Here is a 121,197-nt window from a genome sequence, read left to right as displayed (position 1 = left end):
GTCGGGTGCGGGCGGCTGCCCTTCTCCCTCTGCCTTTGTCCGTGGGCTGTGGAAGCCGGGAGGAGATGGTCTCCTTCCCGCCGGCGGGTTGCGGTGCGCGAGCGCTCGGCTCCTCAGCCGTGCTGGGGGCGGGTGGGGATGTCTGTGTCCCTGCACCGTCTCGGTTTCGTGCGTGGCAAGGTAGAAACCGTCGCCTTGAATTTAGTCGCCTGCTTGTGGGTACAGGGGAGGTGAATGCGGGTTTAGTGTTTTCTAATTGCGTCGTCTTTCGGTGCGTAATACTGTGTCATCCGCACCTATAGCGCCTGCCTTTGGAGTCCCTTTGGCCATATTGCTTATCCTGCAGTGTCTTTCAGAAATAGTTTGGCATCAAAAGGCACCTATTAGAAACAGATCAGTTTAGAGGTATGCTGACATTAAGTAAACACGAAAGCCGTGTACACCTACCAGGGGCTTAGCACCTACCATCTAAAATACCCAGGAAAACGTATTTTGCGTTGGAAAGGAAAAGAAGGGCGCATGTCTGTTTCTCAGCATTTCGAAGCTTCTGATTATGTATGTGGAAAGGAATATTTTTTCGTTGCAAGTAAAGCTTGATTTCTGAAAAGAAACTAAAGCTAGGCAGCAGAGTGTTATGATCGGTTATCACACAGATGACGGTATTCCCCAGTATCAACCTAGTCCACGTTCAATGTCACTGAATTTTCCAGGAAGACAGAGGTTTCAGCATCTTAAAGTTGTGTGAAGCAGGAGGCAATGGTAAATTCACAAAATGGGATTAATTGAGCCTGCAGCCTTTAGAACGTGGATATTATGCCTGGTGTTACAATTTAATGAAGCCTTTTAATAGAGTGCCTGAGAAGTCTTTTGGCAGAGATTTGCAGTAATGCAGTTTGGAGCTAGTGGTACGTGCAAATATCAAAATATACTCAGTGGAAGAAGGGACATAATTTTGTTCCACAGTTGGAAAGAGTCTAATAAGGACTTCCATTTAAATGTGATCTGATGTGCTTTTTTAATTATTTAAAAAAATAGGTTATTGTAATGTAATGAAATGCCAGACCAACACCCAGAAGTTCCAGGAAAATACTTTCCTGACCAAGGCATTTGCATGTCACAGGAGCAGTGAAGAGTTCTGTGTTGCATATTGTGTGCTGCTTTTACTTACAGTGTTTTGAGATGATATCAGACTTCTTCCTTTCTCTTTCCTACTGTAGGAAATATATTGATTTATTATGTATTTCTTTCTTTTGTTGTTTTTTCTTTGCTATTTGTGGGTTTATTCTATTTCCTCTTACAGTACATCTTTAATGGCCTGTAGGAAGGTGTTGGATATATCTGGATATAAAGTTCAGGCCCTTCACATCCAGCATGTTTAGTTTATGCTAAAGCTGAATGCCACATCTGCATTAGTCTTTTTTAAAATGTTTTAGTTAACATGTGCTAACCTGTATATGTTGATAATACTTTTCAATCTTTGGATAGATGAGACTTTTTTTTTTTATCTTCCAGCCCTGACTTTTTTTGTCTTGATCTCTTTTTTTTTTTTACCTTATTATTGTATGTATTGTGTTGTATATCAGTTAACACCACATATGTGTGCTTATTTCTTGAAAATCTTAGTGTGTATATGTATGTGTATGTATATATATGTGTGTGTGTGTATATGTGTGTGTGTGTATGTACATATGTGTGTGTGTGTACGTATGTGTATATAAAAAAAAGATAACCAGTTTGCTAAGACCTCCCAGGAAAGCATGAGGGGGGAGATAACCAAGGGAGAGTACCCCCTCCAGTGCCTATAACAGAAAAGGGGAGGAGGGGAGATTTCTGCCAGATGTCCATTCCTAAACCATACTCGGTGATCCCACTTTTGCATCAGCCACAGGCTGGTAGGTGCCTGGATTTGAAAGAAGGCAGTATTCCTCCTGGGGTCCTCTACCTGCTCTTGGTCTTCCTCATTTCCCTAACTTTGAATAGACTTCTGCAATATAGGCCATTGCACAGCCTTCCTTTCACAAAGGATTTTGTGTGTTCGTGGGAGTAACTGTCAACATGCAACAAAGGTGGTCCTAGTTAGTTGGCTTTTATTCTTTTTTGGTTTGTGGAACCAAACCTGTGGTAGCAGGTTTTCACTGGAAAACATCGTGTGTGTGATACAGTGAATGTTGGTAATTCACTATACTGAATATTGAAGAGTTGACAGGAGGCTTGCTTCTCTTTGGTATCTTTTGAACTGTCCCAGTTCTTTTCCTTGTTGCTCACTGCAGTGTCCTTAGGTGATGATTAATGAGCTTTCTGAGCCAATTTCAGCTCGAGCCTCTTGGTATTTATTCTTAGGCTCATGTATTCTGCTTAGTAGCAATGAGAGCTTAAGAAGAACCATTGCCCTGGCGCTATGACTTGGGGAGCAATACATCCTAGCATAGGCCCTGAAGCTGTCTGGCCACATTAATTTTACTCTTGAGATACAAATTACAGTTTTCTTAAAAAGAAGTACTGATTATGTAGAAACTGATGGTACTTTTCCAAAGCCATTTCTTGTGAAGCAGTTTTCTGGTTAAAGCGCAATATTTGAAATTCCAAGTAAAAATACCTAGAAATTGAATAAAATGTCCTTGAGATAGGAAACAAAGATGAGTTTCACTGATACCGGGGCAGAAAAACAACCTTGGAGTTCAATCCCTGTCCTTAACCAAAACCAGAGACATTCTCAGATCTTTCCAGTTTTATCTGTGTGGTCTATTAATATTCGGTTATCTTATTTAAAGAAAAAAATCAATAAGGTTTTGGTTAAATAGAAGTAAAAAGATTAAGAATGAAAATGTCGCTTAGTTGTTCATTTTCACATAAGCATTGATATTACCTGAATCCCTGGCAAGAAGAGGGTCAGGAAGGATTCCTGCTAATTGTTTTCCTGCCTTTGTATTTCAGACAACTTGGATTTAAATGCCTGTGTCAGGAGGTTTGTTAGAGGAATAGGGGTTCTGCGGGTTAACGCTCTGAGCTGTAAAGCTATTTTGTTATAGCGATACATAAAAAAATGTATGGCTGTAGGTTGGTGCATAGGTTTGGATAATTCACAGGAACAAATATTGGCTGTTAGTTTCTATTTTTGTAAACAACAGAATCCTATGTTGGCAAATAAAGGAGTCCCCGAAGAATGGTGTCTTTGGGCAGCGAACATTCAGGCTTTGTTCAGGATTGCGAAGAACGATGTGATCAGTCATGCCTGTCAGCGGAGCTCGGGCAAAGTCAGGAGCAAATGCAGCTGTGTCACAGAGTTTGCTTTGGAGACTCTCACGAAACGATGTTTTCACGGTGTGATGCAAACCTTATCGTTTTGCCAGAACTGAAGTGAGTAAGAAATAAACATGAATATGCAAAAAATGAAGAGCTCACTGTGGTCATCTTAATATGAATCACTGTAACTGTCTGACATCTAAATACCACAGAAATGTGGGTTGCTTAGAAATACCCACGATGAAATTGGAGATACAGAGTAGAATGTATTTTACCTAATGGGTATTTTAGCCGTCTCTTTGTTACTTGCAATTTATGTGAAATGAGCTAACAGTGGCATCTAGTAAAGTGCCAGATGCAATAAAAAATAACTTCTGAACAAGCTAAAACATTTGGTGTAAACATGTGGTTTGACTCCTCCAAGCGGAGGAATAGTACTCATAAGCATTTTTATAAACTTGAAGCAATAATGAAGTGAGAGATACAGGAGTAGAAAACCCGCACAAGAGCTGGCAATCGACCTCATGCCCAGTATTTAGCAGCAGCAGAATGCCATCAGGCTCGCATTGTTGCTGTGAAGCCGGATAGGGGCTCTCGCTTCTCGGCGCGCTGGCTGTGCCGCCTCCTTTCCCACAAGGACGGTTTTGGGGATGAGCAGGCTTGGAAAAACTGAGAGTTTTCCCTGTGTGTTTTGTTGGTGCCAGATCCCTGACTTAGCAAAGGCAGCCACTGATTTTGGGCATTGCATGAGCTCCTGAAGAGGAACGGCCATGAGGATCTCGGAAAGGGGCAGAAGTGGGTATTTGGAAAACCAAACCGTGCTGACTTCCAGCTGTTGCACTCCTCGGCCTCCCCTCTCCCTCCTGAGAGCGTGCCTCTGCGGGTAGTGTCGGTAGCCCTTCTTTTACCTTGTCCTCCAGCCCTAGAGGAGAAAGCACAGAGGGAAATTACTGCTGGTTTTATCACAAGCAAGTACTATGCAGATTTTTCTCTTGGAAATCTGCCAGGTGTTCAGCATGAGGGCATAATGCATGGAGTATTCTGGCTTCGAATCAAAAAGGTCACAGAAAAGTTGACTGTGTGGTGGCTTTCCCAGGACTCAGAGGGTTCAGAGTGAGACACACTGGAGAGGAATAGCTTACGTTGTCTTGGCAGTTTTAATGACTTTCATGTCCTTCTTATTCCCTTGTGTGCTCAGGTATTGGAAGGCAGCATGGAGAAATATAGGATGAATAAATGCAAATTTAGCTTGTGTGCATCAAGACATTCTCATCTGTCAGTCTCTTGTGGAACACCAAGGAAAAATATGCAGGATTTTTAGAGGAAAATGAATGTGCTGACATTTTACTTCTAATTTTATTGACCCTTTTGAAAGATAATGGATGGGAGTAGCCTTGCTTGCTGTTTAAAATTCAAAACAAGTGTTGCTATGAATACTGCTAAAATAAATAGTACCTCTAGAATTAAGACTTAATTACGCTCTGAATTCAGATTTTGTTCAAGAGTGTTCAGAAACATCTGTATTTAAAAATAGTAAGGTTTGATGTATTGAGCCTCAACTTTTCCTGCAAGAGTTTTAAGATAGATATATATAGATGTCTATATAGATACGTTAATGTTGGAAGTCAAGGTAGGAAGAAAATGGCACTAGACAGCAGAGAGGAGCCTCAGTCAGTTGATACTTTATCTCTGCTCGCCTGCTTTGCTGATCTGTGGAAGAGAGAAAGCTTAGGCCTTATTTATGCCAGGTTTTCTGCCATCACTGTGGTTCCCAGTACGTAAGGGTGAACTGGAAGCCTTCCAGTCATGGCTTATGCTGATGCATCCTGTGCACTGGAGGTTACATGGGCTCTCTGTGAATGTAGGCAGATGGCTAGGGACCCTATTGTAGACAGCTCTGGTGGGGGGAGGACAAAATAAGCAAAGAAAAGATCCCAACATAACAAAATAATGTCTTTGGCTAAAAAAAAAAAAGCATATTCCAAATGCCCACACAAAAGAAATGGAAGGAAGTTGCCAACTCGGTTACCTATATTTGTATGCAGAAATGTTGAAGATGGTAAATAGGCAATGAAGGAATAAAAGGAATAATTTGCTGTTGTCTGAAATCTGCATTTGTTCTTAAGGAAAACTTAGGAGCAAAGAACTTTGAGGAATTGTGGGCTCCTGATGTTCCTAACGACTTAAAGTAAAAGATAACACATTTGTACTTTAATGGAAGTTTTCTTGACCAGTGCAGTAACAATGTTGCTGTAAAAAGGAAAGTGGAACTGCAGTCGTCATTGTTAACAGTGATTGAAGAGTAGAATGAAAAATGAGACATCTGCCATCATGTTGCGGAGAGTTAATGTGATGTCCCTGTGGGGCATCACTGGAGAAAGAACAAAGATGCTTTTTTTTTTTTTTTTTAAAAAAAAAAAAAAAAAGTGGGTAATGGAGTCCAACTTCAGGGGCTGGCTGGAGGTGACAGTTTACCCCACAGTACCCAATGAGAGATGATGGGTAGGACTGGGGTAGCATGAGAAGGGCTTTGAAAATGAAGACGGTAGCAGTGTATGATGTGACAGAGAGAGTGAGCGAGTGCGTGCCTTTACCAGGACTATTCAGAGGGCAAGATGTGATCAGAGCGACAGGCAGTGAAAATGACCCGCACAGCAACAGTGTTGTGAATGAGTCTGACCCGAGCGTGACTGCATTTGCCAAGTGTGCGCTAGGTATGTTGCAGGTGACAAGAGGATTAAAGGTACAGAAAATCCTGGATCCATGTGGCAATGAACGTGTCTTTATAAAAGTGGGGAAGCTTTTCCATAATGTCTGTTAAAAGGAAACTGGAGAGTGTTCACTCTTTGTTTCTGAATTAATTTATCACATTACAGCATTGGATCCGGTAAGGAGACAAAACGAATATTGTTCTATTCCTGATAAAACCTTAAGCTAGCTTGCATGAAACACACAACTGTGTGTTATTGAATTTTATTACTGTGCATTTTAAGAGGAACAAAAGGAGATGAGTCAGTTTGTACAGTGTAAATACAAGACTGCAAAGACATAGCTGAGGTGGAGAAGAATTAGGAGAACTACTTTTTAATCTACTTGAGAGAGTTTATTAACAGCTGGTGAAAATTCTTAACAGATCCGACAGTACTGTGTTATCAATTTAGAAAAGCTGTGACCTGCTTGAAACTCTGGATCCATCAAACATGATGTCAGAAACTACTGGTGACTTCAAAGGAGTCAGAATTCTGCCACAAGCACACATACTTGTTGAATGAGCAAGCAAGTGGATAGCTCCAGGAAAAATTAGAATGCGATTAGAGTAACAGAACTTTTTTAAAAAAAAAAAAAAATTGAGACACATGAACTCTGCAGATTCACATTTTTTGGGAAGGGTTGATATGTGGACAGGCCAGAGGAAAGTGAGCGCAGTATCTGTACTTAAGCGTCTGCAGAAGAGACTGGCAGCTACGAATAGAGCTCAGCAGCACTTGGAGATGCATATCTACCACAGTATTTATCTTAGAATAACGAAAACTGATGTGATACCTCTAGGTAAACTTAGAGGTTTGCTAAAGAGAGTGAGCAGTGGAACGTAGAAAGAGTTGTTTGGTGACCACAGCCGGCTTCCTTCTGTGGGCTAGAAATGGGACAAGACAAAGAGCGACCATTTAATTACATCTTATAAGGTAGTACTAAGGTAGTATGGATTTGTTAATTTGGAATTAAAAAATATTATTTTAAAATAATTTTTATTACAAAATTTAACTGGGTGTTAACACTGAAGACCTCTTAGTCATTACCTTTGCTTTGTGCAATGTACAAGAGGATTGCTTATGACTGTACAAAATGAGGAGTAACTTCAGTGAAGTGTTGAATGGAGAAAGATGAAGGCATGAAAAAAGATTGACGCAGGGAAGGGAAGTCCTGGCCGCCTTAGGTCTAGTACCTTCTCTAAGAATTCTCCTTGTATTTTGTTACAATTTTTTTTCTCTTTCCTCTTTCTTCTCCCAAGTAGAAAAATGAGGCATACCATTTCTAAATCATCAGCTGTAGGCTGATACAGAAATCATGAGTTAGATCCAAAAAGCCACAAGCTGTAAAAACTCACCCCATTTCTTGTTGCCTTGTAATTACACAGTTTAAAGGAAGGATATGTTGATCCTCAAAGGCTAAGTCTTTTACTTAAAACCATGGGTCTCCATGCTCGCTGCTCCGAGGGGTCCAATTACCTCTCCTAATCCAGTCTGCTTCCTTCAACTTCCTCATGTTCTTGCTTTTCTTGACCTTCTTCCCTGCAGCCTGATGTCTCTTACTCCCAAGCTATACTTTACCTATACTTGTCTCTGTCGTTTTCACTTTTTTCTGTTTCTTTCTATCATGCAAGATTGCTCTGTCCTCCTGTTAATCTTGTAATATCTGTCCTCTGCCAGAAGTCTGGCTCACTCCTGCTACATCAATATTTTCCTCTCCCTTCGTTTAATTATGAATCCTGTTCTTTGCATATTCATCTCTTTTCCTTATGTTGCTTGGTTGCCTTTGCTTTCTTAATTCTTTCCCTTTCCTCTTGTTGGTACTAATCCTGACACTTGTATTGACAATCTTGTCAGATTTGGTAACTAATGCTCCAGTTCCTGCAATCAGATGATTAAATGTGAGTCTGCACTTTTTTTTCCTTTTTTTTTTTTTTCTTAAAGGAGTTCCTCATTCTCTGAAGGGCAGGGAAAAGCCTACTATTGTAGCTACAGTGCCTCTTGAAGACGTAAAAGCTAGAAAGCAAATACAAATTCAACTTACCGTTAATTTTGGGGGCCTGACTAAAGACTGTTCAATTTAAGGATCTTGTGTTAGTGACTCCCGCGTTCTCCCTTGCTCTCTTTCCTTCGATCAGCCCATCTTCCTTCTTCGGCCACCTCTTCCACTGTCGTCCAGTATGTCTGGGCAGTGGCTGTCTTTCCTGAAGGCAGCTTGAGTTCTGCTGTCGTGGAAATAGCAGCTTGGTTTCACCCAAAACCTGCAGAAATGGGCTGTGGCATTTAATTAGAATATTAATCTTTAACACAAAATGAGTTTCAGGTTTGTTGCAAATGCGTACATCAGCTACACTGTTGCCTGAAAATCAGTGCTAATAATTTCAATTCTGCAAGAAGCTGTCTGGAAGCAAATGCTTTTGGATCTATGCAGAGGAATCTGAGACACTAGAGGAAAGCTAGGAAGATGCTCTCAGGCTCTAAGCTGCAGGGCTCTTAGAGCAGCTGGTTATAGCTGAAACAGCGGCCACGTGATTGTGGTGTCAAATCACTAACGTCAACTCATAGCTTAATTTTTCTTCGGATAGAGGAGTGCAAATGGTTTTGCACATCCTGCATGCTTTCTTACAAATATCCTGTGTCAGTCCATTTTAACATGCTGAATTACCTATTTTGCTTTTAAAATTCAGTCTTAAATGTGTGCTTCTTACTATTGGCAGCAGTACATGATATGCGTGCTATTTGTTTTTAAATCTATGAAGACCCTTTCTAACCGTGACCTGTTAATCCTTGGAAGGTAGGGAAATTGTGCTTCAGTGAAGCATGGGCTATAGATAAATTGAGTATAATCTTTTTTTAACAGCATTCTGAGAGATTTTGTGAAAAGAATTATTTTTTCCGGTCTAAATAGCAGCCTGAAGCTCCTGCCTTGAGGGATAAGACAGCGTGCCCTAATGGTTGATGAGAGTTTGGCATGACTCCTCTTGTTGAGGGTTTGAAATAAGAATAGTTTTCAAACAGAAATTTTGAGGAATGAAAAATGGATGTCAAGGTTTGGGGTTTCTTCTTTTTTTTGGTGGCACATAGGACTCTTTGAAGACTGTTTTCAGAGATATAGCAAACCTCCAATTTAAGTTTCTTTTCTTCTTACAAAAACTGTTCATTTTTTTGCATTTCAGTGATCATATAATCTTCCAAACTGTAGCTTGTTTATAAACTGAAGTTAACTTGACAGTTAAAGTTACGCTATTTACTAGTAATGAATGCATTAGTCACTATTGGAAAGCTGTCATGGAAAAATACTGTTGAATTTTTTTTGGTAGTAAGAGTGGTGAAGATGCTACACAGATTAGTATCTAGTTGAATGGTTGTGAAGTCTGGATCGATGTTAAGAAGCAGCATCTTAAATAACTTTGTAAGTCTTCATCTATTTACCAGATAAGCACTTAATACTTCTTGCAGACAGAGACTATTCTATGACTTCTTACAGGGAATACAGTCTAAGTGTGACCCTTAGGCTACATTAAAGAGTTTCTGCTTTTTCAGTCATATCAGCTGAAGAGAGAAGAAATTTCTACTCCCAGCCAGTATAAGTAAAGCCAGTATAAGTAAATTGGCTTGCATGGGCCATAGAAAAGCAAATTAATTTCAGTCTTGATAGATGCAAGTAAGTGCATGTTTCTTGGGTCAATACTGTTAATGCTGATCTCTTCAGAAATGTGGGCAATTCCTGAAGGAGTGGGCCCATAAGTCGTTGCAGACAGCTCAGGGAAATTTGTTAAGTGTATAGCTGGACTCAGGGTACAGAGGGATATGGAATGGTATAGTTAATAATTACCATGATGCGGAATATAATATTAAAATGGTGTAAGTCAGTTAGTAGCTTGCAGCTGTCTAGACTACTGTCTGCGATGCGTTTGAGCTGGTGTGAGACTTAAACTACTTGGTATTCCCCCTTTCTTCCCCAGCACGTGGAATCATGACAACGCTATTGCTTTTTAAAGTGCTGGTGTAAATGTTGCCCTTCTCTTGTGTTGTTGCCCACTTCACAAATAATAGGAATAAATAATCCAGTTTAAGATGTTCCCTACATCTTTTAATAACAAAACAAAAAATGAATTATGATTTGCTCTGAAAGCAGTAGTAAATTTTGATAGTACCGTATATGAAATAAGGAAGATTTCCAAAGTTTGAGTGCTTTTCCTTGAAGAACAGCTTTCATGGAAGTTTATCAAAGAAGATCTGCCAAAGAGGGTGTGAGATAAGCTTCTTGTTTCTTTCAGAAGTACAATTTTTTGCCTTACTTGTTTTGGTCTGGGCCGATTTATTTGTTTTGTGCTTCAGGACTTGCTTAGGACTTCTATTAAAAGGATCTTCATAGGATCTCAGCATTGCTATGAGGAGTAGCAATGAGTGCTTTGTGTCTGTGCTACTGAGAGGATCTAGTAGGTAGTTTGACTCCTGTCCCAGTAGACCATAGGAGGGGTAAGTCAAGATATTTTAAATTATCAGTAATTGCAAACACTGGTGGCCTTCTGTATGCCATTGCATTCTTATAGGTTTAAAATTACTACTTTTTTCTGAAGTAGTAACTTAAAAAAAAAAAAAAAGTACTTTTTTCCAAAAAAGGCAGCACACTTCCCCCCCCCCATCTTAACTACATTTCTGTGAATTAGTCTTGTATCATCTTGTATCATGGAGGTACATTGTTTTGGTCATCTGTCATTTCAGTTTCACAGAAGTAGCCCCTAATATTCATAAATCTGCTAATAATCGTAGGATTTTCAAAAAAGTTCTCAGTAAATTTCTCCCATTTATAATTTATAACAATCACACGAACGTTACCATTTTAAACAAAAAATGTCTCTTATGTGGACCTTGAAGTGAATCAACCAGAATCACCAGTCCTTTTGAAAAGATGATACGTGATGCAAAAGCTGCCTTTTTAAGTCACACTTCTGTTCTTCATTTTGAAGTCAGACACCAGTGCGAAGCATTCTGCTTGCATTGGCAACAATTCAAAATGAAGGTAAATAACTTTCACTGTGTTAGGTAGATGTTCCTTATTCATCCAAGATGTGTTTAACCTTTAGTTTCAAAGAGAAGGTGACCAGTTCAGTATGAAAAATTAATCTTCTAAGCAGGTGACTCTTCCCTACTGCGACAGTTTTGCATGCCGTTCAGATTTAACGTACGAAGTCGGCGCGATCACTCCTTTGTGCAGACATTACGTTAACCAGTTGGTTGAGGCCCCTTGGGCTTGCCAGGCAATCTGATAAAACAGTCCTTCCAGTTATGGCTACAAATTGCAGGCTCTTCCTAACTACTGCAATAAATCCTTCAGCTACACTGGGTGGTGTTCAGCAGCCATCACCTGTAACGTACGCTCTCAGTGTACGCACAGTCAAGCGAACGCGCGCCGTTCTAGTTTTTGAGTACGTGGGGACTCAAAATCGTGTCATGCATTTTCAAGGGTGAGTGCCATCAGGCCCAAACTCGCAAATTTTAGATTAGCAGTGTAGGTGCAATCCAGCCAAAAAGCAAAGACAAACAGAGTAAAATTCAGTATCTGTTGTTTTGAAATTAAAGTTTTCGGTATCTCCCCTTTGAAATGGATGTATTTCTGTGGAATACTTGACTTTCTTGATTATCATTTTTCCAACAGAAAATCATCCTGTCAGAATTACTTCACCCTACTTTGATATGAATTATTAATTTGAAATTATAATCTTGCTGCTTTTAGTGAAATGGTATCTTCCTAATGTGCTGCGAAATTTCAGTCTTATTTTTTGTAATCTGTCAAGCCACTTACACTTTTTATACCAAAGTGTTTTGTCTTTGAGAAAATTGATATTTCAATTTGATGAAACAATTCAGAAACTTAATTTTTCTGTATTATATAAATTCCATAGTGATGTTTCTGAACTCAGAGGAAATGCAAAAATTGACAAGAGGGACTTACAAAAATATTACAGTAATGTTTCAACTTTAATTTGCTTGAACTTCATGTTGTTGTTGAACTCTTTGATATCCCAGAAGTATCAGATGAAACAGTGGCTTTTCCCTGGTTTATGAATTAATGTTGTTTTTTCTCTTGAAATAATTATTTGCTGCTGCTTAATTTTAAGCCAACATGTTTTCATGTTCCCTCCATGGCCAAGCATCAGTCATACAATTTAAATAATGAATCCAGGCATTAAAGACACATCTTTTTAAAAGAGAGTATTGTGAAGGATCCAAATAAAAAGGGCAGGGCCTTCTTGTTGTTAATTCTGTCATGCATATAATGGAAACATTACTGAAATGTGTGATTAAAGTAAGGCAAAGAATATTTGGCAATTACTCAAAACAAAAAAAAAGTGACTCAAGTTTTTAGGTTTTTTTGTCCATCGTCTTTTACTTAATCTGAAAACTTTTTTTTTTTTTTTTCAATTATAGATAAATCGGGCCGTTTACACTGCACAGAAATGGAGGTAAGAGAAGTATTTTTTGTTCTCTGCTAGTGCTGATTTAGCTCAGCTCTTTTTCATTAACTTATAGTGTAAATGTGGTACATTTCTAGTGTGGAGTTATCATTGCAAAGTTGTACTGTGAAATGTGTGTTGTGTTTATGACTCATTAATAGCTGCATAAATGTGTCTTAACATGGGATATTTAGTCTTAAGTTCAGAAACAGAGGAAAGAAAGGCCATGTGGTTTTCCAGAAACAAGGTTAAAGAGATGTTATGCAGCCAATGTAATCTTGTTTGATATTAATTTCTTTAAAATACATATTTTTAGCAGAATATTTTATTTTAGATAATTTCTGTTGGGATAAATTATCTTGTTATGCTTAGTTTAGAAAGTACTAGTAGGTCATGGAATAAATACTTAATGTTTATGGAATGGCTTGGTGATTTTTGACAACCCAAGAATTTGGATGGAGGCAGAGAAGACAAGTGTTCTCAGGGTTGTTTGTCCATCTAAAGACATACCGATTTCAGATACTTTTACTATTTTCTTTGATTTACCGCTTGGCAATATTTTGGGGCCCAAGAAATATTGTTTTATATCTTGCCGGGGTAGCAACAGAAACACAAATCCAGTTAAATCTGCTTGATTTATATCTTGACCATTGTTTGACTCTGTATTTTTGATACGAAGCTGTGACTAGTGTTGTAAGAATGTTCAAATTATCATTTTGTCAGATTAATAGATTTAATCCAAGACTGAAAAGAAAACTAAGTAGAACATCTTGTTGAACAAGATGTGGACTCATAGTATAATTTTTATTATCATAAGAGGAAAATAATATAGTCTACACCTTATATAAATTTTTCCAGCAATAAATACAATTTCTGTGTCCTTTGCAGGGCAGTCTCTTCTCACTGCCTTTGAACTTTCTTTGAAATGTAAAACTGAGTTTTTACTTCAACTGTTTCATCAGTACCTCAGGCTGAGCCTGGAGATGGGGCAAGTGCATGCACTTTAATTGGCGGGTCGTCTGTTTTCTCATCAATAATATATATGAAGGTGACAAACTGCTGTTACTGAATGGTTTATACATAGATAAACTGTGCATGAAAATGGCTGGTTTAAAGATAAAATGAAAGGCCAGCTAATTCAACTAGAAATGATAAAACGCTAAGGCCATCCAGATTTTTGCAAGGATTAATAATAATTATGGTAAAGAAAATGTCCTTTCTGCAGGGTACAATATAAGGAGTAATTCCTAACTGATTTAAGTACAGAAATTGGAAGTAGGCACATTTTGTTTCTTTGCGTGGTTCAGTTTAAGCAAATGCATCCTGGTTTTGTTTCAGCATTTGTAAAATCTCAGTTCATAAATCTAGCATCTTATTTACAAATGATAATCTAGTGTGTCATTTGCTTTGCATACTAAATATTGTTTACAATTTTGCTTTGCGTTTTTTAACGGAAGGTAATGAAAGACCCTAACACTAAAAATACAGATAATAATAAGCTCCTGTTAAAATATTTTTAACAAAACATAAAATATTTCATTTTGGGAAAGTAAAAGTACTTTTGTTTCAAATGAAAATGTCTAGTGAGAGTCAGCTGGATATGTTATTCTTCATCTTGCATGGGAAAAGAGTTTTTAAATTTTGATCTTTTAAAAATATTTTTTGTTGATAGTTGGAAAGGAAAGCAGATTAGAATTTCCCATGTGACAGAAGCTTCATTTTAAATTGACTCTAATAAGCAGCACTGTGACCATTAGCATATTGAATCTTCTGTTTATCTTTGTCATTTTGAAGGAGGCTGTGAAGGAGTCAGTGGCTTTTTACTCCTCCAAAATTCCTTCGGGGCTACAGCTTTAGACTTGGAGTTGATGATGTTTGTGTTTTTCAGAACTAGGAATTCAGCAGAGACAGCCCGTCTCACTTTTTTGATTCCTGTGGAAAAGAGTGTGGCCTGATTGAATGTATGTGGGAAACTTCTTAAAATCGTAACTAATAACAATCATAACATTTTTGCAAAACGTGTAAACTATGCTGAATTGGTACACCATTTGTTTCAAGCTAGCAATATGAGTGGTGTGTCAAGTTCAGAGTCCAGATGCCATAGCCGTAAGAGGAAGATGGGAGTATGGAATAAGGTGGCCTTATTTAATCTGCATCTGCCTATGACTCTGTTACGTACATAATGATAGCACTCCTTAGTTGTCCCAACCAAGGTGGTGAAGGTTATATAAAATATGCCAGCCTCATTTGTAAACATTTAGTACTCATACAGAAAGTATTCTGTGAATGCTAAGTGATTCCTATGTAGGAGGGTTTAATTGCTGTGTATTTGAAAAGACCCACCTAACTGAGCACAAGCCTGTTGTGTATGATTAATGTAGGTAACCAGTATCTATGCTAATATGAAGATATATGCAACCTCTCAGACTTGTTTAAAAGTCAGAAATGAATTAAATAGCCTGTCCCAAACAATGGTGAATAAATTGTTCAACACCATTCACCTCATGTCAAATCACAAAAGGAATCAATTGTAGAAATGTTTTAGGGAGACTTTGTGTACTCTGTATGCAAACTATATTCATGAGCTATCAGTTATATGTATCTCTAATTATTAAAAATCTTAACATATGGTGAAAATTATAGTACTTGTCTATGGAGCTAAAATTGCTTTTTTTTTTACCTTTTCATTGGGAACTTGGAATATTGACTATATTTCAGATAATAATTTAGAGAAATAAATATATAGGTTAGAAGGATACTGTGTTTGCTTTGGTACAAATAAGAGTATGCTTGTTAGTTCATTGTATTGATGCAAACAAAATCAACCACCTTTCTCATGCTGATGAAAATGAGAGCATGTATTTAATAGCACAGAATGTTAGGATTTCAGAAGAGGTGTCATAATTTTGCATTAAAAATAATGCCACACCTACATTAAAGTGCGTGCCTGCTCAAAATTCAAGCAGTATAAAATGGGTGTATTTAGCATATACTAATATCTAGGATTCATTTTTCTTATCCCTGTTGAGTGTAAACAAAAGTAACATTCTGATTGAGGGGTAATTGCTTAGCAAACAGTCCTTGTCATGCACAGTGATAATCACTTCATTCTACTTCCTGAGCATTAACCTTCCAGTGACAAGGGAGAAGAAATGTCATTGCACAGAGGACAGGCAAAAATGTTTTTATGAGAATCATTTTTCTTAACAAAATATGATGGAGTGTGACTTCCATCAAAATAAGTTTTGATTGTGCATTGAAAAAATAAAATTCTGTGTCAATGCTTGGTTACAAATCTGGTAATTCTATGAAAGCTTTTGATTCCTTGTGCTGTTAAGAGGAGAATTAACAGGAACTCAGGACTGCCTTTTAGAAATCAAAGTAGAATCATGCATCTTTTCTTGTGAGCATTAGGTAGTGCTTGAGCGTTATGTGCCAGTTCTGATAAGTGGAGCGCTCATCCCTTGCTGATGGAATTATCTCACAGAGAAGCTGCACGTCTAGCCTTTGAGGGACCTGTTATTTTAGATACCTGAAAGCCCATTATGCTTGTTCATTGATGTGGTGGTTCTGTGACAGTCAGTCTGACCTCCTGATTTTCCTGACTTACTTGATAGCCACAAAGAAACAGCTTAACAGACACTTGATTAAATAGTAAACACATAAAAAAGTAATATTTAGGTTTTGATCTTTTGTGTTTTGTAATGAGCTGCTTTTTCAAGAGGAGCTTTGTTTTTTTTAATTTGTATAAGCGTTTACAGCACATTGGGAGGAGGTTGATCTTGGAGGAAAATGGATTTCTGTTGTTTACTTGCTATAAGCTTGGCACATCGCCCTTTTCATTCAGCAATTTCATTAGGAATACACAGTGAATATTGGGCTGGAGAACTAATAATGAATTTGACTAAGCTGATTTATTGATAGTCAAATCCTGCCATCTGTCCAGAGTCTCTAAGAGAATTCAACTGTTCCTTGTAAAGGCCTTGTAATTTTGCAGTGTAGTATGATGTCTCTTTAATAATCTACACGCCCTAAAGTCACAAGGATTTATGACGAAATCTTCATTCCAGTGATGCCACTGGTAAACCTTTCAATCAGCTGGGGAAGAGTCCAGAGGCAGATTTCAGCCTTGGTCTTCTGACAATTTCAGATAATGGCTGGTGGAAAACTAGGTCTTGCAGTAGCTTTGATCCCTCCAGGGAACATTTTGCCTGTGAAAAGCAAAAATAGCAGAGCATGGAGCATTAAGTTAGGTGGTGGTGGTGTTTTGATGTTTTTCTGTTTGTTTGTTTGTTTGTTTTAAATCTCAAAGCGCAAAAATATTCCTTATATTGTTACCCTGTGGTAACTACAGAATTAGCTGTTTTTTTCACGAGATTAAATGTGAAAGTTTGCAAATATAGTTTATATGACTCTGAAAGGGATCTGAGAGTGTTGGGAGAATAAGGTAGTTTGTACAGGTCTTTAGTTTTTGCAGAACCCTTTCTATATAAATTCTATTGTATTGCACTTGAGAAGATACCTATCGTATCAATGGCATGCTATCATATCTATGGTAGCTATCATATGTACTGATTTATATGATAGCTATCGTATCAATTAGCTTTAAGGTGCTATTTTTTAGTAGACCAGTGCCAGTGGACATGTTTGTCTGTCTGTTCAGACCAAGAGAATAATCTGATTGCTCATTCAAACTGCAGGGAAAAATTAAGCTTTAGATGTTGTTTGCATGCCTGCAATTTAATGGCTCTTTGTATTATCCTTCTTTGTTGTTGTATATAATAAAAGACAAGTTTAGAGTATCAGTATGAAATGAGAATGTTTCATACTTTTTTTTTTTGCTTGTTATCACAAATAAATTTTAAGCTACTAAAGTTGTAACTACATTTCTGGTTTGCTAAAGCCCTCAAAAGCTTCTGAGATCGTATGAAATTGTTCTTCTATGAAGTCTGCTAGTTTTGAGTTTTCTGTTAGAGATGCTGTGTTTTCCTGCCTCTGTGCTAAGTACCAAATAGTTAATAGTAAAAACATAATCCAAACAAGGGGTATGCTTTCTGGGGATGAACAGAAACCAGGTAATAGTTCTTAAGAGTGATTGCATGGAGGGAGCTCTTTGTTATTTTTTTGGTGGATTTTTGCCTAGGGCAATTCTGAAACTGAGGTAAAATACACCCCCGGAGTTTAGTAAGTTCAATTTCAGTGGTAAGTTTGACCTGATAGTGTTGGCTTTTTGATCAATGGGGGACAAAAACCAACCCAAACCTTGCATTCTTGAATATGTCTATTCACTCAGAAGTCCAAGATCCGCAATGTAAAAAGTATGCAGAAGACTTACAGGTGATGAGAATAAAGTACATAAAATGTAGATTAAATGACAGACGAAAAGCACACTAAGAAGCTAAACTTCTGAAGATTTCCTGTTGTTTACAGCCATTCTTTCCCTGCACCACTTCAATCTGCATAGCACTTACACTTGTAGTGATGAAGTTGGGAGTACTGAATAGGTTCAATGGGTGGTTTGATTTTTGGGAAGCCAAGGGAAATCAGACTTTAGCACGTATTTTTGGGGGGAGAGCAAGGAGCACTTTGGTGAACTGGTATCCAGATATAATATTGCATTCATTTTAGTACTACATTTTTCCTTCCAGATGTTCTACTTTTGATACTGTAGTTATCTCGCTGCAGGACATGAGTAACTTCCTCTGACTGAAGTGGGTATTAGTGGTGTTTTATGAAGAACAAACATCGACTTTTTTGGTAAAACATTATAGTCCTACTAGATTATTAAATCACCTTAAGAGAGAAAATTGCTCAAATAGACTTTTTTTGTGTGTGTATTTCTAACTGATCTCTAATTTTTCTTATTTCTGGGGGGCTGGGTTTAGTAGCTCTCTCTGACTCTAACATAAAGGCCCTTGAATATCTAAGCAGCATAATTTCAACTATAACATGCATTACTGGATTAGGCTAATTTTAACATAGCTAAGATAACTTAATTGCTTGTTCATAAGTCTTGAATTTGGTCAATGGAAGAAAGGAAACAGTCAAAGAAAACAGGAACTCAAGGGAGCTAAACACTTAATTTCACTTCAGCAGTCCAGTTACCAGGTACCGGTTTCCCAACTTATAATTTAAAAGCAAATGTTGTTTTAAACTTAACCATTAAGAAAATGAGGCAAGGATTGAAAGATGAAACTAATGATATCTGTAAGTTTATTTTCAAAATGTGAAGAGATTTAAAGTGAGAGAAATAGTTACTTATGAATGAGGTGAATCCAGAGTGCTCCCACCTGCTTTGTTTAATTACACCTCAGCTCTTCTTTTCAGTGATAACTTATATTAACATTGAGTCATTCTAACATTCCTGATTTGAATGTGCCTAGAAACACTCATCTAGTTCATCTAAACCATTCTTGTATGAAGTGGATCACATTTTAACATACAGATTCTTGTTAGTCACTTTACATGCGTAGAACGCCCAGCAATTTATACTTGGGAAAATAACATTATGAAAGGCTTTTTTTTAGCGCAGCTTTAGCTGACCTAATGCAGATGAACATGTGGAATTTTTATGAACAAGTAGACAGTGTGGTTAATCTTTGTTTAGCCTTTAATTTCTCTTGCTGCCTTCTGCTATCTTGTCTCTCTGCTGGGAGCAAGAAGAGCTGCTGTCCTCTGGCTGTGAACATGCAGAAGCTTCAGTTACTGCGAGAGAAGGGAGGAGAAATGTCGTGTCCCCTCACAGGATTTCCAAAGGTTACTCAGGAAAATACTAAGAGTAAAGCTTAATTGGAATTTTAGCCAGATATGCATTTTCAGTAGGTTAATAACAGGGCAGGTCATGGTAGCCAGTTCAGAAATTCCCAGTAACGCTGTCTTTGAGCATTCAAAAATCATAAGGCTTATTCTAGCATACAGTGAGATCAGCAGAAAACAAACTGTTGAAAAGAATATGGTTTTTTAGGTTAGTTTCTAGGTTTTGGTTAATACATACTCAAATACATTTTTTTTTCTCCTTTGCAGTTCTATGACTGAATGTTTTTCTGCACATGAACACTAACATGTAGCTTTTTATCTAAATCACTTGACCTGAGAAGTTGAGACATTAAACAAAGCAAGATTTGCAGTCGACTCGTGAGAGTGTGCAGCACTGCATGCTTTCTTTGGCAGAGAGGATACTGAATCGGTCTTGGGACTCACTGAGGCAAAAAGGAGTTTTTGTTAGTTTTGTACTTTCTTTTGTTTGACTTGACACAGTGCAACTCATTTGAGCTTTTGTTCCAAAGTGAACTTTTTAGCAACTGGTAAGTTTCTGTGCTCCCCATGACTTACCAGTGTGAACATTTTCATCTTAAACTTTTTAATTTTGTCTGCCACTTACATGTTTGTAATGTCAATCATGGGAAAACAAAGCAAGCTCGAAGATCTCTCCTTAATGGCGTGAAGGAAAGACTCTAAAAGATATTCAGTGCTGAACTCTTCGATTATCATTTAGTGTTGTTGTGTGCTGTAGCACATGAAGTAAAATACTTTTATTTACCAAAAGGAAATACAGAGTGTAAATTAAACATACAGCTGAAACAAAGGGGTGACCGAATTCTAAATGTGTATTTCATCATGTCCCTTTCTTCTATTAACCAGTAGTAATTATGAAGCACCTGTAATGCTTTTAGTACTTCACCCTCAGCAAGAAGTGAAGGTTAAATAATTAACTAGGACAAGGCAAGCTGTTCACACTTAGTAGATTAACTCCTGCTTCATTTAAGAAGATAGGGGTATTCTGTTAAACTGACAGTTTTTCTCTTCCCGTGTGTTCGTCCCTAAGCCTGAAACACCCTTGTCTGAGTCTCCTGTCACCGTTTCTCATCTGTATTGTACCTTTACTTCCAAGCCTCCCTCTCCTTTTTTTTTTTCAAAATCTTTTATAGTTCATTCATTAACTTCCTTTATTTCTGTTTCTCCCTAACCAAAAAGTTAATCATCTGCTTTTGTGGGTGTGTGTTACTGCCTCTGCCCAATATTTGATGACTCTCAACGTTGCAAAGATGACTCTCTGCTCCAAATGTGTTCTTTCACAGCTCCCTGCACTTGCACTTGTTTCTTCTGTTGGTCCTAGTGGATGCTGAACTGTGACCTGAATTCATTATTTCTCTGCTATGTGTTTCTCATTGTGTCTTTATCTTTCTCTGTTATCTGGACTTGTGATATTAGCGTTATCTTTGACTCACACTCTTTGCTTTCCTCCAGATGCTTGCCAAATCCTTAATTGCTGTCTGCTAAAAGCACCCCTCTCTTCTCTGTTGCCAGGATGATAATTCAGGCTTTGTGGTTTTTTTGTTGGGTTGTCTTGGCTAATGCAAACTGCCTGTCACCTACTCGTTTCTTGGCAACGATGTAAAATATTTCTTCAAAGTTTTTTGAAAGACTCTTCTCTGGCATCGTGGTTTTGGGTTTGCTATATGTTGCTTTTCTCTTCACCTCTGGCTTGCACATTCAGACTACCTTCTTCCTACTGTTGTTGGTCTGGAGCAGACACTCACTGCAACATAAACAAGTTGCTCCATCTGGTCTGTTCGTTTAGGAAGACATGCCATTCCTTGTGCTGTGTGTTCTGTTTGCTTTGGAACAAAGCTCTTACAAATGTTTCAGAGAAGATAGATGAGAAAAATGTGCGTGGATTCTTCTAAACTATGTATTTCTAACTCCTTCACCATTTGGTGGTTGTGAATCAATACTTCCCTTTGAATATACTTTGTAGCGTGTCAGATTACATTTGTTTTTCTGAGCATGTTGCTTGTGCTTGAATATTTGAGTATTTCATTTTCGTTCTCGGAGCAAAAGCTGCATGCAATTCCTAGGTCTTCCACAAATGTTTCATTTAGTTGGGCATGGAGAAAATAAATACAGTTGAAACTGCATGAAAACAGTGAAGTAATTGTGGTCTCTGGTCCCTGAGCACCTTTTTGCCTTGTAATTTTCCAGAGGGCTGCTCTTGTTTATAACTCTCTGTATTGTTTGCTGTTGGAGTTTGCTTTAAATCTACAACCAGAAAGGCAAGCAGCAGATAGTTCTTTTCGCTTTTCTTCTTTCTTTTTTTATCTGGCTATACACTAACAGAAATAATGTTCTTAATGAACTTTGTTGGCCAGAATGTGTTCATAACGTCCAGCATTACTTTTTCATAATACTTTTAGTTTTCATTGTCCAACTTAATGTGCTTGAGGACTTCTGCTATGATTTTATTTAATGAACAAACTTTTTGCTGTAATACATTTTTCTTCAAAATTTTGCCTTTACTTTTGTTAGCTCTTAGTTAGCATTTTATGCAGATCTGGTAGACAGAGCTAGTGCTGAACCTGGCTTTCTTTATGCAGAGTCTGGTGCTTTTATCGCACAGTCTAAAGGACATTTGAACAGTAACACTGCATGCTTGTGGAGAGTCAGCTGCATGTTTATGCCTTTAACATTTAAAGCATTGGCACTAGGAAAATGTATTGGAATACAATTTGTTTTTCATGTTTCAGACTCATTACTGGATGTTAAATAAAAAGTTAATCTGAAAAACTTAGGTAAGAATTGTTAAATGAGAGAAAGGGAGAAAAACATGCCATTGTGATGGAGAGAGTTTTATCACTTATTTGGAGGGATTATAGCAAAATTATTATTCAATTTAAAGTACTTCATTCTCTTACGCAAGGAAAATGTTTGTTTAAAAGTTAAGGTCTCTTTAATCCCTGGACTCCCAACTTTCTGGAGTGTTGTCTGCTTGCAACTCTCAGATCCTCCAGTTGATTTCTGTGTCTTGTTATGCTAGCTGTATATGCAAATATAGTAGCAGAGTTTACAGTTTAAAACCCAGACCAGCAGTAAATGAGGTGTGTGATGAACTTTAGGTTCTATGAGTTGCCCCAGTGACCTAATTATATGGACACTAAAGTAGGCAAGATGAATGTTTGGTGGGAGAAAATAAATGCTGTTCTCATGTTAGAGAAAGAAAAATTAAGTTTGAAGACATCAGGCAAATTGCCCAGTGTAACATTTGGGCTGTATGGCGGAGCCAGCATAGAATCTAGATTATTTAACCCTTAATCACAAAACCGAAAATCTTTCTTCAGATTTTAAATATTACCTGAAATAACAAACCCGTTACTTTACTACCAAGAAAATACTAATTCCCTTGAGAGACATCTCATCAAGATACTAGGAATTTACTTTCAGGCTAGGCTATCCCTTTTTTTCTGTGTAGATTTCTTAAATACTTTAAAATTCTATAGAAGTAGTAATCCATTCTCTTTCAAAATAAATCTCTTATCTTTCAGGGTTATACATGTAGATGTTGCCATGCTAGTACAAAAGTAGATTTTACTTTCTATTGTTCACTTGTTGGCAGTAGATAGACTGAGCTTTGTTCCTACACAGAAAACAAACTTACCCCTAAATTTCTTGTATACATTTCAGACAGAGAAAGCATTTCAAAACTGATGTAGAAAGTTTGGGAAAAATTAAAATGAATAGTTTCATAGAAGAAAAAAGCAAACTTGAGGGGATTTGAAGTAGGAGTAATATTTAGGTATGAGAAAAGGGAAACTATTCCAGTAATAAGGGAAAGAAGCATCAAAACCGAATACAGAATAAGGAAACCTTTCTTTACTGCAGCATTTGGAAAGGCAGTGAAACAAATGAGGTATATTGTCATTAAAATGTGGATGAAATAACGTTTAGCTCCACAGTGTGGTAATACTCTAGAAGTAAGTAGTAGGAAAGAAAACTTGAAGGAAAAAAAAATCTGTTAGAAGTGAGCAAGCTAGTAGTCCTAAAAGCAGAATTTCATTTCACAAAATCTGCTTCAGAGGACTGGTATCGTTTTTCAGCAGATGTATCATGAACAAAGATATAATCATTAAAACCAGCCTGAACTTCACTGTGGGTTTATGGTGCAACACAGCGTTTCGGTATTCTTCTAGCATTTCAAATGGCATATTGAAACACAAAGTGTCAAATTAATGAGATTCCAAGCACTTTCCTGTCAGTGGCTCATCCTTTTGTTTTTGAAAAAGACAGCTTGTATATGTATGAAGATCTTGGTTCTTCAATCTTATGTCTGTGTGAGTATCTAGATAGATGGATTTTACCAGACAACGGGCACTGCAGCAGATACTGTCTTGCATTTCCTATCTTGGCATGGAAACTTGAACGTTGCAGATTAACGGACGATTGTATTTGTATTTTTGTTGTGTATAACTAAAAGATCCTGTTCACCAAAGGCGGCTAAATTTATGTGACACTGGGGTTTTTGTTTGATGTGGCCTATTACAGATTTTATAAAGTGACTGTGAAAGCAAGTTTTCAAAAAACTTTCGGAATAGAAGACAGAAAATGTTGATTGCTGTGCTTTTTCCCTGTTTAATGGCTATAGGGACAAAGAACATCAGCTGCTTCAGGCTGTATGATGGTTACAACCTCTGTGGCTTTGGTGCAATGAAACTGGGAATTGTTAGGCTTCAAATTAAAAAGCCCTTCTAACATCAGTTGTACAGAAACTACAAAACAGAGTATTGTTTTCCTCAAAAATTGTGGTTTTTTTTTAATAGTCCCAATCCCATATCCAAAGCAACTACATGTGTAATTACATTTACACTGATACATAAATTTGAATGAGAAATAATACTTTGTCTCTCAGTGATAGTTCCCATGTTATTCAGGACCTGGGTTATTGTGCACCACCGACACACATGACCAGAGATTCTTACAGTGCTCATCCAAGCTGTTCTGTCGTGATTCCAACCTGATTCCTATATCATGAACGATACAATATCCTATTGAATTTGTACCTTTGGCAACATATTTACTGGTATGTCTTTCTATGAAGTTGGTCTTCCTGTTAACCACAGCGTTATTTATGAGGCTCCCTGTGATGTGCAGAAGATCTAGTTAAGAGCATGTTCATCCCTCTGAATCACCCAGCACAACAGGAACTGTGTATTATGGACATGTTCTTTTCTGAATTTACTTTTTTATGATTCATTCTGTTAGAATGATCTTGACTCACTTCTACTACTCTTTTACATCCCTTTCTCCCTTAAAATAATTATTTTCTAATTACTTTGTCTGTCACCTCTTAGTGCTAGACCTCTTTAGCAATCTACCTCCTGAGAACGGCCTCCTCAAAGCATACTTCTTGTCATCCACCCACACTCTGAGTATCTCTGCTGCTTTGGAGAGATCAGTAACTAAACATAGAGTTGTCAGTCGTTTCAGGTCCCACAAACAGAGGGAGCAAAGCCCACATCTGCAGAATGCCTCTTTGTAAGGGCGATGGGTGGCTTTTTAGACCATGTTGGCCCCATTGGTGTTCCAGGCTAATTCCACTGTTGTCCCTGGCTTGACTCACTTCTGCCATGGCCCTAGGGGCTGCAAATCGCAGGGGTCCTCAGCATCCTAGTGCAGGATTTCACCTGTAGATCTCACGAGGGTATCCTGAGCAAAAAACTCTGAGCAAAAGAAACAGATATGACTGGATACAGTGAATGGTTGTCCTCAGTCACAAGTTCTGCTAAATTCTGACTGCCCTAAGCCTAGCAGCTGCTGCCATTGCGCATTCTCATAACACCTACAGCTACAGAGAGTCAGGATCCTGAATGTACGGTTGACTCTTATGGATGCTGTGTCCCTTTTAATACCTTCTGTCTGTCCTATGTTCTTGGCATCTGACCTCCATGACTCCTGCTGCGTGGCACTAGGTCCTCTTGACACTGAGGCGGAGGAATAACTCATGCTGCCGCAGTCCATTTTAGAGATGTAATTACTACACAAAGTCTCTGATTTCCTCAGCTTCTTCCATTACAGTGACTGACTTAAGAATGTCGTCCAGGATTTTTAGGGTCAAGAAAACCAAGCATTGTCCTTTTCTAGCCTGCAGAGAACACTGTTAGATCATAAGATGCTAACCAACCTGATTCCTATATCATGAACGATACAATATCCTATTGAATTTGTACCTTTGGCAACATATTTACTGGTATGTCTTTCTATGAAGTTGGTCTTCCTGTTAACCACAGCTTTATTTATGAGGAGACATTGAAGATCCTACGCCAACTGTTCCTATACAGACAATTTACTTGTGTTTTCCTTCTGGATGCACAAAGTTTATGAGCTTTATTACTTGCTCTGAATGTGAAAACTTGTCTTTTAACATCCACAGGTCTAAGCCCTTCGTATTCTCTCTCGGATTTTTGTCTCCACTGTGGAGTGACTGTGGGGGTTGGCTATCCCTACTCAAATCCTTTTGACGTGGCTAATGTGCTATGCCAAGACAAGATTTATATTAGCTGTGGTCATGCTGGCTTTGTTGATTTCCATTTATTTCATCAGAGCCTTAGCTGCGTTAGAGTTGATGTTGGGAAGGTTTCTAGCACTGACTTGTTTGGCACGGCCACTCTGTAACTTCATTAAGCTGTGTGGCATTGCTGACAACTCTGGCAATAATGCTGTTTGCTACGGACTGTGCTGGACTCTGGATCCTCGCATGTATGAAGGCCTCTGCGATCTTAACGACTGTAAATTTATAAGACAGGGCTTGAAATTGGCCAAAGTTACAATGTTGTTGAATCGTAGAATAATATAGTTAGAAGGGACGTTTGAAGGGACTTCTGGTCATCTGGGGTGGACCAGATGATCAGCATGCTGAAGGCAATGCTAACTTCAAGTTAAATGAGGTTGATAAGGACCTTGTCTAGTCAAATTATGATTGCATCCAAGGCTGGAGATCCCACGACCTCTCCAGGAAATCACCACCCTCGTTGTGAAGAGCACATACGCATACAGCTACCCAAATACAGAAAAAGAAATGCTTAGTAGCAGCTGTAGTTACTTGAAAATGTAATCCACAGGTATGGGTACATTCTTTCTGTCGTGTCTTTAATCTACTAGCGCTTGTTTTGAATTGCAGGTTGAGAAATACTGAGGGCATGGAGGTTAGTGCTCAGAGCAGAGCCCTGATGTGGCAGTACAACATGAAAGATAAAGGCATGAGCTCCTTCTCAGAGGACTGTTAAAGCTAGAAACAGACTTTCCAAACTCTAGCACCGTTCTGTACTGAAACTTTGGGTTACAGGTCTTGTAACCAGGAACTTGGATCACTGATAATAAACCTCTTGTTCTTAGTTTCTGCGCATAACCTTGTATTTGTGTGTTTGGAAAATGGCTGACATGGTTTTCATTCCAGTGATTTCACATCAGTCTTCAATGAGTGATCTTATTTAAACTTTGCAAATAATTCTAAGGTGGGGTTTTTTTGTTACAAAGTTCATGTTTTATCATGCATAGCAAACAAAAACACACATATGTGTTTGTATGTATGTATTTATATTTATTTTTGTCATGGTGAAATAGCAGACAAAAAGAAGGCATAGTGGATACGTTGGTGTTTCCTGTAAGCAGTGGAATTGTATTGTTTGGTTCACACACATGTAAAACAACATCAGGAATTAGCATGTGTTGCACAAGGAAAAAGTAAAGTGAGATTTGGTAGCTTTTTGTTAAGCTATAGTAAGTAGATACATGCTCATTCTGAATATGTAAATATCTGGGGGAAAAAAACAGTTTCCCTTTAAGTGAAATGATAATCTCAAGAGTCATAGAGCCTTGTGATTGATCACAAGTTTTAGAAGAGACTTCAAATCACTGAACCTAATGTTACATAAAGTTTGTCATTACTTAATGAGTCTTATGGATTGTAATGTTTACAATACCCGACATGTATTACCATAATGTAGCCAGTTTCAAATTTAATCAAAAGATCTTAAAAAGACTGTTAGGCAACCATTGTCATCAGACAGTTGGATATATTTCATTTTCTGCTTTAGATTGTATCACTGTTTACTTGCAGTAAAGCTGGTGATGAAATGTTTTCCAGACATGTGAGACTGGACAGTTTCTACATATACTAATAGCTCTTTGTGTATCCTAGATCTTTCTCACTTCGTTGTATGCATCCTTTTTTTGCCCACATGGATGTCTCAAATTTAGATACATGTTTGCAGTGATTATTTGTATAGACTTTACATACCTGAGATTATTTTATATTTCTTATAGAAGGACAGCTGCTCAACAACATGTGTTATAAAACATTTGTTGATATATATGCCTATATAGATAATTCAGTTTTAAAATGAGAAGGCTTCAAGATAAGCAAAGGTTTTTTTATATTTCCCAGATATTAGTAATGTTTTCTTAGCTGCTCATTTTGTTAAACCAGCCTAAACATATGCTGTTTGGAGCACTTTGGTGATCTGTTTGTTCATGTTGCTGTAATGAAATAATTTATGTAAAGAAGACCAAATCCATGTGTGTAAATCAATCCTTTTTATTGCTCCTCGAATGCTCTGAGCCGGGATTATTTAGCTGTGTATCTATTCGTCTGCATTATCTTCTCCAAGTATTTGATGGAAAGAAAATATGGTTGTTTTCCAGGTTCAGAGAGGAGAGAGTGTCTAACGCATGGGAGTCCTGAAATATTTTAATAGCTTGGAACGCCCACGCTGACCTCACATACGAAGATGAGGCGTCAGAGACAGTGCAGGGAGGTTTCAGGGAGGAGGCAGAAGCGTTGCCCTGGCCTCACAGACTACCGGCTGATTCACAGAGTGTCACTGGGAGTGTAGGATGGTCAGATGTCTAGAAGGAATGAGCCATGGTGTTAGCTAAAACAATTTAGTTCCTTTAAAGAGAATCAGAGGCCCATACAAAGGACAAAGTACAAATGGAACGAGGATACTGCTGCTACAGCACCCACGTGTGCGCTGGGGAGGCTCGTGCTACCCAAAATGAGTCTGCCAGTGCAGGAGTCACAGTAACGTGATACCCAAGACTGATTTGCGGATGTGAAAGTTGCGTGCATGTTTGTTTTCAGTAATTCCTGCAATAGTTGTTGGTATCCTTTCTTTTAAAGGAAGGTCTTGTTTATGTGATACTGTTGATGCATCTAATTGGTATTAGTTTCATAAACAATATTGGCTTAAAAAGGCTATTGTTCTCTTACACAAAACTGTCAATGACTTTATTACAAGTTTTTTCCAGGAGATTCCCAAATATAATAGACTTCATTTAATTAAAAAATGAACAACACGGGTTTGTTAGTAGGTCTCATGATCAGTTATGAAACAAGTGTAGCGAGCAAATTGCCAAATCTTCCTCATTCACGAGGATGAAGTTTTTCTCTTGCTGAAGAACATGACTAGTATTTTGTCTCATAGGTCAGGAAAACTCAAGATAAATGTAGAGTTCAATGCAATTCTCTCGCAAGCTAACTTTCTAAGTCCATATATATTTTAGTATCTTACATCATGTCTGAACACTGGATTGTTCTTGATCTTGACTTCAGACATCTGATTTTTCAGTAACACTTTATTTTCTGGTAGTTGCTACATACTGTTTAATAGAAGAATACACACTTTTCCCCCTAGTATTTTGGTATTTTCTGATACTGAAGCACAGTGCCCCGTGCCAGGGCCCTGCACACACACCCCTGGTAGGGGTGGGCTCTCCGTGCCCAAGGCGAAGTCTGCTGTGGTGCAGCTGTAGCCTTGGATCAGGTGGCTGTGAAAACAGCCGTGTCAGAGCTGTGAAGAGCCCTGAGAAGCCTCGTTGCAGGTGTTCTTCCTTTTTTCTCAAGAGCAGCATTTCAGCTGAGACTTTGCATTTTGTCTCTTGAGCCACACTGCAGCTCTTCCTGTGCCCAGCCACATCCCTCGCTGGTCCTGACCTGCTGGCTTGCCTTCCTGGCCAAGCCTCAGACCTGCCTCGTCACCGTGGGACTTCTTTTGGTGATCGTGGACTGTGGCTGACCCTGGTTTCTGTCACCAGACCTGCTCTGCTTTTCCTGTTTGGGTACCCGGGACTGCGTCCCTGGTCAGTGAGGGCACTGCCCCTGCCTCTGTTGTGGTCACCCTCAGCTCCTGACTCGCCTTCCCTTGCGGAGGTGGCTGCCCTTGCTGCTTCCTCACGCGGTTTTCTTTGCTCATTCAAAACAGGGAGGCTTGTTGCCTTTCTCTGATCACAGCATAAAAAACCAGCACAGAAGATACAGACAGACATGGATTCTGAACCCTGTAGGTGGGGATACACGCAATTCTTTTGTCTCCCAGCAGCAGTGGCAGCCAATGTGTACATGTGATTACAGGTTTGCGGAACACAGAATACAAAGCATTTTAAGGTAAAGTTACGAATGATCTGGAAAAGTCATAGCTTTAATGCCTCATCCGTCTTGAGAGTATCATAGTGGGGTATCAAAGTAAATACGGAGGAGTTGTCCTGTGTTTGTCCCAGTGCATTACCACGCCCTAACTGCTGAGTTAGGAGGAGTCAGCTTGCCCCAGTGTCTGAGAAATTCATTCCAGGGTTGTTGCCGTATTTTACATCCACATCCTCTCCCCAGCCAGTGGAGGTGGCATAATGACAGGGGCAACATCCGTAGAAAAGCCACCAACCAGCCCGTGGGGTGACTGTGGCCTACCCATTTTTCCATCTTCCCACCCTTGATGTCTGTTTTATGTGGCCATTGTGAACAAGTCACAATATAATTTTAGATTATTACTGGATCATTGTGCCTGTTCGCTTGAAGGTCAGGGACTTGTTCGTGATTGAGAGAAATTCCTATGTGGAAAAACAAACAGCTCAATTGTTTCATAGCAAATTATATTTGGAAATAACTGTTCTTACTAAACTTCTGAGAAGAGAAACTATGATGTCTACTTTATGAGTCAGAAAAGAGCAGGCTTAGACTCTCAGGCCAACTAAAATAATACAATAAATACTAGATCTTATCTAATACTGTAAGTGCCCCCCACTTACTTTCATTAGCAGTGTTAACATCATCACACAGTACTGCAAAAACAGTTTTAAAGCAAACGAATACATTTTGTGTGTCCTCTCTCTCTGAAGAGAGGATAGTACATGCAGAGAACTTCACCTGCTGTAAACAGGAACAGTAAAAGCCTGTCCTTTCTAATGATACATAACAAAGTCAATTCTATGTCCTTTCTCCTCTTGCAACATCTGAACTGGGAGCTGTTTTCAAGGAACATCAGTTTTGTAACTTCCATGGTGTTAATGTATTAGTCAAAACTAGCCCTACTTTCATACCAAAGTTAATTTTGGACTCTACAGAACACAGAAAATCGTCCTTTGCCCATTTTCATTGCTCTCTAAAAAGGAATGATGACATACTTCACATATCTGTGGAGCTCTTAAGTTAGAAGTATTTATCAGATAGCTTTGCTTATGCTATTGTTGCAAACTGGCAAAGGAAAAGAAAACTTCAAAAATCTTCCTTTTCTAAATTACTAAGACAATATTTCAGAAAAGCTCAGCAGAGAAGATGACGGTTGTTATCTGAGCCATGTGGCTGCTCTATGAATAAGAGAGTCATATGCGTTAAATAAAGAATCTGTTGTTTGGTGAACAGGTTGTATCTAACAAATCCTACAAGGTAAGCATCCCATCATCATCTGATGCCACCTTTTTCACATCTTTCTGCCATTCTGGCTCCTCTAATTAGGTGCTGCTATTTTACAAATATAGAAGTTTCATTAAAAACAAGAACAGAAAATATTCATGTATTACATGATTTTTTTTTTTTTGACTAAAGTATCTACAGATTGACTGCACACAGGCTGAGGCTGTGAATCAGGGAGAGTGGTTGCAGTATGAATTGGCGTACAAATATGTTTTTGGTAGCTGTGTTGCAAGAGGACCACTCTGTTCAGCGTGACTGCATGACGTGGAGTGGACAGAAATTCCCCAACCAATGAGTCGTTGTTGAGATTCTTCCATCTTTAGCTGACTGATGTATTTTTCTGCCTTCAAGGCTTAATGGAGCAGAGATTACAATGCTTTGGATTTGAGCATGCAGTTTTTCTGGAAAGGAAATACTTAGAAAAGTTTCAGATATATAATTTTTTTTTTTTAAATGAAAATCTGTGATGTTGCCGTCTATATCATAGTAGGATATATAGAAGGACCACCTTGGTTCGATAAATGCCTGTTGTCTCAGTCGGAAACATAACTAACTCTTGGTTCAACGATTGCCTTGCAATGTAAGAGTTTCAGTGTTTGTGCAGAAGTTTGGGCCCTGAGTCTGTCTTGCTGAAAGATTATGACAGCTGCAGCTTCCAAACAGAAAATGCGAAATTTAATACTTGAAACCACAGGGAATACCTGGCTCTTCGTTTCAGCCTGCCTGAGCTATTTCTGAATGCCATGGTGGCCCACAGCTCCACGTGGGCGACACTGCTGTAAACTAGTTTGCATGCAGCTCTCAGCTAGTCCACCAGATAGTTTTCTGGTGTGAACTGTAGCTTGCTGGAAATTTTGGTGGTGTGCATGGTGTGGGCATATACTTTGTACACGCAAAGTTAACGCAGAATAGATGCTCTACTTGCTGCTGAAAAGTGCTTTTTGGTAGCAAAACTGGATGTAGTACTGTTCTTCTCTGATGTACGATATGATTGATGAGTCAAACTTGTTACAGTTATGGGAGAGGATATTCAAGGTACGTGGACTCAAAAGTATCAGGGAGGCAGGGAACAGCAGTTTTTTGTTTTTCTAGCAAAATGCTTTTTTCTTTTTTTCGTGTCTTTTGATGACTTTCTATGACTTTGCCTGTTGCAACAGTTCTCCAATATGAGCGAGAAAAAATGGGACAAGTTGACTCACAATTTCATTATTAAATAGTATTATTTCACTGTTACATAATGTTGGTGGGCTGTGAACATTCGTTGGGAAGCAATATCTTATACAAACTTCATACGATTATGTAAATGTACTTTCCAAAGCAAGATTAGACAGAAGTCACTTTGCAACAGAAGTACTTATATGTGCCCAAAACTAATGTCGTATCTTATGATAAGTCAAAAATTGTTATACCACGGATGACTGGTTGAAGCTTCTTTTTCTTCTGTTAGCAGCAGAATGTGAAAGTGGAAAATCTCACAAGACTGCAGGTCTTACATGAAATTCTGCAAGATAGATAAACTTCTAAGAGAATAATGCCATGCTATAAATACATTGTGTCTGCCTTTTAGGAAGAATGGCGAAAATATTTTTTAGGATATTGCAATCTCATCAGAACAATAGAAACATTCTATTTCTTAGATCTCATGACATCTTGCATACTCACTGTGGGAGTCTTTGGTGATTATAGCTTCCTGAAGCTGTATTAAGCACAGAATCATAAACATGTAGATAGAAGGGACTTTCAGAAATCTTGTATAATTATCCCTTCTACATGGAAGCAGAAAAAAAGTCTAGGTTATGCCATCACCTTTCACTCACTAGATGGTTTCTTCTTAGAAAAGTAGTTGATTTGCTTGTTTATTCCTGTTGATTTGCATGTTTATTCCTGTGCTGCTCCTCTTTGTTCTTGCTCTCCTTACCAAGAAAGAAGATTAATGCTCATATTAAAAAAAAAAAAAAAAAAAAAGCTATGAAGGCATGTGCATCCGTATCTTTTAGTTTCTAGGTGGTGGCTTTCATGCCTCTGGGTTAATGTAACACACCTGTGCTGTAAATATTCTATCCTCTTGATGATATTTCCTAATTCTTTAAATCCTTCAGATACAGTAAAGGGCTGCCTGGTCTATGTCTGAGGAAATGTCAGAGTGAAAATACTAGCAAAGATTAAGTTCAGGAGAGGTTTAATGTAAAAACTGTTTCTTGAATGCTTAATGATTTTTGGAGAATGGTGCATTGCTTTTTTTTTTTCTTTATATTCTGCTTTTATTTTGTATGCTACATTAAGTAAATTGCTTGAAAGTGTGAATTTACTGCATGTGATTAGAAGACAGGGTGCAGTAAGCTGGGTTTTTGTAATGTAGTGTGTTTTGTCCTTGGTTAGTTAGATATTGGGGAAGTATTATAATGATAATCGCTAGCCCTTTTGGGGTAGGATTTGACTGGTGTTTAAAAATAGCTTAATGTTTATAGGAGCAAGAATGTTGATAGTGGCATAGTGTGAGTTTGCGTTTTTTCTTCTTTTTCATTTTCCTCCCTAGCACTTAGAATGTTGGTATAAAATGTATATAGAGCCGGTGTGTCCTAAGCATCCCTAGAAAATCTGCAGCTGTTAAAAGTAGAAGTTATATAATGATATTATGGCAATGATAAATCTGAAATGAAGCAAAGCAGTAGTATAAAATCCAAGCATTTGAAATTAGGTCAGGCTTTAGAAAACCCTTTTTTTCCTCAGAAATTCATGAGTTTGATTTCTTTCATTTCCTCCTTAAAGCCCCAAGCCTTTTAGAATTCCTGGGGTTTCATTTTTATTTTTTATTTACTTGAAATTTAAAGGCTAAAAAATCCCCACTTTAAAATGAACAAGCAAAAATCCTTAAACTCTGTTGCACAACTCAGGAATTGGGACTCTAAGGAACAGGCTAAATTGCATGAGTCTTTTGATGAAATCATGAGAACTGGTAACTAATATTTCAAGTGCAATTGGAATTGTCTCAAGACAGAACAGGTTTTGGTACAAATATGACTAGATAGTTTTTCGTAACTGCTGCGCTACAGACCTCATCAGTTGTCTTAAACCAAGACCTGTGTATTTTAAGGGTTTGTCTTCATGTTTTCATTAAAAAGTTTTCAAGACAAGTTTTATTGGACTCCCAAGGAATGCCTAGAACTTAAATTGTATTACTGCATTCAGCTGATACAACTAAAATATGCTATACAATATTACTGGAAGTAAACATGATATTTACATAATGTTTTATAAAAAAATTGGGAGAAGATGTAGCCATTTTATGCTACAAAAATTGGCATCAAGAACAGCAAAATAACGAGTGTCCTTCAATAGAGATTTGCCTGAAGAGTTACATCTTTGTAATGAAGCCTCCCCTTCTTGGAGGGGGGCGGAAATCAAGGTATTTTTTGTGAGTCACTTCTGGATATGACCCATAAATTGAACCTTCATCTGGCAAAGTCAGAATCCATTGGCATAATTTCTGCTTTTAACAAATAATATTTTTGTGATGCTGGTACAGACTGGCTGTTCTGGTGGAATCATCTCATGCATTCTGTAATTACTGAGAAGAGAGAGTGACCTGGATTTTATAGTATGATTCTGCATAATATTTCAGAGAGTCGGCTCTGTCAAACAGCAGCACTTCTGTGAGTCAATTAAAGTATTTAATTGTTCAGGTGAGGAAGACCTTATCAAACTAGTCAATATTGATCATTTTGATAAAGTGTCTACATAACTCAGGAGTTCTCCTGAATATGTCAGAATCTTCCTAGATATGTTCCCCTTTATGTCCAGTCTATTCCTACTTGCTGTCCTTCAGATATGATATGGTGCCGTCCCATCTTCAGTTGAAGTTGACTGTTTTCAAGTTGGTCTTCTCCCTGTTAAGATACAGGCTTGGAAACATAATGGGTGCATTTATGTTTGGTACTGCACAGCAGGCAGCTAAATCAGGTGGCGCAAAAGGAGTTACTACATCAGGAGTGGGTTCTGGCTCTTACAGATTTTTAGTCACTTTTAGTTCTTTGGTATGTTTGGTTGCTTTCCCATATTATAATTTAGCACAATGTTTGGAAGTTTTTTTGGAAGTTCTTCAGTACATTGCTATCATCTGGGCACATAAAATAATAGTAGAAAAAAATACAGGGATTCAAGTACTTGTTATTAAAAAAAAAAAGGGAGGGGGAGACTTTTTATAGGTAATGATTTACACTTTATTTCATGTAAACTGTACTTGTAAGACTGTATAAATTATCAAATTGTAAATTATCTACATAAATTATGAATTGTCATGTGCAAATTTTTAATCAGTGTGCCAGGAAAATTCTTTATTCTCTGTTAGCCAGACAAAACACCAATCCTGTAAACAGTTTTATTCTAAAATATCCATACGTAAATATGTAACTATTTTTATATTTTCATTTAAATAACACATAACAATAGCACTTATTCCATGAAGAGATAATACTGTATGAACTCATGAGTTCATGTACATGAACTCAGGCCCATGGAAAGATGCCATCTTAAGAAAAGATAAAACCTAATTAACACTGACAGCCTGTAAGACTTGGGTTTTAAGGGACAGCCTTTTTTTTTCTCATATATAGATCATGATTAATCACTGTATTTCTATAAAAAGAAAATTCCTCATTTCTGTATTTGCTGCTGCTCACAACTTAGCTTATGGCCATCAATATGCTGACTTCAGACTTCAATATGCAACTGCAACATTAAAATTTAAAGATAAATATTTGCCTGAAAATTTCCAAACAGAACCACTAGGTTGGAAGGGGCCTCTGGTCAACTCTCAGTTCAGACTAGGTTGCTCGAGGCTTTTTGTTTGAAAACCTCCAAGGACAGAGGTTCCACAACATCTCTGGACAGCCTGTTCCAGGGCTTAGTTGTCATCCAGGTGATTTTTTTTTTTTTTTCCCCCTGTATCAAGTCTGAACCTCTCCTGTTTCAGTTTATGATCATTGCTCTTGTTCTCACACTGTGCAATTTAGTGAAGAGCCTGGCTCTGTCTTCTCAATGACCACCTTGCAGGTATTGGCAGGCTGTGCTTAGCTCCCTCAAAATTTTCTTTTTTCCAGCCTTGAAGAAGCCCAGGTCCAACTGCCTCTCCTCTAATGGCAAATGCTCCGGCACCCAACCATCTATCATAAAGGAAAGAAAGACAGTCTCATCCAGGGATTATTTTCCTTGCCTTTTTAATTCTTGGTTTTTATGATGTTTAAAAAATATTTTTCAACAAATTGTATTTTAAGAGACTAAAGGGCTAGTTAGAGCAGAGGAGGGGAGAGGAGCAGCGGGAAGGAACACCTCCAGAATTTTGTGAAGTTGAGCAGAAAGGAAACTCAGCCTATTCACAACCAAAGCCTGGTCTGGGGAACTCACTGCTTTGAAATGTGGCATTACAAAGATATAAGAACCTTATTATGATAAGGATATAGGGTATTTTAATGATTAAAAATGAAATCTTAATGAGGAGGGTTTTTAAGCTTTTGAACCATGCAGTATAATAGGCTCTCCCATATTATCTGATTATCTGTTCGCTTGACTCTTGAATCTGTTGTAAGACTCATGTAATTTTTTTTTTCTGGAGACCTTCTTGGATTGCTTCGTCAAGGCTTTGTTTAAATGAGCTCTAAGAAGTAGTGGGGACGTATGAGATACATCAATAGTTTTGAATTAGTGGTCATGGAAACAGTATGTCATGTTGGGAAAGCAGTCTGTCAGTGAAAGAAACGTTCTGCAAGAAGGTCTGTGTGCTTTTAAAAACAAAAGATCTTTATCATTCATTTTACTGGCACTTATTCTGAAACTGTTCATCCTTTGTTTTGAATTCTTTAAACTGATAATGTTCAAGATGCTCTTGAGTTTTACTAGTTTTTAGTATAGAGGCAAAACAGTAGAGATACTTGCTGTAATAAAATCGCTTCTTTATGTGAACAAAAAAATTCTTGGTGTTGATTAAAATTTAACCAAGTTTTTCTCCAATCCCTTATTTTTTTGAAAGCAAGGAGGGGGGGAAAAAATTGTTTTGTGATGCCTTCTTTAACCTTCTTTCTTCCTGCTCATAAAAAAGGAGCTTTGTGCTCTTGACCTTTCTGCCCTTGCAGGCATAGAGCAAAATTCCTAGTTATGCTGCTAGTCAGTGTGTTTACTATCAAACTCTCTAATTAAAAGTCACCAGGAAATCCTCTTTGGTGCTATCTGTTCTGTATACTTTTAACATTAATGTTCAGATGATATTCTTTATTAGGTGGAATATTTGCATGTATTTCCAAAATTACTGTCTTCTACTATCATGCACTCTAATCTCACAAAATTCTGCAAAATTATATTGTAAATAGATCTGAATTGATCGGAACGTATGTAATCACCCTTGACTTTTTTTTCTAACAATTGCTGGCAAAAGTGTTTGAAATTATGTTAAAATGGAATTCCACAGAATATTTTGATGTGAATGGGTACACAGTAAAAGCACGTGCAAAAAATTAAGCCATTCATGTCACGACAAAGATCTCTCATTTCAGCTTGCTGGTAATGGTTGTATTGACTGAAATGCTTGTCTACCTCCTCATACGTCTTTGAAGAGGTGTGGAAGTTCCCATGTTCATCCCTTATCTTATTAAGAGCTGATTTAAAAATCTTTAAGTTTGTTAAATGTCTAGAAATAATTGTTCTTTTGTTCCCTGTATGGCATCATTGATTTGAAAGAGTGATAGGATTATAAAGGTTCATCTTTTTACAGGCCTTATGGCTGTTCCTTTAAAAAACCCAACCAAACAAACAAAAAAAGGAACATCAGTAAGAGTGGTATATTAGATATATTAGCTATGAACTCCCTAATTCTGGATAGCTGTGAACTGGCTAAGGGTTTCATTTTTAAAACGTAATTACTATGTTCTAGGTGATTATTGTTTTCCCAATTAATTTCACATAATACCTTTGCAAGTCACATTTCGTAAATGAAACTTCTGAATATTCAAACTATGCTTGAATTTACATTTTGCTTAATCACACTGTAAAACGCTTGTAAAGAAGACTTGCTAAAATTAAGCATTAGAAAAGCTTAAGCTGATTTTCACAAGCTCTGTGGAACTGACTTAATGCTTGAAATTTGTAGGTGGTACTAGCAGTTGGTAGTTAAGAAAAGCTTGCATCATTTCTTTTAAGTTATTAGTTTTAATTTAAAGCAAGCTGCTAACAAATGGTGATGTTAATATCAGATACCTTGTGCTGGTGGGGCTCCGAACCCCTTCCTCTTGACTGCTTCTTTGCCTGTAGTTAATAGTCGTCTTGTGAAGGACGGAATTATGGTCTCTGTAGCTCACTATTGCATGACTAAGAGGCCACATGAAGGGAACAAATGCCGGTGTTACCCCGTGGAGCTAACTGATGAGAGCGCTTAGCGCCGTGCCTGTGCTCTGCACTCCTCTCAGCTCCCAGTCCCATCCTGGGTGCGGCTCTAAATCGGGCTGCTTATGTTCAAAGCCCCAAATGGGCTCAGACAGCGTTATCTCAAAGGCTGCCTGTCTTCTCTATAGTAGCTTCTCCCACAGGAATAAAACTACTGAAGTACAGGTTTGGTCTCTACTTTGTGAAATACTCAGGCACTAGACAGGGTTGAACATTTTATGGCCTTCAGAAAAAGACAAACCTATTTTTTGTTTTGTTTTGTTTTCTTAAAGCAATTATCCCTCTAACAGTTATGGTGTAAAATTGCTCCTTCTAATAAGCTTCCAGAGTAAATAGAGTAGGTTCAAGTCTTTTAAAATAAGCAGCTTAGCTTCAAAGCCACAGCAGGGGATAGATGGGAAAATAGTTTACTGCTGTAGGCAGTGGTGTTTCTGTGTGTATGTGTGCATGTGCACTCATACGTGTGCATACTGTATGTGCACACATGTCAAAATATTAGTAAAGTGGGCTGTGTACAGATATATTTTAAAAGATAATTTTGAAGGAAGATCTGTGTATTATACTATTTCTACACACATGCGTGTTAACAAAAGGAAAAACTTACTAAGGCTGTAAATTCAAGAGTTCACAAGCTAAAAATGCCCATAATTGATGGTGGCCTTGCAAGAGCAGTTTGGTTCCTTACTGTGTTTGTATCATCTTACAGGTTTTCCACAGGGTTTTCACAGAGTCATCCTATGTTCTAATTGCAACATTCAAATCAATTTTCAAAGAAGGGTTGACTCTTTCATGGGCTTTACCATTGTATTAATTGCTGTAATCTCAAAAGCTTTTACAAATATATATTTTCATAATATGTTTTCATTTTGTGGTACAGATAATCTAATTTTAGGTGTCCCATTCTGAGTACCTAGAGCCTGACTTTCAGAGTACTTAATGCTATACAGCACTTCAAGTGCTGAGAGCAGAGCTTTCACTGGTTTCCGTTTCAGCTCTGGTGGCTCAGTGCCTCTGCTGTTCAGACCTACATCGACAATGCAGGCTTACCGGAAAAGAGGGGTATAAAATTTAGTGGCTAACAGTACTAAGTATGTGCAGCTGGTCTTGTGGGCATTTGTAAAGGTCTACTGTGACTAAATGGTGGAAGATTTTATTAAAGCTAAGAAAAGTCATTCCTGAAACCAAAGTTAGGGACACCTGTGTACGTTTTAAGCCACTCTTCCAATCAGTGGGGACTAAAGTTTTACCAATAAAAGATCCTAAGCTTATCACAATATATGTTCATTTTTTCCCATCAGGAAAAGAAGCAGGGTGAAGAATGGGTTGAAGAGCATGGGGGTAGAAGAGAGACAGGCCACACACTTTTGAAATGTTCCTGGTCAGAAGTATCAGGGAGACCTCTTTCCTTCTGCGAATATCTGCCAAGGATAAATCAGTCCACATGGAAGATAGCAGCCTTGTATTGTGCTTAGATTCTGGGTTAGGGGTTACAGTTTTACAGGTGTCTTGACAGTAATGCTTTGACAGAGCTCATTTTTGTTAACTTCCCCCCCCCTACTTCTTGCTTTCACAAAATAAAACCTATGAACTCATTCATGTGAGAGTTGGGAAACGGCAGAATTAGTGTTGCCCATTTAATCACAATAGGAGACCTCTTGTGCGCACATAACAAGATTTTCATGTATCATGACGAGGCATTCTACTGTCTCAAAACGTCATGTGGTTTTAAAGCTTATCCTTCATAACAATGATCATATATCAGTTACTAGAAATATCTTTGCTGAATCCTGGTCTGACTAGTCCTCTTAAAATAAAATTAATGAAATTGTCCTGCAGGGGGTCGCTTCATTGCCCTTTGCATGGTTCACACTATGCCAAAGGCATAGATTACGTATGTTTTTTTCTGTTTGGTTGGTTCTAATTAAATCTGTTTAATGTCAATAATTGACAGTAACAGCAAGAGATTCAACAGGTTCTCTTCGGCTCTTTAAAATTTTAAGAAGCCCCCCTTTATTATTTCATTTTGTTTGGATAAGCTATGAAAAAGATATCTGCTATCTGAAACTAAAATTAGACATCCAACAATGCTTGTGGATTTGGGGACAGAAGAGGGAAGGAAAAAAGACAGAGCCAAGCCTGTGTTACTAACACAAACTTTCTTTCCATTTCCCTTTGCTCTCTGTTGGAATAGGATACTCTGAGACACTAAAGCTTTCTCTTCACTATTTAACTGCATTTATCTGAACTCTGCCAGAGTTCAAGTTACAACCAGCTCAAGATATCTGACCTTGACAGCCCGAAGCCCTGCAGAACAGGTGTAGACCACCTGAGATTGCATCTCACAGGCTAGGCATTGTGAAATAACTACAATAACTACTTGTAAAGTAGGTTTGTACATCAATGCTGCTTTGTGAGTCAAGTCCTCATTACAGTCCTTTATAGTCTCTTGTAGTGTAGCTCCAGTCTGGCAAACTGTTCAAGGTGATGTTGGACAAATGCTGATCTGCTCAGAAGCTATCTCCCCTGGAATAAATGCTCATTTGAGAGGGATCTCTCTGGTAAAGATCTGTGTGATGAAGCGGCTTAGAGCACTGCATCCATTTGTGTTCCCAGTGCATCTTTGTTTTAGGGACCAGGGATCACAATTAACGACTGTATTTTCAGGTGCATTTCACACAGGTTATCAGTTTTTGCTTGGCTTTTTGGTTCCTTTTTTCCCCCACAGAGATTCAGCAGTGCAGTTTCACGTATGTGTGAGTGGTTGTATAAAGTGTAAGTTACTCTCAAGCACCCTGTTTTCTTGTGGTCCCCCTCCCCTTTCCCACCCCTGATTCTGATCCCTCAAAAGCTCCCATATCCTGTTTGTCTGTGATACCACCACGTGCAGGTTTTCTGAGATGACATGTTATCTGAGGATTTACTTTCAAATACAGGTATTTCCTATAGGAAGCAGGTTACCTCAGGTGAGGGTTATGTAGATAAAAATTTGATTTTGTTCATCTGTATGGGATTTTTAACCTGTTGCAAAGTCTATGGTATAGGGAAGAGGATTTTGGAAGAGCAGAGTGAGTTTACCAACCACTGTTATATATTATATATTGTCCAAAGTAATCTGATAATATTTGTTGTCATGAAGCAAGTGCTTATTAGTGTTTGAGAGGCTCTGTAGGACAGACGAAAGAAGCCTTCTTTTCTACCCTGAGGAACTTTTTGGTGGGGAATATTTTTGCTCCACTATGTGTTTTAATCAAGCATATCACTTCTTGTTAGTAGCTCTTTTCATATACCTCCTTTCCTGCCTTTTTAAGATTATGAATGTAATGATTTCATTTTGCAGGAGAGAAAGGAAAAATTTTGAGAATTTAACTTGCAGTCCCGGTTTGGCTTTCCTTGAGAAGCTGTTGTTCTCCCAGTTGCTGATTGAAAAGTATTAAGTAATTTAACCTTGGGGTGGAAAGAGGGACTAGATTTGGTGAGTGCAGAGAATCCAGAATCCTTCTGGCCTTCCTGGATCCCTTGTTTTAGGTACTAGAAGATGTAACCGCCTTCTGGCTGTAGAAGTGGCCAAGTTGTGCTGAATTCCTTGTCCCGCATCATTCCCATCTCACCGTCTTCTGCTCAGCAAGCAGGGACTCAGCAGGGAGGAGATCCCTGAGTTGCACCCCGGGTACTACATAGGTGAAAAGAATCCTGTGCAGGAAGGGTGTGGCTTGGGAGATTATAATTACTGTGCCTTAATTATTCACAGGACATTGTAAATGTTTAGCATATAACTAACCTTATTTCATCCATATTTCATTATCTGTAGTCCCATTGAAATTGGACCTGCAGTAAGAAACATAGATGTCCTAAAAGAAGACCAATGTGTATATATACACTGGTATTTCTTTTTTAAAAAAACAATGTTTGTCATTAATGTTAAAATACCCATTTGTTTTTAGTTTTTTTTTCTTAAGTTAAAGTATTAATTGCCTAGTCTGCATATGATTTTCTTCACATAGGGTAAAGAAGAGTGGGTAGAAGGTGCTGGTTTGAACTGCAGTATAGGTGTACCTGTATTATTTCACCTTTTAATATCCAAAGCTCCAAATTCTATTTTAGATCTTTTACATTATGGCGTTAATGTTACATTCCTCTGATAATTTTACATTGATGATAATTACTTGCAGTTTCACAACATTGTAGCAGCAAGAAAATACACTGATGTTGTTAAAGGAGGAAAACCAGGCTGTTTTGCTTAGAATGTCTGAACTATTGACATCTGTGGTTTTAAAAGAAACTTTAGCTCTTCCACTTGTTCTACTGGATTCAAAATATTTTGTAATTATGATAACCATCCACTCCACATTTTTTAAGAATTCCTGAAGTTTCCATTGGAGTAGAAGCTAAAGTGTAGGAGAGGGATCAGACAGTACTCTGACTGAATTTAATGCACTTTGTAAAAACTGGTGAAAGGAATCATCTTGTACTAAACCCATGGGAGGATAAAGGTTTGCAAAATAGGGCTGTGGGTTTTGTCTTAAAGAGAATTGTCCTGTTCTGTCAGTATTTTCAGTTCTATTGCCAGGGAGTATTTTAAAGTGATTTCTGAAGTATTTTACCGTACCAAATTTGTGTTCTCTTTCCAATGTACTTTGGGATTAAGGTGAAGGATATAAAATACATTTTCTTTCTTTCCCATTACCTTGCTGATTGTGTGTATTGACTCAAAGTAGAATGCTTTAACATTAATGTACTAGCTTATAGATATTATTATAATAATTATAATACAGATATTATTAAACTGTCTCCCCTCCCATCAGCACATCTAGCCATAATGATATTCATCCTCCTTCAGCGAGGGGAAGGAACTGCAGTGGGTGCTGCTAGATTTTCATCACAGGGTACAAGTGCTAACCCAGATATTCCAGAGGTGCAGCCACCTGCTATAAATTTCCATTTAGACAGAAACTAAGTACAGACTGCATCTGAGCTGCCCAGCTAAACCCGCAGTTTTTGTATTACAAAATTTTATCCAAGATACTGGCTGCTGTTATTCTTTCTGTACTGGCTTAATAGTTTTGGGGTTATTTTACAACTTTTCAGTTGTTCTTTAGTCTTGCATTGAAGTTGTTTATGATGTTTCAGTCTCAGTCTGTTGCATTAGCAAATAACATGTTGCAAGTTTGTAAAGCAAGAAGGTTGGTGTTGAGGACCCAGTGTCCATGGAATATGTGTCCCAGTTGCTTTATTTCAGATTAGCTCTCTTCTGAGAGCCTTAGGCTGGGTGTGCCATCGGCAAAATGAGTATGTTAGGTGAGCTTCTGGATTTCATCTTCTGTTTTAGCTTCATCCAAAAGGAGCCTCATTTTCCACAGCACTCCATGATGCAACCCGAAAGCTCAGAGAGGGACGATGGGGAGGTTCATTTCAAAAGCACTGTTCTGATCTGTTAATGTAAATACCAAGGTGAGTTCCCCTGAGAAGAATGTGGTCGGTCAAAAATCTGTTCTAGTAAGGTTAACAAAAGCGCGTTTTACTTGAAAACTGAAGTACCATAGTACTTTTTAGTGACTGTGGGTGCTTTGTCCAAAGCATGTGCAACCTCAATTTAGCAACCCACAGTAAATCTGAGACATCATTCCACTTTGTAGCACATTGTTCACAGGATGGGTAATGAATGCAGAAACAGGACTGTGAATGCATTTTCTATGCGTTTGTAATTCGTAAGCAGTTACTTCTTAATTAGTGAGTTACAGAAGAGAAGGAAAATGTCTTTTAGAGGTCCAGTGTTTTTTTAATGCTGTAGCCCAAAAATGTGACTGAACAAGAGACATAAATGTGGGCCTTCAGTAATAAATGCTGCAAAATTGGTAAATGTTCGCAGCAGACCTGATAGGTCTGATAGTCATCTCAAGTTTCCTCTCCTAGGTTTAATGGCTACTGTTCCTTAGAAAACAGTGACAAGTGGTCTGCTGCAAACAGCTTAATGTTAACATTCGACCAGAGTTTTTTAAACTTTGGAAGAGAGCAAAATACTCCAATAGAGAATTAACTGGAAGTTTCATAGTAATATGAGGTACGTTTGGAGGAAGCAGCTGTAAATCATTCCAGAAAAATTTGCTGTAGTCAAATGGCCAGAGAGATTTGGGCAAATACCATGTATACTCTAAGAATATTCAGTCTTGCCTTCAATTGAAAATTTCGCAGGAACTGTTACAGCTTCTATCTGTGGTGGCTGCTGGCCATCCTGCCTAACATTTCGTATTTCATATAGAGTACCCATACGAGAAGGAACTACTGAAGCGCCTGTTCACTGGAAGAAGTTTCTCCCTGAGGCCATGCTTTCTAGTGAGCAGTAATCCACAGTTCGAGATGTACCTTCTGCATAAGAAAAAAAAAATTCTTTCTCTCTTGAATTTTTTTTTTTTGTACAAGTTTCTAGATCAGACACTTACGTAGTCCCATTGGTTGGTCAATTCATGGAATAAATGTTTTAGCTGGGAGATGCGTTTAAAATGTTTATAAACATTATTCATTACCTCAGTTTGACCATCTAAAAATAGAGAGCTTTCTGGGACAGAGAAAAGCTTAATTTCTTCTGGTAGAATAATTTTTATTAGCCTAATTAGATAAGGGCAATGAGCAGGGAAGGTTGTATTTCCAGTCTGCTTGTTCCTTTGCACCTGGGCTTTGTTGGAATGTCACGTATTACTCTGTAAAAAAACCTTTAAGTGTAATGGAAAAATCCTTAGAAATTTGATTTTATGTAATTTTTTAAAAATTTGTTTTTATTTAATTAGGTTTAAAAAATTAAAAATCTGAAAGAAAAAACTGTATTTGGAGTATTTTCCTCCACTTTGAATTCTCTTTAACATTATTAGATTTCTCTTACTAATAAATATTAGTTTCAAATAATGATATGATTTGAGTTAGACTTCTTTATTTTATTGTGTCTTGCTTTTGGTTGACTTGATTCATCTTTGTATAATAGTTTTAAAATAACCAAACCTTTTTTATTTGTTTGTTTTTAATCTTAACTATACAAAGCAAAACCTCCTAACATTTCCCCCTCCCAGCTCTAACTGTCGTAATAAGTATTTGGTAAAAAAAAAAAGTTCATAGGAAAAACTGGAGATTAAGAAAGACAGTGTATTGTAAAAACATAGAAGAATTGTCAGAGAAAGGATTATGTTTACACCAAGCATTTTATCTAAAAATATTAAATAGTTATGGCAAACAGTATGCTGTCACTCCTTTTTAAGGCTAATTTTAGCTCTTTCAGTTAAAATAGACATTTCTTTTATCTGTAAGTATAGCTATGAGGTTTCTGCAGTGCTATGCTTTCTTTTGGCCTAAAGCCAAAGCTGATGTAAGGTAGCACAGAGAGTGCATATGCACATGCATAGGGAGTGCATATGGTAGCATAGAGAGTTTGGGTTTGTTGTTTTTTTTTTTTTCTTTTCTTTTCCTAAGCTGGTCAGGAAAGCATGACTTTTTTCAGCAAAGTCAGTTTTCTGGTCTGGCAGACTGCATTGCAACACAAGCACTATGATGTTAGCACAGGGTAGATGGAGAGGTGAGGATGACACCCACCCGCCCCTGGTGGGTTTGGCAAGTAATAGCTATTCCTTAAAACCAGTGTTCTCTGAAATGGTGTCACTGCAGTTTGTCTCATGGTCCCAGTCCTTACAAAAGACTTCCCTCCTTTGTGAGGTTTCACCTCCTTATAAGCTAACATTTACATGCTGCTGCCTGTTCTGGTTTTTACATAAGAATACGCAATTAATGAAGTATAGTATGACTGGACAAAGGAGAAAAATAATCCGTGCAAAAGGGTTAATGAGAAGAAAATAAAGTCAAATTCTGCCGTCACTCTGAGCTCCAGAATTCACAGATATAAATTGTTCACTGGCATTTGAAATACTGAACATTTGATTCCCTGGAGGTAGTTGAGTAGATGCTCTTTCAAAATGATTTGACTGAAGATCTTTACCACCTTCAAGAGTATTGATGACTGTGCTCATTTAGTTAAAGAAATCTAGGCTTAGTTTGTAATACAATGATATTTTCCTTTTATTCTCACATTTCTTAAACTTTTGGGGGGCTACAAAATAAAAGAACAAGAAAAAAAGATTCTCTGATGGAATCAAATGGATGTCTCTCCGATTTAAGATTACTTTTGAGTAACTTGGTTCTTGGCTAGGCAGGAATGTTTTTGCTATTCCAAAGCTGTGGTTCCTATGGAAGTCCAGCAGAATTTAGTGTTGCTTCTGTAATGGACCTTCTGACTGTTACATTGCTTTTTTTTTTTTTAAATTCTTTTTTTTTTTTTATTCCCTCCAGGAGAATGATTTTACTTGTTAGAGGTCTAAGTGAAGAAACAACCTTTTTTTCATTTTGTTTGGTCTAGAAATTGCCAGGCACTTTCTTTTTGAGCTATAATATGAACTGTCATGCTGTGTGTGTTACAAAAGGTATTCCCAAAAGGGTGTGTGGGTATGATTGAATTTGTAAAATGTTAAAATCTTAAAGGATATTAAAAATAATTAGGGATTCTTAATTAAATTAAGGATCAAAATTTAAAGCCACAATGTCCGAAGTCATTAAAATCTTACCATTTTTCCTATTTCTTAAACTTCAAGACATTCATTCTCTAGAGTATAGACTGCTGGGTATAATTACATTGGTATAACAAGACAAAGGGGTGAGGCTGTCAGAATTTATTTCCTGTGAAGTTTAGAACAGTCTGATGGTCTAATCTTAGTAGCTATTTTCTCTGGCTACCAGTGCTAGTTACTTTTAAATAAATCACTCTTACGTCTTGCTTTATGTTCTCAAAGAAAAGCAGTTTTGTGTGTTGCATTGCACCCAGCTGATAAGCCTAACCATTAGCCTCAGGCATGTACTTCTCTTCATTTTTCCTTCCCCTCGTTTATAGGGAACAAAAATCATAGGGAAATCTGGATGATTAGAGGCACTTCCAGCTGAGTTTAAGTCTGTGTGCGTGACATGCAGAAATATAATTTAGACTTGCACAGCATTTCTTATCCAAAGCTTTGAAAATGGGTCAATATCCTCGTATTACAGGTGGTAAAACTGTTACAGGAGAGGGGAAATGACCAGTGTGGGGTCTCACAAGAAATGAGCAATTAGGAAAACCCCACAGGACCTTCAGCCCCATACGCTTCCTACATTTGAAATTGGCTCAAGTACTGGATGGAAGAAGTAATGCCTGTGTTTTACAATGTCTTTCGGAAAGGCAGTTCAGCTTGTTCTGCTGGGGAGTTTGGAGCCATAAAGATGAGACTAAATTTAGGATTTGAATTCTTTGGTGGTTTTGTTAAGAAAATTGTGGAGGCAACTATGTGCTGACTTAGAGATGCTGTGACAACACTTACCTAGAAATTATAAACTCTGAATTGTAGCTGATATTTTACAAAAAAACCTCGCCAGAGTATGAACATAATGCCTTGACTTTCTTTTTCCAGGTAGGGATCCCATTCTGTCATTTAAAGGATGATAATGTGGCTAGAAAGACAGGGGAATATTGCAGCATCATTTTAATTTCCAGAGCATGAAGGGATTTATACTCCCTGTGCACCTGAGCTCAGCTCTGTTCTTTGCAACCCAGCGAGGAAGCTTTGAGGAGCTTGTTGTGAATCCTTGATCCAGGAAGAATTATGTAGGACTGTGTTAGGGCTGTCCTATAGCGGTCCTATGGATGTGACAGATCACTCTGCCCTGGTGTTCCCCCTTCCGCTTGCTACCATGTTACCTGCGATATGCATCTTTACATATCTTGCTTTTCCTTGGGCTGAGGATGGGAGAGTGGCTTGTACAGGAACTGACTTTAGCACCTCCATTGCAAGGTGTCAGCACAGGAGAAACTCAAGATTTGCTCTTTTAGGCCCAAGTTTGTGAGACTCTCAAGTTTTCCAAGCAGTGCAAAGTGCACCGAATAGGACAGAGAATTTCACTATAGATTTTGAGGCAGTAAATCTAGTTAATTGGTATGCGTATACCTTTTTTTTGTAAAACTTCAGCCTTTTTTTTGTTGCCAAGTACCTCTGCAGCTTACATAGATATAAGTGTTGGAACTAATCCCTCTTCATTAATGGTTGGATATTTAGTAACTTGGCAGCTATCTAAGCAGCTAAATGAATTATCTAGATGCTATCTCTACTCCATTAGAAGACCAAGTGCTGAGCATTGCTGAAAATCTGGCTGTGTGATACAGGTTTCTGCAGAGAGCCAGAGTTAGGAATGTTTTGGGGATTTTGGGGTTTTTTTTTTTGCTGCATCAAAAGAAGCGTGGCCAGCAGGTCGAGGGAGGTGATTCTGCCCCTCTACTCTGCTCTGGTGAGATCCCACCTGGAGTACTGTGATCCAGCTCTGGAGCCTTCAGCACAGGAAAGACATGGACCTGTTGGAGTGGGTCCAGAGGAGGGCCACGAAAATGATCAAAGGGGATGGAATGCCTCTCCTATGAAGAAAGGCTGAGAGAGTTGGGGTTGTTCAGCCTGGAGAAAAGAAGGTTCTGGGGAGACCTTATTGCGGCCTATTAGTACTTAAAGGGGGCTTATAAGAAAGATGGGGACAGACTTTTTAGCAGGGCCTGTTGTGACAGGACAAGGGGGAATGGTTTTAAAATAGAAAAGGGTAGATTTAGACTAGATATAAGGAAGAAATTTTTTAGAATGCGGGTGGTGAAAGACTGGCACAGGTTGCCCATAGAGGTGGTAGATGCCCCATCCCTGGAAACATTCAAGGTGAGGTTGGACGGGGCTCTGAGCAACCTGATCGAGTTGAAGATGTCGCTGCCCATGGCAGGGGGGTTGGACTAGATGACCTTTAAAGGTTCCTTCCAATCCTAACTATTCTATGATTCTGTGATTCTAAGTAAGCATAAAATGCGTTTTTTTTTTTAAATAGCATAACACTTCTGAACTGTGACTGTAAGCAAATCTTTGTTATCTAGCTGTACCAGAACACATGGATATTATCATTATTGGCAAAGAGCAATAAAACAATGCTCAGCAATTTGTCATCCAGGAATATGGCTATCCCATTAGGGATAATAAACTGTCATAGTTCAGCACTTTGATGACTGGGAGATGGCAGGTGCTAGAATATCTTGTGCTAAGGTACTTCATGCCTGAGGTTATAAACTGTATGTTTTATGTATCAATAACCTTTAACTGTGATAGAGATATGTTTTAATATGGATTTCCTCTGGAGTGGGATTTCACTGTTTAGAAAGAACAGTGAAGGAAATAGAAAACTGTGAGTGTCATTTCATAAATGGATTCTCTGGGGTTTTGCAGCCCAAAGAGCTGGTGGTAGCTTTCTGTTGAGGCTCGGCCACACATTCTGTTGCTCTTTGGTTTAGGGTAAGTCAGCCTTCCATGCTATGATTGTATCTGAATTTCAGACTTAAAAAAATAATGTCAAGTTTATATCTTCATATGAGTAAATAACTTGTCAACAGTGCCTACTGGTGCTTTCTTGAATTACTCTAGCAAATGCCAGTCTTTCCAACGAGGCCATTGCAAGAGCTCAAAGGTAATTGTGCAGTAACTCCCTTTGCTCATTACTAAAATATTTTATGTTCACTTAGGCATTCAGTCTTGAAAGAATATTTGTTGGAATACCAGTGATCCAAATGCCTGTATGCAATGTTGCTGCTTATGGGGAAGAGGACGTGGAAGAATATTCATAAAATCAGGAGCTTTGCAGAGGCTTTGTCAGCCTGCAGTGTTATGTTTGTATGGCATAGTTAGAGATCATACGTGACCTAAATGAATAGCTGTCTGGCACGTTAGTAACTCCTTGGACTATTATGATATACTCCATGTGAAAATTCACATATTTCATGATCGAGTTATGTCCTTAATGTCAAGCTCAAGTTTCCTTGCACATCTGACTAACAAAACACCTCTCACAAGAGTCTCAAATTTTTTAGCTTTTTGTTCACAGGCCATATGTGTGAATTCCCATTAGTTTATTTAGGAAAGAAGTGACATATAGATATCTGCCTAGGTATGGCTGAGTGCTCTTCCACAAGATAGTGGAGGTAGCTGTGCATGGTTTGTCTTGGGCAGCTATGTAATAAATGCCAGCATCCCATAGACATCTTTGAAGTTTCTCCTTCGGTATGAATGAAGAGGACAACCTTCTTATTGGTGGTTATTTGACTTCCCAACTATATTCAGTACCTTTAAGACAAGCAGCATTAAATTTGTATTGCTTTGTGCATGGTTAATGAATACTCCAGTCACTAGAAAGCAGCAGCATATGTCAGCCTTCTTTTGTGGCACATCACTTTAAAAAGGAGCTGTTGAGTGGTTACATTGGGGCTTGTTTCTCGACATCATTGAGTTTAGGCATGAAATCTTGGAATTACAACAATTTGACTGACAAAAGAAGTCTGTTAGGAGTCAGAAGGACATGTTTTTTCAGGAATGGAAGAAGATGGATTTTAGGAAAGCTACAGTAAACCAGAAGAGTTGTCATGTTCCCAACTCTGTGTGAACTTGTTTGGGTGCTTCATCTGTCTCTGTGAAGTTCATCATCTGTGAAATTCTTGAAGTGCACACATACCTCTGACAAATATGGTAAAACCAGCCTAACTTTTTTAAAGTCTGTTGAGAGCCGCTCCTGGAAAGCTTTTAAGACATACATGCAAATGTAAAACTTTAACTAATCACGAATTTGTATTTAAAAGAATAGCTTTCATTGTACAGGTATTTTGTTTGCTTGGCTTTTGTAGTTGTTAATTTTGGGGAAAATAGGTGTGAGAAAGTTCTTGACTCACAGGAGAAGAAATGGTTTATATTGCAGCAGGTGTTTACTCACTTTAATTTTTGAATTAATTAAATGGGGGCCAAGCCTGTAGCAGGCAACTGTAGTGGTTTAAATGAAATCTGTGTGGGAAGGCTGAGAAGTTAATGCAAACTGACTTTTTGAGTCGATTAGTTGAACTGTGTAGATATTTTGAATAAAAGTGGCATTGATTTTGCATTGCTTCATGACTACCATAAATTGAACTGAATCAAAGCTACTGTAAGCATTTTATTATCTTTCTTCTATAGCTTGTCTGACAGACCATAGGCAGATATGCAATATCAGCCAAATTTAAAGCAGTTGCACACAAATTTTCAGGGACAGAGCTACTGAACTAGTTTCACTCTCCTTTATACCGGTTTTCCTTGAGCTGGTCACTTCTTTCTCTCGCTACAAAGTCTTTTGCTGTAGTTAGTCTGATACTTTCGTGTAATCTAGATAAAACTTTATTCAAAAGGCTGATATGGCAAATGGCCATTTCTGTCTCTTACAAAATTTGACCCCATTGTTGTTTCTGTGACCTGGTTATGTTTTTGGCAGTCAACTAAAGTCTTTGCTCCTTCTGTTGGCTTACTCAGGGAGTTCGCCTGATTGCTTTCTATTTCTGTATAAAACTATATAGAAATACATATCTAGAATATATAGACGTTTAACTATATTTCGTCATTTGAAAAAAAAAAGACAACAAAAACTTTCTTTGGACCTGACTTTATTTAGTAAAGTCAGCAATACTGAAGGGTTATGGGTGCTGAAAAGAATAATAATTTATTTGGTTGGATAGGTGTAGTATTAAATGTTTCTGATATAATAATACTACCTGTTAATTTATCAGATTAGTACTGTATTGAAACTTTTCTTTAAAAAAATACCTCTTATGTGTAAGAAGCATTACTCTGAAGATTTATGGCTTTGGTGTACATGAGAAGGGAACTAGAACAGAAGTTTGTGACATGGTCTGATTTTCTGTCTTTAACTTAAGATAAAAAACATATATTCTCCTTGTATTTTGAAATAGCATTTCCATAGTCATTGGGGCTTTCACAAACTTAATTTTGATGTGCTTAATTTCGAAGCCGCTAAGATTTTGAATGAAGTGTTTGTACAAATTGTCTTCATACACTGTGATAATAAAATGTCTCTTAAAAAATCAAGTTGAGATACTGTGCCTAAAATCCTAAATAGGTAGGATATTTTAAGACAATTTTCAGATACTTTTAAGCCTACAGTAGGGAAATGTAACAACATACCCACTCTGCCTATTTGTTTCAGCAAATATATTCCAACCTTAGAATTCTTAATGTCATCGCCATCTCTACCATTTACTTAAATGGGATCAGGATAACATGACCTGTATTTAAAACCATGATATGAATAGATGTGTATTTAAGAACTTTCAAATGACTTTCACCATCTGTGTTACTTAATTATTGCACCTGATTCTTTTACTGGACCTTCAGCTATTACTGCAGTCTCCACAGTTAAATCAGGGAATTTAATTTTGTTTTTCTCTGGGGATGAACTGTCACTTTGGTGAAATTCCTTCAGGCTGGATAAATTCCTTAGTAACAGAGTAACAATTTTTCTTAATCTTGGGGATTATAACGTATGAACAAAAACTAGAAGAAAAATGAGGTTTTTGCTTCAATGTTTTAATGCAGCAGATAAAATGTAAGTTGAGACTGATACAATGGAATAAATTCTGCTTTCATTTATGCTAATAAATGATAGTTCTCCTTAGATAATATCTACAGTGAAACTTGAACAACCAAAAACATGTTTATAACTATCAGAACCTTTGAATAAGTTGGAGTGTTATATTACACTTGAGCCTTAATAATCTTACGGTTAAATTACTGCTACTTTATTAGAGGCAACTGAGTCCAACAACATTTCGCTGCTTAAATTTTTACCTATTCACTATGGGGGGTACAAAACAAAACCCAAAAAAAAGCAAGCATCCCCTTTGTATGTTTTAGGCTTGTTCTGTGTCTTTAATCAGGAGTTCTTCCACTGAATCTCTATACCTGAATAGTAAAAAGAATTCAGTAAGTACGTCTCTCTACTCGCTTCGTGCATTCAAAGACTCATGAATATAAAATAATTTTGAAAAATATTTCACTTGAATATGGTAGAGAATTTTTCCTAACTCTAAGTGTGTATAAAACAGACTGAATCTTGCTAAAATGGCGTATTTAATTTCCTTTCATATTTATTTTCTATTAGACATGACTTACTCTGACTTTTTTTTTTTGCTTTGCTTTTATTACTGCTTTGTCTTAAACAGCAAGGCTCATTATATTGCAGAATGCAGTATCTCATTATTTCAGTGGCAAACCAACATCACCCAGAAGTTAAATAATCCTGTATCTTATGTCTATATTCTTTGCAAATGAGTGATTTATCTGATCCATCGGAAATATTCCAAATCCTTGCTGCTTACCTGGATGCACTTGGAAGTTTTTTCACTGCTCTCATTTGACAGTCTGTTGCAAGTTGCTCTAATTTAGTGGAGGTCATATTTAAATTTAGCAATGTCCCCAGCTATTAAAACCTGGGTAATGCTAGCCTGTTTCCACTGGCGAATGCTGTGGTAAAATCCACATTAGTATACCCGAGGTATACAGTGACAGCAATGCATCTCTTATAACAACCTATTTAGACATACTTGTCCATGAGGTACTCTTGAGAGTTATGTAGGGCACCTAAGGATGAGGTAAATAACCGAAAAGTGTGTACCTTGGTTTATCCTAACCCTGTTATTTGTTCACCCTTCCTCAAAGCATGGTCTTTTTCAGTTCCAGAACTGGATACTGAAGAAACAACAAATTACTTTGTTACAAATGGAAATGGTAACCAGAGCAATAGCTTGCTCCCCCTGTCATCTAGCTGGAGAGGAACAGTTGGGTTTACATAAAATTTTAACATGCCTGTCTTTTGAGCTGTATTACAGAATTTTATCACAAGCACTTGTGCATGTTTGTGTGTCTTCTCCTAATGTGCCGTAGAAAATTTAAGATATGTAACTCTTGACTTCAAGGGTGTCTGTGGATATATTTATGCTGTGTTACGATTCCAGAAGCACAGCGTGAAGCTCCTGGCAGGCTAATTTAAAGTCAGCAGTAGGACAGGTTAGTCTTTGCAGATTGACTAAGTGCTGCCTAATACCAGGAGTGGTGGCAGAGTTGGTGGCGGAGAGGAGCTCTACCCTAAGGAGTGCCGTGGCTAATGCCTGCTCCGGGCTCTCAGCACTCTTACCGTAAGGGAGAGTGATTCTCCTTCATAAAGTGTGTTGGAGATCTGCTGGTAAGAAAAGGGAGCACTTAAAAATAATAATTGTAGTATAAATTTTTAATAAAAAATTTATTAGAATTCATAAAAGACAGTGCGGTAGAAATGCAAATTTTGTGGTGGCTGGTTGCCATATCTGAGGTCCCAGTGGGAAAGTTCAAAGTTAGTTGACTCACTTTAGGAGCTGGAGCTTTACGGCATCTTTAATCCCAATTTAGGGATACAAAACCTGAGTGGCTTTTGGAGGAAGGGAGAACTTTGGGGAGGGACAGGCATTTGAGCTGAAAAAAAAGCCCTTTGCTGCTGTAAGTACAAGCCTGTCCTTAGGCTTTGTTGCTTTGTTTAAAAATTGAGGCAAGCCTAGGAAGGGGATGAAAGCTCAGACAGTGCCCCATTGTGTGTGCGGTGAGGGGGGGGACTGGCATGCGGATTCTGCCTGTTCTCATCTGCGCTTCAGCAAGAGTCAGAGAGATATATGTGTTGAGGGGAAAAAAGGATTCTTCTCTGAAATAAAAAAAAGATAAGTGAAGTACTCACAGTAATTTCACTCAAGACTTTTGCAAGTTTCAAACATGTTTGGTTCCTATACCAAGGCTGTATATTTGAAGAGTTTTTGAGAATGTTAAATTGGCAGCGTTCATTGGATGAACATAATTTGTGTCATATGAAAGACCTAAAACCCTCATGAACCCCTTTCCAAGAGGCATGCCTAAATGTGTTGGAGGAAGGTATACGGAATGGAAAGTTCCATGCAGTGTTTGTGTATGAAAATAATCTGAATGGTTTGAGTTTTGTTTTTTCTCTGTGTGTAAAAGGGGCGTGAGGATATTGTTTTTGCGTCGTGTTTGAAGTCGAAGTGTTCCAACAACTTTATCGCAACTTGTTATAAAAGAACAGTAAAACACGAGTCCAGACTGGTGTAGAAACTGAAAAAATACTCACAGTTAGACAAAATTCCCCTTTCACTAATGATTTAAGCACAACAGAATACAAGTTCAGTCTGTGGGAAATGTTTTTTTTTTTTGGTCTGAAGCCATGACTTTCAAAAGAACTTGGTGAGAAGGTGTAAAGCATAATAATGCAGACTTCCTTGTTTATTTTTTTAAGCTGTTTAGCCACTGATTGATTTGCAAAGATCAGGTACTTCGCCAAAATTTAAATCAGTCAGGAAGAAATGAGTTCTAAAATTCAAGGTGCAGAACTTGATTTTTTTTTTTTTCCCCCACCTGAGTCGAGCAGCATCCGTTTATCATTAGTGCTGGCACTTATTTCAGTGTCATACAGTTGTTTTGGTGTGTCTATGTACAACTCTGTGGTTTAAAAGAGCCTTGCTCTTTTAAGTCCCTTCTTAGCCTTGTTTTTCCTACTATACCTCTGTTTTCACAGATATAATTGAAAACTATGCCAGTGCCTGTCACGTTAGGTGCCAGAAGTATTTATTTTTGTGAAATTAGCAAACAGTGCAGTTTAGAACCAGTGACTTCTTTGTAAATAGTTGCGGCTTTCAAAAAAAAAAAGTGATAGTCCCTGATTATCCAGCTCAAAAACCCGCATATTTATCTATTCAATCCATTCAACTGTGAAAAGCTTTTCCTTTTTTGTTTTATTTGATTTGTATTACAAGCAAAGGGACAGCACTCATGCGTTTAAGCAGCAATGAGCTGACTGTCTAACCTTGTGTATTATGTTTCAGGTTATGTAGACATAGAAGTTTTATTTGTGTGAAGTTGCATTAATAGTTTTGTCCATGTGAAGAAGCATTGACGATTCTGTGACTTTTGTTTGATATTCGTATGGCACTTTGTGTGGTTTTACAAGATCCTCGGTAAATCAGTATTACTGAAAGCACTGAATTTTTTCAGTTTTAATGCAAGTCAAGGCAAATTTTCTCAGTTAAGATGTTTGCTGCTTTGTCTTTCAGCAAGAAGAATCTGTGATACTGACAGACACTGAATGGATACAGTTTTGATCACCACTCCTAAATAAGGAGCTGAGAGACTGAAATATAGGTCTGAATTGGTGCTGTTGCAGGCTTTCGTGTTGTGTCAGCTTTGCATGTATTATGAAACCTGTTCATAGTACGTAAAAATGCACAAACTGTATTACTGCAAAAGCCCCACTGCTGATACATCAAAGAAAGCAGCAGCTGTCATCCAGTTTTAGCCACGGTGCTTTTGAACGCCTTAATCCTCTTCCCAAACAGAAGGAGGCAGAGAGAGCGCACTTCCTTTATACCCCCCGCCTTCTATTTTTTTGAAGTGTTGGTGTAGCAAAATCCAGAAGCTGTGTTCAGCAACCATCACTACATGGCACAAGACATTATTTTCTTTGCATCTAATTTGGACATTTCAGTCCTCCTCATATATGCTAAGCTCTTTCAAATTTAGTTTTTATTAAAGTTAGAAATTACTCACATTGTGTTTACTCCCAAGTGTTTAAAATATCAAAGCGATTATTCAATTGTACTTCATTTTCATTTACGTCTACTTCAAATTGGAATTAACTTAGTATTCTTTGTTCCCTTTCAGTTGCTGAAGGGATGTATGTTGAGATTGTACTCAGAACCTGAGTTCCAGGAAATATGCATGTCTACCAGTAGAATATATTTTATTTTGTGAAATTTTCACATTTTCAGATTTTTTTTTTTAACAATACAAGTTTTACAAAACAGTAATTACAAAATAGCTTCTCTAAGAAGCAAGCCAGATATGCTGCAGACGTAAGTTTGATCTGTTACAGCTATTTTTGAGGTCTGTATAGTGCAGTGTCCTGTCTCCAAAGTGGGTCATAGCAGAAGTCTGGGTTAGGGTATGAGAAATGAGCAAGCATGCAGCGATGCTTCCCTGGTATACTTTGCTGTCTCACTAGCATTTGACAAGTCAGAAGCTGTTCTTTGAACTAAATAAATTAAGACCATTTTTTCTTCATTAATTTGCCTAATCACTTTTCTTAACTGCATTTTAAGAATATTTTCCAAATATGTATAAACACATTTCAAGAGAATAGCATAGGAAATTATTTATGTTCAATTGAATTATTGAAATTATTGGAAATAAATTACAAAAGTGTGTTTTTTATGTATTGTTTTTTATGTTTGTTTGTTTGTTTATTTATTAGCCACTGTCTTGCAAAATGAATTTGCACTGCAAAGTAATCTGAACAGAGGAATGAAGTATGCAAGTGTGAAGCTGTCAGACTACAGCTAGTTCATTAAATTGCCTGTCTAGCTAAACTAACAGGATATCATTTTAAGTCTTTGCTAACCTCCAGCCTCTCAGTCCAAAAATACTTTGCTGTGGTGAAATAAGTAAGCTGCTAGAGTCAAATTTAATGTTTTAAGAATCCATTTGTGTTTTCCTGTTTACCAAATAGAATTTCAAAAATCTGCATTAAAAAGTGTGTTGACCAGGATAGTACTGAAAGCCAGATGAGAGAAAATGGCATTTGATGACAAGGTTTGGTATGTTTAGAAATGCTCCTGTTATTAAAGTTGCCCTAGTGCCAACTACTCCTACACTGGAGTCTGCTCATTTGTGTGACATGCTAGCCATCACAACACACAAGGAAGATCAGAGATTACATGCAATAACTCCTTGTCAGACAAGGATCTCCCGGCTGCGACATTACCTTCTTGTGGTTTTCCCTTCCCTCTCCATGAATACCCATTTCCAAACTCCTCAGTTTGAAATGCCATCTCTTCACATCTTTCAAATGCTAGAAGCTTCAATAATACTCATAAGGAAAATAATTAATGCCAAGAAAGAAAATGTGCATTTAGCATTTCGGGATGTTCATGACAATTTTTTGCTAGCTTACACTGAGTAAGAGGTCGTCTGTTTGCTTTGCTCTTGACAGAGCACAAAAAAGAAGCCTGAAGTTCAATGAATAATCGAGGTACTACCTCATTACTATGAAATCCAGTTGTTGGTAGTTTCAGTGGAGTATGTCTGCCTCCACCGGCTGTGCAACAGGCAAAGGAGTTCTTGTGGGCTGATGTCCTAGTGCTCAGTGAGTTAACACTGGGATGCCCACAGCTGTGTCCAGACATCTCTCAGGTCAATGAAGAGAAGCAGAAACTGAAGGGCAGTTTCCAAGTGTTGTCAATTTGTGGGAGGCGGGAGGCATCTCATGTTAGTTTATTCTTTCTTTTAATTTCTTCCCACCCGCCCCCCTGAAAAGGTCATATGCATGTAATATAGTCTTACAAAGTCTAGAGTAATGTTACTTTGAGGTTTGTCGTATTAGAAGGAAAAAGGGAAAATAATGTAAAAAGGTCCTGCTTTGTTTTTAAATTACAAATTTTTATTTCAAACTTTGAAAGAAGAAAGCGGTAGGTGTGTGGTATGACCTGCTCTTGCATGTTCTGTGCTGCATTACTGAAGTACTAGTGTAGGTATTAGAGGATCATTTTTCTCTTTAATTTTGATGTTTATTGCCTTCTCAGTTGCTAAGTTTGTTATACAAACACCAGAAAAGGGTGTTTCTAGACTGACCTATTCATTCATGTAAATGGCATTAATAAATATTTCTTTTTTACTTTTATAGGTTATTGAATCACTAGGGATTATTATATATAAAGCCCTGGACTATGGTTTGAAGGACAATGAAGAGCGGGAATTAAGTCCTCCACTGGAGCAGCTTATTGACCATATGACTAATACCACAGAAACAGATGGGAGTAGGGATGAAGGATATGATGCTCTGGATGAAGGAGTGGAGGATGACAATGATGATGGCAAAGAGGAAGTTGAGGCCATTCATTCCTATAAAGATGTCATGAAGGTACAGTAATGGGCAGTTTATATATTTCACTGTTTTTATCAATAAGAAAATCAGCTCTATTTTCTGTATTGTTGTGCAGTGTGATACTGGCTGTATCATTTTCTGATCTCCCTGGTCGTTCTGTAAGGTTTGCTTGCAAAAATGACATGCAGTAGTATTTCACGTTTGACTGTAAGCAACAGAAAATCCATGATTAACTTTATTGTTGGATGTGCTGTTAATCTCTCATTCTGGTTTCATCCATGCACTGGATAGTCAGCCTTCCAACAGTGTAACGTCTGTTGAATTACTTTGTGTACGCTCGGATACTTCATGGGCTGTTTCAATTAATTCAGCTTTTCATTAGTGCAGTATTAGTTTAATTATTCCTTATCTGTTTCTTCCTTTGCCACCCTCCTCTACTGAAACAAAGGAGTGCTTTTATAAGAGTAGCTTATTTGTATGGAGTGAGTCAGGATACAGTATTTCATTGACGATCATTATGGTTGCGGATCTTGACCTGAGTTGTGAGATTTGGAAATAGAGCTTATGAATTTTAATTGCAACAGGTTCTTTAATGTTATCTGAGCTACCGTGAACAATTGTTTAAAAATATTAACCCTCTATTTTCTGTAGAGTAGTCTTCAGTACAAATTTTAGAGCCCAATGAGCACTTAGTACAGTCAAAGGTATTAATAAGCATAGATTTTGACAAAATTTGTATAATTGGTTTACCTTATAAATAATCTGAGAGTTTAATACAGGTTGGAAAATTGTATGCTAACTTGTACCAGGGGATTGAACATGCAAGTTCAAGAAGGTGCAAGTATAAGAACATGTAAATGCAAGTCATATCTAAGGACCAGAAGCTTAGTGTGTTACAGAAATTAAGAGTGTAGTGGTGGAAGGTGAGACTAGAAGAGTGTCCGGATAGCACATCAGGACGTATTAGCACGCAGAAACAAGCCCCCACTAAACCCTGCCGCTTCTGATGGGTTGACAGTAAAGAGGGAAGCTGTTAGGAGACTGGAATGGGAGTAACTTTTGTTTGAGATGCTTTTGTGTCCTCCTTGCATCAGAAATAATGCTAAATGCTTAATGCCTTTGTTTTTTCTCCCTCCCTCAGAGAAGCAGGGGTCAGAGGGAGAAATGAATGACATGGCCTTTCGCTCCCCTGTGATGGGGAGGGCCTGGCTGGATGAAGTACTCTCCCCTTCAAGCCCCTGCCACTCCCAGCCGTGCTGAGTCGGTGCTCTCGCTGTGGTCAGGAGCGAAGGTTGCTTTGCTCTCTCGTCCCGCTGTCACTCCCCATGGCCCAGTCACCTTCTCTAGTGGCCAGCAGCACCCTGCTAAGCCCCTGTGGGAGCTGCTCCAAACAGCACAGTCCTACGTAGAGGATAGATGCAATATATCCTCTTTTCCCCCCAGTTTGGCAAAAATGCTGTGAATTGGTGGGACAATCAAAGTTGGATCGTTAGAGGAAGTTTCGTTTAGTGGAGAGGCAGATGAGACATTTGTATATGCAGAGCTGAGGGCAGTGGCTTGTAGAAGTGATTATTTTGCCAATTCTTTACTTGATTTCTGCAAACAAGAAAAGATAAGTTTGGAAAACTTCTCTGAACTCCTTCAGTTACACTGGTACACATCCCTGAAATACAAAAAGGCTAAAAAAATGTTTGGTCAGGTTTCAACTGTTAAGCCTACTGAATGGCATCTTTCTGGTTCTGCTTTGTTAATACGTATCTCTGCTACTCTGGGGTACCTGGCTATTTATTAATTTTAAAATCAGCATCTTACATTTTAACTTTTATCATCTTTTGCTATTAATTTTTTATCATTCTGGAAATGTACCACTTTTGTGACTTCACCTTAGTGAACTGAAGTTCAGCTGTCATTTCTACATCATTATAACTTTTACTCCTGCATCCCTTGGAATTCTCTTTTCTTGCCGTTGTTGCTTTTGCCTAAATTATTTGCTGCAGGCTTAACTCTGCAACTCACCTTTATTCCCTACTCTCTGTTGTTACTGCATTGACAGTACTAGAATAGCAGCATCATTCTGCTGCATTTTTGACATCAGTGCGGATTTGTAAGATCCTTTTTTCTTGACTTCATACCTTTTCAGGGGTAAGACCATGTTTTGTGTGTGGCTTTTTCTTTTTTTTTTTTTTTTTTCCTTTCCCCACCAGTGGTAAACTATGTTGCTTGCTACACCCTTAATTACCCAGTGACTGTTTCACAACAGTAGTGTGTGGTCTTGTGACCATGAGGCTCGATTATTGTAATTCCCTCTTGGCAAGACTCACTGTGAAGCTTTCTCCTCTGCAGTTTGTAGTGAATGCTGAAGCAGGTTTCTTGTTGAATTGAGCAACTGTTGTTCTTGCTTACCCTGCATTCTCTAAATTGCAAGCTTGGAAAATGGTAGAGATGGGCTGTGTGCTATTTATATTGATTTTTAAGGTTTTTAACTGTATGGTCTCCAGCGTGGACATGATTTTGTCCTTGAAATGTGATTATATGTTTCATCCTTCTCCAGAAAGTGTCATTGTCAGTCTGCAACTTAGACTGAATTTTTCACCATTAATCACTAATGTGGGTGAGCCTATTTTGTGATTAAAACACAGAGATAGATAAGATGTGTCAGGTTTTTTTGTAATGTGAAGTAGGCAAGGTCAATCCTGAACCCTTCCCTAACCTGGAAAATGCTGAGTAACATGGTGGACGCCTATTCCCAAGAACTGGGAAAAGGGTAAGTGCTAAATAGTACTGCCAAGATCATCGTTGGCAAAGCTCCTGTTTGGAGAAGACACAGACAAGCTTTTGTGCTGCTTCTCGGTATATTTGGCTGATTTGGCTTTTGATTTCCTTGGCAGGACCAACCTGCTGCATAGACTTGATCCACTGTATTTAAAAATGTATCTATGAAGAGCGGAGATGTTGGTTGCCAGACGCTTAACTTTTTTAGTCTTTGATGTATTTTGCATTCGGCAGCCCTAGTGCGAATGAAGGGAGAAATAGAGACAGTAAGGACTGGATGTTTTCATACAGATGCTTTCCTTGTTAGGGGCCTTCTTCCCTGCCCCCAGCCACAATCCATACACACCGTGCAGATACGGTACAGGAAATCTGTACATCTCAAGAGTGCCAGGTTCTCTGTGTACATACACAAGGACAGAAGTGTACATATACAGTAATCCTGAGGGGTCGGGAACGCATGTATGTCTTGGGGAGCCTTGTGTCAACAGAGGATATAGACAGAGTAGCCTGGCATGCTAGGTGGTGTTGGGCTTGCTAAGGGTGTGTGAAGTCCTGTCATGTGGCACCTTTATCACAGCCTGTGGCCCTCCCTGATACTGAAACGAGATGATGCAGTTTATCAACCTCTTCCAGAGTATGCTCAAACCCTAATTCCACTCCTAATCTTAATATTATCTCACTCCTTATCCCACAGATCTCTGCAGTCAGGTGGTTTAAGCCAGCACCATTTTTCATGTTAACCTGGAGGCGCTTTTTAAGCTGCAGTTTATCAATATCTGCTGGCCTGAGCCCCAACCCTAAACCCAATTCCAGTATTATCCTTTATTCTAGGCCAGCACCCTCTTCTAATTCCAGATGTAAATAAAGGCACATAACCCTTTAATAGCAGGTTTTATTCTGTGCTGGTATTTGCTAGGCTGAACTGCCATCCTAGTGCTAGCCCTGTCATTTCTTCCAGCTTTGAACATTATCGTAGCCAAATCATCGCTGCCAGTACTAGACTTTACCTTAGCTCTTCTTCAGAGCAGACGTTTTGTCAGTAGTATCTGCAAATCGTGACACTAACCTTTGTCACTACCTCTGCTACCTTTTTCTGCAGGTCTCATAGAAGATACGTAAGGAGGCAGTGGTCTTCCTGAACCAATGCCTTGCTCTTACTTACGTTCACCTTTTGTCCCGAAAGTTAATTCAACTTTAATAGGAACCTTATCTGTAGCTGAGCCACACCTTCTTGTCTGAGACAAATATAGGTGGATGGCCCCTGGTGCTCAGTGGCCTCTGGTCCCAGGCCTTAACTAACTAATCACTTTTAGGTAGTTCAGTAACAATGTTTGCTAATTCTGACCAAAAATTAACTGTCGTGCAACTGCTGCTTCAGAAAGATTAATTAGTGACCCAGGTCCCATAGTAAACAAAACTCGTACTTAGGAAATCTCCATGCTGGCCCTTTAATTTGTATGAAAATTATTTTCAGAGCAGCATGTGCAGTATTGTGTTATCTCGCTATAACAAATGTAAACAAGATTACAGTTTGCAATATTTTTATTGGTAGAAATTCATGTTTGTGCTTTGCTTGTAAGCAAAGAGGAAGAATAAATTGTTTCTGCAAAAAAACCCCCATGTTTCAGGTATTTTAACTGTCCTTTGATCATTGGCATGGTCTCTAAAATGAGAAACTTTTAAGTCTAGGTGACTCATATGTCTTGGTAGTTCAAGTATATGACTGACTTCTTTCAGCTGGAAGGAACTGAAATTTACAGTGGTGATATTGATCTGCTTGTGTTTTGTTCTGAGTACTCTAGTGGTAGTACAGATCAACTATTTATGGCATGTGTAGAGTTATAGACAAAAAGAAGAATATGTCCTGTCTCCATGCAATTACAGGTGGGATGAGAAGATCTACATTTAGATCTAAGTACTTTGGAGGCTCCCTTCTGAGTTTGAGGACATACATTATTACCATATAGATGGTGTGACCCCATGTAAGTATAATATGGGAACCTGTCAGAGAGGAACCAGAAAATGCAGTTAAAAACAAGTCTGGGTATTTGTTTATGACAGACAGTTAAAGAGTTCATGTTACTGGAATTCAAAGGCTCATAATTTTGCCTAGTCCATGAGGTTAAAATTAGTAAGATGCAGCTTTCTGTAAATGTAATTCTGTTTAAGGCTGGGTTGGCTTTAGCATTTTTATATGAGCCTGCAGAACAGTATTTATGCTTCATTTCAAAACAAGCAACTTGCAGTGTACCCTGTAACTCTGTCTGAAGCTGATGAAGATTTTGGAACCTTACTGAGATGGTAACCAATGCCCCAGATGTTGTCAGTTCATTTTATATTAAAAAGGAATGCAACAACATTGGCCATTTGTGAAAATCATCACGCTCAAAAAAGACAACAATTGATCAGCTCTCTTCTCTTGAGTCCTATTCGTAGTGTACTCAAATGTCACATGCTAGTCTTTATCTTGGTGTGGATCTTCTTTTAGAAAAAGGCGATCTGTATCTCCACATGTCGATACATGTGGAACATGTAAAAAATTGAAATTACAGTGGGTTGGAAGTCCTCAGATCCCTTCACTTTTGTTGTCACAGTACTTGAGCTTGATTTGCTGGCTTGACCAGAAATTAATCATCTTCTACCTGTGGATCTTCAGTTGTCCACACAGACCTGGTGTCTGAGACCCCTTTTGTAATGTTGGGAAACCTCCTCTCCCAGCTGTGTGGGTCCCTGAAAGTATAACCATCTAGTTTTTGTACCTCTTAAGTTCTGAGGGGGGCAGATTTTCCTCTGGCTATTCCTTTTTGCAGTTTAACTCTTTGAGGACTGTAAGCTAGTAGGAAACCCAAAGATCTCCCCAAAATAATTTTGTGAACACATCCCCATATCATACTGCTATGACAGGGCACCCACAGGTGGATGCCCCTGGGGAGTTTGGGCCTCTGAAGGTGGACCTTCATGGTGCTGGTCTGAGCAGGTAGATGACTTGTGTTGGCACACTCCCTGGCCACCCTTTCTTTCTGTGATGCAGTGACAGAAGTGGGACCTCTGAGTTCAGCAGCAAAGTCCCAAGGACCAGTGCTCATCTCTTGTGCTCCGGGGCTTAAAAACATTCCCTTTTGGGCTCTTTATCGTCCCAAAGCATGCTGACTGAGAATACACCTTTTTGTATTAACTACCCAGTGTCTTCAGACAGACACACAGACATTGTGAAGGTCCCAGAAAAAACAATTGCTGAGATTGGGTTAACAAAGGAATATATAGATCTTGACTGAACAGGACCCATCCAGAGGCATTTTCTTATTCCTTCACCATTCTTTAAAGTTGGAGTTGTCTTAGAAATGCAGTAAACTTGCTGTTTTTCTCTTGCCCAAGCAAGCCTTGTACACCGTGGTTATTCATTCAAATCATACTGTTTCTTCTGTCTGTGCCTTCACCTTGGCTGGGATCCATGTCACCTATATTTAGTCAAAGCATCCCAAAAGTTTTTTTTTGCTTAGTTTTGTTTTTTTAACTCCTTCAGTTCCTTCATCTGTTTTGCTGCAAGACCCCTCAAACATTTGTGCAGGCACAACTGAAGGACTGGCGGAGTAAACTGTGCTGCTGACTGAGTCGTGAAAGGAGTCAGTGTTTGAAGCTCCAGTACTGTGCAGGCCCAGGGAGCTGAGCTGAGGACAAACTGTGCAAAATAAAGCAGAAGTGTCTCTCTGCATGTTTGAGTCTTTGTAATGTAGGAGCAATCTTGCCATGTTGTTGGGTTTTGATATGAAGGGCTTTATAAACAGCTGCAGAGCAAGTGCATTTATGACAACTGAGAACTCTGCAAGTGAAAGATAAGTAGAAGAGGAAGTAATTTTGTACTGTTCACAATGTTTATTTTGAGAGGTTTTGCTTATAACTGCATTATACCAAATGTACTTGCAAGGAAGTTGTCCCTCATGACTTTGGTCTTCCCATTAAAAAAAGAAGGGCTTTTTTTTTTCCCTTACTTTAATTATTCTCATACAGAACAGTGGAAACATCCCTTCCATCGGCGTGGGCTTACATGGATTGAACTGTCTTATTCCAGGCTGGGAGACAAAAACCTTTTCTGCAGTGATTTTTACCTTCCCATTATGGCTCACAGTAATGCATCTACATCGGTTAAAAACCCCTGTACCCTTAATTCACATAATTATACTGGTATAACCTGTCTAAGGTCTAAAATAGTCTGAGGAATCCAAGGAGTTGTCCAACAAAAACAGGAAACACAGATTGGGTGTTCAGATTATTTTTGTGTATGGGGAGGTTAGAATACACCTGAAATTTCTGTGTGGCCTTTATGCATCTAAAAGAAGGGCATGGACTTTTTTCCTCATCTGTTTTATGCTGCAATTATTATAAATAGTTTATACATGGGTAAAAATGAAGTTCCAGTTTTTAGTGGAGGTGAAAAGATTCTTTGGTGGTAATAGTGTCCCATAGTGCATAAAATGCATGTTGTGACAGGTTGGGTCCAGTTTTCTCTTTAAAAATACAAATGTCTAACAAGTGCAAAGCAATCTGTTAGAAATAACACATCTGAGTATGAGGCTTAATCTAAAGCGTCAAAGAACCTGTGTTAGCTGCTCAAATAGACCCTGGAGACTAAAATAGATCAATGAGTGTTTACTTTCACAAGGTACCTTTTGTTTAATCAGATTAATTTGAAATTCTAACTAACGACTGGAAATCAGGGTAATGGTTGGTCAATTAACACAGTAATACTGTAAAAAGGCACACTCCCTGGCCACCCTTGCTGTAAAAAGTAAATCAGAGCTGCCATTCTTTGCAAAAGTGACCCATATCTTCTCTGCCCTATGGATTAACTCCAGCACTCAGCCGGGCAGTGCCGACTGACCTGTCCAAAGCTGAAGGGGTCTGCCTGAGAGTCTCTCTGTTCAACGCGCAACCGCCTGCCCTCTCCAAGGGTTGAAACTGGTAAGTGCACAGAAGGCCGCGATAGATTTTTCAGATTCACTGTCAGCCTGGTAAAGGCAGCAGATCTGCTCAGAAAAATTAGGCGGGACAGCAGCTTGTCTTACGTTAGGGTTTGGCAAAGGTTCATCTTGTCAGAATCTAGTTTCCACCCATGTAGACTTCGCAGTCTTGGATGTTTGTGGTGTTGCAGCTAGCTTTTTAGCTCTGCTGGCTCCTTTCACTACTTTAGAAATGCAGGCCATTTTTATACAGATTCATATGACATCTTCTATCGTGTCTGTAAGGCACAAGTGTTCTTTGATTTCCATATAATGCCAACATCCCATGTACCTTACCAGTCTGCTTGTATTATTTACATTATGTGTGTGATAGATGTTTTAGTAGACAAGTAAATTAACGGTGACAGGCAAAATTGCTGTTCAATTTTCTCTTTCATATAGCATTATGTGTTGAAGGTCCCCAGCAACTGTCCTCACAGACCATATTCAAAACAGTAGATTAACTTGTTTCTGCAGTTTTTAAGTTGTGTATGTACAGCTCTTGTTTGAAATAGGCAGTATAAGTGTTCTTATATGCTCTACAGGCACAAGAGAAGCAGTATTTATGGGGTGGGGGAGAACTTCTTAATTAGGCCAACTGATGTAGCTAGAGCAAAATATGTTAGTCCTTCCAGGCTGAAATGAAAGGTCCGACAGCAGTCTCTCAGTGCTTGTCCGCTATAAATTTTGGAGTCTTCTGTATGTATTCTGTCTTATGTATGGGGAGGTTAGAATACACTTGAAATTTCTGTGTGGCCTTTATGCATCTAAAAGAAGGGCATGGACTTTTTTCCTCATCTGTTTTATGCTGCAATTATTATAAATAATTTATACATGGGTAAAAATGAAGTGTCTTTTTTTTAACTTCTGTGACATGTTAGAGCCTCACAATCCACCACCCCATTCCGGAGAGGGGTCAAGAGGAAAAGTGGCTGTGGAAGCTTTGCCTTTTCTGGTTCTTGCCAGGACACAAATGACTAGATTTGAGGATGCTCGGAAGTTTTTCTTGCTGATAGCAGTTGTGTAAAAAAACTATGGGTATTTCAGTTGTCAATATTGCTAGTTCGGAGTCACTTTAAGGATGATATAATTGCATTGCCAAAGAAAATGGAAGCAGCATAGATGCTACAAAATTACTTAATTCCTTCTAGAGGCATATTGTACTGTAACAGCAACATGGGGAAAAATAAAGAAATGGAGCGAGGGCCCTTTAATTAAGACACTCTGATCTTCTTGCTTTTGAATTATTCAAGAGGGAGCCTTGGGCTTGAGGCAAAGTTTCTTTTGGTGCATTTACTTCAGTGTCGGTAACAGTATTAAAAGAAATGAAACATTTGGAGGAAAGTTGTTTGAATTGACTTAAAAGTACCACTAATTTTCCAAAATAATAATCTCTCTGTTTTAGCTCTGTGATTTTTTTTAATATGCTCTTGATTGCTGTGTTCCCATGATGCTGTTTTCTGCTCTCTTTTGCTTAGTGTACTGTTGCACTCTGTATTTTAGAAAAATATTTAAGTGAGATAAGGCCATTTGATACAAAGAAATAAAAATTATTAGATTGTGCTGTCCCCTGAAGATCTGAATCTAAAAGTCAGAATATCATATTTATCCCAAAGATTGGTCTGAAGACAGGGAGTGTTTTGCATTTCTTAGTAAAAGGATTTTTACAGTAGGTTTTTGTTTAATACATGTAGTTGCAGCATCCTTAAATAGTATTGTAACTAAAGCAGTCTTAAGGGGTGTTGTCCGCAGTGGCCCTGAGTATATTTTAAATGATAGATTTGTAAATATTTTTTATGAAATAACACAATGGGAAAAGCAGTACTCTTCTGGGTGATGGCTTCAGTGCATTTCTTAGGTAGTTTTACCTTTGCCTTGCTGCATCGCTTGGACCATACCGTCTCAAAGCTTGCGCATCTGTGCAGATGAGTCTTGTCGAGAATTATTTGAACATTTTAATCTAGCAGCCTTCCTAATAACTCACGCTAACTTGTTTCACTGAACAAAATGGTCCCAAGAGATAAACTCCTTGAATCTAGTAAGTTTGACAGAGCATTTGTTGAAGGGAAGGTGTAGGCTAGCATGGAAACTATAGGAAGACAGCAGGCATGGGAATTCAGGGATTTTGTGTAGGGAGGTGAAGTGAACTGGCTGAGTAGCAACCATGGCTCCTCGTTGTTTGGACACCCCAACTAAATCATATAAAGAAGAGAATTTAGCTGAGGGATTGGCAAGGGCAGGGAGCTAAGGGATCGTGCTAAGGGAAGCCAGCTGCATGTGGTGGCAATGCTTCATACGCTGCTCTGAGTTTGCTTTGTGTAAAGCCTGTAAAGCAGGCACTAGGAAGACATTTTTTGGAAGCCTGGTTGGATGGGAAACAGAGGAGGTTTTTTGCCTTTGCCCTGAAGAGAGGACAAACCCCTTTGTTTTATTGTTATTTATGTATTTGCATCTCTGAGAAAGAGGCTAGAAACTTGATTTTAAACACTAGAAAAAACAGGCGTTTGTTTTATCGTTACTGAGTTCATGATGGCAAGGAAGAACAAGATACTTTGGGTGATTTAAGCCAAACGCAAGTTTTATGGTTTTTTGCCTGGGTGTCTCTTAGGACAAAACAAGCTTGGAGTTGGAACAAGAAAGTCCTAATGAGCAATTGTATTTGTTTTTCCTTTTCGGCACGCCAAGATTTCTTGATGTGAGCGCTAAGACCAACGCTTGCTTTACATGAGCAAATTCTCATGAAGCCAAATCTCTTTATGAACTGGTCTCTTCTAATCAATTCATGTTGATCAGTCCACTCATACTGTGTGTAACAAGCCCCCATATATGTATTTTACACAGTCACACACACTTGCACAGGTAGATGTAAAATATCACTGTCCTCAATCCACTTTTTAAAATGGAAAGATTATAAGGTGATGTTTGAAAACATGAAGGCATTGGGGGAAGAAAATGAGCTATAGGGTTTGTTTTTTTTAAAAAAATTTTACTTCTGTGGTAGCATGTACAATTAACAACCAAATGAAAAAACTGAAGTTCAGGAGAGTATTAGTCAGCATGATTTATTAAGTCTTTTCATGTCTGGACAGAGGAATCGTGTCACAGTAGAAATATTTTTAATGGCTCAGAGGTAAAAAAAAATAGAAAATATGTTTTCAGGCAACACACACATTTGGAAATAAAAATATTCAGTAAGTTAATTTTGCCCTTGTGTTTGCATTTAATTTCTAGTGAAGGGATTCCTGTACCTTAGCTTGATCAAGAAAGCTGGGGACAGTTTGTGTAAATCCCTTTAATGTAATTTTAAAGCAGCTTTGAACGTGACAAGTGTTTAAGTGAATTATGTTGATAGACAGCTTTCATTAATTAAAGTGATGTCATTTGGTGTCTTAAACAGTTGTCCTGCTTTTTCATTCTGGGCAGTGTAATTGGAGGTCAACACGTGGTCTGCTTTACTTTGAAAGTAACCACTGTGCTCGCTTTAAAAGGGTGATGTCAGTCCTTTTCGCATTTGAATGTGTTAGTGAGCAAAGGAGGGGCATTTATTGCAGTTTCTTGTCCTGGAAATGGTGCTTACTGCATTCGGGGCCAAGGCACTTTGCTGGGGACTTTCCAGTGACGAGTCTGGCTGCCAGAGGCACTGGGCCTCGTGGTATGACCTTCAGCAGAAGTGCTGAAATCTCTCCTTACGGGAAACCTTTAGAAAAAACAAATTGCGAAATAGTTGCAAAAAGTGTACCTCTGAACACTATGGGTTGGTTTTTCTTTCCTACCTGGGCCCACTTTTTGTCACGAGTGGCTGAAGAAGGAGAGGGGGAGAGGGGACGTGCCGGCTCCTTTCAGCTGCTCTCCCGGTGGCCGGGGGATGCATGGCACCCATCTGCCTTTGGCCTGGCTCTAGGCTCAAGCGAGCAGGTAAAACAGGACGGGTGTCTCTGTTGCGTCCAGGACACTTTCTGCTGTAAAGATGAAACTCAAGAGGTTTGTAATCTCCCACCGGGTATTACTTCTGCCCGGGTGCACGGCAGCGAACTGCTGAGGTGAGATGACTGGCGAGATAACTAGGCCACCCCCCCACTAACCTCTATTGTCTTACACGCCTACCACAATAAAATGATTAATAATTTTCTTTACCACTCTGACTGATAAAGATAACCTCTCTTTGAGGTTAATTTGGCAGCTATCTAAGCCTTTTAATGAAGATGCTTCAAGCAGAGTGGTTTCTTGGCAGCTCCCTGCTGGTGTCACACAGAGTTTGAGAGAACTGAGCCCCCCCTCACCTTCCCTGCCTCCCCCAGCTTCCACTTGATGTCATCTTTCTCGTGGGACCCTGATGTATAATTAAGGATACTGGCAAAAAGTCCTTTACAAACACTTAGTTTGGGGCTTTTTGACAAGAGAGTGATGTTTTCAGCTATCTTTCCTGGCAGAACAAGCTGTAAGCTTTAACACTCATTGGTTTTACACCAGACTCTTTGTAGATGTGACGGTACATCCTAAATTCAGTTCAGAGCTGTCAACAAACTCCAGTTGAGGCATTTTACCAGTGTCTTAGATTTGTGCCTTCATCCATCTCTATCAAGTCTTCCTATATGAAGTTGGTGTTAAATGGGCTTTCATCTTGCTGACGGTAGCAATGTCTGAAATAGATTTATGTATTTGCATTTCTAGTTACCTGTACTTTGTTCTTAAGTCTTGCTTATTTTAAAAATAACTGCCCTGAGTTTCAGCCCTCAAAAGTGGCTTTATCGTGAAAAATGTCAGTACAGAAAAGAGTTACCCAAGAGTAACAATTGGTCTTTGACTACAGGCAGGAGAGTGCTCTACCACGATCACCCCTTTGATAACCTTACTCTCCATGGACTGAGGTCACTACAGTATTAATTACCTTCCAGAGATTTAATTCCTTTTATATTTCTGCCTTGGAAGGCATTGGTAAACGTATCATGAAAAAGCATCTATTTCAATGGACATGCAGTAGATGCCTCTGCAACTGCCAGCGGTTTTAAAGGCAGCTTTGAAGTTGAAGAACTGAGCTGGGTGTTCCTGCCTGACTTGCAGAGATATATCTTTCATGATACGTAACTGAGAACAGGTAAATAATTATCTGTGGTGCAGGTCCTTAGAATACTTGGCACGAAATAGTTTAATTATTTTAAGAGCTGTGTTTGAAAACAAAGCACTCAGGCAGCAGTTGACTGGAGAACTAGGAAAGTGATTTGCCTCCATCCATTTTCTCTTTTTCCCTTCAGATAATAAGGTTTTGATGAAGAGGCAGCTGGTAGCTGGGTCATGGAGTATGGTTTTTTTATTGCTGTTTTTCATCGTTTGTTTTTTCCCTTAACTGTTCCCTGTCAAGGACACATCCCTTTTACTGCAGAACATGCTTGTTTCTACAAGGCTCCTTCTTAGATAAGAATGGTAAGACTTATCTGATGTGGTTGAAATAACCTAAAGTGCAAAATTATTTTATGTTAATTAAAAGCAAGGTAATGAGAGTTGGGAAGACTCTTCAAATACTTTAAACTATGTATTTCTTTTCCAATGCTTTTTTTTTGAGTGTGCAAAGAAATTCATTTAAAAAAGAACGCTCAGCATTTGAAAGTGCAAGTAGCTCTTTTTGAAAGTAAAACAAACTTTGCTTGTTTTTGCGATCAGAGATTGGCCAACGTGCATGGCTTTGCCTCCTTCTACAAGTGGCATATTTTGAAATAAGGAAGCTAACTGTTAGAACAGCCAAACCCTAGGGAAGAAGAAGAAATGTTTCTGAATTTAGTTTATTAGCAAGAAAGGATTTCTCTTGCTCTGTATCTTTGGGTTCTCATCTTGTGTTGAGGTCTGTGTTGTTCATCCTTTTTAGAAGCAAGGACTCATTTCTATCCCCTCCAAGGAGTCAAGATGTTAAAATAAAACTAATATGTTTTAAGATTGGAGCAAGAGATCAGCCTTTAGATTGTACTAGAATCTTCACAATCTCTTAGTTAGAAATAATGAAGATTACATTTCATATGTATTCTTACGAGTTCAGGAAAACCACCAATTACTACAAGATGCATAATAATTCACTACAGTTGTCCATTCTAAATTTTCATATGAAGACTGAAATATTTTTAGCAGATAGGAGTGCAAGTGGACCAACAAAGCAGGGACAGGATGGAAAAATACGCTGTAGCATTCCACGTGATTTGGTCAGCTATGGCTTTGATCCAGAATTTTTTTATTTTCTTTATCAGAAAAGATTCCTGACCAGCTCAATGGGCTTTGCATCGGCCTCAGATCTCCATCGGCAAAATAGAATTGGTAATTCCTAGTGTCTCAAGGGTGAGAGAATACATCCAGCATGGACTGCGAGGCAACCACTGTGATGCAGCCCCTACAGCAACTATAGTCCCCACGGTGTAGACTCAGCGCAGTTTGGGATATATGAAGTGGCCTTGAATGCTTGACGGAGTGGTGGGTTTACTCTTGTTGCTGCCATTGGCGAGAAATGCGTGGAGCCAAAGCAAAGCAGTAAAGCTGTCTTTCCCTCAAGTCTCTGAGCAGTCAGGGCACTATAAACACCATCTGCAGTCCCTACAGGTGGTTAATCCCACCTATATACAGGGCGTATGTCAAACCCATTGACTCCAGATAATTCAATTTCTAGTAATTACCATACTGGAGACAATTTCCAGGAATGGAATGTGCATAGAGGAAAAGGACACCACCACTAGAAATAGAGGGAATTGAGGAGAAAATAACACCTCCTAAGTTCTGATTTATTGGATATCTGTTCTGCTTGAATAAGCAAGGATATATACTTCAATCAAAATTACAGTCTTTTATTTTTAATCAATTAATTTTATCAATAAATTGTGGGTTAAATAATTTTGTTCATACCTGTCTTAGAGTGGCATATGTTTCAAGTATTAACATTTATGTGACTGATATGCTTGATAAGACAATTGCAATGTAGATTCAATGGCTATAAATTTTAAGAAAAAAATGTTAAGCATACTTGCCTAGAAGAAGAAGAGGAAGAATTTTTCTGTAGGCCTTTTTCATGCAATCAGAGTTTCAAGACCTGATTTCCCTGACAAAGGTACTACAAATAAGGAGTATGGCATGCATGAAGGAATAGAATAGGTTTCCATATACTGAGATCTAATGAAAGCAAAATGAGACTGGTTAGAAGCTGCTGGATTTATTCATTGGGAGTGAAGTTTAAAAGCTTATTATATTTAGTAATGCAGTTTGTTTGGTTATGCAGGTGGAAATCTGTTTTTTTGGATAGGAATAAAAAGTCATGCTTCAGGACAAAACATGAAAGCGAATTATTATTATGCCTACCCAGAGACCTTTCAGCGCTTTACATAAAAACAAACAAGCTTCCCACACACATACATTTTAAAGCTCTATACGTGAACTGTAAGTTGCTGCCAAGGAAAGTGCATGTTTTTATTTTAGTTGATATATTTTAATTGGATTTCAAGTGGCTTATGAATAAAACCACCTTACATTAATATATTGTCTCTCATTTAGTGAGTATGCAAACATCTGAACTGTTTATTAATGAGATTGATGTCCATTATTGAAAAATTGATATAGAAACAACCTCTCTTCTGCATTATTCTCACCTTCCTTTTCTATGTGTGTCAGCGAGATTTGGTTTTTTAACTGAGAGTCATTCCCCACCATTTTCTGTTGCCTTCTGATAAAATTGTTTTCTCTTTTATTCTGTTTGAAAATTTCACTATTTTCTACTGGTTTTCCAGAGATGCTCTGTTTTTTTTCAAGCAGTACCCTGAGTGTAATGGCTGCTTTATATGCTTATAAGGAGGCTTGGGTGGAGTAGAAGAAAGAAGGGCATCTGTCCTGCTCTCATGCTTTGCCAAGCATCCTGGTAGAAAACCAACTTCCCTCTCTTTTCTGCTGAACAGAAGTAGTAGTTCCAGTAAGAAGGCACCATCCAGCCCTAAGGAGGGTGTGAGAAGCATGGCAGACAACCATACAAAATGACATTACAGGGGTGCAACTCTTTGCTATCAGTTGTTCGGGTGTAAGTTATTTAATAATGTAAAGGGTGGTTCCACAGCTTAATGGGCTGTTAGCTAAACAACTGGGAGCCCTGTGAATATGTACAACCACTCCCCTTCTCCTTTAATTATCCAATTTTATCATGTTTCCCCATCTACGCCTCTACTCTGCTTCTGAAGCTAGTTTTCTTACCCAGATGCCTCCATCCCGTTCTTCATGCTGCTGCTCCTGCATGAAATAGAGATGCGTGAGCGGTACAGATGAGAGCTGCTGAATGTATACAGACCTGTTGCCTTGTTGTGAAGCAGAGAGCTTTAGAAAATGCTTGCTACTGACAAGCTAACTAGTGGTTTTGCTATATGTTGCAGGGGTTGACATTTCATATAAAAGAATGGGAAAAATATAAATTGCAGGATTTCACCCTTGCTCATGAATAATCCCATTGATGTTCCACTGAATAGTCAAAGAACAAGAGCTAGCAAATTCAGATTACTGCATATTTATATTATTAATTCTTCCATTATTCTACTAAGAAACAACGGAGCACAGTTTCTCTGAAACTAAGAGAGAATGCAGAATTGGTTTACACTTAATTGGCTCTTTTGAAACAAGCCTCTTTGGGAAGCAGGATGTTGTTAGTCCACTGTGTGAAGACAGTGTAACAATACACCTAACACATATTCCAGAAACAGCTATATGCGGGGGCATGTATTTGAGGGGTTAAAAAAGCTTAATAGCTTTCAAAAAGAAATGAGAATTTACGTGAATACAGCTTTGTCAAGAAGTCTGCACTAGCACATAAAATTAGTCAGTCATTGAAAAATTAATGTCAAAATGTCCAGTGGAAATATCATCATGTCACAGAAACATAGGTTGACCTTTGTTTCAAGTCTATTTCGATAGTCAAGGTCTTCATTCTGTACTTAGAAAGCTAATAAAGAGTAACAATAGGGTTCACTGAGCATGAAAAATACAGGATTGGGCTTAAAAATTGAAACATAGTCAGTAATGTATGCTGTAGTTTGATTTCCGTTTCTTAACACTCGTGTAAGTTTTAAATGCTTTCAAAAGTGTTCGTAATTGTGTTACATATTTGTAAGACTTGTTTCCCTAAAGATAGTATCATATAAATGTTACAGAATACAAATTGTCATTGGAAAAGGTTCAAGTTTATAAGTGAGGTGGTTCAGTGAAGTGTTAGTCTTGCAGATGCTGTCTGTGGAAATTTTATCAAGATTCTCACTGCTTAAATTCAGTCTAATAGCATGGAAGAGTAGTTAAGACTCTTCAAATACCTGTGAAATGTAAGATTTTAAGAAAGAAAATGAATCACAGTGCTCAGCACCTCAAGGCAATCGGTACCTGGAGGAAATGGTATCAGGGCCAATATTCTGGTTAGAAGAAAATAGCGAAGGAGAGTCCTTTACTGTGCACGAGTTTCATCCTGAGCATTATTGAATTGCTGAAGTTTTGCTTTGTATTTCTAAAAACAGCTACAGCATATGAAATGGTACTGCAGCATTTCCCAAACGCAGTCTGCCCACATGAATCTTTCAACTTTACTTCCACGCTGACTTAAGTTTTGACTCTGGAGAGCATTTGCAAACATTTGTTAGTCCATTCCTGTTTGACATTTAAGCATATATATAAATAATTTGCTCAAGGCCTTTAATCCTCAGAGTTTGCAAAGCAGAGGGTAGTTAATGATGATGAAGATTGTATGATACAGACAACTGGACACTTCTTTAAGGATCAAGATCTTATGCAAAGCACTGTTTTCAATCCTTGCATCACCTAATTCCCATTTGCAGTTTTGGCTTTAATTTCAGCAGCTACATTTTTTTCTTCTCTTTACAATCCTGAAAGAGGGAACCAACCAAGGCCACTATTTAATGAAATTGTACCTGTTATTGCTAAGTGCAATACCTTTGCTGCTGTATTTGGGTTTTCATATTAGAAAGGAAAATCAGTAAAGAAAGAATGTATTTGTTAAGCCATTTTATGGGGAGGAACACTTAAGCCATTAAATTCTGAACTTGTGTAAGTAGAGAACTACATAGTTCTTCTCTTGTCTGCCTCAAAGCGATGAAAAACATGATCAAAACAACAAATACCAGTGCAAGGAGAAAGCCTTACCAGATTTCTGGAGAACACTTAAGTAATGAGGTAGATGTGCTTGACACCAGCAAACTAGCAATTTGCCTGAATTTCCACATTTGCCTGAATTTCCAATTTGCCTGAATTTCTACCTTTTCCTGGAGGTGTGTAAAATTAATTAGGAGCTCACATGTCAAGCAATTGGACATTCCATGGCACTTGCAAATGATCATTTAAAATATGAATTTAAAAAGTTACAAAGCTTCTGCAGGTAACTCTCGGGAAGAGTAACTTTCTGTGAATACTTTCTGTACTTTCTATGAATTTGTTTTGTGGATTAATAGCTAACTCTGCTCCCATCCCTTTTGTCTTATTGCAGTCTTACCTTGCTAGTATTCCCCTAAAGTCCTTTATCAGAGGGATTAGCTAGTCCTTGGCCCGCTGCAGTTACAAGTGGCGGAGCCAGGGGCAAATCTCTTCCTGGAAAGTTTGAGAGAACAGTTGTGAACTGGTAGGGAGCAGACGAGCTGGCTCCAGGTGTCCTGAAAGCTGCCTCAAAACTTGTACTGTGCCTGAGTCCCATGCACTATGCACAGGGGTGGTCCTAGCAGGCAAAAACATCTTACAAACTCATGTCAAAACACTTCTTATTCCTCTGAACGGTCCATCCCTTAACGTTATTCTGGATAATAAAGCGAAGCAAAATGCTCAGTTGAGTTTTACAAATACACAGGTATTGTCTTGGTAAGATTTTTGCAGTAAGGCAGATGGCTCCTTGAAGTTCATATTCATAGGAATAAAAGGATATATATTAGAAAAAAAAAATCCTAATCACAAAGTCTAGTTTATCTGCATGGAGATAAAATCTTTCAGAAAATAACCTTGACTAGAGAAGGCATCTCAAGCTGAGTTTTATTTTTTGAACCTGTTGCAGTACCATACTGCAAAGGATGAGGCAGATACCTAGTACGGTTGCATGTTCAGTGATCTGTTAGTTAAATAATTTCTATTTGTTGCTTAAGAAAAAGTACATCTTTTAAGTCTATGTTAATACTCCAAGGCTTTCAAAACACTTAACCAGCCTGGCATCTGCAGCCTGGTAGTATGTTTTGCATAGTATCAATAGCTTGTCTTTGTGGCCCATGGGAAAAAGAAATCCTTTTCTTCTTTGTGGTGCATTCATACAGGCCCTCTGCCCAAGATGACTGCAAGTAGAAACACTTTTTGTCTTTTGAAACCTTAATTCCAGCAGGCCAGGTGTTTTGATGAAGCTTCCAGTATATATCTAGCCAAAAAGGTTTTGCAAAACCTACCTGAATTTTAGTGTGTGAGTCAGATGTATTTTTTGTAATTTTATGGAGCCCTTAATGGAATATATTCAAAGAAATGCTGTTTGATCCTTCGGATGGTTAAATTGTGATTTCTCTTAACACTGCTTTGGCTTGGTGTACTCTGTTTCCTAGTCAATTGAGGGTGAATTTGGATAAAGGAGCTGGCAAGGCTATGGTATTTACATAATGCCTTTTTTTTCTGTGAACCCTAAATGTGGATGGAAACAGTCTCTAATCTTCTTAGAGATCTAAGCAAAGATTGAATGCTTTGGGTCAATCTGGGTTTTGGGTAGGCTCAGTTGGGGAAAAAAAAAAATTAAAAAATCCCAGCTCTTCACAATGATTGCAAATGAAATATTTACAGACCGAGCTAGTTACTGTTTCAGTAGTTGATAAGATTTTTGATACTTCACCAGTTTGCAAAGACCACATAATTTGTTTTCAACCATAGTTTTTGAGACTTGGAAACAGAACAAACAGCCCTTGTATTAAGCTCTGGGCACTGTTCGTGTTCATGACCCTTAGGATAGTTTTAAGTTGTATCATGAGGGATGAAAAGGTAGGTGTCAGAATAAGCAGCATACAGAGGCTTCCTTTCCTCGATGAACTCTGAATGGCTGGAAAAGACTGCAGACCTGATTGTAATCCTTCTTGCACCGCGACCGCTGTGACATGGTAAGAGGAGGAGGAGTTCATTAGGTGGCTGTCCTTTCATATCTCCATTATTAAAACATTCTGACTGTGATTTTTGTGGTGTATTACAGTAACATAGCTTTTTAAACATTACAATCATACAATTAAAGACGTGATTTTTAATTTTTTTTTAAAGTGGGTAAATACCCTGAACTCAGGCTAGAAGTGACACTTCATACTTGATTTGCCTTGCCTGCCTAGATTTTGCAGTATTTTTTCATGTAGAAGTTACAGCTTGTCAGGCGCTCTGAACAACATGCAAGTACAATATATTACAATGAAGGGGGAAAAAAATCAGTCTGTCCTGTTTGCATTTTCCTTTTTCTTCAGGCTTACCTTCCCCAATCCAAAAATTTATGCTGAGTCCCTTGACTTAATGTTACCACAAGGGGGTTTTGTATGTAATGCATCTCCACATAATATATGATCACTCAGAGATTGATTTTTGAGAACATGAAAGTTAGTAGGAGCTGCTGGCCCTCTTTTAATATGCAGCCTAACGTTTACAAACCAAATGGTTAACTTTTTATGTGGTTGCTTTTGTAACTAAGTTCAGCAGCAGGCGTTTAATTTTTTTTTGCTTTACTTTGTGTTCAATAATAGAATGAAGATTATATCCGTCCCCTGCTTGAACTTGCCACTGCTGTATTTTGTTAACTTTCTCAATATTTGATGCAAATTGTTTCTAATTAACATGCTTCTAAATAAAGAAAAAAAAGCACTTAAAAACCTGTGTGTGATCTGTATAATAATAAAATTTTATTCTCAGCTATGAAGACTTGTACCATTTTATGACCTTTTTGAAATTGCTGTTGTTATTATTCTTATAGTTATTGTTATTCCTGTAAGTGGTGTGTTTTAGAATGAAACCCTTTTTATCTGTACTGTAATTAATAACCAGAAATAGCTTACTGAAAACATAGTAAGGCAGGTAAGGACATGATTAGTTATTGAGAGAAAGGAACACAAATTAACCATACTCAGAATTTGGTCTTTTAAATGTTCTGACTTTTTCATTAAGTCAAGGGAAATATTTAATAGCTTCTATCTTTGTGGTATGCGTTGTCACTGTAGCACACATTAGAGGTGCATCTGTTTCGTTTTTTCTCCCTTTACCTGCAATGGAGATTATATGATTTGTTAAAAAGGAAAAAAAGAAAAGAAAAAAAAAGGGGGGAGAGGGAAAGAAAAAGGAAGAGAAAAAGAAAGGGAAAAAAAAAGAAAAAAATGGGGTTTTTTCTCTCAACTATGTCCTTGTGATTATCAAGAAATAAATTTGAAGAGTGTGAAAAAATTTTGGCCATCATTATAAAGCAGTATAAAATTTGAAAGGGAGGAATCAGGGGCAGTTTTGTGAACATGTCTGCCTTGCGTTCCCTATATATAAGGAAAATATATAGGAAGGAAAATATACATACACACATATAAACTTTCCTTATATATATTCTTTTTTATGACTAAAAGGAGATATATGTATGGGTACAATCATTAGAATAGGATATTGCAGGAGTCCAAATTGTGCTTGTAAAAATTTATCAAAGAAGTTGACCAAATCTGACCACTGAACTCTGTATTGTTATACTAATTGGAAGAAATAAAAGATAACAAGGGGCCTTAGAAAGCAACTTGTCAGTGAGATTGAGCCAATCAAAATCTGACTACAACCAAAAGCAATTGTTCAGCCCTTCCTCCCTTTCCCCACCCTGGCAGCGTATTCCCCTTGCTCCTTTTTGCCTGCGCTACTACGTATGTGTCCGTGCCATGAAGAATAATTGTCTCCTGCTCCACTTCCTTCACGTTGTTAATTTTTGTCCGGGTGAGTAATCCTCTCTGAGTTAGGGCACGAACTCTGGTGCCAGGATAAGGGCATCAGTGGACGCGTACAGCTGGAGGCCATAGGACCACACCTTTTAGTGGCAGTATGGTTTTAAATCAAATTGAAAGCAATGTGAAAAAGCAGCCCAAGCTTTACATGCATTGTGCCCCTTGTAACCACAGTGTTCACTGTAATAACAGGAGAGACTTAGACAAATATGCCACTAGGCTAATTAAGGGCTCTTCTCCTAAAGAGGCTTTTGTCTCAAGCTTTAGTTCTGGAGATCTAAATGTAGGCACCTACTGCCTCAGGTTTTGGCTTGTTCTTAGTTTTAGCTCTACAGCTATAAATACAGCTATGTATATAATAAATAGCTACTATAATACCACAGTAGCAAGACAAATTTTAAGGCCTTGGTTAAGATTTTGTTTTATTTTAATATATACACCAGTATGATATATGATATGGGTGCTTGGTTAAGATTTTGTTTTATTTTAATATATACACCAGTATGAGATATGATATGGGTTTCAGCTTTGGCGTTTTTTTGATTTAAAACTGTTTAGAGAACAAATTATAGACGTTATTTTGTTCTGTCCATTTCCAGCCAAGATTTCCGTGATGAATACTTACAGGTGACGGATTTGACTTAGGGGAAAAAGGTATTAGAACTATTAGCATCAGTGCTGAGCTATTCTACAATAGTAGAAGCTGGATGTTTGTGTTCATGAAGCTGGATGTTGCTCATACCATTCAGGTTCTCTGAAATATAAAGGCTGGTTTCAGTGAAACTTCTCTTGTCGGAAATAGGAGCTGCATGTTTTACTCTAAAAGCAATGCTAGAATGACTGCTTAACAGTAGTTGTGAATGATTATTAGTGATTTGAGTAGACTTTCAGAGTTTTGCAGGTTTAGTGTATGTGAAAACAATCTATCAGTGTTTCTTGACATCAGCTGTGCCTGTGTCTGGAAATGTTTATGAATGTCTGAGGCGAAGCAATAAGCCTGCGCTTCCATGGCTCTTGCTGATTTTTAAAATCTTTGTACTGCTTGCAATAAATTAAATTAGAGTTTCACCTTGACGATTACACTTTACTTTTTTCCTTGCTTCACCTTCCAACCTTTCATAAATTGGTAGGGATACAGTTCTCTTCCATATTCATAGGAAGCTAAATAACACTTACTGTTAAAGCTGATTTGAATTAAGTACATTTTCCCAAAATTTGATACTGCAAAATTGCTTTTTTTCCCCTTCACAATTATGTCGTCTGACTTTTTTTTTTTTTTTTTTTTTTTTTTAAATGAAAAGGCAATGTCTTGGTTTTCAGAGTTTTCAAGGATGTGGTCAACCAGTCCCCTTACTGTCTTTATAGAACTCTTCTCATGAAATAAATGGTAGCAGAAGGTTTAGAAAATACACCCCAATTTCTGCCTAAACTTAAATGTCTCGTGGATTTTTGTGCCCTAAACGTTCCGTTGCATTCGCCTTCATGTTATCTCATGCTCTGTAGCATTAATGAAAGCAATGGGGCATTGTTTTGATATTGCTGTTTATTTTTCTCTCTAGCTGTGTGCTGCCCACCTGCCAACCCGATCAGAGGCACCAAACCACTATCAAGCAGTATGTCGGGCTCTGTTTGCTGAAACAATGGAACTGTACACTTTCTTGGCCAAAATTAAAAGTGCAAAAGAGGTAAGCAGTCTGAGAAGGTTTTCTGCTTTTGAGCTCATTACTGTGTGAATTAGGCTTACAAAATCACTTCTGTACCCAGCCAGTAGTGAATGCCAGATGCTTGAGGAAGTTATCTATAGTGTTCAGGGAGAGCAGTTCTACAGCTGAGGGTTATTTTTTCTTTTGGCCTGGAACCATTTGTAGATGTCTCGTAGAAATTGTTATTAATTGTGACTAGTCTATTTGGGAATAAAACAGAAGTTTTTCTTGGAGGGTTACACACTGCATACATGCATCCAGTCCTGCATGCATGTATGCAATGTATTTGAGTCTAAAAGCTTCTCTGGTGTTTCAGGGATGTTGTAAAGCGTTAGAGCTTTGCCTGTTGTTCCTCAGCTCCTTCTCATGCCTTGTCTTTGGCTGAGAATTATCTGAGATCGTTCTTGCTCATATTTTGTCCCCAGTCAGCAGCTTCCCTTACCTTTGATGTATGATTGGCTTGTTTGTCTGTCACATAGGCTTCACAGCAGAGCCAACTTGAAAAAAGAAAAATTTCCGCCTGTAGGTCGTGATGCTGATGTTCACTGCCTGCTTGGCTGTTACTGTTGACTGAAAGGCCATCCTCTGAACTACTGCAATTAAATGGTCTGGCTGAAGAATAACTTTGAGGGTGGGCGGATGATTTTTAATGAAGCTAGTTTCAGTGATCTGGCCTGCAGAATGGCTTCATAAACAATTGTATTAGCACAGTGCAGGTGTTGGTTCCTTTGGAAAACTGGTGGGTGAGGGGAAGGGGAGGAATGGAAACATGCTTCTTAAAGCTGGTTTCTTCAGCGAAGCCAACTTGTCAAGTAACAACACTTTCCTAATTTTTCTTTTTAATAAATCCCTGAAGGATTTTCTTTTCTTTTGGAAGTCAAGATCTACAGTATCTTTGAAAAGCAGGTTAAGATTTTACAGGCTGGTCTAAAAATGTTGCTTGCTGCTGAAAGAGGCAAAGTTGTTCCACCCACGCACACGTGCTCCCACTGTTTTTCTTCATCTGGTTCTAGGAAACAAACACAGCAAATACAAAAAAAAAAAAAAAAAAAAGGAGTAATTCCTGGTCAGGTTAATTAGCTGAATCAGCTCATCAGAGGGTCAGATGAGCCTCATAGCAGCACAAGAAAGCTTTTATCCTCACGCTGGTGGTGGAAGACTCAAACCAGTCAGAGGCATAAGGGACTGGTGCTATCTTTTCTTCCTGGTCAACATGTATCCCTCCAAGGGGGAGAATCCTTCAGAGATGTTTTTCTGTTGCACGGGGTCAAGTTTCACTTGACCCACTTTTCCTCCAGTCCTACTTAAACTGAAAGCAATTTTTAAACCGAAGCAGTATCATACAAAGATAATTTTGACAGTGTCAGCATGGCTAAAGAGCCACCTGTTTTCTGAAGTGCCTGTGTTACGGTTCATCTGCATCCAATGCCCCCGATACGGAGAGCAGACAGGATACAGTGTCTCTGTGCTAAATCTGTTTCCTCACCTTGACATCATTAATTTCACATTTTCAGCTTTTGACTGGTCCTTAGTGTTCTGACCACTGGATACACTAATTGAGGAACCTGTGCTAGAAACACCTCAGCTAACAGCTATTGCAAAGTCCGTATTGAGGCTCAAAGATAAGAGCCTTTGGAGTTCTTCTTTCTGCTCAGAGTGGAATTATGTTTCCAGTAGTTCTTGAACATTTTGGCCACAGTAAGCAGTAATAAGACATCTCTGTTGTCAATGTCAAAGTAAAATGTTGTGTTTTATAACCATTTAAAATTAAGTCTTAACAACGATTTTTAAAAAAAATTTATTAAAAAAGTAGAGGGGTGTTTTGAATTTGCAAATTATTTAATCACCTTGTAATTGGACGTAAAAACCCAACAACATCTAATCACACTATAGAGCGTACTATGAGTTAATCCCAAATGAAAGAAACCATTTGCCTCTCAAAGGCTGTTAGGGATTGATTCAAAGCACATTTAGGTCAAAGGAAGTAATCCTTGTAGATGGAATTTTGGCCCTACTGAAATCAGTAAGACTTTTATTGCTGCACCTAACCAAGGCCAGAATTTTGATCTTTTGATTTCATTTCACTCTGGATCAGTCCCCCAGTAGGCATACAAGAAGTGACCAAGAAAATTACCTTACAAGCAGCTTCTGAAATCTGAATACTTTGGTTTTATGATGCGCTTGATCCTTGCTTATAGCTTTTATCCAACTATGGATTTGGAATGTATTTAATTTTGAAAATAAAGTAGCGTACAAAGAAAAAAATAGGTATGAAGAAAATACAAGGTGGAATGCTGTAAATCTTGTTACACCATTTTGAAATGACCTCTATAGTTGATACTTGAGACAAGCAGGAATCATATGATTTTACTGTGCCAGTAAAAGCTGTGGTATTTTTTATATGCTTTTCTGTCTTGCAAATACATAGAAGAATCTTAATACAATTAAATACAATTCAAGTCAATAAATTCCTTTTTCTTTTCCTTTTTTTATTGTCATATGAGTATTGGGTATAAAGGAGAGAAACACTTCATACTTCAGTAAGGACATTTTGTTGTCATGAATTTGTGGTGATTGCATTGGCAGATAACTGGGGAAAAAACTCCCAAGTTACATACATCAGCTCCAATTAGAAAAAACTTACACTGTGTAATATTGTGTTTGTGACACTAAAAATGCCAGGAATTTTAAACGGTTAGTTTATTTAGAAAACTGACAGCTTTATTCGGAGATCTTCCTTTAGAATCCCTCAGACCTAGACACAGTTGTGGACGTGAGAACAAAATTAAATTAAAAACACTAAAAAGGGGGAAAAAATCCTCTAAAATTACTTAAAATAACTTTCGTATGAATGAAAATTACTTTGAAATTCCTTGGATTCCTTCTAGGGCCACTGGATGGCATCTGGGTATGTGTTTCCCAGGTATATGATGTTCATAGTTTTTGCTCAGCAGGTGCTTAAACAGCCAACTTCACTGCAGTGGAAGAGGGAGAATTTTTATCTGCAGAAATTCACTTGCTAGGAGTGGACCAAATCTGACCTATCTTATGCTACAGCACAGGACAGGTTTGGAAGGGAAGTACACTGTGAAAGAGGCAGAAAAAATACTGCTGTGATGCTGTTTTCAATTTGGCACTGTAAAAACTTGTCAGGATTTTGAAGGTTAAAAGATTTCATGAGGGATAGATCAGTAGGCAGGAGGGATAGGCCTATAGGGTTGTAATATGCTTTGTTACTAATGTATTAGTACTGTCATGTGCCCTTCAGTCTGTCATGTGAACATCCCTGTCATGTAACAAATAGAGCGTAGTTTCAGAAAGGGTTTTACTGGCGTGCATTTGGGTGAGTGCTTTAATCAGAAATGATGAAGCAATGAGTGAGCTGTTCAGGTCATCTCAATGGATGTCAAATAAAATGTTTTAGGTGCTTTGTCACATACTTGATGCCATGTAGATTTTATTTACAGTCTGATTCCTTGTGTATGAAAGGTCAGCAGTAAAGCTGACTTGCAGACAGGGAGATGGTACTCCTTAAAGAGAATGAAATGTTTAATGTAGCGGATGCACAGGACAGGACTCAAGCCAGAGTTGAGAAAGGTGTGATACTACTATTGCAATAGTAAAAAAATAAAAATAAGTAGAATAACAGAAGTAAAAATATGTATTTCTGTGGAATAGCAGCAGCAGCTCCAAAGACAGGGTTGAAATTAAGTTAACTAATTTACTCTAACTTTGCATCTTTTTGCAAGGTGAAGTTTTTCTAGCAAGTTTACTGGAGTGTTTTTCCAGCTTGCTGGCAGCATCTGTATGCTGCTCAGGCTCTGTGAAAGGTGCCCTTGGTGCAGATCCACCGTGGGTACCATCTGCTGCCATCCAGAAGTGGTCTTTTGATGGGCAGGACCTCCTAACTCTGTGTCCTGCTGTTTAAGCGTTTACAGCTGATGACAAAAATGGAGTACAGGTTGTTTCTCATCTCAAGCAGTGAGCTTTTAAAATTGCAATAGGAAATTTCCACAAAAAGGGGATCTCTCCCTTTTTTTCAGTTGTGTGTGTGTGTGGAAAAATGGTCAACAAGGTGGAGGAAATGCATGTGTGTGTGGCGAGGGGGAAGACAGTTTGAATATCTGCTAAAAATGGGCCTAGTGTAAAAGAAAAGATTCATCTTCTTCAGAATCATCCACAAGTCAGTGATATCACCTTTGTTGGCACCTAGCCATAGACAGAACTGTAGGCACAAATAAGCGATGTCCATGAGATAAAGCAAATGTTCCTGCTGTAGAGTATCTGAAAAGGTCACATACATTGCTCAGAAATGGCATCAAGTGTGACTGAGAGAGGCAGGAAGAGACTATGCAAGCATAGGAATGCAGAAATTGCTGCTCTGGATCGGACCAGGGATCCACCTGGTCTGCTACCCACATTGTGAACCTGCTTTATTGAGGGGATATCTGCCCTAGTCCTCCTTCAGCTCCCTGTTACTGCCCAGTCTTGCCTTCTGCTGGAGTTAATACTCCACGTGCACTTCACGGCTGAGTGAACCAGCAATGTGCCCTTGTTACAAAGAAGCCTTACGGTGTCCTAGGCTGCATTGGGAGAAATATTGCCCGCAGGTGGAGGGAGGTGATCCTTCCCTTCTACAAAGCACTGGTGAGGCCACACAGGAGTGCTGCGTCCAATTCTGAGCTCCCCAGTACAAGAGAGACATGGACGTACTGGAGAGAGTCCAGTGAACGGCCACGAAGATGATGAAGGGGCTGAAGCATCTCACATATGAAGAGAGGCTGAGAGGCTGTTCAGCCTGGAGAAGAGAAGGCTCAGGGGGATCTTATCAATATGCACCAATAACTGAAGTGAGGGTGGAAAGAGGACGGAGCCAGGCTCTTTTCAGTGGTGCCCAGTGACAGGGCCAGAGGCAATGGGCACGACCTGAAACACAGGAGGTTCCCTCTGAACATCAGGAAACACTTTTTTCCTGGGAGGCTGTTGAGTCTCTTGAGTATCTTGGAGACATTCAGAAGCCGCCTGAAAATGGACTCTGGCCCTGGGTGGCCCTGCTTGAGCAGGGCAGCTGGACCAGCTGACCTCCAGAGGTGCCTTCCAACCTCAGCCACTCTGTGAGTCTCTGAGTGGTACCAGTAAATGCCAATGCCAGCCTGTAGCAGAGCTAAGCATTTGTGAGTGGGCTGTGGGTGATAACTCCACAACTGGCACAGCTGGTACTAAAAGACACCACGTGATGCTGGACAGCATAAAATACAAGAAGTGTCCAGTAGGTAGATGTGTCTTAACCTGCCGCAGTAGGTTTGACTCATATCTCAAAAATTTTTAGAGATTGATGTACACCCTAAAGCATCAAGATTAATATTCCTTCCAAACTAATTAAGACTTTGTATATTTTTATAATTGCCTACATCTTCGATTGCAGTGAAAGTCCATGTTCATCAAAAACTCATCCGTAATTTCATTATCCACAGTATGCCTTGTAATTAAGTTTTTGGTAGAATACAGACAAAGCTCACAATCTGTCATCTTCGTACTGTTCTTTTAAATCATGTCGCCTTTCATTTCTGTCCTTTCTGATGTAAAAATGTAATTCTTTCAGTCTGCCTGGATATATTTCAATCTGATCTGTATGAAAATGTAAACATACAAATCCTAATTAAGTACATGAGTAGAGATGAAATTGTTCCTTGCCTTTTTTCCTAGTTTCATGCTGTGTAAAGACTCAATTGGAAAACAGTTAATTAAAAAAGTCGAGTGTAACTTTTCATTTAACGTGGCTATACTGGGGTATTACTTGTGCAAAATATGATGATAGAGGTAGTTAATAGGTATCTAAACAATGTTAATGGCTAACTTATTTTGAAAATATGGTCATTAGCAAAGTTACTCTTAATAGTCTCATGACCATAAAAGCTGTTAAATACCTGCTACTTGGATTTGAGAAAGCACAGCTGGAAAAAGAAATCGATTCACAAACTTTTCTGGTCCTAACTTCACTTTTGCCTACACTTTCAGGCTTCTAGCGACTCTGCTTTTGCAACTGTGTTATCATCAGGCTTGCAGCCCCATCGTGATTTGTTTGATCCGTCAATTTAGGAGGTTTAATAAGGGAAACAGCTGCTGTTTTGGTTTTGTGGTTTGTTTGGTTTTTTTTTTTTCTTAAGTGGTGCTGTCACTGTCACTCAGTAGGTGTTACATGCACTTGGTTTGGGGTTTTTTTGCCTCCTGTTAAACAGTTATGTTGAGCAGCATGGTGACTATTGCTCTTTCCAGAGCTGAGCAAAGTGCGTTGACCATATGCCATATACCAGTATATATGAAGAGCTTTGTCTGATAGCCACTCGAGAGGTTTTCAGGGACTGATTTAACTGAGCCTATTCCGATGTTTGAATTAAATGGGGTTTGGGACTTTTCAAAGAACTAGAGTAATGCTTCTGGCCAAGCCCTTGGAATTTAAACCCAAGTTGGAGAGCTGAATATGTAAAAACAGTTTTTCCCCTATGTGCAGGATATATTTTTAAATTGAGCCTGGAGGTGCAAGAATATTTTATTAGTTTCACAGATAGCAGCATAAGAGTTACTTGCATCAGCGAACAAATCATTCCTATTTAAGAATATAAACTGGGAACTGCAGTAGACTCTGTTCTGCAATTGGTGAAAGACAAAGTCCAGATCTGGATTCCCGAGAATACCGTCTTCATTAAATCATTGCGTTTTAGACAGCATTTTGTGGAAACGAGTCTTTGACACTGTGCTGACAAGTGTCTTATGTAAACTCCCATCTGTCACCGAGCACAGGAGAGTGCGCCTCAAATGTGGGACACGCAGCAGCAGCAAATCAACTGCCTGCTTTTAATAGTGCAGCAAGACGTTTAAAGACATTTGGTATTTTTATTACTAGCTTTTGTCACAAAATGCAGTTTTAAAAAAAAAAAAACCCAAATGCTGTAATGGTTTAAAAAAAGCCGAAGCTATTGAAACACTCTCTTCCTAGATATCCAACCCTTATTTCCTGAATGAACGCCCAGGCTGTAATAGGTGAATCAGGTCCGTGGTATGGGTCTGAGGTTCCAGGATCGTTTAGAAAAACCCTTTTAAGATGTTTCTGGTTTCTGAAATGGAAACCCATTTAGGCCATGTATTTATTATTCTGTAACAGCTCTTCTTAATCCATTGTCCCCAGGGTAAGTACAAGTGGCTATAGCAGCTGAGGTTACTCGCAGGTTTTGGATCACAGTTAAGTTCTGACAAATGGTCTCCTGTATTGTAAATGGTTGGTTTCCATAATTTACGATTGAAACAGGTGCTGAAACCCACTGATACTGGCAGGGGGTGCTGGAGGGAAATGATAATATTTCATTTAGTCTAGAAGTTTAAACATAATCATTTGTCACAGTGAATTTATTCCTTCCTAAGCAGCACCTGACAGGTGCAGAAGAGTTAAAGAAACCTTCATAACCACTGGCTGCAAGGATAGAGCACTTGCTGTTTCTTTTTCTTCCCAATCCTCCAAAGCTTTCAAACTTCTATAATGATGGAAATCCCTTTCCTGTTCTCCACTAATTGCATGGTGAGCTGCGTTTAGGGGTGCTGGGGAGGGGAATGAACTATTCCTATGAAGTGAATGTCTGTGCCGGTGTGAGGGAAGCAGCTGGAGCACTTGGCTAGGATGGGGAGGAATAGGAGTCCAGCTTTGGCAGTAGCCTGTGCTTGTATCAGTGCATTTGGATCATAAAGCTGCACTTTGAGACACTTACCTCTTGGCTGGCAGGTTTTGCTCTTGCAACTCTCCAGTGCATGGTAGCCACTATCACTTACACCTGTGCTTTCTCGGGTAGAAACTCCTCCTCTAGCTATGTTCCAGAGAAACTAATTAGATGGTTGCCTTATTTGGAAGATCTTTCAACTATTCAGGTTTTTTTTTTTCCCCCCTTCTTATTTTCTTTTGTTAAGAAAAACAGGTTGTAATCTTTTTAGCTTCATGGAATATTTATGTCAGTCAAAGGCATGAGCCTTTGGGCATAAACAAGCCTAGTAAACTGTATGATAGGGAACATGGTTGCTGAGATGGGTCATTGCCACAGATCTTGTTGAATAGTCGAAGTAAAGGTTAAGCAGCTGGAACATGTTAATTTTTTTAAAATTAATATGTACCTTCCAGTATGGAAAGGAGGAGCAAATCTGACAGTTGTGAGCACATTTACTGAAGTTAGCTTTTTGATTACAAAGAGGAAAAGGAGAAAGTATCAGAATGATTTTATATTTTGCAGTTTATCAATAAATGTTAGCAGTTTGCAAGAAAGCAAGTAATTTATACTTCACAGATACTGTATTTGAAATGATTACTGCAACTGTATGTTACAGAAAAGAAGAAACCCTGGACGGCAAAATACACATAAGCAAGGCCTTTATGTTACCTGTTCTTTCCATTTTTCTTTTTTTTTCCATTGGTAAAGGGTGATTGCCTGCAAGTGTCAGACTGACTGCTGACCGCAGCAACAGGACCAACACAAGTTTCCATAAAGACATTGTTTCCCAATTGGGTATCCTGTGGTGATACTGGAAGTCATGCCGAAATGTCCCTACATTGTCCCATGATATATTTGCTTCTGTGGTGTAGGTGATTTGTGATTTTTTGTAGAGTCTTCCTGTAAATTACGTATTTTATTTTTATAGTTCAATGGTAGTATTTCTTCTTTGATATGAAAGCAAGTGTGTTACTTACATCAGTAAGACAATAAATAACCCATCTGCTCTCTTTCCAAAACCTCTGTGGTGGCTGACTCACCTGTACTATCTCTGTAACCAGGTTTGGTAGATACTGGCACTCTGTTAAATGTGCAAGTTAAGCACTCTTCTGGTGCTTCCATTTCTTCCACTGAAATGTTGGCAGTTTTGGAACTACTTCCAGGAAAAAATTTTTTTACAATATATGCTTATTTTTAAGTTTTCTGGGAAGCTCAAAAGCTAAATTGAGACTGATTGTTCCGTTCCATTAAAGGAAGAGCTTGAGTGCTTAAAAGTGAGAAAAAGATTTTTGATAAATAAATACATCTGTCAGACCTCTGACCTGTTGCTTTAGTCTCATATATTAAACAAGTAGTTAGTAGAGGATTTAACTAACCCATTTTGAATACATTAGTGAGTACTTAGAAAACAGATCAAATTAAACGTTGTTAAAGATTTCCTGGAAAACCCTCTGTAAAAGTGGAATGGAGTACTGAGAATTTGTTTGTACTGATGATTCTAGAACATTTCAATACAGAAGTAAACCAAAAAGTAGCATTTTGAATATGCAGTTGTTCATGTGTATAAGATCATTTCTGTAAAGCCACAGCCTTTTAAACCTTTCACTTGCATTCGTCTGTGTGCAAGCTTGCCTATTCTTTGGTCTGCTGTAACTTTTAATGATTTTTCATATTCTTGTTAGTATGAAAGCTTTTTTTTGCCTCTTTGCAGACAATCTTTTCCATATTTGCCTGATCTGATCTTGTTCATAAATAGCAGTTTTTACCTTTGAAAGATCTGTTTCTTTTCCTTACAGGATTTTATTACTCAGATTTCAGAATCTATAACCATTTATACAGACTACTTAGTTTCAATATATATGCAAGTCTGTTGCTATTGAGTTTAAGGGATTTTTCACAGTTTATTTCTCCTCACGACTAACTTTCTGGGAATTTCTCCTTCTACAAAAATGTGCTGCCTTGAATTCAACAAATAACAGTAATTTTGGTATGAATGGGATCCTTACCAAGTTGGTAACGTTTTCAGTGTTGTAGCTTAACAGACCTGCTAAGTGGTTGGGTTTTTTCTATGCATAGCCCAATTTTAGGAATATTAAAATTTCTATGTATAGTTTTTCCTCTGGCATGCTATCTGAAGTACTTTCATACTCAAAATTTAAGATTTTTTTTTTTTCCCATCATTTAAGGTCCACTTTTCAATTAAGAGAAATATTTTCAAATAGTATTTCAAGTTACTTTTACAGTATTACTATTCAAGTCTTAAAACATTCAGTAGAATACCCAAACAACATAATTCAACAGATGTCAAAAACTAAGCTTCAGTTTTACTTGAGAGTAATGCCACCATTCATTTATTGACTCGTTTTCTTTTCATTGGCAGAATCTAAAGAAGATTCAAGAAATGGACAAAGAGGCAAGTGATGAATCCAGCACAGATCTTGATGACTTAAAAAATGCTGACTGGGTAAGACAACAATTGAATAGTGATTCAGCATCATTACTAGTAGTTTATATTTCTTTATAATATTTACCTAAAATTGTTTGGTTTATGTTAAAATCAGTGTCTGTGTTTTTTTAACATATGAATTAATAGTAACTCATGACAAGTTAGAACCAAATGGAGTCTCAACCTTCCTTTGCAGACAGATGAAACAATATACAAGTATCCAAGCATTACATTTTTTCTTTAGACTGTTTTCATGGAGAAGCTTTTGCAATTTAAAAAGACTGGACATTTTGACAGATATCATGCTGACTGCCCTTCAAAGGGGCAGCCAGGCAGTAGGCAGAGCCACCAGCTAAGCTTCTCCAATGGTGAAAGAAAAATGTTACAGAGAAAACCTTAACAGAAAGTAGCTTGTTTTATTTTCTAGTTATTATTCTTGCTAGTTCATAGAGGAGTATTATGAGGTTCTTAAAAGTACTTGATTTCAATCTCCCAATCTTCCTCCTCTCCAGCCATTCTCGCTGCCCAAAAAATGAGAGGGAGGTGTTAGTGTGTGGTGCTCCTGCAGGCAGAGCAAAAGGAAGTTGAGTACTGAGAGGATATTGCTAGACCTTAGGATTTGAAGTCCATTCCAAAATTTCTATTTGAAGAATGACTGCTGGGAAATGTTGCAAGAAAATTCTGGGCCTAAGGGAAACAAAGTTTCAGATTCAATCACTGTTTTAATTCACAGAGTATTAGCTGTAAGTCTAGAAACTTTCCTGACATGCTTGCAGTATACTTGAAATGGAAATACAGATGTATGGTATGAGAATTTAAAATCTTTTTTCTGTATTATCTTAGAGATGAACATCACTTGAGGTGAGGCTCTGCAGTCCTGCTGAGTTGCAACAAAGCTTTGTTATGTTCATGAGGGTTAAAAATAGGCTTATATAAAATAACCACAGATAAAATGGGTTTTGGTTGATGTGTTAAAAATAAAATAGTACAGCTGTACGTATTTGGTGGTGTCGTGAAAGGGGAATGAACAACTTCAGTTTAATCTGAGGTGGTATTCAGGATAAGGTATCAAATAAAATTTTTCTCTCTTTTCTCTTCAGGCTCGTTTTTGGGTACAAGTAATGCGAGATTTACGGAATGGAGTTAAACTTAAGAAAGTTCAAGAGCGTCAGTACAACCCGCTCCCAATAGAATATCAGCTCACACCCTATGAAATGCTGATGGATGATATTAGATCCAAACGCTATACCTTAAGGAAGGTCATGGTAAGTCAAGAGAATCACTAGAATTTGTCAAATCCGAAATGTTCTATTCCTTTTTTATCACCATCTTTTTTCTGAGAACCTTGAAATTATGATTTCATGTAGATAGTAATGTTCATGGTTTTTATATGGCGTCTTAAATTTACGTAGTACATTGAGGGGAAAAACATGAAACCAACAAATGTTGTGTATTTTGTTTTCCATATGGCAGGCATTTAAAATTCTGAAAGACATACCTGCATATCATATGCTTGAACAAATGACTTGTGTTGGTTTTATGATAACCTTAAGAGTCATATCAAAAGTTCTGTCACGCTTTCCACTGACAGATTGTTTTAGGCTTTTCTTGTTGGGGAGAACATTTATCTTGAGTTACAACATAATTTTTGGAATTCCAGACTGTAAAGTGCTACCATTTTCTTACTTGAGTGATACTGTGACGGGAAAGGAAAACCTACAGTGGTTAAAAACTTTGTATTACCTACTACCTATATTACAGTGTTTGAAAACTTATGTTACCATGATCTGTTATGAATTTTCAAGGAATACTCGATGTAAAAATTTTTAAATCTTCCATTTGTAGAAGTTGAGCTTGTTTCCAGCATATCCTATTGCTGCTTTCAAGTAAAGACGATATGCCAAAGCAAGCTGGAGGGTGTTGATGGGTCTCCTCCTACATACTCATAAAGGTGCATAGAAGATTGACTTGAGGCCCTCTTTTTATCAGAACCCATTTGATATTTACTGTTGTCTCCCAGTTCTTTCTTTCCTTTTGGTTTATATTTTGGTCAACATGAAGATGTTCCTGATAAGCTAGCAACTGATCTAAAGGACTTCTTATCCCTAGTAGGACATTTTAAACCCCTTTGTCAGAGGCCTGTATTTGGTCAATGTCAATGTTTATACCTTGCACTTACTTATCTTTGCCTGTTATTAGTTACAGTGGAAGCATCATCTTAGAATATTCAGTGTTCAAATGTATTTGCTTTCCTGACAAAACCTCACAAAACCTTTGTTAGTAAGAAAGCCGTGATTCCACCAGAAAAATTCAGAGATAGAGGTGGAGGGGAGACGAGAGAGAGAGAAAGCGTGTAGTTTGTTCCATCAGAGATCATTAGAAAAAAGAATAAAGGAGGAAAAAATTGGAACTACATGGGGAGCAAATAAATGAATTCTGTTACAAATATAAATGCCTTTTATGTATGAGCTGAAAGTACTTTCCTAATCAAGATCTGGATTTAGACTATCAGATTGTATTTATTTTCTGCAGCAGATGTCGCTTAAATGTTAAATCAATAGGGTAGAATACCTACCCAGGTAATGATGTTATCTGTCTTTCCGCTAACAATTCAGAGACCTGTGCTAAGTGTTCATACTACCCACTGCAAAAGAGGAATGGTCCCCTCAGGACCTTGATTTCTGTATGCAATCAGGATAGTAGTTTTGTTTGAATGGGAACCCCTGGGTCATCTGATTTTGCTTTTGTCAGACTAGCCTTTAATTCGTCTTCTGCTGAGCAAGCTCCTGCCTCTTCAGAAGAGATTTTCTTCATTATATGGTAGATCTTTGAGGCACAGCTGCTCCTCTGCTCATCCAGACTCTGGCTGTGTACGAAATCCCTGCAACCATCGATTTTTGTCCTGCTATCTTGTCTACTAGGTAGATTGTCCAAAGTGACCTCTGGGCATAAACGTGAATTGGGATTACAATCAGCTGCAGGTACAGTACCTGTGGTACAGTCTGTGATGCAATTGCTGGCTTAGTCTGACAACTGCTAATGACATTGTGTTAGAAAAATAACTTCTTTCTTATTAGAAACCTTAAATTTAGTAATTTGGATTCTGCTGCAGGGTCTGCTTGAAGAATGTGCAAAGCATGCACAATGATAAGAGTGCAGCTTGACTTGAAATGTGTGAAGCCTGAAGGATTCACATAGAATTACAAGTTTAGTTAGATCACATAAATACAGCATCTTCTAGCTGACCGTTGTGGGTCAAAGCTGATTATATATATTCCCATAAGAGAAAACTGTCGTGGTTCTTGAGAAGAGGAGGAAAGGACAAGAATCCTAAATCTGAACTTTAAGGCAGCTTGGGAAAGATAGATAGTGTTTCTTTCTATCAGTCAGAACGGATGTTTGGCAAAATTTTTATTAAAAGCAATTTTTGCTTTAAATTTATAGGTAGTATTTTTAGACTTGGTAGCTTGTGAAAATGCGTATGCTATTAAAGATTACAAGAGGTTAAGTAAATTTTTTAAGTAAATGAGATGCAACATGAAGTCTTTACTGTTCTTTTTATGAATATAATGCTGTGTTTAAAGGAGTAGCTTGATCTGCCCCTGACTGCTCAGTACTCTGAGTAGAAACTAGGAAAGGAACAGATGTTCCTATTAGGTGCATTACTTAGGAGCTATTTTGGTATTTCAGACCATCACGTGTTGAGTTAACAGATGCCAATAACTGGAGCTGTCTGTTCTCACCCGTCTTCTGTCATAGTGCAAATATTCAAAATGTTTTGAAGATGTAACATGTCAAATTCTGGGCTTTTTGTAAATAGCTGGTTTCAGTAGTTTCAGTGACATTGGCATTTCTATTCAATAAAAATAGTTTCAAATTTGTGATCTCTCTATCCCTCCGATGTAATCTTTGCATGTCTACCTGGAGAGATTTAATAGCCTTTTTCTCCTATGGAGCACTCACTCCCAAAAAGTTAAAAATTGTGAACACTGGTAGAGTCAACACTTGGAAACGGGGAAGTTTAAGAATTAAGTTACTCTTACAGGCTTATTTTTTCTTTATTATGCATATGTGTTAAGCTACAGCTTTTAATTCCACATTGGTTCACAATTAGCTCTCTTTCCTGCGTACCTCCCCCCTTCCAAGATGTGCACCTTTCACTGTATTTCCTGAGCAGTGCTTATTGATAACTCTTATGTTACTTATTCAATGCATGGCTGTCAGGTACCTTTTATGTAGTATCCTAACGCAGCATTACATTGCATAACAGTTAAATTCTTCATAGATAGCAGTGCTTTTGTCTTCATATTCAAGCTCTTCATAAATACCTGTGATGCAGTGGTATAAGCTTGGCCATGTTGCAAGAGGGGAATTTAGCCATATTAGGTTGAAGCTATTCTTATCAAAAATATCCAGTAATTTGAATGTCTAATCTGAGAATCCTGTGGCATGGCTGTTTGGGTATTTTTTTTTTTTTTAATTAATTATTTATTTACGGTATTTAGCATCTTACAGTACTTAACATTAAATGCAATAACAGCTGTGCATGGACAATATTTTCATAAGCGAGATTTCAGATGTTTCAAGCTGGACATAGAGAATGTGAAGAAAAGACCTTGACCGGTTTGTCCAGCTGAGCATTGTAGAATCTGTCGTTCTCTTATGCGCAGGACTGATGTTGTTTTACTGAGTGGTATTCAGCTGCTTTAAGCAGGGAACTAGCCTTTTTTCATTTTCTGCCTTCGTCACATGTTTCTGCAGAAGTTTAGGAGTCATCCTAGGTAGAGCAGTGAGCTTTACAGTTCCTAATCATGCTTTGGGGGTATTCAGAGAAGGAGTGACTCTGTATAGGTACTATGCTTATCATGTGGTATCATAAATTTGTATCTGTAATAGATGTGCAGGAAGAGCTGTGCGAATACAGTGGCTTATGATGTGAAGTACCAAAGCACTTCATTCTTGGGCACTGTGCTTGAGCTTCCTGAGAGGTCTCAAATACACACTGTGTAACAACTATGTTAACAAAAGCACTATACTGTCTGCACAATGAAAGATGGCAAATATATATCTACTTATAATACTTTAATTCACAACAGAACTTTATCATGAGCTGTTCTGGAAGTGATGTAGCCTGCCCCCTCTAGCTAGTACAAAACAGTATCACTTTCATGTTACCTATTATTTAGAGATAGCAGTCTCCTACTTACTGCTGTCACCTTTTATAGTGAGACAAATACATGGCTGAGATAATTGAATGTCAGTAATAAGTGATACGGTTTTTGTGAAAGTCATGTGCAATGTACTTCTTGTTTGGGATCACCATTTTTAAAGATTAGGCTTCAGCCAAAGGTTACTAAGTACCATTTGCAGTTGTTTCTTTAACTGCAAATCCATATTTATATATTAAAATGTGATGGTAGCAGGTTGTGAGTGAGTAGATGATTACATGGTAATTTTTCTGTGCTTTAGCTGTTTAGATCTCTAAATTTCTGGTTGATTTTTATAATCATTGGTTATGCTTTTCCCACACTGCCAGTTTTAATGCATACTGCTGTACAAAAGCCATTTTACACACATGAAGATTTAGGATAGTTTTACAGTGTTTTGAGGTATTTATTTAAATACTAGTTTGCAGTCGGCGCCAATCTGGTATGTGAAAAAAAAAGGATAATTTTGTTGCTTGTTTTTTTTTCCCATGCATGTATCATGGCTGCATCTGTGCAATATATCTCTGATTTAGAATTTAATCAAGAGCTGTGAATTTTAATTAATTAAAAGGAAAAGATGCATGTGAAATTGCAGAGAGTTAGTTTGAGTAAAGAAATAGATCTGGTGTGGACAGAAAGGATAAAAGCTTCCCTTCGGTGTCTTTCCTGTCAGCATCTTGTTTGGGCACTGATTACCAGAAGGTAGGTTCTGCTACTGGTGCTCCTGCTCTTGGCTTGTTGGCTGCAAAATGTCCACTTGCTTTGCCACCAGCTCCCCCTGTATCCTGTGGAAAATCACTTAAGCAAATCTTACATTTCTCCTTCCAATCAAATGGGAATACTGATACTAATTATACCCTGGTGGCATTAAGTCAGGGCGTAGAGTGCCCTGAGGTGAAAGGCTCAGAGCCATGTATTATTTATTCCTATTGTCATGCAGAGGGTTGTTCCCCAAGGCTGGAACAGAGATTATCAGTTTACAAAATGGCTGTTCTGATGGTAATAATTCTCAACTTCAGCTATCAACTTTGACATCTGATGAACAGTAACCCCGGGAAGAGAGACTTCTCATTTCATTAATAATCCTGCAAAGCCTGCTGGCCTCAAAAAATTGCTCAGTCTTTAAACAGAAGAAATCAATCACACCACTTAAAATAATATTCTCCTCGTCATAAAATGTCAAATCACCGTTTAATATAAACCTTTTCAATTTTAATTTTTCTGCACTGTTTTTAGGAAGGTGATGCATGTTGCAGAGTTCAGCAGCTTGGTATTCTCTGCCAAGCTATTTGAAATTCACTCTAAGGAAGCTAAAGGGGTAGGTGGGGGGAACAATAGAATTTGGACCATGTCTGGGGTAGCATACCTCCAGAAAGAGTCCACAGGAGGGACTCTGCATCCGATTCCTTATCAGGGAAGGGATGAATCTTCTCTGGGAGGCTGTCGCTCTGCCTCAGCCTGGAAAAACGGCATGTCTGAGGTGAGCAGAGCTTACACGGAAGCTGCATGGTGTTACTGAAGTTCAATTAGGGACCTTATGGGCATTTAAACCCATTTTTCTGACTGCAGCATTCCTTCTGGTTAGCAAAAGTGCATGTAATTTGACAAACCAGAGCTGTGTCTTTCCATATATTTTCTGGCTACAGAGCTTGTATGAATAGTGTCTCCCAAAGAAAAATGAGCCAACTGACCCTTAAAAAAGAAAAAGAAAAAAAGAAAAAAAAAGTGCTGAAATTTGGGACACCTGGTCTAAGAAATACAGTGTCATGGGAATTTCTGTCAAATTGGAGGACATGGCTGACAGCCAGCTACTGTGTAGCAATAGAAGGTACCAGAAGGATGTATGGCATAGGATGCTCTCTCATCCCTGGCAGTGTGCGTGGGCACTGTGCTGTATGAAGACTGAACCTGACAGGTGGATTTTTTAAGCAAATCCATACACTTACTCCCAGCTTACAATTTATAAATTCTTCATATGATAGGAAAACTTCTGTTGCCTTCTTTTATATCCTGTACATATAGTGAATTGCTGACTCTTTGCTGTGATGTCTTGTCTATGGTCTTATGTCTAAATGAGGTATGAGAGAAAGAAATGTCTCTCTCTCTGGAGAAAACCAACCAAACAAGCAAACAACCCTCACCCAGCCCCTTTTCTACAGACATACATGATTTACAGTGAGGAAACCACTTCCTATACTTCCAATGGCATGCCATGGCATTCTAGTGATTTACTTTCTAGACATATTAACAAACTTCATTTTGCACTTGAGTAATCTTTAAAGTGCAGGTGAAGAGGTAGGTATGAAATGATGCTCAGGGCTTCCCTCTCCTTCTACTGGGATTTACACACAAGGGCACCTCTTTATGGCCAGAGCAGCGGAGATAGGTGGTAAAGACAAAAAACCAAGGGGAACATATTTTTCATCCATTGCTACAAGCAAATCATTGGTGATTGTGCCAGATCTAGCTTTTCTTTCACTTCAGTGCTTGGGAGATGGTAAGGAGATCAAGAAAACTGAGGCCTTAAAGAACATCCCTGTTTTCTCAGAGGCTAAGAGGAGAGTATTAGAGACTGTGTAATGGTTGGCAGTGAGACATGGTTCAAACAATTGTTCTTAAAAATGGTGTTGGCAGCTTTTCCTCCAAGCAAGATACAATCTTCGTCTGCATTCTCCCATAGACACAATTGCAGCCTTGACATTTGATTTCATCATTTCAAAATCCTAAGTATTGCTGATTAAAGCTGCTGCTGCAGTTGTGGTTATTCCGCAGCTGAAAAGCCATTACCGGCATTTTTGCTTGCCTGTGCTCTGCATATGGATTGTTGCTCTGCTCAGGACAGGTGGGTTTTACGTCTGGTGCAGGTGTCAGAACACTGCAAGCTCTGTCAAGGGTTGTTGTGAGTTTTCAGTTGATCTCATCATCTGCATGAATACGAATGCAAAACATGGAAATACGTATTTCATTTTCTCCTTTCCAGGTCAACGGTGACATTCCACCTCGATTAAAAAAGAGTGCCCATGAAATAATCCTGGATTTCATCCGATCGCGACCTCCATTAAATCCTGTATGTAATCCAGTGGGCTTCATTCCTAAGAAAAATGTGGCTTTTTAAAGCATGTTTGTGTCCAGGGAATATGTTAAATATTACGTTTTCTGACGTGGGCTTTCAAAAATATTGTCTTCTGTATAGAGAATGTGGTCTCTTAAAGAACAGTGTGTAATATCTTGCACCTACCAATTAATAACTGTTATTACCAGCAGCCCTTTATCCCTCTGGGAAATCATAATGAACTGGAGAAAAATACAATCCTCTTTCCAATTTATGTGAGTTTTACAACTCAGTGCATGTAAAATCATATCACAACATTCCACATTTTTTCCAAAAAAGTGTGAAATCTACTTTCAAGGAAGCACTGTTTTATGTAAATATGATTATCGTTATATCCCGAGGCCTCGGCAAGAAAACTGAAACCAACCCCACCACGGCCACGCAGCCTTCATGAAAGGATACTGGAGGAAATCAAGGCAGAGAGGAAGTTACGTCCAGTCTCACCTGATGAGATAAGGCGTAGCAGGCTGGGTAAGCACATTGCTAGTTTTTACCTGCAGCATCCACAGAAAACTTTCCGCATAAGAAGCAGCAGTATTAGCGATGTCTGTGCAGATGTCACGGAAGATAAAATTACTCTCATCCCTTCAGAAAAAGAAGGTACCTACAGGCTTTGCTAGGGCTATGCAGTCTATTTAAAAATATTTTAAAATAAGATACTGAATGGTTCAGCTTGATTCCCTTCAAGTTTTTAATGTAAGTATTAGATAAATTTAATGGCATTATATTGCTTGTTGCACATGACAGTTAATGTTAGATTTGCTCAGAATGGAATGGGTATTGCTTCTCCCTTGTGCAATATTCCTTACATATCTGCAAGTATTCTTTACATGTCTGTTTTTAGTTAATTTTATTCTCTTTGTTTCCTGTCGTTAGCATCATCAATTTCCTTATTTTAATTTAAAATCTGCTTTTATTTTGTTTGCTGAATCTATTGCTTCTATTTTGAATCTAAATATTTGCTTCATTTTCTAAGTTATGAACATGTGTTTGTATATATTTTCAGTGGGCAAATAATTCAGACTTGCACTGCAAATAATTTCATTTCTGCAGTGTATTCAACAATCCACTATGAAATTATACTAATACTATGCTTTCCAACGATCAGCAATTTGCATTAGTTCAATAGTTCTAATGACAAAAGCATGCCAAATGCAGTCTTACATTGTGACTTACATTTCTTTAAGAGCACGGTATTTATCTGTATCAGAAAAACTGAGCTAGCTGCATTTTTGAAGAGCAAAAGTGGCATCTTATGGCTAAAAAGCATGAAATAATCCACATATGTACTCCCTGTTGCTGCTTTTTGCAAAATATTTGTGCTTGCCACAGGTGCTTAAAGGCACTGGTCCAGATTCAAGTGGGTTATGACAACCCATTGTCTCCAGAGAAAAACAATTTCATCAGTCTTGCTTTGTTGCATTGTTTTTGAAGTGCTCGGTAGAGTTTGATGAATGCTTGGGTGCATTTTTAAAAGCATGATGTTTTGAATATTGTTTCTTTGGGCCTTGCAGTCTCTGGTTTGGATTCAGTTTACGCTTGCTCTATCAATTAATGTTTGTAACAGGCCTAGACATTTTTCCAAATGTAGGAAGCTTGTAAAAACTTGAAATGATTGCTTACTTTTCTTTCAAACATTCCATTTCAGTATTTTAGATGCTCACCATCTGGGAACTATCATGTTCTCTCAGGAGCAGGAAATTTGATCTAATAGATCTTTAAAATTTCTAACTGATATAAATTACATCAAACCCATTTAGTAAACAGTTTCTAAATACAATGTTAAATTTTGGAGTATTACTGGTTAGGACTTCCTGGGCTGATTTCAGGGCATGGCCTCCAATGAGGGATACCTGTCTTCCACCAATTCTTCATTTTTTGTTAAAGAATTACATTTTTGAGTTTTGGAACTGTGGTAATTCCTCTTCAGTCCAGTGAACTGTTTGGATAAATGCTGTATTACTGGAGGTGCAAAAGAAGATGCATGCAAGTTTTATTTCCCAAGTGTTTATTTGCTGCTGTCATGAAGAAGAAAAAAGAGCAAAGGCCTTGAAGATAATTTTTTCTTATGTTGAAATATGAGGTTTTGTTCTTTCTCACACTGAAATGATTGTTATGTCCAAAGTTCCTTTTAGAATAAAATGTGTTTGTGCAGAATTGGCAATGGAGTAATGCTAGTGATGTTCAGTATGGTACAAATAGATCTGCCATATAGTTTAGATGACCACTGAAGGTAATTCAGTGTTACAACATGTAAGGTAATAAGGTTTAAGGATTATAAATCTAAGTAGAAACACCATGTGGGACATTTGCACCATCTGGACAGAAATATTTGTTGCTATTAAAAAGAAAAGAAAAGGAGTGTTAGAATGAAATATTTGGGAGTGTAAGGTACATTGCACATGTCCCAGAGTTACTCCTTGTTGCTCAGTTTATAGCAGTCAAGAGCACAACTACGCTTGACTATTGGGGTGCGGGGGATGTACTCTTGCAGTTTCTCCTCTGTGACATGGGTGGACCTATGGCATGTGTTTCCCAGCAGCCACAGGCTTTGTCCCTCTCTCTGCACAACACATGCGTACAGGTAAGATCTTCTCTGCCCTGAGCTGCCACTGAGAAAAGCCAGCCTGTGACTGGCCACTCTCAATCTAAAACTTCTTTGGAAATGGTAATTTAATCTTGGTAGCTGTTCTCACAAAGGGAGAGGTTTGAGTAGAGGAATTGGAGTGAGCTTTCAAATGACCTCATAAAATCATCAGAGTAAGCTTTTGAGACAAACACAGCCTTGAGGTACATGTCCTTTTAATTAAAAGCATGGATTTGTGACTCAAGCAAGTTGAGCTAATGGAGCTTGGAGAAAACTTTGCTTCATGTACATGTTTTATCAACCTTCAGTTAGGACTCAGCATTAGGTGATAAACGCCCTTATGCTTTAAAATGTATTTGCCTTTATGCTAAGTTTGAACAGGGATTTAGAGAACTGTTTCTGTAGCTGTTATCTGTGGCTGATGTTGTCTAGTTAATGAACTACAGGAAAAATACCCTGACTCCTAAATTTGGCTTTGAGTCAGCCACCTACTGCGCTCACCACTAGGTTTATTATCACGAGCAAAACTTGTCCCAGAACAACCTTTTTTTAAACATCTTTTAATGCAGTGGTATGTGTGGCTGACAGGCCCTTTCATACCAACTTGCATGTTTATCAGTTGCCAAGTAAGACAGATAAGCTGATGTCAGTTTTGATGCGTTCTTGTACGTTGTTGTCACTGGGCTTGGCCTGCTTATTTGGATTAGAGCATTGAAATTTTGTTTTCAGTTGAGAAATATTGTAAGTGTCTACTCCCTGAATTACACTGGTTATTTGGAAATATAGATAGTTCTTTCCAGAAATAAAGACCATCTGACCACTTTCTTATCTAGGAATAAAATGGTTAGAGGCCCAGAAAGAAGAGGGTAATATTATGGCAACATTTTAAAGGCTAAGTCCACCTAAGGTTTTTAAAAAGAACAAGAATCAGCACACATCACACTGTGTTCGGCCTTTTTTCCCATCCTTTTCAAGGAAACTACTGCTCAAGCTTAGCTTCAGTGTCTGTCTTTATTACTTTAATTATAATCATTGGAGATTATGCTTAAAAAAATTAGAAATATCTTTATTTCAGGTCACTGAAACTTGTGTGAAATGTGGCTTTGTACTTTCAATTTTTTTCAGCTCTTTCTCTCTCTTTCTCTCCTCTCTCTCTTTTCCCTCTTCCCTTTGTCTCTCATTTTAATTGAAAAGATTCAATTTTTAAGATACTTGCCTTTTGTTTTGATATTTGATTTATTGAATTCCAAAAATCTCATTCTACAACTATACAAATATATTTATAATTGCTCTGTTTGCAAGTCCCATTTATGCTACTGTAGTTTTCAGACTTTGAGCTTTACTACAGTAAAGCAATAGTATGTCTGACACATTTTGGATTTAGGCAACGGAATCCAAAATGCCTCAAGTGGAGTTAATCTTTTGTTTTCATTACCCCTCTGCTTTTCTAATAGCTGAATTGTTTTCTTTTTGTTGTTTTTGTTTCTTTTTTACAGCAATGCGGCCACTTAGCATGTCTTACAGTTTTGACTTGTCAGGTAAAAGGTGCAGCAACACCTGACGTGGTTATTGTGCTTATTGTGAAATTTGTTCCATTTGTTTGTTGAATTCCCATTTAAGAAAGAAACTTGAAGGGATTCTTCCAAGATACGGTCAGTGAAAATAAAAATTAAGATAAATTACTTACTAATACCTACATTTCCCTTGCCACCAAAGGATGCTTAGGTATAGGAAACAACTGTATTTCACCTGAAATAGAGTGCTGGAATTCTGTTTAAATAAATAACCAAAAAAGGTGCCCCAGAGCTATTCCAAACTCTAAAAAGGATTGCAGAATACAGTGTCACCTTCAAGTCTGATTTACTTATTTATTAATCTGACCTTTCTGTCTTTACACAGATGACCATCTTTTGCAGTACGTCATTTCTCACGAGGATCCAAAAACTAGTTTTGAACTCGTCTACCTTTCTAGATTTAACGAAATACACCTATGAATACTAATCTAGAAAGGAACTGTCAATTCTACTGAGTGTTTTTACAGTAAATGCTTTGTGAATCATGAAATCAAAGATGTGCACCCAAAAACCTTCCTTCTTTACTGGTTAGCAAAATAAGTTGCTAAGGTTTGCTGGTAGTAGCTGACACAGAAGATTCGATAGCTGATCATTCATCAACTATCTAATATAAATTTTAAAGGTTCCCCTTGATGGGCCATTGGTTAGCATGTGCAGTAACTGTATGAACATGTTCTACTTCAGAGACAGCAAAGTCAGAGAGAGTTTGTGCCTACTAGCCAGAAAATAAATTCATTCCTCCCTCATTGTGCACTAACTTTCCACGATGCACAGGCCCAAAGACTCTATCATTGAGGATGGAAATATTCTACATTAGCCTCAAGGGTTTGTCCACTGAGGACAGCTTTTATGCTGGCTCTTACCTAATTTCTCCTAGATGACTCCTGAGAAAACCAGTCTCCAAATAAATCCATGCTCTCATTTTATGAAGAAGCAACAGCAGGCGTACCCTCCCCGCTTCCTTCCAGTTGCATGTAGAAACATCTCATCTGGGACTTTTGCATAGTTTTCGACCTCTGTTTCTCCATACACCCTTTAATCTCATGTGGTTATTTTCCCCATAGAAAGGCATAATCTGACTGAAATGCTAGCGTATTGTGAACTAGAAAGACCATAGAGAAGTTATTTGATTACTATAATATAAAAAATACAATAGTTTTGTAATATGGGAGCGAAGTTCACAAATGACCTATCTATGAACATGGCTTCATGTTCTGGCTGAGCCAAGAAAACAACTTGCCACTGTCAAGAGGTGAGGAGGGGCTCTCGCTGCTCCCTCTCCTCCCCAAGCTCCCCTCCAAGCATATGATTCCCCCTCCTCCTCTGTGCCAGTCCTGCTCATTTATTCACAAGATGACCTGTTAAAATCATGTATCCCAGGAACAAATACTTTTGTTTTTTTACAAGGTTGGTTTTCTGCTCTTTTAGTGATTTAAACCTGCTTACTATCTGATCAGATGATTAGAGAGCTGGCTGAGGTCAGATGATGAGCATGGGTGGATGGGAGGAAGGAATAGGCTCTCCCCATCAGAGGCGGTGGCAAGCTGTTAATCCAGCTCAAGCCCTTTTGTGAAACCTTACACTCATGGCATATTGTACAGCTACTACAGCTGTCTGGGGGGATTCAAATTATATATGTACGTGGTATCATGTTTTACTCCACTGAAAGCTGAAGGGTCCTCAGGGGGTCAGATAGTAGCATAAACAGGCAAACTTCAATTTTCAAAAAGTATTGCTGCTTTCAGATATGCCAAAAGTTCCTTCAGTTTTAAGACTATAAAACTGAATGTGACAGTGACCAACAAAAGGGAAATGTTCAGATCTGTCCTTCTACATGTGTCTGTCTGCTTCTTCTTTTGCCTTTTATTTCTAAGAATCCTGAGACATCCTCATTTGTTTAAATCCAAACAATATTTTTTAAAACCTCCCTTCATAATCCATTAATTCATTACCGTAATGTTTTTATGTTAAAGAAGGAGCTTCATAGCAATCTATACTGTCCTTGGATTTGCCCTTTTTGACTGACCACCGAAGAACTCTTCCTGTTTTCTTTATCCATCTTCCAAATGTGATTGTTTTTGGTTTTTCAAGTCATGTGGTTCTCAGCAAGTAGTATCATATGGTGTGACTGAGTGATCTGATAAATTGTCTTTAGAAGTAAATTCAGGATGATTAAAACATTCCAATTAGGTAGATGTGAGACACCAGATGAGCAGTACAAATGAATTAGGTGGGTTGGGAAGTCGATAGTAAGCAGATAAGCGATAGTTTTTAATGTTGTTGCTTTGCGTGCTTTTACTTTTTTCATTATTTTGGAGGCGGGGAAGGTATACTGTGCTTTCATTCTGTGATCACTGTTTCCACATTCTTGCTTTTTCACTGCTTTCATTGCTCTCTGCTTGATGGAATTGCTGTCATGAAAAAAACACAAACCAGCTGAAAAACAGAAGTGTTTCCTATTGAGTGCTAAAGGACAGGTGCAGGCTTTTATTATGCTTGCTGTCTTTGACTGGGATGATGCAGACCAGTTCTGAGAAGACTTTTGCTGGCACCGAGCCGGTGTAGCTGGTATGTCACACTGCCCGGCTCCACGCATCTCCCTACTGTTGTCATCCTGAAGAGGAGAGGAGGGGCACCTGGGACCTCCTTGTACCCTGCTGCCATTTCCTATCAGTAGAATAGAAGGAGCAAGCGGTAGCCACCTGTAATGAGAGTAATCTGAGAAGTACTCAGATATCGATTAGGGACCAGGGCAGCCATTGCCCACTTCCTCTAATAGAAAAACAGCTTAAAAGCAGCTTCGCTTCTATGCACTGCGTTGAATGCAGCTCTAAAGACCAGTCATTCCCACTCTTAACACTCAAGTTCTTACCTCAAAGCTGTATGCATGGCTGCTTTGAAGTTGTTATTCAGAAACAGTTTGTAATTGGAGGTGGGGTGGGGCAGGAGATAAGAAATAAGAAAAACTGAAGCATTTAAACCCAAACTTCATGGGGATTGTTCCTGTTGTTCCCAACCCTGTAAGGTGATGTGTATCCTATGATCTTTGCCTCAGACCAGTGTGAGGAAGGAACGCCACCAGGTCCTGGTAATCTCTTCATTTAGATAACACGATAGTAAATGTGATGTAAACACCAGCAAAAGACTGGCAGTTTGGTATACTGATTTATTAGTTCTCAGGTTTGACTTCAACATCTAAGTCCATTGAAAGGAACAGCACAACTCTGTTACCATTATTCATTATATAATCTTTCTCAGTATATTATCATCATCATAACTAGCAAAAGGTAAACCTGTATTAATTCTGCAAATCCACTTTAGCCTTCTTTTAAACTCAGTCTAAAAATGATAGGATTGAGGAGTACATTTGCTGTATAGAACAAAATTCAGGTTTCTGTTGTCATTATTTGCCAAGGAGAGCTGGGTAGGAGGCAGACAGCGTATGGTTACATGACTGCTGTGGCTTGCATGTAATGTGTGGCCAGCTTAATTCCTTGTTTCGTAAGAGACGTAATCTTACATGTAAATAAAGGCACATTTCATATTATCCTAGGGTGGGTGGTTTTTTTGTCTCCCCCCTCTTAAGGCTAGTCAGCAAAGGCCAACACAAAGATCAAGTAATCAAATCAAGACCTTCTCTTCTTTCATTTGTCTGTTGTAATGATAGCTTAGAAGAAACTCAAAAGAAGCCAAACATATTCATCCAATTTGCAGGTACTGTTCATTGTACTTGCTGCCTGAAAGCACGGAGAAATGACACTCTCCCAGTGTGTCTGACTCTCTAATAAAATCTTGAGCCCAGCCTGTTACTCACACAAGCCTTTTTAAAATATCATTTGAATAATCTTCAAAACATTTAGATGTTCTATGAAACTAGAGATTGTGAAACTACTATCCATTAAAAAAAAAAAAATTAGGTTTTTGTTTCAAAGAATTCTCCATGAATTTCTTCTGTCATATTCATTTTTATAAGCATTAGTCTATTGGTTATTTCTGACTTGTTTATCCTGATTAATTTTATCTTGTTTATGATGTTGTATGATTATTTGCCACACGGTAGTGTTTCTGTTGCCTGAGTACATCACTAAAATAGCTTAAGCAAAGTAATAATTTTTTGGTCTGTATATGCCAACAAATTCTGGTTTTAATTTTGGAACAAGTTATTTTTGCTGAAATCTGTTCGCTGAAACTGTAAAATTTCATGATCCTTTCCTTAAATTATGATAATCCATTTATTCATGTATATCCGTTCTGTAAGTGCAGGAATGATAAACTGAACTTGAGCACTATCAACAAAACGGATTTTATAAATTGGATGGTTTTCTAATTTTACTTTTTTTGTTGTTTTTTATTCTTTAGTGCTTGCAAGTTGTAAAAACACTCCCTGTTTTTTTTCCTTTAGAGGAAAGAATGGCGATAAATGACATTTCCTATTGAAGAGCCCTTCAAAACAAATACTATATTGGATTGTCTTCTTGATTCACCTAAAACTTCTCTGGTATTTCAAGAAGACTTATAAACCAATATATGAACAACTCATACATGTGTGAATTTAAATAACAACTGGCTTAGGCTTTGTAGGTAGTGATTGGCTACATAAATGACCTCCAAAATGGATCAGAAATTTCCGTTTCTGGGGCCTAAAGAAATTGGGCCTAAATTCTTAGAAAACAAAACAAAAAAAACCCCAAACAAACAAAACCAACAGCAACAAAAACAAACAAAAAAACCCCATACACACACAAAAAAAACCCCCAAAAACCAGAAAACAATTTATGATGTACCCTGGATATCCATTCCATCACCTCCCATAGTGCTAGGGGATGTCTGGTGGATGCTCCCTCCTCTTTCCTTTCCCCAGAGCTATCGTGTGTTTTATTTTTTTGGAAGGAGGGCAATACTGTTGGCCTTCCTATCATTTATTCTCCCAGTGAGTCCAACGGTACTTACAGGCCATTCTTCACCATGCCTACCACCAGGCAGGGGAGTCACCACCCGGGAAGTTTTTGGGAGACGGGACACCACCTTTGGCTGTTGTGTTGGTAGTGCTGGGGCTGCTTCATTGGAAAGTCTGTTCAGGAACCGCCCTGTGCAATCAAAAGACAAATCAAAGGTTTTTCTCTTGCTCATTTGGGAAACCCTGAGCTTCTTCAATCAACTCAGCTAATTATGAGGTCTCAAGAAGTGGTACTGGCAGCAGGGAGGTGAGGCAGTTCAGTTTTTGTTTTCCTGCTGTCGCTTTCTGGGATTGCGGAATGCATTTGATGTGGAGGACGCCCATGCAGTACTCGCAGAAATCTAGGAGGGAAAAAAACCCATGACCTATAAGCCATAGTCCTAGTCAGGACACCCATTAGTAAAGCCTTTGAAGATAGGAACTAAGGGTTAGAGAGTCTAAGTCTTTGATTGCAACTCTTTGTAGGGAGGACCTGAAGGCAGTAATAACACTGTAGTACACAGATTCATAGGCTTGGAATGTCACCATGACTGTAATAGTCCAAATAATTGCCTTTTCTTGTACTCCCTGTTGAAGGTATGATTTATAGAGGAACTATAATACATCCCCTATCCTTTCTAGCTCCGTTTCCAGCATTTAACAATAACCTAATTAATTCTTTAAAATATATGTTGATTTAACTTACTCCCTTCTTACTTATTTTCAATAGCTGCTCCGGTGAGAATGTTGTAAAACAGACCTACTGCTGCAACTGAGGCTTTATCTAGACCGTGTAGTTTTAACTTACCTAGTGCAAGAACGGCTTTTATCAATGCAAATTGTGTTGTAGCAGCAGTGACCGTGTCTGTTTATACCAGGGCAACTATGTTAATAACTCCAAATGATGTGTGAGTACTTACATTGTTGGCACTGGGAATATCTGGGTGATATCATTTCTCTGTCATAGTCCTCCCGGTAACCTAGGTACGAGTCATTTGACCTTCTGTGCCTCTTTTCACCATGTATAAAAATGGGAATAATAACTCGTCATTACCTTAGCCTTAAAATACCTGGAGGTACTTTGTTATTACAAGACTGGGGAAGGAGTCCTGTAATTACATGGGTAGAAAAACACATTTGTAGAAAGACCAGATGCTTAGGCATACATGCAAATGGGAGATTAAAAGCTTCTCTTCCTTCTCCCTCCAACATAATTTTCTTCGGATTGGAATACTGCACTTTGTACTTCTACAGGGATAAAACTGATTTATCAGACCAAACTCTAAGCTATCCTAAAATATCAAAGCCTAGGTCATTATCTTAATGTCTAAGCTAAGCTAGGCTAAGCACAGCAGACCCAATGCTTACGTTATCCGAGATGCATCTTCATTGCACACTGGCAGAAATCCCAAGTAATTTACTCAGTGGAGTTACATCCTTGTAAAACTCATGCAGACGAAGATAGAGCTGGAGCCTGATGTTTCTGCTGTTACATGAAGATTTGACATCACAGACATGCTTTTAATACAAATGACCGTGCAAGCCTAAGAATTGTGCATATTTTTGATGAATGCTAGTTATTTAGCTCATTTTCATTCCTTTTCCGTATACTGAAGAATAAAGTGTAATTCTGTCCTCACAGGAAAAACTAGGTTTACTCCATGCTAAACCTCCCAATTTCTGTGTGGCGTTGTCTTCAGATTCACTGGAAACCCACTTGTCCAGATACAGTTGTGCATTCTTCTGATACTTGTTATATAGTTAATCATAGACTATGAATTGAAGGAAGAATATTTTCGGGGGTTTTTTTGAAGTTGATTGGTGTTGGTCTGAGGTTGGTTTTTAGTATTGTGCACTACTGCTTTTTCCACTGCTTTCATTCTTTCATATTGCTTTTGTACCACAAGCCATTGCCTGTAGTTCTCTGAGCAATGTATTGCTGAAGTAAAATAATTGCACACATATAACTATCACAATAATTTTTTTTCCTTTTGTGTGTGTTTTCTTGACAGTAAGGTTTGAGAAGGCAAAATAAAAATTAGGTCCAAACACCAATTGTTCTGTTTCTTTTGCTAGATGTATCTACGCCAGAGGCTGGAAGAAAATTAGCGGATGCCTCTGTAGTGAATGGTGGCCTGGCACCACAAGGAAAGCAGAATGGGGCCACACAAGTGACAGTACAACGCAAGAGACTCCTTAAGGCTCCCACGTTGGCTGAACTTGACAGCTCAGATTCAGAGGTAAAAAATCAGGACACAACTTTCTTCTCGATTTGTCAGAATTGAGTCTTATTCCTTAATTTGCTGAACTGATCAGCTGAGAATTGACTTTGCAGATGATCATCTGAATTTTCCATGACTGCTTTGTCAGCCCACAGAACTTCAAAAATATTAGATCAGACCTCAAAAATGAGAATATTCTTTTAAAAGGTTAAATGCTAATTTTGGCCTTAAACCCGGTATTTACTTTTTTTTCTAAATGCCCAGTGTCTGTCCACAGTGTATATGTAGCAATTATGCTTTTGGGAATGCAGGCAAATGTGTTGCATCCTTCTGGCACCCATGCAGGAGCTGTCACTAAAGGACTCAGATGTGAGGCCAGCCTCACCGTACCAGCTGTTAAATAAAGAGCATCGGCTGTGCCGGAGGGGTTGCAGTTTGGTGCAAATGTCATTGCGTTAGTTTGCTATATAGCAAACACCCAACACATGGGCAGTAACACCCAACAAATGTTTCACAGATGAGGACAAACAAATACCACTTAGATGGAGAAACAACTTTGAATCCATCCTCTCTCAAATGGAGAGTTAAAGATTTAAAAAAGCATAAAAAGGAGAAAAGCTTAAAAAAGCTCTCTAGCTTAAAAGCTGCATTATATATGATCCTCAAGAAGTACCAACATTACATCCTCAAGAATGAGCTTTGTCTTCTTGGACCAGTAGTATTATTAATTGAGTTTGGACCTTTCTGAAAGTTAAGCTGTCTGGAAAGCCCATGCAGGCAGGGTTTATTCACAGAGACTAATTTTGGCCTGGGGAAGGCAGTCTTCCCTGACTCTCTTTCTCTCCAGTAAATGAGGAAGGAGGGGTTTCCTGACAGGGCACCTACAAAGGTGTCTGAGCTGAAAGATAGGAGACTGGGGAGAAATATATGTGGGGAGAAATTTATCTCTTTGCATACTTTCTTGATCTGTGAAAGGTTGGCCCTCTTTGTATTAGGGTTATCCTATGGGTGACTTGTGTGGGTGCATAATTTGGTGCATCTATTCTGAAAGCAGAAGAGATTTGCATTCTGAAATCTCTCAGCAGTCTTTAAAATTACAATAGAGGCTATAGGAGGTTTTTAATATGAATGAAACTGGGCAGGATGCAGAAATATTAAGACCTGTCAATGAGAATTGGATCTTGAACTTACAGCTTCCCAGCTTGTAGCTCCATGCATCCTGAAGCTAATGCAGCATGATATTTCACACGGAAAAATGAGCAGAAGTCAGTAAAAAAATTTTGTAAAGGGAAATGTGAAGTGATTCTTGTAGGAGAGAAAAATAAGATGTCTGACTGTGACTATTGATTAGGGAATACTGTCTAGGCAAGCAAAGTTGTATAGAATAAGCTCTGGAACGTACGGCAAGAGATAAATTGAAAATAAATCAGCCACATCGAGCTGTCGCAGAGAGCAAATGCCGTACTGGTTTGAGTCAACAGAAGTAGCTGGTAAAGCAATTAAGACGATTAAGATGCTCAGCAGAATACTGGTTGGGGCTCAGGAACAGTGCTGAAGTAGTGTAAATAAACAATCTTGAAGGGAGTTTAGGTGAAATTTTCCAAGCTGACGAAGGCGGTGGAACATAGAACATTTGAGGAAAGTGAAGATCGCGCTGTCAAAATGCCTTATTTATTTCCTGACTTTTACTTTGTGTGTAACACACAGAAGAGCATATGTGTTGTCCTGATTGCCTATAAATGACTCGGCTACCTCTTTGCCTGCAATTTGAATTGGGCTTAACCTATTTAGAGTTACTCACTGGGAGTTAAATTATGACTATGTTATGCCCTAATTACAGGCTGCAAATATCTGCACTGCTGAGCTGTGGACCTCCAAATGAGCTATGATGCAGATGCATTTTCTTTCCCCTGCATCCCCTTTGTTCTTCTCTCAGCTGTGTTGTGATGCAGACTATGCCCCAAAACTCAGTGTTACCTGCCAGAGGTGAAAGGGAAGGTCTGATAGAGCCCTATGCCCATTTGCTGGCAAGGATGAATATTGTACAAACGGTTCCTGCTTTCTGTCCTTGCTTTTTTCTGCATCGCCTCTAGAATCACAGTTTCAGAGGGGGGAGCCGGAAGTGCCATTTTGCTTTGTGTGGCTAAAAGAAGTAGCAATCTAGTAGTGATTTTTGATACAGATGTAAAAATGGTATCTTCCTAATGAAGCTACAACTATCCAGACAAAAATCATGTCAGTAACATATTCAAAAGTTTTAAGGTGATGCCTTTAAAGCTGCAGCTTTCTCAGTACATGTAAAATTCTAATTGTTTAGCGCTCTGTGCAAAGTGCGCAATCCCAGATGTTGGGTTGATCCAACTTCAAATGTAAAATGTCAGATAGTCTACCATAACAGTCAACAGTTACTGTATTGATATGAAGAAATTCATACCATGGTTCATCAGTAGTTCCTACACAAGATTTTATTATCAAAAAAACCTTCAATGTTTGAGAAATCGTAGGACAGTAATAGCATTTTCAGTGCATGTGTTTATGCACAGAAAAAATAATATGAAATGACAAACCAGGAATACCTGTTATCTAAGTAGGATGATATGTCAAATTTAACATACTCCTGGCTTCCATTCTCCCTGGGTTGTTGTTTATACTTACTATTTTTTATACTTAGCCATTGGCTCTGACAGTTCATTCCCTCTCATTCTTTAGAATAAGAAGTGTGGCTCCTGGAATTTTTCTTATAGGTCTTTACTATGGAGGAGCCCCTTACTCTCTATTTTTGTCCGTTTCTTTCACTGTTTTTTTCAAGACTCCGAGGCCACTGAAATAGCCAGTGTTCATCCATTACTAATGAAGTAACTAGAAATCTTTCACAAAAATGAGAGCAAGATGGAGACATCTGTGTGCTACATGTGACTGAGACATCATGTCCATCTCGAGTTCAGAAGTGGAATGAAGAATGGTCAATAGCTATTTCTTTCCACTGAAAGGTGGCAATTAGCAAAATTAGATGGACATGTGAAACATTTCTGTAATCCCTATTTTACAGTTTTACGTTAAAATATATATAGGCTTTTGATATTTTCAGGTGTGCACTTTGTTTTGTCTCTCTTCTGTCTGTGCCAGTGTTTCAGACACAGGAAAAATGGAAGAAAAGGGAGAACAAAAAACGCCAGAAAAGCATGTAAATAAACTCAGTGCGTAGACTGTTGCTTGAATCAGCATAAGATGCCGACAATCGAAGCACTTACAATTTTTAGTCAGGACTAGGTAGGGACCCACAGAACAAGAGACTTCTCTAGAGCAAGGATTGCTTGGATTGTGCTCCAGAGACAGCTGTTCCCCACCTGCTCCTCAAAAAGCCCTCTCTGAAGCCCTGGCTGCTCTTCATTCATAAAAATGAGCAGCACAGCACCATGGTTATGTTTTTTTAATTGACAGCTTAGTTCTTCATCTTAGCTTGTTAGCTTCTCTGGCAATGGGAAAGTAATCTTCTGCTCAGAAGAATTTGACTTCTACAAAGTGAAAAGTTTAGTAGTTCCCTTTGTACAGGGGTTATTCTACTTCACAAAATTTAAATGTTTAACTCTAGACTGGTGAACACTGTTGCACCTCTTCTAAAGAACAGTGCATCCAGTTGTCTTGCAAGTTCTCCAGTGGTCTTTTAAGGCAACCATGCAGCATGAAGCAATGATATGCAAAGCTATCTGAGCTAGCTCTGTAGCTAAATTGTACTGGTTTCTGGAAATAAATCAAACTTCCCTATAAGCTTCCTATCACAACTGTTTGTGGCATCACACTTGATATGTTAAAATGAATATATTGTTTTGGGATCTGAGCTGGTTTGAGTCCCTTTGCAGAATACTATGTGGCATATACGTGGGAACAGTATACATCACAGTGTCCTCACATAAAACGCATACCCTTGGGCTAAGCATAAAGTACAGATCACCTGATGGGAATTTGTAGAGGCCTCTGTCCCGTGATGCATGGTGCTCATTGAGGTGATCCTGCCAGCTTTTCTTCTCTGACTTGCTGTTACCAAAGAAGGCAATCTTTCAGCCAATGGAGGTTTTTCTGTTTGTGATTCACGTAACTAAGGAAATCGGTGAGAGAAAAGCTCAGCCACTTGCTGGATTTTAGAGCAGGTCACTTGGTTGATCTGTAAATCTTGACAACTTAAATGATGTAAGTCTCCTTGGTTAAAAGCATTCACATTAGAGCTAAAGAGCATTCACGCTCAGTCCTCCAACTCTGTTCCTTTGGGAGGCTCCTGTGATGATCTGTATCTTGCTGGTATCTGGTGGCGGAAGACAGAGGTTTTAGGTGAAAGCAAAGGATTTAATAATGCTTTAGATAGCTGAAAGGTGTTAGTCAAAGCCCGTTTCACTTTCATTCATCTTGCAGGAATTGCTCTTGGCTGTGGTGATGAAACATGCTTATAGAATGAATGAAATTTCTTTTAAATACAGAAGAAAGGAGAAGCGCACCAGGATCAGGGGTTAGAGAACAGTGCAGTGGAGATCAGATTAATTTCTCTTTACCTGAGTCACTTGTATGAGTGGCTCTCATTCCTTTGGAGACCAGAGAAATCTAAGTGCTGATTCCTTGCTACTGTGAGACATAAAGTTGAGTTAACGTATCTGCTGTAGCTGCAAACCCGTAGAAGTCCTTGAATACAATTGAGGAAAATTAACAGGTTACAATGGATTCATGCACCTTTCTTCTGATCTTGTTCTTTCATGCAATAGTTAAATACACTGAATTCCAACCATGTACCATTTATTCCAGTTTCTAAAAAAACTGAGCACTGAAAATTCCATTTACTCAGTGCTGTGTAGGGTCAATGTTTTTCTCAGGACTTCTTCTAGGGCTTTGAGTGATTGAATGGTGCAAAATACCTTTGATAGCTTGTGATTTCTGTGTGCTAAGAAGCAGTAAGAGAAGAAAAAACAATCCCTGAGGAATTCTGTTTCTTTTCGTCTTGCCACACAGGAGGAGTCAGTGCACAAATCAGCAAGTAGCAGCAGCATCTCCCCCTCACAAGTGGAAGACCCCTCTCAAGAAGGCACCAGCAGCAGAAAGAGTGAGTTTTGATGAGAGAGCCCAGTGGCTGCTTTTACCCACTTCTGTGGTCTTCTGTTCTATGAACTTTGTCTGAAACTTTTATAGAAAGCTGAAGCTGAGTGTTGTTAATGCAATAAATCTCTAAAGCTGAGCCCTAGAACCTGCTGAATAGGTCAAATGTGATTAATGATTGGAGGGCATTAGCCTACAGTATATGTGGATATCTGTGAAACAGAAGGTGGTTTCATACTTGAATTTGATGTGGAACTGTAGAGGAAGTCAGAAGTGAATGGGGGGTAGTTTAGCTATGCTCATCTTATAAAAGGATTTGTTGCTGCAGAAACACGTTCTAACCTAAGACCAATTTAAATGTTTCCTGCATCTCTGTCACCGTGGCAGTGAATGTACTTGTTTGAAAGACACATAGCAATCACCAGTATTTCTCATAAGTACTTACTGGGAAGAGGGGAGGATCTGTTCTTTTTTTTCAGGCACGGTTAATTGTAGGCTTTACTGTGTAATAATATTTTTCATTTGTTTCAAAGTGTTTCAGTTTCACTGGAAAGGCTTTGTAATGAAACAAGTAAGCTGTGCATGTATTTTCTGTGCACGATGGTTAAATAAGTAGAATAAGCCAATACCCTGAAACTCTGAATTTATATACAATGGTAACTGGACAGTAGCATGCCTGGGGTGTACACTAGTTTTATGAGTATTCCTACTCTCTCAATCTGGAAAATGGATGAATGTGATACCTGTCTTGAAGGTGCTCTGAGTACGGATATGTAACTTCAGCCACCAGTAGTGGGAATTCTAGCAAATCAGTGGCTAGTTTAAGTACTTAGCAATGTTATCCAACAGTCTGTCTTAGAAGAACTAATTTTTTTATGCTGATTGAATCTTTAGTGCCTCCAAAGTTCTTGCCCATATCATCTACACCACAGCCTGAGAGACGGCAGCCACCTCAGAGACGACACTCCATTGAAAAGGAAACACCAACCAACGTGAGACAGTTCCTACCACCTTCAAAACAGAGCTCCAGATCACTTGTAAGTGGAGTGGGTGGTAGGAGAGAGAAAAAGAGGCATGCTAAGAGTATAATGAAAATTAAAACTTGGCTTCAGTGTGATTAGAACTTGACTCAAAGAAAACTCCTCAATTCAGAAACAGCCCTTGGCTACTAAAGACGTTTTGAAATCAAGATTTGAACTTTGTCTCTCTAGCATATTTATCCAAAATCCCAGGTACAGGTGCCTCAGAAAACATTTGCACTTTGATTAGGACTCTGAGTAAAGCCACGTGCCTTCATTTTATTTCAGAATGTTACCAAAACAGACGAACTTCACCTTACTGATTTTCCATCTGAATAGAGACAATTCCAAAGCAGTGGATCTATTTTGGGATTTGGGGGAATTTTTTAGTTGATGGAAGTATTTTAGTTAATGGCTGAATGATTGGAATGGTTTCTTTTCTTCCCACCTTAAGAACTTGTGTGGTAATGTTTATACATGTGAAAGCTCTTTCAGTAATCCAAATCAAGGTTTGTCTATATTGCTTTGTTGAAGTTACTGAGGCAAAAACCTGTATTACTGCTTGAAAAGAAAGTACAGTACATTTGATCAATTAGCTTTAATTGAGAGCTGTTTTCCAACAGGGTATAAACAGCAAAGGGTATGAAATCCTGGTTCTTTTATGCTGACATACTGATTAGTGCTTTGTAATTTCATGCAGGATATGTTCCTCGTCTCTTTTCCTACCAGCAGGGTTTCGAAGTATGCCCCATGAGGTGCTAGTGAATAGAGAAATCGATAAACACATCCTAGTTTTGACAGGAAGGGAATATTCGCTCGCCCCGACTTGTAGTGCAGTGGTATTAATGGGCTTTGAAGAGTGTTTTTGTTGGCCAAGAGATGGTGGCCAGGATCCAAACCTATTAGATGATGAAGTTGAGTGGTAACAAGAAAATAATCTCCAAATATTCCCACAACATGCTTCGTCCCCTTCTTTTCAGAGGGTCTGCTGCATTTTTATTGTATCCTTCCAAGAAGAATGTAGTTTCTCATTCCAGGTGAAGGTCAGGTAGTAGTGTGTTGATAAACACACAATACAAGTAGACTTCTTCTGCCAAAGTGAACTTGGAGCAGAACATAATGCACCAGAACAAAGCTGGAGGGTTATTTCAGCATGCATTTGAAGACACTGTCATATAAAATGGACTGCCCTGTCATTGCCTGCTGCGCTCACTATGTGTGGAAGCACAAGCTTTGTTTTCTGATAAGCCCAGAGTCATTAACAGACATACTGTTTAAAGGGAAGAGGGGAGAAAGCATTGTATGTTATACTGATGCATTTGCTCCATTGAATTTTTAGTATATCTAAATATGTTACATCGTAATACTGATCTCATATCATGCATTTGAGGGGATCATGCAACTTAAAAATCTTATATATGAAGCCGTTATTTTAAATAGGTCAACAAAGTTCTTAACAGGACCTTTTAACCACATAAGTATTTTCCTTCTGTCAGTCTGTTCACTGACATATGCCTAGAAAGATATATACAAAATAAAACCATTGCAGAAAAACTAATTCAGTTATTCCACTCCCCCTTAAAAATACTAAAGGAAAAGGGAGAAAAAAACATTAGATAAATCAGGCTAATGTGGGAACACATGGGAAAGGTTTTACTAGTTTCTTTTGTGCTTGGGGTTTTTTGTTTGTTTGTTTTGTTTTGTTTTGTTTTTCGTAGTCTTCAGAGCACTGTCACCTAGCTTGGTTTTAGCTATGAAGTGAGAAAGAAGGAAAATCAGTAGTGAAATGATGTTCTGTTAATAAGAACCTATTTTATTTGATGCCTAGAGAGCTAATTCTTTAACTTGGCAATAGTGCCCTCTAGGGTGTGACAAACAACTCCCACAGTACTTTTGTTTTTAGTTTTGGTAGATGGTTTCTGATATGCTGGCACTGGCCCAGTTCCACGCTTTGGCTTACTGCAAGTCTTTCCTTCCCTGGAGAGAGGCCAGCTTCTTTCAGTGGCTGCGCCAGATGCTGCATATGTAACGTTGCCGTTCCTGGAGTGAACGCTTCTCAATAAGTGTAGAATATTATTTCCTTTTTATTTGACTTCACACTTCTTCATCCCTTCCTCCAGGATTGATGAAGTTTCATTTCTTATCACCTACTCCTGTGACCCCAGTTTCTCTTCAAGGTGAAAGAGACCTCGTCAATAAATCGCCCTCAATGCCAGTGAACACAGGCAGGGGTTTGCTACAGTCTCTTAGCAGGATTAGCAAGAAACTGGTCTGTCTTGCATACTAACGACGTTTTTGTGAACTGGCAACTCATCAGAGTTAGACATAAGTAGGTGGGGAGGGGAAGCAAACTTGGAAAAATGCCAAGCATAGTCCTTTTGATATGTCACCCTACCAGTGCTACATGGAAAGGCAGGGCAGCTCAGCGATTTTGGGGGGGTCAGCCCTGGTGGTGTGCTTGCTGTAGTGAGCTGACCTAGTGCCCAATCAGTGAGGTGAAGCCAGTGTCCTGAGATGTACATACGGATGCCTTTGTAGTCTGTTTGCTTTTTTTTTAATTATTATTATTATTATTA

At 38.3% G+C, this 121,197-nt stretch overlaps 1 protein-coding gene across 1 annotated transcript; it reads left to right on the top strand.

Moving 5' to 3' along the window:
* Window positions 1-5,761: 5,761 nt before the first annotated feature.
* LOC104070667 (protein spire homolog 1-like) lies at window positions 5,762-118,639 on the top strand (the record flags this gene model as incomplete). Its single annotated transcript, XM_009580737.1, has 12 exons — window positions 5,762-5,957; window positions 12,426-12,460; window positions 59,055-59,291; window positions 82,545-82,670; window positions 92,820-92,903; window positions 93,986-94,150; window positions 101,073-101,159; window positions 101,546-101,675; window positions 105,288-105,329; window positions 112,378-112,541; window positions 117,519-117,609; window positions 118,497-118,639. Coding segments are annotated over exons 1-12 (1,500 nt in total), but the record flags the coding sequence as incomplete, so codon positions are not given.
* Window positions 118,640-121,197: the final 2,558 nt, after the last annotated feature.

The sequence above is a fragment of the Fulmarus glacialis genome, unplaced genomic scaffold, assembly GCF_000690835.1.
Source record: "Fulmarus glacialis isolate BGI_N327 unplaced genomic scaffold, ASM69083v1 scaffold28800, whole genome shotgun sequence".
Lineage (NCBI taxonomy): Eukaryota > Metazoa > Chordata > Aves > Procellariiformes > Procellariidae > Fulmarus > Fulmarus glacialis.
This window is presented reverse-complemented; position numbering and strand designations above follow the sequence as displayed.